This window comes from Sturnira hondurensis, unplaced genomic scaffold (genome assembly GCF_014824575.4).
Source record: "Sturnira hondurensis isolate 20B ecotype Veracruz unplaced genomic scaffold, ASM1482457v3 Scaffold0018877, whole genome shotgun sequence".
In the NCBI taxonomy this organism is placed as follows: Eukaryota; Metazoa; Chordata; class Mammalia; order Chiroptera; family Phyllostomidae; genus Sturnira; species Sturnira hondurensis.
This window is the reverse complement of record NW_028091508.1, coordinates 2747654-2891832: the sequence shown is the minus strand read 5'-3', so window position 1 is coordinate 2891832 and position 144179 is coordinate 2747654. Positions and strand designations below refer to the sequence as shown.

Below are 144179 nucleotides of genomic sequence, written 5' to 3'. Positions count from 1 at the left end.
CCATTCTGATATTTCAGCTCTTCCCTTAGACAGAATGGGTCCATGGGTCCCAGGAATCACCATGTGAAAGTCTCTGGTTGTCTGTGGACATTTCTGAGATAGGAGGTGAGTGTACTTCCTTTTCCGTCCAGTACTTTTCCATCACAGCAACAGTGCCACGTGACACTGGGCCAGAACTTTCAGCTCAAGCTCTATACTTAGAGCCTCATTTACTTGGTCTGGCTTGAACTGGCTGTGTCATTTGTTCTTAACCATGTCATAGTGCCTATGTTTACCCATCTTTAGAAGAAAGTGTTCAAATTCCAAAGAATTGCAGATTTTAGCACAATTTACAAATGCAATGAGCCTAATGAAGTAATAAACAAATGCTTGTATAGTGCTTACTGGTACTGGTCTAAGCATGTGTTAACACTTATCTCACAAGACCCCATGACACAAGTACAATTATGACTGTTCTACAGGTGGGGAAACTGAGGCAAAGAAGGCGTAAAGAATATCCCCATAGTTAAGACAGCTAATAACAAGTAGAGCTGGGATTTGAACCCAAACAATCTGGCCAAAGGAGCTCTGCTGATAATTTCTATGTGACTTGTTACTAGAGTAGAAACAGGTTCCTTTAGGTTTGAAATAAGATTGGAAATTGTCTTTCTTATTAGGCTAAGAGCCAATGAAGAGAACTGACTCTTTCCCTGTGTACAATTTCTCTCCTTATTCCTGTCCTGTTCAAACAATTACAGGGTTCTAACAAATCTGCCACACAATTTTTCATGTTGGGAAGATTTTTAAATGCTGGCCTCCAACGCACCAATCATACATCTATTATTAAAGTCCATGCCACTTGGTTGGATAAAAAAAATACCAGAACAACAGGCTGCATCCACAGGTGTGCAAAGGAACAGCTGCTCAAAGATTTATACAGTTCCATACAAAAGCACTTATGTCTCTAATCTTTACAGAGCTAGCATACGCCACACACTTCTTAACCACAAAAATGGCAAACTTCAAGGCAACCATTCTCATTTTTCCCATTACGAATTCTCCCCACTGTTTTAGGATTCCTTTCTAAATAAACTCGTAGATATTTTGAGGGCTTTATGTCAGCCAAGCAGGCTACAGTTAAGTAATACTCGGTTTTCTCTTTACTGAAGTCCAGTATAATTGCTAATTAGAAATTCTGAGTAATATAAGATAGCCAGAGGTACTATATCAACATGATACAGTTCAGCCAAATACCTAGAAACCCAAGACTTTCAAAGCCATGAAAACTCATTTGGGTAAATGCATGGTCTCTGTCAGGCTTTCNTGTACTCTAGTAGAACCGTAATTGCTCCCTTTATCACCAACAGTATGTAAATCTTGCCTTAGTTTATGTGTGCCCTAGACGTGCAGCTCCTCTTTGTGTTAATGAAATGAACTGAGCGTCTCAGGCAAAGCAAGACCTTTGATGGTGCCACTAGGTGCACCATTCTGATATTTCCGCTCCTCCCTTAGACAGAATGGGTCCACGGGTCCCAGGAATCACCATGTGGAAGTCTCTGGTTGTCTGTGGGCATTTCCAAGGTAGGAGGTGAGTGTACTTCCTTTTCCGTCCAGTACTTTTCCATCACAGCAACAGTCCCACATGGTGTGGTGGGAGGAACACTGGGCCAGAACTTTCAGCTCAAGCTCTGTACTTAGAGCCTCATTTACTTGGTCTGGCCTGAACTGGCTGTGTCATTTGTTCTTAACCATGTCATAGTGCCTATGTTTACCCATCTTTAGAAGAAAGTGCTCAAATTCCAAAGAATTGCAGATTTTTAGCACAATTTACAAATGCAATGAGCCTAATGAAGTAATAAACAAATGCTTGTATAGTGCTTACTGGTACTGGTCTAAGAATGTGTTAACCTGTATTTCATAAGAACCCCATGAAACAGGTACAATTATACTGTTCTACTGGTGGGGAAACTGAGGCAAAGAAGGCGTAAAGAATATCCCCATAGTTAAGACAGCTAATAACAAGTAGAGCTGGGATTTGAACCCAAACAATCTGGCCACAGGAGCTCTGCTGATAATTTCTATGTGACTTGTTACTAGAGTAGAAACAGGTTCCTTTAGGTTTGAAATAAGATTGGAAATTGTCTTTCTTATTAGACTAAGAGCCAATGAAGAGAATTGACTCTTTCCCTGTGTACAATTTCTCTCCTTATTCCTGTCCTGTTCAAACAATTACAGGGTTCTAACAAATCTGCCACACAATTTTTCATGGTGGGAAGATTTTTAAATGCTGGCCTCCAACCCACCAATCATACATCTATTATTAAAGTCCATGCCACTTGGTTGGATAAAAAAAATACCAGAACAGGCTGCATCCACAGGTGTGCAAAGGAACAGCTGGTCAAAGATTTATACAGTTCCATACAAAAGCACTTATGTCTCTAATCTTTACCGAGCTAGCATACTCCACACACTTCTCAACCACAAAAAAAGGCAAACTTCAAGGCAACCATTCTCATTTTTCCCATTACGAATTCTTCCCACTGTTTTAGGATTCCTTTCTTCATAAACTCGTAGATATTTTGAGGGCTTTATGTCAGCCAAGCAGGCTACAGTTAAGTAATACTCGGTTTTCTCTTTACTGAAGTCCAGTATAATTGCTAATTAGAAATTCTGAGTAATATAAGATAGCCAGAGGTACTATATCAACATGATACAGTTCAGCCAAATACCTAGAAACCCAAGACTTTCAAAGCCATGAAAACTCATTTGGGTAAATGCATGGTCTCTGTCAGGCTTTCTCAGGCTGTTTTTGTTTGCTTTTTTGTTTTGTTTTGTTTGAATAACAGCCAGTACCTGACACATAGCAAGCACCAGGAATTCTGCCAGGCAGAGTGCATGCCCTGTGTTGAATGCTCTCGCTGTACCACAGTGCAGGTATCACGCTCCTTTCACTGATGGGAACACCAGAGAGGCTAAGAAATATGCCCGAAGCCAATCACAGGATAGTGCTGGGGTCCACATGATCCCAGGGCCATCTGGCTTAAACTCTGCTGTTTTACCCATTGTACCAATCTCTCTCTTCCTGGAGCCTTTAAAAATCACTCAGGTCCAGACTTTCTCACAGGCCAGGCATCAGACTTTAAACAGCCTCCTTCAGTAATTCTAATGTGTAGTGGGGCTTGAGGCCATTAAATGACTAAAATACCTCCTGAGCTCTGGAGTCACTGTCTCCACTCTCCGACAGCCAAGAGCCACTGCAGGGCCCATCCCACAGGGGAAGGTGCTGACACCTGGAAAGTGTTCTAAGAATTGACCCATCAATCTCCTAAGGAAATAGATGACGTGGACTAAGACTTATGTGTGAGGATGTTCATTCACTATAGCGCTACTTACAGTAACCCCAAATTAACCCAAAGGCCCAATAAGAAACTAAAAGAAGAAACAAAAGAATGTCATATGACAGAGTAGTATGCATCTTCAAAACATGTAGATTGCTTAAAGAAATGAAATATCAGTCAGGAAGTGTTGTTGACAATTACTGTGCATAAGAAGAATCCTACTAAAATTGTCAGAGAATACCTTCATAAGGCTCCAAAAACAAAACGTTCTAAGAAATGCAGTGAGAATTCTTGCTTCAACCTCTGTTTCAACCTCCCCAACCTCTTACAGGACACACTTTTGTTTCTTGGGCATCCTTTTAGTTTTTATTCTGCAGGTATGAATGCACAAGGGCCGTCCAGGAAGTATCCAGCCATGTACTATGAAAAAGAGACATTGAAGAAGATACAAGAAACATGGTAGCTAGGACAATGATTCAAAGTAGGCAACTTGGGGCCTCACACAGTTCTCCCAATTACCATCAACTGCCCTGTCACATTTTCTTAAGTGTCACTGACAGTTGGAGATCTCTTCCCTTTCAAAGATGATTTTAGTTTTGGAAAAAGCTGTAAGACTCAGGGTGCCAAATCTGGGCTGTAAGTGGGCTGAGTTACCTGGGTGATTTGCGTTTCACCAAAAACTCTGCACAAGATGTGATGCATGAGCGGGCACATTGTCATGATGAAGCTGCCAATCACAAGTTGCACAGTGCTGAGGCCTTCCGAATCATCTGAATAGTTTCCATAGAGGAATGTTCAAGCTTAACACAAAAATCTGATGCAAATTCGTTGCTCTACTCACTCAGTCATTTTGAATGTGATGACCACATTGTATGAATGTTCACTAAACAGCATCTACTGCCCCCACTGATAAATATTGTGAAGTTGTCATTGTTCATGCACATGAATTCTAGTCCACTCTCCTTGACTGCCAGGTTACAGCAATTTTGTATAAATTGTTCTCCTTATATTAACAGCGGTTGGACTTTTTCTGGACACACCTTGTACACATATAAATGCATATGCATATATCTAATTTTTCCCCTTAGTACACAAATGCAGTGCACAGTGTACATTATTCTGTACTACTCTTTACTCACTCATCCCAGAGCTCTATGTCAGTATATAAGAACACTTTGCATATTCCACCGGTGAATGTACAATACTTCATAAAACCAATTCTTAATGATCAATTCTTGGCTTAGTTCCAACCCTGTGCTATTATAAAAAAAATGTTGAAATAAGTAATAGTGCTCACGTCATTTTGAACATGTGCACTACTAATTTCTACCACAATGTAGGTGAATGCCCAGAATGTGCTGTCAAATGTCAGGACTTGATAAATATGACAAGAGAAAAATAGCCTCATCATGGCTTTACTTTGCTTTTCTGAGTGAGAATAAGCTGTTTTTGTATATCAAAGTCTGCCTATATTTCTTCTTCTGACAACTATTTGTTCATGTCCTTTGACCACTTCCTATTAACAATACTAGTATCTGTGCATGCCTATGGGCAAAGGCATAAAACAAAAGATTCAATGTATACGGTACGTGGGTAAAAAAAGAGATTGTATATATTTTTATTTACTCTAATGAACCCTTTAAAAGTAAAAACTTATACAATAGAATTAAAACAATGTCTGATTTAAAATTGGAAAGAATTTGTTTCATTACAGTCAGCTTCAGGTTCGGTGAAACAGGTTCTTTTGGAAATCCAGTAGAGGTTCTCATTCAAAACCAAAATAAGACCTGACACAAAGATTAAATTTACTTAGATCTACTCCTTGACTCTCATTAATTTGATCAAGACCCCTCTAGGACAAATACTAGGACAATACTTTGCTATGTAAAAAAAAGATTTAAGTGGTGTGCAACAGGAATTTTTAAAACGTGCAATACCTGACTGTTTAGTCAGGGGCACTGAGCTCTTTCCCTTAGATTGTCAAAAAGAAAAAAAGACAACAGCAAACAAAATGATAGCCCTCTAGAGTGACTGTTCTCTCTTGAACCATAACTGTATATAGGACATATAACAGACTTGCATCTCGTTGTTCACATCACACAATAAAGTTGTGCCTGACTCGTTAAGTTGTGGTACCAGAAATCTTCATCAAAGTCACTTTAAGCAAAAAGAAATAGTAATTTAGGCAATTACTACTATCATTCTTCTGTAAATCAAAATTTACCTATTTTTTGTCAGATCAGTAAAGTTGTATTTTCTCGAGTACCACTGAATTTTAAGTTTACGTGTGCCATGAGATGAAAAAGGTTGAAAACCTCTTACTTAATTGAAAATAGTGCGTTGGGAGAGGTAGAGGACACTTGAAAATCACTGAACACTTTCTACAGCCAATTTCACAGTCGGGCACTACAAGGCAGCATTTCCTGTCCCACCAAACTTCTTAGTAACTTCCTTCCTCAGCTCAACCTGAGCAGCCCTGAAACAGGCAGTAAGGGAGGGAGAGCAAAGGTGGTGGAGGCCACAGTGTGGCTGGTGGGAGGGTGCTGCTGTGGCTGATGGTGATTTAGTTTCTCAGGCTCCTTTTGTTGACGTGCTCTGGCAAATGTGGTTAATTTGTGGAAAATGCTCAATGTCAAACCGGCCCCTACTGTTGGGTCTGTGCAAGCAGTGGTATAAGTGTTGTAAGATAAAAAAGGGCAGTTAAACCACAACTAACTTTACTCACTTTCAAGAGGCCACAGGTAAGGTAAATATCCATCTGCATACACATGCAGGTGGTTATCAGACACAGCTTTAGGAGTGGGTAGGGGCTCCCCACTTTTTATGTACAAAGCTGACTCCAGTTAGCTACTATGTGAGGTGGAAATCTCATGCCCAGGACTGATCAGATGCTGCACCATCAGTCCAACATGAACCTGGTTGGGAGGAAGAGCAGAGAGCACTAAGCTAATCCTGAACATTACACCAAATATCTCTGCTTTTCCATGGAATTTGATTTACTGNAGGCCACAGGTAAGGTAAATATCCATCTGCATACACATGCAGGTGGTTATCAGACACAGCTTTAGGAGTGGGTAGGGGCTCCCCACTTTTTATGTACAAAGCTGACTCCAGTTAGCTACTATGTGAGGTGGAAATCTCACGCCCAGGACTGATCAGATGCTGCACCATCAGTCCAACATGAACCTGGTTGAGAGGAAAGAGCAGGGAGCACTAAGCTAATCCTGAACATTACACTAAGTATCTCTGCTTTTCTATGGAATTTGATTTACTGAGGTTTGTGCCTTGAGTTGCATTTTCTCAGTGTAGACAGGGTGATCCAAGACCCGTGCCTGTGAACTTCACAGCACAGACAGATTGTAGATGTGGGCAACAGGGATGAGCTTTTCCTTCACAGGAACACAGTGTCAGCAAGGCCCTAATTTCAACCGTGTCACTGAATGTCATATACCACATCATGTAAGTCCTTCTGAAGGGACAAAAAGACTTCTACATCAACCTGAGCAAAGCTTAATAGAGGATATAACATCAGATAAAAGTGTGATTGGGGTCAAATAGAAGAGGGCCGTTCAGCAATGTGAACATAGAGGCCAAATACTCCCACCCATACCCCACCCCAGCATAACAGAGTGGGTGCCTAGGCCCTGGACTCAATCTGTGCAGTCCTAGGGGAAGAATAGCTCTATTGTGCAGATTAATGCTTCAGGCTTTCATAGTCTGACTTAATGACATATTCATGTCAGATACTTCATTCTTCTTTGTCTGTGCAGCTACTGGGAACCTTGGCTTTCTATGACATTTGGCTGTATCCTCCTGGTTCAGCCCAGCGTGTTCGACTGAGAGATCTTCCTCAGGTTAAATTAATACAATGGCATCCAGCTTGGGCATCATCTGAGTGCTTGGTGTGTATGTGAGTCCACTCCTGAGATAAAGCATGCTCCCTATGAAAATACCATTGAGTTCCTGGGGTTTTAGTCAGAAGGCCAGACCCTGGAGCTTTCCATCACCCTTTCTCCACCATAGGAAGCTACTCCTGGTTAAGCTGTAGCCGCCCAGTGAACCTCAGAGTGGCATTTCTGTCATTTGCCCCTTTCTTAGAACAAGCACAGATGGACTTGATTTCATCTGCACAAATGGCCAGTTCCTACCCTAATGGGCACTACTACCGGGATGCACAGTTGCATTTTTCTTAAATGACACACAAATAAAAGAAAGCAAATAGACATGCTGCCTTCCTATCAGGCATTAAAGTAATACTTCACATTTTAAAATTAGCTCACAATACAATTTAATTTACTTCAAATTAACTAAACACAAAGGGAAAATGATCTCAGTGATTTCATTGTGTGCTTTCACACAAGATGCCTCAGACTACTTCAGAACCAGTCTGCTAAGAGAAAGATACAAAATGTCTGGTGACTTTTTATATGTATGTATAAGCCCACCTTGTTCCCCTGTGGCAATTACAACACTTTTGGCAAAATTCATAATTTTGGCAAAACAAGAAAAATAAAACTAGTAATTTTGATACGGAGGATTTTATTACATTTTAATTTGTACAAAGAACACATGTGCATAAGTTAAAAAACACAAAGGAAATGCAGGATGTTAAAAAAGAAATACAAAAGAAATCTGAGACATGAAACAAAACAATTCCATTCTTTGAATCCAAATAAAAGATATTTAGCTTACTAAAAATGTGTTACTATAATATATTAAGAAGTCTGTTGATTAGGAATAGAGCATAAGACCTTTCTGCAACTTTTCATTACAGATCAGACTCAGTGCCACTGCCCAGAGGATGGATCATTACGTTATCTCACCTGCCACAAGCAGATTACGAAGCGCATGTGAATATGGTGCAGTGTCTGTGAGGTATTACAACAAATGGGTCCGTTATTCACCAATCAGTCAAGTGAGCAGTGGAGGTCACCACGTCAGCTTTCCAAAGGGAGGCCCCAATCTCCAGTCCTTTGTGCCCTCCAGTCATTTTCACTCAGAGTTTTTCACACTTTGAGAAAGAGAGAACACAAAAGTATTTGAGAGGTAGTCTTACAGGAAGAAATGCTATTCTTTGCCTTATGTTTTTTTTCATAGTTCAAAACTTTATGGGATGTATCTTAATGTCAAGGAGAAGTTCAAACAGATGAAAAGAGTTAAACGAAAGAAACAGAAATAAATATGTGTTGCCTTATGTTTTTATAATGAAGTCTGTGTACCTGGATGGGCTGTGTTACAGACAGTTAAAGACATTTAGTGTGGGCACACAAGAATTTGTTTCAGAGAATTTTAGAAAAGATCAACTCTTCACATGCCCACATTTTTCCTTTGTCTCAACACTGTTGGGGAAAGAAGGGGCTGAAGAGTGCTGTGTACTGGTACAGGCCCCCACTCGCCAGGACCCAGCTGTCTCCGCCAGCCCACCTGCCTCTACACTGGTTTCCCAATTGCACTGAATCTAAAATTTTTCCTATTTTGATATTTTACTACTCTTTTGTTCAGATATAACTGACATTTAACATTATATTAGTTTCAAGTATACAACATAATAATTCAATGTTTGCATATATTACAAAATGGTCACTACAAATCTAGTTAACATCTATCACCATATATAGTTACAAATTTTATTTCTTGTGATGAGAACATTTAAGTTCTACTCTCCTTTCCCTTCTATGTTTAAATAATTAAGCAGAGTCACTACCACCACAATTTATGTTTATCTTCTTGTATTTTGGAGGTTGAAATGTCTTCCTCTGACGACTTGATGGGATTTGACCACGTGCCCCCACCTGGAGGGACTGCTGAGTGCTACTGCTCTGAGTGACTCAATCAGGGCTTTCACCTCAGAAGCTGCAACAACCCGAAAGACATTCTGGTGCAGGGTCAGAGCAAACACTGGGACCAGACGGGGGGCCTGCATCCTGGCTCTGCCACTCGCCAGCTACAGGACCTCGAACAAGTTCCTGTCCCTTCCCAAGTCTCACCTGCCTCAAATACAAACGCAGGCAACACCAGTGCCCTGCCTCACAGGACACAGAAAGGGTCTGTATTTAAACAATGTCTGACATGGAGACCTGGCTAAGTAAACAAAAATGAATATATCATATTGAGAAATTTTGGACTAGGAGCTATTTTTCATACTTCACCAATTTATTCCCATGGAAAAATTAAGAAATTTTACAGAAATCAAAGTATGACTGACAAATTCATGTAAATAGGACTAACCTGGCCACACATAAAGACTCATATTCTTTGAATTTTACCCTGAATCCACAGGAAGAAACACTTCCTATTTCAGCACTTGGTTGGTACAGTTTCATTTTCGAAGACTTACTTTAACAAAAGTAGTACTCATAGCTCTAATAGTGGTTTTTCACTGTCCTGCTTTTCTTCAGCTTCTTCAGATCCTACATGGAAAGAAAGGGACAAGAGAAAAAATATTGCTTTCCAATAAAGTAACACATGATTTTTTAAAAAATACAATGTATATGCATAATATTTTAGAGGACAGATACATGTTTAAACCTCAAAAGATTTAGCTGAACAAAACTAACTGTAAAATAAAGTTTTATATTACATTTCTTATAGAAGGAAAACCTGTAAAATAGAATATCACTTGCACTAATCTGTCAAAGAGAATTTTACTTATGTTCTATGAAAATATTTATAAAAAGCAAGAATTATTATCTAGGCTACTTATCTTCCACCTCTTGGCTGACAAACCTGCATGTTTTTCAAGTGCAAATAATTTGGGAACTTGGGTACAAGTAATTTATTCTACATATTTAAAAAAAAACTCTGTCCCAGTGAGAAAGCAGTGAGGTGCCAAGGGTGATGCCACAGGGTCACTGTCATGTGCTGTTGCCAGTGACCACTGTTACAACCATTCTGGGTCAATGTCTAGTGAGCCTCACATTAGTTGTGCACTTGACCCAATCATTCCAAACTTGAATTTTTTCCTTAGGCTATAACTCCAAGGAAACAGTACTTATTTTCTATGATGTCGATTTCTCTCTAAAAGTAGAAAGAAATTCTAAGTCTGAGAGCAGAGGTTAAAAATTATTACATTTCCATGAATTACACATCCATTTAAAGTTATATTTATATAGGCTATAACATGGAATATTTATAATATATAATAGAAATAAATATGTAATGAAAAAACTGTGCCATATTTGATAAAAACAAAACTAAATATATGTGTGCAAATCAGAAAGACCAGAAGCAACCAACTATACTTGTGACTTACATACAAGTCATACAAGTGACTTCCATACATTTCTGGATTTCCAAATTTCTACAATAACCATAAGCTAACATTATAATTTTTCCACCTGGTTTTAAATATATTCACCAAGTTGTAGAACCATCATCTCTGTAATTCCAGAGTGTTTTCATTACCCCCCAAAATAAACCTTGCACCCATTAGCAGTTACTCCCCAGTCACCTCCCCAAGTCCTTGGCTACCCCTAATCTACTTCTGTCTCTATGGATTTGTCTACTCTAGAAGTTTTATAACAATATTTTTTGAAACAGGATATAAAATATAGGCAGTGTGACCACTATTATACAAACAAGCACAAAACTAAAAGGAAACAGTCAACAGTAATGTTACTGAAGAGTTTGAAGAACCATAATCTTTTACTTTGTTCTCCACACATGTTTATAAAATGCATGCATTACACTCATAATCAGGCACAAGAAAAACAAAAGGAGCAGTGAGAAGACAATGGAAGTAGTTAAGGATATAACCTATTCCCTCGTGAATGCAGCCTGCCTCACCCCACTGCTGGACTCTTCTCACATAATGCACTTTCCTTCTGAGAATGTCTGCCTGGATTATAGCCAAACATAAACCTGCTACAGGAGAATGCCAGGCTGAGAGTCTTAAGAAAAGATTGTGTCCCACATCTTAACTTCATAAATGTCACAGAGTTAAGGTTAAATGTGTTGTAAAATAAACAAATAAAAACCTCACTTTCCAGCCTACTAAGCTGCTGTAAAGCATATGGACAGTGGGCTGGTTGAATGGCCTTCTTCTCACGCTGACAGGAGTCTGAGGAAGATGGTCATGGCAACTTCCTGGTTCTGTGCTCACTTTCTACCTGTCAGGTTAACAGCATTTGAGCCACAAACTGACACATACTGGAACTATTTGGGAATCCTATAAAGACAAACTTTCAGTTAAAATGGTAATGACTGTGCTTGCTAGAAAGGACTTTGGGTTACAGTGAGGTGAGGAGTCAATAAATCTCCTTGAAAAACAACTTTAAAACCATACTAGATGATTAAGACTCACTACTTCAACACTCAGAAAAGGACCAAAGGTGTACAACAACCTGAGAAGTGTTGATGCTGGGAAAGCAGCAGAATTCTGGGATCAGCAGTGATATTCTTGCCTGGAGATGCTCCAGTTACTTCACCTCCTACCACCTTGCTTGAGGGGCATGAAAGGTCTTCCAGGGTAGGGTGGACCGTGAGGACTGGTAGCAAAATTACACAGTTGAAGGTACCTCACATAATTTGAGGTGAGGAATGATGCAATGGTGAACTGACAAAATAAGTTGTATGTGAGCAGAAAGGGCCAGCGGGTCTGCTGGTTTGAGGTTCAGGTCATGGCTACAGTGAGCATAAGCTTGATTGAAGTTGTGTGTGTGTGCTGAGTGGACTCAAAAGAGCCCCAAGTAGCCAAACACTCCTGGTCAACCCTGAGGCTATGGGCATGTACCGAAGAGCCATAAGAACACACAGAAGAGAGTACCAGCTGGGGAAGATCTTAAAAAGCCTGAAAATTGAATGTGCTACCTAGTACATACCCATGTCCATTTGGCAGAAGATGGGAGACTTTATTAAGGTGCCTGATCACAATCTCTGTCCAATCACTGTCTATGACTAAGCTATGTAAACAAACAAAGGCATGAACCCATAAAGCTATGCTTAAAAATAAAATCATTAAAAAGAAAATAAAAAGCTAAAAGACACATCAGAGGTCATACACAAGGAACTTAATTTCACAAATTTAGCCCAGGCAATTTTCTAAGCAAACAGACATTAGCAATTATAGCCTTTTGGGTAGAAATCAGAATCTACAATTGACACAATATATTTTCAATAATATACTTTTCAAAAACTTAGAGGACAAGCAAATAATAAATGTGACTTTTCTCAGAAAAAAAAAATTAAAAAAACCCACAACTCAATACAAACTGTCTCTAAGTATGTGTGGACATTTTATTTAGCATGACATCAAAGCAGCTATTGCAAATATGATATATTTCTACATAGAAATGGGAATTTATACATGTACATATACAAATAACTATAGAAAACCATGGTTAAAGAATTAGAAGAAAGTACAAATCAACATAACTATAAATCAATAAATAATGATTATAAATCAAGGAGACAGAATTACAAAGTGATCAGATGAAAAATAAAATCTGGACTAGAAGTATAGAGTAACTAAAGTGAAATATTCACTAGAGAGGGGCTGAGAGAATACTCAAGTTGACAATAGACAGAATCTGTGAACTTGATGATAGAGCAATATAAGTTACCCAATCTAAATTACAAGAGAAAAAGATTGAAGAAAAGTTGAGCAGAGATCAGAGAGCTATGAGATAACATCAAGCATACCAACATACTTACTTGCACTGGGACTCTCTGATAGGAAGAAAATAAAAGAACTGGGAAAATGTTTGAAGAAATTATGCCCCAAACTCCTCAAATTTGCTGAGAAGTGTTCTCCCTACATTTAATAAGCTAAACAAATACTGATTAGGATATATACAAAGAGATCCATGTGCAATTGCTATAATATATTTTATAGGCAACCAGCTGAAAACCACGGAAGGCATGAACCACAACGCATCAAAGATGCATTGTAAGATGCATGTAAGATGTTGCTAAAGCAATCCCTTAGGGGAAATCTATGGTTTTAAATGCCTCTATGAGAAAAGAAAGATTTAAAAATCAATGATGAAAAAGAAGAGCAAGCTAAACTCAACCCAAGAAGGATAACTGAAATAAAAAATGGGAATGGAAATAATTAAAATGAAAAAGTAAAATACAAGACAGAAAAGTCCAGAAAAACAATTCAGTTCTTTGAAAATATAAATGAATTTGACAAACCTCAAGCTAGAATTACCAAGAACAAATGGAGGCACAAACTACCAAAATCAAGAAAAAACATTACTACCAATCCTATGGAAATGAAAAAGAATTAAGGAGAATACTACAAATAATTTATGTCAACAAACCAGGTAATTTACACAAAATTGATGAATTCTTAGAATGACACAATTACCAACATGAACTTGCAAATAAACAAACTGAATATACCTATATATAAAACAAGACACTTAATTAGGAATTAAAAATCTTCCCACAAAGGAAATTTCTGACCTCAATGGTTTCACTGGAGAACTTATCACACATTTAAGGAAGGAATAATGTCAATCCTTCACATGAAGGATTCATTAAGGAGGAGTCGGGAACATTCCCAAAGAGTTCTATGAGGACAGCATTACTCTGCTATCAAAGCCAAAAATATAATAAGAAAACTATAGACAATTAGGTAGGCAAATATCCTCCAAAAGGATTAGCAAATCAAAGGCACAAAAATGCATAATAGATTATGTAACATGACCAAGTGGGATTCATCCCAGATGTAAAGTTTATTTAACATCAAAAAATTTAGCTCTGGCTGGTGTAGCTCAGTGGATTGAGCGCGGGCCTGCAAACCACAGGATCGCGGTTCGATTCCCAGTTAGGGCACATGCCTGGGTTGGGGGCCAGTTCCCAGCAGGGGACTCACAAGGACAACCATATATTGATGTTTCTCTCCTTCTCTCCTTCCTTTCCTCTCTCAAGATAAATAAGTAAAATCTTTAAAATACCATATTAATTTAATACAGAATAAAAATTACCTGATTACCTCAACAGATGCATAAAAAGCATTTGTAAAATCTAATGTTCATTCACTATAAAAACTTTCAACACACTAGTAATAAAATGGATCAGCCTCATAAAGGGTATCTATGAAAACCCACAGGTGTCCCATACTTAATGCTGAAAGATTGAATGTTTTTCCCTAAAGACCGGGAACAAGACAAGGACGTCTGCTCTTGCCATTTCAATTCAACATTGTATTGAAGGTTCTAGAGAGTGCAACAGGAGAAAAGCAAAATTAATGCTTTCCAGTAGATTGGAAAACAAAAGGTAGAACAGTCTTTATGTACAGATGGCCTGATCCAATACTTAGAAAATTCCATGGAACACACACTAAACCAAAACTAAAACAGGTTACCAAATGCACAAGATACAAGTTCAATACACAAAATACCAATTGTATTTCTATACATTAGCAATGAGAGAAAACATTCAAAATAAAACCAAGAAGAATAAAGTTCTTAGGAATTAACAAAAGAACAAAATGTGTATGTGGAAAACTACAAAACAATTGAAAAAAACACCTAAATACACATAGAGCGATCACGTTCATGGATTAGAAGATTCAGTATTTTCATGATGGCAATCTTTCCCATACTGATCTAAAATATAGTGCAGCACACTATACGGGCAAGAATTGACAAACATTTTAAAATGTATGTGATAACTCAAAAGACATAGAATAGTACAAATAATTTGAAAAAGAATAAACTTGGGCCCTGGATGATGTTGGTTAGTGGACTGAGTGCCTCCTGCAAAGCAAAGGGTCACCAGTTCAATTCCCAGTCAGGGCACATGCCCGGGTTGCAGGCCAGGTCCCTAGTAAGAGGTGTGTGAGAGGCAACCACACATTGATGTTTCTCTCCCTCCCTTCTCTTCTCTCTAAAAATTAATTAATATTTTAAAAAATGTAACATTAAAAAAAGAATAAAGTTGGAAGACTTTTGATCACCCCATATAAACAGTGTGTCGGGGAGACTACCCTAAAATCTGACTTGGATGTGCAAGCTAATGTTGCCATATACTGGAACAGGACACTGAAGAGGATATGAATGGGTTTATTACTTATACCAGTGAAATATCTGGAGATAGTAGTGCAGGCTTTTCAAATAAGGCCCCATAGGACCTGATTTCAAAGCTTACATGAAAATAAAATTACAGCAATGATGCCAGTGTGGTACTACTGCAAGGAGAGGATACAGGTCAGTGGAAGAGAAATGAGTCCAGAAATAAAGCCTTATATATCAGGTAAACTGGCTTTTGACAGACGTGCTGAATTGACTCAATGGGGAAGAGTTACTCTTTTCAACAAAAGGAGCTGAGACATCTGGATATCCAAAGGCAACAGATGAACTTAGTTCCTTACCTCCACACACAAAAATTAGTTCAAAATGGTCCATGAACTTAATTGAAAGAGCTCAAACTACAAAATCTAGAAGCAAATGTCAGAGAAAATCTTCATGACATAGTGATTAGGCAGAGTTCTTAGACACGATCTGAAACACATTACCCATAAAAGGATAAATCTTGATAAGCTGAACATCAATATTAAAAAGTTATGCTTCAAAAGACTCCGAAAATGAAAAGCCTATAGATGGAAGAAAATATCTGCAAATCATGTATCTGATAAAGGACCTTCATCTAAAATGCACAAAGAATTCTTTCAACTCAATAAGACAAACAACACAACTAAACAAAAATGGTAAAAGACTTAAAATAGACATTTGTCCAAAGAAGATATGTGAATAACCAGTAAGCCCATGAAAGGCCCTCAATGTCGTTAGTCATTATGGGCACACAAATTAAAATCACAAGGAGATGCCACTTGACACCTGCTAGAATGGCTCTACTCAAAACGACAGCCAATACCAAGTATCGGTGAGTGTATGGAAAACAAACTCTTACACAGTGCTGGAGGGAATGTAAAATGGTTTAACAAATTTGTAGAACAGTTTGCAATTACTTAAAAAGTTAAACAGAAGCCCTGGCTGGTGTATCTCAGTGGATTGGACGCAGGCTTGCGAACAACACGCTCACGGTTCGATTCCCAGTTAGGGCACATGCGTGGGTTGCAGGCCAGTTCCCGGCAGGGGACTCATGAGAGGCAACCATACATTGATAGTTCTCTCCTTCTCTCCTTCCCTTCCCCTCTAAAGATAAATAAATAAATAAAATTTTTAAAAAGTTAAACAGAAACCTACCACATGACTCAGCAAATCCTCTCCTAGGAATCTATCTAAAGAAAATAAAATCTTATGTCCCCACAAAGACATGTACATGAAATGTTCCCAGCAGGATTACTCATAATAGCCAAAAATTGGAAACAGTCCAAATATCCAACTTGTGAAAATGAAAACTGTATATCCACATAATGGAATCGTATTCAGCTATAAAAAGGAACAAGCTACTGACAAATGCTACAACATGATGACCCTCAAAAACATGATAAAAGAAGTCTGATACAAAAATTACATATTGTGTGATTACATTTGTATTACTTGATCAAAAAGGGAGTATTCTCAAGATAGAAAGATCATTGTGTATGAGTGGGGATTAACTGCAATTAAAGGAACTTTTTTTTAAAGATTTTATTTATTTATTTATCTTTAGAGGGGAAGGAGAGAGGGAGAGAAACATCAATGTATGGTTGCCTTTCGTGTGTCCCCTGCTGGGAGTTGGCCTGCAGGGAACCCGCCTACAACCCAGGCATGTGCCCTGACTGGGAATTGAACTGCGATCCTCTGGTTCACAGACCAGCGCTCAATCCACTGAGCTACACCAGCCAGGGCCAGAACTTTTTTAATTATATCATACAATACCATAATTAAAAGCTTATTTTACACTTCTCAAGATCTTCCAGAGGTAGTTTCTTTTTTTTTATTGTTGTTCAATTACAGTTGTCTCCATTTTCCTCCTGTTACTCTCCCCTGCCCACCCACCACCAACTCCCATATCAATTTTTCCTTCCCCCTGGGCTGGCTTTGTCTATGTGTCCTACATACATGTTTCTTGATGATCCTTCCCCTTCTTTCCTCTGTTATCTTCCTCTCCCCTGCTCTCTGATTATTGTCAGTGTGTTCTTTATTTCCACATCTTTGGTTCTACTTTACTTGCTTATTTGTTCTGTTGATTAGGTCCACTTACAGATGAGATAATATACTATTTGTCTTTCACCACTTGGCATAATGCTCTCCAGTTAGCATAATGCTCTCCAGTTGTCATGAAGGGTAGGAGCTCCTTTCTTTCTGCTGCATAGTATTCCATTGTGTAAATGTACCACAAGTTTTTTATCTACTCATTTACTTAGGGCACTTAGGCTGTTTTCAGCACTTGGCTATTATAAATCACACTGCTATGAACATTGGGGTATATGGGGTTCTTTCCAATAATTGGTGTTTCAGGATTCTTAGGGAGTAATCCCAGCAGTGGAACTGCTGGGTCAAAAGGCAGTTCCATTTTCAGTTTTTTGAGGAAATTCCATCCTATTTTCCACAGTGGCTGCACAAGTCTGCATTCCCATCAACGGTATACTAGGGTTCCCTTTTCTCCACAACCTCGTCAGCACTTGTTTTTTGTTTATTTGTTTAAGATGGTCATTCTGATTGGTGTTAAGTGGTATCTCACTGTGATTTTAAGCATCTCTCTGATGGCTAGTGATGCTGAGAATCCTTTCATACATCTCTGAACTATCTGTATGTCCTCCTTGGAGAAGTGTCTGTTCAGGCGTAGAGGAACTTTTTTGGATGATAAAAGTGTTCTAAAATTGTACTGTCACACTGGTCGAAAAACAGTAATTTGCTAAACATCATGCAATTGCACATGTAAAATGTATGAATTTTATGGTACGTAAATTTTAAAGAAATGAATGTTGGAGATCAAAGATGGCTGCAGAGTCAGTAGAGGTGACACATACCTCCTCCTGGCAATAAACCAGATTTAAAGCTAAATTATAGTACAATCAACCTGAATGACCAACTGAAGGACAGCTGAATAGTGGCATTACATCCAAGGATTTACAGAGGAAGCTACACGGAGACTATAAAGAAGGGGCGAGATGTGGGGAGGGCTGGTGCCTGCATGCAGGTGTTGGGTCTGAGAAGCCAGAGGGATATCTCAGAAGCAAAAGTCACCCCTGAAGAGCATGAAATCTCAAACCCATGCCAGGACCTTCAAACCAGATCACCAGGGCCAGGAAGAGGAGTCTGCATAGCAGCTGGCAGTAAAAATCAGCAAAAACTGTCCACTGGTAGAGGAGGGAGTCTACTAGAATCTCAGGTGCTCTTCTAAAGAGCCAATGCACAGGAGCTCAGTCTTGGGCACTCACCCAGGCTGTAGTAGACAGAAGGCAACTCAGGACATATGTAGACCATAAGGAGAAAATCTCGGTGATTTAGCTCTGGAGAGAAATCTGGAGGGTTGGCAACTGAGGTCCTGGTCTTGAGGCAACATCCCACACTGCCCTAAGCACAATCCTCCAGGGATGGGCACTCCCTATTACTACACCACCAGCTAGGGGAGTACATTAACACTGCCCTCCAAATACTGAGGACACCACCTTGCTAAGTTCAGATCAAGCAGAAATATCCAACAGGGGACCTGAGGTGAGCTCTTTTTCCAGAGAAACTACAGGCAGACCCAGGTGGTCACTGGACTGTGCAGCATTGAACAGGGGCCAATATTTCCCACCTCCCATGGGTTAAGCAGGTGTCACCCCCAACAGAAGATTCCTTTGTTGGGATCTCTGGAAACATGGCTACAGACCTAAGTGGAAGTGTACAGCTGACCCACTCCCACAGGCCTGCATCAACCCCAGTGGAGGGCTGCCTTAATATCCATTCCCAAATTCTCCTGGCCCTTTCCTGCTGGACTCAGAGCCTCCTGTCAGGGTCTCAGGCAGCATGGCTGCAGAGCTAGTGGGAGGCATGCAGCTCACCTGCCTCTTGAGATCTGGTGCCACCACCAGCGAAAGGCTGCCTTGATCTGCTCCTCCAAGTCCCCCTCACTCCACACTGTGGGTGGAAGGTACCTCACTCCAGAGCCTGGACATTCAGAGTGCATCCCTCTCAGAGGCTGCAGTCTGGGGCTCAAGCAAGCACAGCAACAGCTAAGGGGATCGGTTTCAGCCAGTGCCATCCCCAACAGAAGGCTTTCTTGATTTGTTTTCCTAAGTCCCAGTGGCCCTATGCAGCTTGCTCCTGCAGTGTGGACAGCTGGCTGCATACAACCTGAGCCTGTGGCACACTCCTCAGAGCTATATCTAGCTCCTCCTGGGGGAGCTACAGTTGAAGACTCCAGCAGAGACTGAGTAGTTTGGCTCTAGGGTAGAGGCCATATTCTCTTGATTGAGCACCTGATAACAATTCCCCCAAGTTGGGGGCCCACTGTGTACCAAGATTGGCTTCTGGAAGCCAATCCTGATACACAGCCTGGCCCCTCCCACAGATACCCAGGCCCAGCAGATGCAGCCACAAACACTAAACAGCATGGTACCTCCAGATGGGTGGCTAAAGGCCAGTTACACACAACATCTAACACTGACCTGCACTGGAGCTCTGGCCCAAGGAGGGGCCAAAACCAATACAACCAGTTGTGGGCTTCAACAACACCAGTGCTCGATCTAACTAGCCACATTAATGGCACAGCCAAAGAGATTTCTAGCAGACACCAGGCATTGTCGAGAATGACTATAGCTCAGGGACAGCCCCTGAAGAGTGACTCCTACATGGTGAATAAGGTATATTCTTACAGAAAGCCATCCTCAGGGTTAAATCTCTCCATGAATAGGCCAACAGCATTCGAGACTCAGCTACTACAGGAGAGAGCACCTAACCCACACAAAAAATCATTTCTGGAGCACTTAGCCCAGGTGATCTGGAAGACTGCTCTACCGAAATCCATAAAGCACCTACATGAGAAGGCCCTCATAACAAGCTTAAAGTCACAGAAGATCTACCTGATATAAAAAGACAAACACAAAAGGCAAAAAAACTGGGGATAAAAGAAATAAACTCCATGTAAAAGAACAAGAGAAAAGACCCCCAAGAACAGTTAAATGAAATGGAAGCAATCAAAATACCAGATGTAGTTTTTTTAAAATATTTTATTTATTTATTTTTAGAGAGAGGGGAAAGGAAGCAGAAAGAGAGGGAGAGAGACATCAATGTGTGGTTGCCTCTTACACACCCCATACTGGGGACCTTGCCCATAACCCAGGCATGTGCCCTTCCCCTGGGAATCAAACCAAAGATCCTTTGGTTCACAGACCGGCACTCAGTCCATTGAGCCACACCAGCCAGGGTGGGGTTTTTTTTGTTTGTTTAAAAAATGGTTATAAAGATGTTTAAGAACCTTAGGGAAAGAACAGACGATCTCAGTGAGAACTAAAAAAAAACAAACAGAATGAAGAATACAGTAGAAGGAATCAACAACAGGTTGGATGAAGCAGAGGATCAAATCAGCAATTTAGAGAACAAGATAACAGTAAGCACCCCAAGTATAAAAAAGAAAGAATTCAAAAAAATGAGGAAATATTAAGGGACACCTGGGACAACGTCATGTGTAACAACTTCCACATCATAGATTTACCAGAAGAAAAGAGTGAGTATGGGACAGAGAACTTGTTTGGAGAAATAATGGCTGAAAACTTCCCTAACCTGGTGAAGAAAAAAGTCAAAGAAGTTCAGGAAGTAGAGCAAGTTCCAAGCAAGATGAACCCAAAAAGGCCCACACCAGGATGCATCATAATTAAAAGGGCAAAGGTTAAAGACAAAGAGGCAGTTCTAAAAGCAGCAAGAGAAAGACTGTCAGTTACTGATGAGAGTTCCCATAAGGCTATCAGCTGATGTCTTACCAGAAACACTTCAAACTAGAGGATACTGGCATGAAATCCTAAAAGTGATAAAAAGTAAGAATCTACAACCAAGACTACTGTATCCAGCAAGGCTACCATTAAAAAATTGAAGTTGAGATAAAGACGGTCCCAGACCAAAAATAAACCTGATGGAATTCATTACCACTAAACCAGTATTGCAAGAAATGTTTAAAGGGTCTGCTGTAAGAAGAATTAGAGATAGAGGAACAAAGGTACAAAGAATAAGATGGCAATAAGTAATTATTTATCGATAATAACTTTAAATGTAAATGGATTAAATGCTCCAATCAAAAGATATAGCACAGCTGAATGGAAAACAAAATATGATATATATGCGTGTATATACATGTGTGTGTGTATGTGTGCTATCTACAAGAGAACCACCTCAGAACAAAAGATACATACAGACTGAAACTGAAGGGATAGAAACAAAAAAAAACAAAAAACAAAAATCTGGGTCAAAATACTAATATCATACAAAACAGACTTAAAACAAAGGCCAAAGAAGGTCACTACATAATACTAAAGAGACCAATCCACCAAGAGAATATTACTATTATATAATCCTTGTAAACATATTATGAGTATGCACCCAACATAGTAGCACCTAAATATGTAAAGAAAATCTTGGTGGACATAAGAGAGAGATCAACAACAATACAGTCATACTGGGGGATTTTAACACCCCACTGACACCAATGAATAGATCTTTCAGACCAAAGACAGAGAAAATCAACAATGCAACAGTGACCTTAAATGGCACACCACATCAGATGGATCTAATTAAAATGTACACAACATTTCATCCCAAAGAAGCAAAATACACGTTCTTCTCAAGTATACATGGGATATTCTCAAAGATAGACTACATGTTATCATGTAAAATAAGTCTTAATAAATTTAAAAAGACTGAAATCATATCAAGCATGTTATCTGACCACAATGATATAAAACTAAAATAAAAAAAATATTGAAACACAGGGAGGATAAATAACATGTTAATAAATAATGAATGTGTTAACAATGAGATTAAGGAAGAAATCAAAAGTTACCAGGAAACAAATGAAAGTGAACATAAAACAGCACAAAATTTATGAGACACAGAGAAAGCACTCTTGAGAGGAAAGTTCATAGCAGTAGAGGCCTACTTCAAGAAGCAAGAAAAATATCCAATAAACAATCTAACTCCTCAGCTAAGAAAACTAAAAAAGAACAAGTAAGCAAAGCCCAGAGTAAGTAGAAGGAAATAATAAATATCAGAAAAGAGATATAAAAAATATAAACACTAAAAAAAAAAACAGAAAAGATTAATGAAACCCAGAGCTGGTTCTTTGAAAAGATAAATAAGATTGATAAAACTTTATCCAGACTCATCAAAAAAAAAAGAGAGAGAAAGGACCCAAATAAATAAAATCAAGAAGAAAAAGGAGAAGTAACAACTGATAGCACAGAAATACAAAGGATTGTAAGAAAACACTATGAACAACTATATGCCAACAAACTGGACAATCTGGGAGAAATGGATAAATTTCTGGAAACATACAATCAATCATCCAGAACTCAGTCAGGCAAAAGAAAACCTGAACAGACCAAATACAAGAAATTGAAGCAGTAATCAAAAAGCTTGCAGCAAACAAAAGTCCTGAGCCAGAGCGCTTCACAGGAATCTGAGTACCAGTCACAACTCAACTCCTGTTTGTGCCACATTCATACAAGCGAAGACTTTGGGCCTTGTTCAGAGCGTACCTTTAGGCAGTTATTTATTTTTCTCCTTTTTAATTCATGTGTATTTGTTACAACCTTTTAAAGCAGAATATGAGTTGAGCAATACATTTCCGTTCACAAAACTCTGAGCAACTTCCAGACAGCTTTACAACATGCCCGGTCAGCTTACAGTTCTGCTAAACAGTACTTGTCTTTGGGAACAAGCCCTGTGGAAAGTCACTCCCACCAAGAGGGTACAGCTGACATGGCACACTAACGTCTAGAGGCTGTACATGCAATTGGCAACTACAGGGGACAGAACCTTTGCAAAGCTGATCCTAGGGGAAGCTGTTTACCTCAACATGTCAACAGCCAAAGATCAAGGATCAGAAAGCTGAGAAACAGACCACATACACCATATAGCAAACAGAATCTCATCCTGTTAAAATAAGCCAAGTGTGGAACTGAAAAACTAGCTCTGCTCAGGGTCTCAAGTGTAACAGCATCATACACTAGGAAGTGGAAAGAAACCTTATCTTTCCTTAATTAATTACTGTCATGCCATACAGATTTTTTTTTAAATGTTAACAAAAATAGAACAGTCCTTAAAAATATATCATCCAAGTGAATGAAGGTAAAGAATGGAACACATGGGCAGGGCAGGCCCTCCTCCCGATGGGCCTAGTCCACCTGCTCCATGGGTGATGTGTGGTCATCTTTTTCCAGGGGTGGCATCTCCTCCATCACAGCAGCGCTGCTCTCATACACTGTGGGGTCATCCTTGTCGATATCAAAGCCAAGCTTGATCATCCTGTAGATCCTGTTGGTGTGCATCTGGGGGTCCTCCAGGCCAAAGCCGAAGGATAGCAGCGCAGTCTTGTACAGCAGGATGACCAGGTCCTTCCAGACTTGTTCTTGTCATCCTCCACCTTTGCCTCAAGGTTTCAATGATGGAATGGTCCAGGTTTATCTCCAGGTGCTTCTCTGCCACCACATAGCCCATCGTCGAGTTGTCTCTCAGGACCTGAGCCTCCATGATCCTTTCCATGTTTGCCATCAAGCCATATGTACTTGTGATGATGCGGCATGGGGATGTCACCAGTTTGACACCACCACCTTTTCTACTTTTTTCTCCAAGATGCCCTTCATGATTTTGCAGAGGTTTTTGAACTTAGTTTTCTTCTCTTCCTGTTTTTCTCCTCTTCATCCTCTGGAAGCTCCAAGCCCTCTTTGGTGACAGACACCAGAGTCTTCCCCTCAAACTCCTTCAGCTGCTGCACACAGTTCTCGTTGATGGACTCAATCATGTGGATCACTTCCCGGCCGTACTTTTGCAGATGGTCCACGAAGGCCAAGTTAACCATCTGGTCCTTGGTTTCACCTGTGATATAGTAGATGTGTTTCTGGTTCTCCTTCATTCTCATGCAGTAGTCTTTAAGGGAGACCATCTCATTGCCAGAAGTGGATGTGTAGTATCTTAACAGCTATAAGAGCTTCTTCCAGTTTTGAGAGTCTTCACGTATTCCAAACTTGATATTCTTGGAGAACTGCTTGTAGACCTTCTTGTAGTTCTTGTCTTCTGCCAGTTTGGTGAAGAGTTCTAGGCATTTTTTGACCAAAGTCTTTCTGGTAACTTTCAAAATTTTGCTTTGTTGCAACATCTCCCAGGAAATATTTAAAGGGAGATCCTCAGAGTCCACCACAGCACTAATGAAGTTCAAGTATTCAGGGATCAGCTCCTCACAGTTATCCATGATGAAAACTCTGCAGATGTACAACTTGATATTGTTCTTTTTCTTCCTGTTTTCAGCAGGTCAAAGGGAGCATGTCTCGCCACAAAGAGAAGGGCTCTGAATTCCAACTGTACCTCAACTGAAAAATGCTCTACGGCCAAGTGGCCCTCCCAGTCATTAGTCAGGCTCTTATAGAATTCCCTCTATTCTTCATTGGTGATGTTGTCAGGGTTTATGGTCCAAATTGGCTTTGTTTTTTTCAGCTCTTCTCAACTGATGTACTTCTTCTTGATCTTCTTATCGCCATCCTTCTTCTCTTCCTCCTCCTCACTGGAGCTGATGTCTTCGATTTTGGGCATGTTGTCAGACTCCTTTTCTCCTTTTTGTTTCTTCTCCTCCTTCTCTTCATTTTCTTCTGCTTCATCATCACTGACTTATTTATTAGTCATTCTTTCTCCACAAAAAGAGTAATGGGGTAGCCAATAAATTGAGAGTATTTCTTCACAATCTCCTTTATCCTTCACTCCTCCAGGTACTCATTCTGGTCCTCTCTCAGGTGCAGGATGACCGCTGTTCTGCATCCCATGGCTCCCCTGTGTTGGTCCAAACTGTGAACGAGCCTTAAGCAGAGGACTCCCATGCATACTGGTCATCATTGTTATGTTTGGTGATCACGGTCACCTTCTCAGCAACCAGATAGGCTGAGTAAAATCTGACATCAACATTCAAAGAAGAACCAATACTTAGCCTCCCCAAACTTCCAAAAAATTCAAGTGGAGGGACAGCTTTCAAGTTCTTTTTTTATAATACCAGCATTATCCCAATTCCAAAACAGATAAAGGCACACAAAGAAAAGAAAATTATAAGGGGACAGTCACCTACAAAGGAGTACCCATCAGACTGTCAGCGGATTTCTCAAAAGAGACCTTATAGGCAAGAAGGGGCTGGAAAGAAGTATTCCAAGTCATGAAATCCAAAGACCTACAGCCAACATTCCTTTATCCAGCAAAACTTTCATTTAGAATGGAAGGACAGATAAAGTGCTTCTCAGATAAGGTCAAGTTCAAGGAGTTCATCATCACCAAGCCCTTATTATATGAAATGCTAAAGGGACTTATGTAAGAAAAAGAAGATGAAAAATATGAACAGTGAAAGGACAGCAAACACACAGCTATTAACAACCACACCTAAAACAAAAGCAAACCAAGAGGACAGCTAGATCAGGAGTGGAACCATAGAAATGAAGAACACATGGAGGGTTAGCAACAGGGGGGTGGGAGGAGGAGAAGGGGGGAGAAGGCACAGAAAATAGCATAGAGGGTAGGTAGAAAATAGATAGGGGGCAGGGTGAGAATAGTGGGGGAAATATAGAATCCAAAGAACTTGAGACACGTGGTTATAAACTAAGGGGGGGAAGAATGGTGGGGGAAGGAGGGTGCGAGTGAAGGGGAATGAAGGGGGGGAATAGAACAACTGTAATGGTATAATCAATAAAATATATTTAAAAAAATAAATAAAAAAAATAAAAGAAAATTATACGGCAATATCCCTGATAAGCTAAGATGCTAAAATCTTCAACAAAATATTAGCAAACTGGACCCAGCAATACATTTAAAAAACCAGAGGATGTCCAAAATGGCTGTAGAATAACTGGAAACTCTGTCCACTTGCTTTCAGCCCCACACTAAACCAAAGAGCAATCAACTCAAAAATCCACCTGAGTCACAGCGAGTATAAGTGAGCATGTATATGGGTGAGCGTGTGGGCACATGTGAAAGTGGCCAGGGCTCTCCTGTTGAAGCAGCTGCCACTGCCATTGCCCAGCCCAGTGCCTCTGGAGGTGAAGATTTGGGGCAGGAGCCAATATGAGGAATTTAAAATATCCTACCCAGGAAGTAGCCTCCGGAGAGCCTGTACCTGGTCACCCAGACTTGTCTCAGTACCCTCCACCCCGAGCAGGGCTGCACATCCCAATGTAGCCAGAAGCCAGGGTCCGGAGGCTGTGGAACTTACTGGAAAGGAAGCTGTCACCTCCACCACCCAGGGCACCATGGAAACAGTGAATGGGGTAGAGTATGACTTCGGAAGCTGGCAGGAGAGACCACCAGGGAGTACAGTGGTACAGCAGATATAGCTCAGAGGCAGGAGCCCAGCTCAGCAGTGGGACCCTGAAGTTGACTCACTGGAAGGAAGCAGTACAAGCACCATCAACCGTGCAGCCATGTTACAATATAGCTGTTGGCCCTTCCTCCTCTGCTTGGCCCTTCCTTCCCGACCCTATCAGAATGATATGAAACCTGAAAGAAGACGATGCATACAAAATATAATCTATTAATTTGGGAGAGAGGGAAAGAGGAATGGGTATGCGAGAAAAGCCTGGATAAGTAACCTCCGGTATGTGCCCCATCTAGGGATTTAATCCACACCTAGAAGCCTTCCCAAAGCAGAGGAGCTTATGGTAGGAACTGAGCCCCTTGGCCAGATGGGGGTCTCCCACCAATAAACAGGTTCTTTGCCTTGGGGAGAGACAAAAACTGCTGGAGACAAACGCACCTTTTTTTTCTCCCTTAAAGGGTCAAAGCACAGATTTTTGTGTGCGATTACCCACCTTGAACCCCAGTGAAGGGAGAATGATGCAGTCTGGAGTCACATAGGGAAAGTCTGGAGTAGGAGGCACTGGGGAGAGTCTTGGGAGAGCCACTGTGAGATTTCAGGGGCCCTGATATACCTGGGCTCCACAATAATCATCTTCCTTGAGAAGAGCTAGACCCTCCCACGAGAAAATCAGTCACTTAACCTGTGAAATACTGCTCCCCCTGCCCTCTGGAATTCCCCTCGCCACAACCTCTATAAACCTGTTCACTCAGCCTATCCTTTTTTTCTTTCTTTTTTTTTTTTCTCTGTTGTCAGTTTTGCTTAGTGTTCTTTTTTTTCCTGTTTCCACCTGGCCTTCTCTCCCATCCTGAATCTTAGCCCTTGCTGAGGAGACAGAAACATAAACAGACTCAGGGATCATCAAAGACTAGTGGTCGAGCAAAGCCATATGTATACTATCCTGGGAAACAGACTGGTGCTCCCCACTCATGAGAGACCCACAGAAACACCTTTCTGGCATCTGGCAGACCTAAAATCTGAGCACAGTAATCCTAATAGGGGGCCCACCCTGCCAAGTTCAGGGAAATAATCGTGGATAGACTCAGTCTAGTGGCTCAGAGGAAGGGGAACAAACCCTCCATCTTCCCTAAAGTCTGAAAAGCACCTGCCATGGGTGCTTTTTTTCAGGTATCACAGCCAGAAGCCCTTGTTTTTGCCAGAAGCCCTCCCAGAAATAGTCTGGTCTGCAATTAGGCTAACTTTGACAACAGACCAGCAGACAGAGAAAGGCAGAGGTGGATTCTGTGGAGACTTGGGACAATTTTTGACACACTCCTGGACCCAGTGCTGATAAAAGCCAACTTTGCAGAGCAGCTTGGCCCAACCTCCAAGCAGCCAAGCGCAGAAGTATCAGCCATAGGTGGCTAAGGGCCAGAAGTGGAAAGCCCAGCCATTGGCTTATACCAGACCCAGACATCAGAGCAGTGTCCAAAGGGAGAAACCAGAAGGGAAGATTTAATCTGTGCTGAGACAAATCCACTTGGCTCTTTTTTCATTATCTTAACTGCTTTTTCTTTCCATAGCCATTTTGCTTATACTTTTTATCTATTTTATTTTTTATTTTTGGTGCTCTAAATTTTCTTTCATATCTCCTATTCTACTCTTCTCTTAGAGTACTCCACTATTCCCTTCTTTTGTTACCTTTACTGTGTTCCTTTTACCCCATTTTTTTTCTCTTTCATTATGAGTAGTAGCACTCTTCTCCTTTCTCCTCTCATAATCACTTTTCTTTCTTTGGTCTTCTCATATTCTTTTTCATTTTCTCCTTTCCCTACTATTCCATTCCTCTCTTTGCTTTTATTATTCTTTGCACTCTTGTTTATATTGCTGTGGTAGGTAGGAGGTTTTGCTTGTTTTGTGTTGTTTTGCTTTGTTCTGTCGGCACCTACACAACAGCATAAAACACATGGTGGAAGTTGAGACCTCTTAGCCAGCCAGATGGAGAGGAGCTCCTAACAATGAATGGCCCGGTAACCATCAAGACCCAAATACAACAGGAGAGTCTACATAACCCATTCCTAGAGCTCATTCCTAGAGCATCCAAATCAGGAGATCAAGCAGTCTGCACCATTGGGTCCTGCAGGACTCCTAACATACAAGGCCACTTCACAAGACACAGAGTCAAAGCAAATCAATCTAATACATCAAAATAAACACAAAGAGACAACTAAAATGAGGAGACATAGAAACAACCTCAAAATGGAAGTAAAGAAATAATATCCAGAAAAAGAGCTAAGTGAAACTGAGGTAAACAACTTATCAGATATAGAGTTCAAAGTAATGGTTATAAGAATGCTCAAGGAACTTAGTGAAACCTACATCAGACCATGAAAAAGGACAAAGAAACCTTGAACAAGAGCCAGATGAAAATGAAAAATGCAATATCTGAAGTGAAGAACACACTAGAAGGAATTAAGAGCAAGCTACATGAAGCAGAGGATCAAATCAGCTAATTGGATGACAAGGTGGTAAAAAACACATATTCAGAGCAACAAAATGAAGAAAGACTACAAAAATGAGGATAGTCTAAGGGAGCTTTGAGAACATATGAAACATAATATCTGCATCATGGGCATACCAAAAGGAGAAGAAAAGGACCAAGGGATGGAAAACCTGTTTGGAAAAAAAAATGATGGGAAACTTCCCTAACTTGATGAGGGAAAAAGACATACAAGTCCAAGAAGCACAGAGGGCCCCAATCAAGATTAACCCAAAGAGGCTCAACCCAGACATATTACAATCAAAATTAAAAAATTTAAGGACAAACAGAATTTTGAAGGTAGCAAGGGAAGAACAGCTAGTAACATATAAGGAAGCTCCAATAAGGCTAGCAGCTGATATTTCAGTAGAAATAGTACAAGCCAGAAGGCAATAGCAAGAAATATTCCAAGTAATGAAAAGCAAGGATCTGCAACCAATACTACTCTATCCAGTAAGGCTCTCAGTTAAAATAGAAGGTGAAATAAAGAGCTTCCCAGACAAAAAGAAGGCTAAAAGAATACACCTTCACCAAGCCAGCACTGCAAGAGATACTAAAGGGACTGCTTTAAGAAAAAAAAAGCAATAGCGAGGGAGAGGAACACAGGTACAAAGGGAAAAATGGCAATGGATGAGTACCCATTAAAAATAGCCTTAAGTATAATTGAACTAAACAATCCCATCAAAAGACATTGGGTAGCTGAATGGATAAGAAAACATGACATAAATATATGCTGTCTGCAAGAGACCCACTACAGAACAAAAGATATACACAGGCTGAAAGTGAAGGAATGAAAAAAATATTCCATGCAAATGGACATGAAAAAAAGCTGGGGAGCAATACTTACATCAGACAAAATAGACTTCAAAATAGAAGCAATGAGAGACACAGAAAGTCACTTCACAATACTTAAAGGAGTAGTGCAACAAGAATATATAATTCTTGTAAACCACTGCTTACAAACCAATGTAACCATTGTAGGTGCACCTAAATATATAAAGAAAATATTGGAGGGCTGTAAGAAAGAGATAGACAGTGATACAGTCATTGTAGGGGATTTTAACATCAACAATGGATAGATCTTTCAAACAAAAAAAGTCAACAAAAATATTGCAGAATTGAACAACACTCTAGATCAAATGGACTCAATTGATATTTTTAGAACATTTCACCCCAAAGAAGCAAAATACACATTCTTCTCAAATGCACATGGATCATTCTTGAAGACAGACCACACGGTAGAACACAAAACAAGCCTTAACAAATTCAAGAAAATTGAAACTATATTAGGCATCTTCTTGGATCACAACAGCTTGAAACTAGAGAACAATCTCAAGAAACTCAAATTTATGGAGACTAAATAACATGCTATAAAATATTGAATAGGTTAACAATGAAATCAAGGAAGAATTAAAGAAGTTCCTCGAAACAAATGAAAATGAACACACAACAGCCCAAAACTTATGGGACACAGTGTGAAGGCAGTCCTGAGAGGGAAGTACATAGCAATACAGGGCTACCTAAAAAAGATAGAAACATTTCAAAGAAACAACCTAAACTTAAATCTATAAGAACTAGAGGAACAACAACAAACAAGGCGCAGAGCAAGTAGAAAAAGGAAATAACCAAGAACAAAATTAAATGACATACAGACTAAAAATACAATCCAAAGAATCAATAAATCCAGGGCTGGTTCTTTGAAAAGATAAACAAAATTGATACACCATTAACCAGACTCATAAAAAAAAGAGAGACAGAGGGCCAAATTAAATAAAATCAGAAATGAAAGAAGAAAGATAACAACTGAAATACAAAGGATTGTAAGAAAGTACTATAACAACTATATGCCAAGAAATTGGACAACCTGAATGAAATAGATGAATTTCTAGAAACACACATTTTTCGACAACTGAACCTGGAAAAGCAGAAAACCTGAATAGACTTATAACAACTAGCAAAATAGAAGCAGTAATAAAAAAATATTCCTGGCACACAAAAGCCCTAGACCAGATGGCTTTAGAGGCTAATTTTACCACATATTCAAAGAATTAACACAAATCCTTCACAAACTATTCCAAAAAATTCAAGAGCGAAGACTCCCCAAAATTTTTTAATGAGGCCAGTATTATCCTACTCCTAAAAACAGTGAAGACATAAGAAAGAAAGAAGATTATAGGCTAATATCTCTGATTAACATAAATGTGAAAATCCTCAACAAAATACTAGCAAACCAGATCCAACAGTACATTAAAAAGATCACACACCATGTTCAAGTGACTTTTATTCCAGGGATACAAGGATGGTACAATATCTGCAAATTAATAAATGTGATACACGACATTAAAAATAAAGTGTAAAAATTAAATGATTATATCAACAGATGCAGAAAAAGTATTTGTTAACATCAAACACCCATTTATGAAAAAAAAAAACCTCAGCAAAGTGGGAATTGAAGAATCATACCTCAACACAATAAAGACCATCTATGGAGAACCAACCGCCAATATTATACTTACTGGGCAAAAACTAAGTGTTTTCCCTAAGATCAGGAACAAGACAAAGATGTCCACTTTCACCACTCTTATTTGATACAGTACTGGAAGTTCTAGTACTAGCCACAGCAAGCAGACAAGAAGAAGAAATAGCAGGCATCCACATTGAAAAGGAAAAAGTATAACTGTCATTATTCACAGACCACATGATATTGTAAATAGAAAACCCTTAAAGACTCCACCAAAAAGCTGCTACTTCTAATAAATGAATTCAGCAAAGTAGCAGGATACAAAATTAATATTCAGAAATTAGTGGCATTCCTATACACCAATAATGAACTATCAGAAAAAAAACAAAGAAAACAATACTATTTACTATTATAACAACAAAAAAATGGTATACAGGAATAAATTTAACCAAAGTGGTAAAAGACCTGTACTTGGAATACTATAGGAAAATGAAGAAAGAAATTGAGAACAAATATTCCAAAAATTTATATGGCACTGCAAAAGACATCCCATAAATCTAGCAATCTGAGAAAGAAGAACAAAGTCAGAGGTATCATAATGCCTGCAATCAAACTATACTCCAAGTAATTAAATATTGTAATCAAAACAGCCCACTAGTGGCATAAGAAGAGGTGCAGACACACACACACACACACACACACACACATCAATAGGACAGAACCCAGAAATCAGCCCAAGTCTATATGGCTAATTACTATTTGAGAAAGGAGGCAAGAACAGACAACAGAGTAAAGATAGTCTCTGTAATAAACGCTATTGGGAATACTGGACAGTTACATAAAATATAATGAAACTAGACCACCAACTTAAACTATATACAAGAATAAACTCAAAGTGGGTAAAAGACTTAAATGTAATTTGTGAAACCATAAAAATCCTATAAAAAAACACAGGCAGTGAAATCTCAGACAACTGTCAGAGCTATAGCTTTGTCAATGTATCTCCCAGGGCAAGGGAAACAAAGGAAAAAATAAATAGAACTACATGAGACTAAAAAGATTTTACACAGCAAAAGAAACCAAAAAAATGAAAAGGGAACCTACTGAATGGGAAAACATACTTTCCAATGATAAATCTGGTAAGGGGTTAATTTCCATAATATATAAAGAACTGTACAGCTCAACACCAGGAAGACAACTCAATTAAAAATTAGGCAAAAGACCTGAACACTTCTCCAAAGAGGACATACAGATGGCCAACAGACATACGAAAAAGTGTTCAACGTCACTAGTAATCAGAGAGAGGCCATTAAAAACACAATGAGATACCACCTTAGCCTCAGAATGGCTATCACAATAATTCAAGAAACACCAAGTGTTGGTGAGGATGTGGAGAAAGGAGAACCTTTTCGCACTGTCAGTGCGGATGCAGACTGGTACAGCCACTGTGGAAAAAGTATGGAGATACCTCAAAAAATTAAAAATGGACCTGCCTTTCAACCCAAGGATCCTCCTTAGAAACCCGAAACACTAATTCAAAAGAATATATGCACTCCTATGTTCATTTCAGCATAATTTAACAATACGCAAGTTCTGAAAATAGCTCAAGTCCCCATCAGTAGATGAGTGGATAAAAAAGCTGTGGTATATTTACCCAAGGAAATTCTACTCTGCCATAAAAAAAAAATCTTACCTTTTACAACAACATAGATGGACCTAGAGATCACTATGCTAAGTAAAATAAGCCAGTCAGAGAAAGACAAATACCGTATTATCTCACTTATGTGTGGAATCTAATAAACCGACAAAAAATAGAAACAGAGGCATGGGCACATGGAACAGACTGACAGCTGTGGAAGGGGCGGGGCAAGGGTGCTTGGATGAAAGAATGTGTAGGGATAAAACAAAAAACAAATAGGTAGAGCTATAGATATAGATCTAAATATAAATGTAGATATATACATAACACATAGACAAGGACATTACACTTCTTTTCAGAGGGTAGAAGAGTTGGCTGGGTGGAGGTGGACAAAGTGGGGAAAATGGGGATGGAAACAGACTTTCCTTGAGGTGATGGGTGTACAATACAGTGTAGATGCTTTATAGTGTTGTACACTTGAAACCAGTAACCTCATACGTTCAATAAAAAATATAAATATTTAACAATGAATGTTACCTAGTATCTTCAACTACGATTTTTCAATAATTTCCAAAATTTTAATGAAAAAGTGAAAAAATGGTGTTTCAAATCTATTGCTATACATAGGATGACTATATAACTGATGATCTAAACAAGAGCCTTCTTCAAGAATAAGAGGAATTCTAACAGTGATCACCTGGGGCCACAGGAGCAGCCAAGATTGTTGCAGGCAGACCTAACGTATGGTTACATAAGTGTTAAATTCAAATTTTAATGCCTTCATCTAAATTTTTTCAGCACACATTATCCAGAGTGGGACACAAGTAGGTTTACAGTTTTAAGCTCAGGAAACAGTTTATTATTGTATTACTACTTATTAATTTTTGTATTACTTCTCATACAAAGAACTATGAACCTACCTTAGCCCCACCCTGTATTATGAAATTGAGGCACTCTTCATTTTAAGTCAGTGTTTCAGTGATTTAGGAGGTAATGAATGACCTTGTGCCCAGCTTCACAACTACCTCAGTTCAGCTGTCTAACCACATGTAACAATTTCAACCCTATCACCTGAGACAGGACTGTGCTTCATCAGCCTTTTCATTTAATATACAGGCAAACGGGGAATGGCTAGACCAGGAGCAAACCTGCAAAGAAACCACCTTTAAACATATATCTAGTAAAATGTGCTAATTTTCCAAAGCTTTGTGATATTAAAATTCAAGTCATTCCTTTACAAGGAAAAATGCTAACATTACAATTCTTAGTGCCTACAATACCTTTCTCTCTTATTTTCTTTTGTTCCTTCAAAATTTATAAGTTTACTGTGTGCCAGGCACTGTACTAGGTGCTAGAAAAAGCAAGATAAGAAAAGGCAAGCAGGCCCAGGTGCCCTCTCACCTCTAGGGCCCAATCAGAGCTGTATCGGGACAATAGAAGCTTGTAACTTCTGCTGCTGAAAAACTGTTTAATACGTAGCTACTGGCCTCATGAGAAAACTTGAGAGTAGAATCTTCTCTTCTAGGCACATTGATGACAATAATTTTTCATTTTAATTCTTTCTAAATTGAGTATTCAGACAATAAAATAATAGAACATAATATAAAATATAATACATTGCATTGTATATTTTACTATACAATATAATACAATAAAAAACATTCTGAACACTTCTTCTCTGGTCACTGCTAACCTGCATTTTGTCTTAGCAGCTCCCCAGGGGAACACTATGAAACTGTTGTTCTTGTTCAGTACCATGAGACAAAGAAACAGTAATATTTCCAAACACCACTAGGTGGTACTAAAAGGCACCAGCAGGAAACCAATGGACTGTTTGTTGAACAATGTTTGAGAAGTATTCCTCGCATTATTATCTTAATTAGTAATTCAGAACTAATTAGGAAAATACATTATTAGTGAAAAATTTCATTAGTCTTAGAAAAATAAAAGCTATACAAAAGCATGAACTATAGCGCAAAAGACCTACTTTTTTTTAAAGGAATGAGTTCTAAGACTGGCTAAAGTCAAAATGAAACAATCCTTATAATGAGGTAATGAAACGTTTAATACTCTAATAGTTTCTGATAACTGAGAAATAGCTTTTCTGTTAATCCATATATTTATATCACCTGACTCTACACTTTTGTGTTCTATACTGCTTTTAGATCCAACATAAACAGTCCAGAGTATCAAGAAACGCCAAGTTCCCCTAACATGCTGTCTCATTGCTGTGCCTTTGATCTGCACTTGTCTCTTTTGTCTGGAGTGTGTTTTACTGTACTGTGCATATGTGTGCATGTGTCTAAAATACTGACTAAGCCTAATGCTGGGAATCTAAGTCTCCAACTTAGGTTTGCATATCAGTGACAGAAACAGGCCAAGCCACTGCTGAAGACAGTGCGTACAACCCATGATGACTGACAAGGGTGGGACAGGTTCCAAAGACCAGGCAAAGGAAGAGGTTGCACTGCCCACCACTGCCAGGGGCCAGGGGGTAGGTGGGGGATGAGGAGAATCCTTCTGAACCTGTGAGAGGAGACTAGGATTTCAGAGATGCAGTGTTAAGGACAGAGAAAAGCAAGATGCACAATGACTTGAGAGGGATTTGGCCCACAGCATTTTCAGAAAAACTAAGAGAACACAAGGGAAGTGACAAATGGAGAGGCTGGACAATGGGTAAGTGTGGCCATACAAGTGTGTTCTGCCAGGCTAAGGATTCATGACTTTTTTAATCCTTTTTTTAAAGATTTTATTTATTTATCTTTAGAGGGGAAGGAGAGAGGAAGAGAAACATCAATGTATGGTTGCCTTTCGTGCATCCCCTGCTGGGAATTGGCCTTCAGGGAACCGGCCTGCAACCCAGGCATGTGCCCTGACTGGGAATCGAACTGCGATCCTCTGGTTCGCAGGCCCACACTCAATCCACTGAGCTACACCAGCCAGGGCATGACTTTTTTAACCCTTGATGCCACTGAAGGCTTTTGGTCAAAGTAATTATGTGATCAATTTTTAATTTTTATTAATATTAAAAAGCTGTATATTTATCAGCTCTGAGTGAGGACTCTAGCACTAGAGTCAGGGTTCAAATCCTAGCACCACCTCTAATTCTTTGTGTGATATGAGACAAATTGCTTCACCTCTCTTGGCTCAATACACTCATCTCTGAAATAGGAATAATGGGACCTTTATATCAGGGTAATGATGAGGAACACTTATAGGAGTGTCAAACTCATTTTCACCGGGGGCCACATCAGCCTCAAGGTTGCCTTCAAAGGGCCGAATGTAATTTTAGGACTGTATAAATGTAACCACCCCTTAACAGTAAAGTGAGAGCTCTTGGCACTGCTGCCGGGTAGAAACAAGGTGCCAGCCGGATTCTGCCCGCAGGCCTCCTGTTTCCCACCTGTGACTTAGAACAATGCAATTGTTATTTTTAACACTGCACTCTGGAGGCTGGTTGTGAGAAAGCAACTAAGGCAGAGAGAGGCTGTTGCAGGAACTGAGGCAAGAAAGGATGAACTGAACTTTAGGACAAAATTAACTGGTACAATTTGAATGCGATGAAGGAAGCAGAAATAAAGGGTCAAAATGGTTTGGTTAATAATGGGATGTGAGTCAAGAAATGGGTGGAGTCCCCAGGGAGGCTGTGGTTTCTGACTTGGGAAATTCTAAGACATGGGAGAACCTGAAGGAGGGTCAGTTTATGAGGTGACAGGTAAGAGAACATCAAGATCTTTGTCTCTGTTCACCTGTCCTCTGAGATGCAGATCACAAGACTCAGTGTCTCTGGCACTCTATTCCATTTACTTTTATATCTCTGTCACCACTGACCACATATCAAGACCATTTCTCATTTATTCTCAAATCCCAAATACCTGGCATGTTAAATGTTTGCTAAGTGTTTTTGAGAAGTAGAAGGAGAGAGGGGGGGGTATGCATTTTTTTTGAGTAATGCACAAAAACACAAATGATAATTAATTTTTTTACCTGCTTCAGACTCAGGAGGAGAATAAAACTGACCATCAGAGAGACCACCAGGTAGAAGTGCTGCCCTCTCCGAAGCACCCTGAACTATCAGGAGTCCTGGAAGAGAAGAGAACCAGATGCTGGGAATGAGATATTTGTCCCAGTAGCTTCTCTGCAATAGTAACCGCAATAAAATGATGCTAATATTATATATATTTTTAAAAACTCTTACCAAAAAGAGGTACTTTAAAAATCTTTTAACCAAAAAAGTAAGTTTTATTAATAAACTATGAGCCTGTGCTGTAGGAACAGATTGCAACTAGTTTTTAAAAACTGCCTCATTACTCACACGATTCTTTCAGTATCTACAGCATCTTTGCATGAGAATATATCCTCCCTACAGAAATAATATCAAAATCAAAACACAAAGCAAAATTCAAAACTTGGTCATCTCATACAAGTGGCCAATAGGCTGTATTTGGTTANACACACACACACACACACACACACACACATCAATAGGACAGAACCCAGAAATCAGCCCAAGTCTACATGGCTAATTACTATTTGAGAAAGGAGGCAAGAACAGACAACAGAGTAAAGATAGTCTCTGTAATAAACGCTATTGGGAATACTGGACAGTTACATAAAATATAATGAAACTAGACCACCAACTTAAACTATATACAAGAATAAACTCAAAGTGGGTAAAAGATTTAAATGTAATTTGTGAAACCATAAAAATCCTATAAAAAAACACAGGCAGTGAAATCTCAGACAACTGTCAGAGCTATAGCTTTGTCAATGTATCTCCCAGGGCAAGGGAAACAAAGGAAAAAATAAATAGAACTACATGAGACTAAAAAGATTTTACACAGCAAAAGAAACCAAAAAAATGAAAAGGGAACCTACTGAATGGGAAAACATACTTTCCAATGATAAATCTGGTAAGGGGTTAATTTCCATAATATATAAAGAACTGTACAACTCAACACCAGGAAGACAACTCAATTAAAAATTAGGCAAAAGACCTGAACACTTCTCCAAAGAGGACATACAGATGGCCAACAGACATACGAAAAAGTGCTCAACGTCACTAGTAATCAGAGAGAGGCAATTAAAAACACAATGAGATACCACCTTAGCCTCAGAATGGCTATCGCAATAATTCAAGAAACACCAAGTGTTGGTGAGGATGTGGAGAAAGGGGAACCTTTTCGCACTGTCAGTGCGAATGCAGACTGGTACAGCCACTGTGGAAAAAGTATGGAGATACCTCAAAAAATTAAAAATGGACCTGCCTTTCAACCCAAGGATCCTCCTTAGAAACCCGAAACACTAATTCAAAAGAATATATGCACTCCTATGTTCATTTCAGCATAATTTAACAATACACAAGTTCTGAAAATAGCTCAAGTCCCCATCAGTAGATGAGTGGATAAAAAAGCTGTGGTACATTTACCCAAGGAACTTCTACTCTGCCATAAAAAAAAATCTTACCTTTTACAACAACATAGATGGACCTAGAGATCACTATGCTAAGTAAAATAAGCCAGTCAGAGAAAGACAAATACTGTATTATCTCACTTATATGTGGAATCTAACAAATGGACAAAAAATAGAAACAGAGGCATGGGCACCTGGAACAGACTGACAGCTGTGGAAGGGGCAGGGGCAAGGGTGCTTGGATGAAAGAATGTGTAGGGATAAAACAGAAAACATATAGGTAGAGCTATAGATATAGATCTAAATATAAATGTAGATATATACATAACACATAGACAAGGACATTACACTTCTTTTCAGAGGGTAGAAGAGTTGGCTGGGTGGAGGTGGACAAAGTGGGGAAAATGGGGATGGAAACAGACTTTCCTTGAGGTGATGGGTGTACAATACAGTGTAGATGCTTTATAGTGTTGTACACTTGAAACCAGTAACCTCATACGTTCAATAAAAAATATAAATATTTAACAATGAATGTTACCTAGTATCTTCAACTATGATTTTTCAATAATTTCCAAAATTTTAATGAAAAAGTGAAAAAATGGTGTTTCAAATCTATTGCTATACATAGGATGACTATATAACTGATGATCTAAACAAGAGCCTTCTTCAAGAATAAGAGGAATTCTAACAGTGATCACCTGGGGCCACAGGAGCAGCCAAGATTGTTGCAGGCAGACCTAACGTATGGTTACATAAGTGTTAAATTCAAATTTTAATGCCTTCATCTAAATTTTTTCAGCACACATTATCCAGAGTGGGACACAAGTAGGTTTACAGTTTTAAGCTCAGGAAACAGTTTATTATTGTATTACTACTTATTAATTTTTGTATTACTTCTCATACAAAGAACTATGAACCTACCTTAGCCCCACCCTGTATTTTGCAATTGAGGCACTCTTCATTTTAAGTCAGTGTTTCAGTGATTTAGGAGGTAATGAATGACCTTGTGCCCAGCTTCACAACTACCTCAGTTCAGCTGTCTAACCACATGTAACAATTTCAACCCTATCACCTGAGACAGGACTGTGCTTCATCAGCCTTTTCATTTAATATACAGGCAAACAGGGAATGGCTAGACCAGGAGCAAACCTGCAAAGAAACCACCTTTAAACGTATATCTAGTAAAATGTGCTAATTTTCCAAATCTTTGTGATATTAAAATTCAAGTCATTCCTTTACAAGGAAAAATGCTAACATTACAATTCTTAGTGCCTGCAATACCTTTCTCTCTTATTTTCTTTTGTTCCTTCAAAATTTATAAGTTTACTGTGTGCCAGACACTGTACTAGGTGCTAGAAAAAGCAAGATAAGAAAAGGCAAGCAGGCCCAGGTGCCCTCTCACCTCTAGGGCCCAATCGGGACAATAGAAGTTTGTAACTTCTGCTGCTGAAAAACTGTTTAATACGTAGCTACTGGCCTCATGAGAAAACTTGAGAGTAGAATCTTCTTTTCTAGGCACACTGATGACAATAATTTTTCATTTTAATTCTTTCTAAATTGAGTATTCAGACAATAAAATAATAGAACATAATATAAAATATAATACATTGCACTGTATATTTTACTATACAATATAATACAATAAAAAACATTCTGAACACTTCTTCTCTGGTCACTGCTAACCTGCATTTTGTCTTAGCAGCTCCCCAGGGGAATACTATGAAACTATTTGTTGTTCTTGTTCAGTACCATGAGACAAAGAAACAGTAATATTTCCAAACACCACTAGGTGGTACTAAAAGGCACCAGCAGGAAACCAATGGGCTGTTTGTTGAACAATGTTTGAGAAGTATTCCTCACATTATTATCTTAATTAGTAATTCAGAACTAATTAGGAAAATACATTATTAGTGAAAAATTTCATTAGTCTTAGAAAAATAAAAGCTATACAAAAGCATGAACTATAGCGCAAAAGACCTACTTTTTTTTAAAGGAATGAGTTCTAAGACTGGCTAAAGTCTCAATGACACAATCCTTATAATGAGGTAACGAAAAGTTTAATACTCTAATAGTTTCTGGTAACTGAGAAATAGCTTTTCTGTTAATCCATATATTTATATCATCTGACTCTACGCTTTTGTGTTCTATACTGCTTTTAGATCCAACACAAACAGTCCAGAGTATCAAGAAACACCAAGTTCCCCTAACAAGCTGTCTCATTGCTGTGCCTTTGATCTGCACTTGTCTCTTTTGTCTGGAGTATGATGTTTTACTGTACTGTGCATATGTGTGCATGTGTCTAAAATACTGACTAAGCCTAATGCTGGGAATAAAATAACACAGCCTCCAACTTAGGTTTGCATATCAGTGACAGAAACAGGCCAAGCCACTGCTGAAGACAGTGCATACAACCCATGATGACTGACAAGGGTGGACAGGTTCCAAAGACCAGGCAAAGGAAGAGGTTGCACTGCCCACCACTGGCAGGAGCCAGGGGGTAGGTGGGGGATGAGGAGAATCCTTCTGAACCTGTGAGAGGAGACTAGGATTTCAGAGATGCAGTGTTAAGGACAGAGAAAAGCAAGATGCACAATGGCTTGAGAGGGATTTGGCCCACAGCATTTTCAGAAAAACTAAGAGAACACAAGGGAAGTGACACATGGAGAGGCTGGACAATGGGTAAGTGTGGCCATACAAGTGTGTTCTGCCAGGCTAAGGTTTCATGACTTTTTGAATCCTTGATGCCACTGAGGCTTTTGGTCAAAGTAATTATGTGATCAATTTTAATTTTTATTAATATTAAAAAGCTGTATATTTATCAACTCTGAGCGAGGACTCTAGCACTAGAGTCAGGGTTCAAATCCTAGCACCACCTCTAATTCTTTGTGTGATATGAGACAAATTACTTCACCTCTCTTGGCTCAATACGCTCATCTCTGAAATAGGAATAATGGGACCTTTATATCAGAGTAATGATGAGGAGCACTTATAGGAGTGTCAAACTCATTTTCACCGGGGGCCACATCAGCCTCAAGGTTGCCTTCAAAGGGCCGAATGTAATTTTAGGACTGTATAAATGCAACCACCCCTTAACAGTAAAGTGAGAGCTCTTGGCACTGCTGCCGGGTAGAAACAAGGTGCCAGCCGGATTCTGCCCGAAGGCCTCCTGTTTCCCACCTGTGACTTAGAACAATGCAATTGTTATTTTTAACACTGCACTCTGGAGGCTGGTTGTGAGAAAGCAACTAAGGCAGAGAGAGGCTGAAAATGGGGATGGAAACAGACTTTCCTTGAGGTGATGGGTGTACGATACAGTGTGTAGATGTTTTATAGTATTGTACACTTGAAACCAGTAACCTCATACGTTCAATAAAAAATATAAATATTTAACAATGAATGTTATCTAGTATCTTCAACTATGATTTTTCAATAATTTCCAAAATTTTAATGAAAAAGTGAAAAAATGGTGTTTCAAATCTATTGCTATACATAGGATGACTATATAACTGATGATCTAAACAAGAACCTTCTTCGAGAATAAGAGGAATTCTAACAGTGATCACCTGGGGCCACAGGAACAAGCCAAGACTGTTGCAGGCAGACCTAACGTATGGTTACATAAGTGTTAAATTCAAATTTTAATGCCTTCATCTAAATTTTTTCAGCACACATTATCCAGAGTGGGACACAAGTAGGTTTACAGTTTTAAGTTCAGGAAACAGAGTTTATTGAGGAACTGAGGCAAGAAAGGATGAACTGAACTTCAGGACAAAATTAACTGGTACAATTTGAATGCGATGAAGGAAGCAGAAATAAAAGGGTTAAAATGGTTTGGTTAATAATGGGATGTGAGCCAAGAAATGGGTGGAGTCCCCAGGGAGGCTGTGGTTTCTGACTTCGGAAATTCTAAGACATGGGAGAACCTGAAGGAGGGTCAGCTTATGGGGTGACAGGTAAGAGAACATCAAGATCTTTGTCTTTGTTCACCTGTCCTCTGAGATGCAGATCACAAGACTCAGTGTCTCTGGCACTCTATTCCATTTACTTTTATATCTCTGTCACCACTGACCACATATCAAGACCATTTCTCAGTTACTCTCAAATCCCAAATACCTGGCATGTTAAATGTTTGCTAAGTGTTTTTGAGAAGTAGAAGGAGGGGGGGGTATGCATTTTTTTGAGTAATGCACAAGAACACAAATGATAATTAATTTTTTTACCTGCTTCAGACTCAGGAGGAGAATAAAACTGACCATCAGAGAGACCACCAGGTAGAAGTGCTGCCCTCTCCGAAGCACCCTGAACTATCAGGAGTCCTGGAAGAGAAGAGAACCAGATGCTGGGAATGAGATATTTGTCCCAGTAGCTTCTCTGCAATAGTAACCGGAATAAAATGATGCTAATATAATATATTTTTAAAAATTTTACCAATAAGAGGTACTTTAAAAATCTTTTAACCAAAAAGTAAGTTTTATTAATAAACTATGAACCTGTGCAGTAGGGACAGATTGCAACTGGTTTTTAAAAACTGCCTCATTACTCACACGATTCTTTCAGTATCTACAGCATCCTTGCATGAGAATATATCCTCCCTACAGAAATAATATCAAAATCAAAAGACAAAGCAAAATTCAAAACTTGGTCATCTCGTACAAGTGGCCAATAGGCTGTATTTGGTTAGAGAAAAACTCAGATGTGAAACATAAAAAATGAACAGACTTTTATAAATATAAAAAGAGTAATTAAGATGGTGAAGTATTTATCCATTAAAAACGTCCTTAGAAAAGAAAGCTAATTTAAAAAGACAGAAAAAAGGGAAGCATGATGTGGATAGCTCAAGAACACTAACACCTGATGAGAGAGGCCATCAGTAATGAGTTCTTTTGACAGAACCTGAGTTAAGAATAAGAAAAAGTCAGACAATGCACCAGGCCAAATAGCAGGAATCAGGTCTGTGCATAAAATGTGCTACAGATAATGAAAATAAACGCTACTGTAAATTTTTTCATTAATTGTGTGTTCTGCTTTATTAGTTATTTTGAATATGGTTTAATTATATAAGCATTCAGGCTTCAGTCACATTAACAGTTGTTCTGTTTACAATAAAGTTCAATCTGATCTCTATATATAATTTAAAAATTACTCCCATTAACTTTATATGTCCCTCCCCCACAATGTTTTCATTAAGGAAAAGACTGAACAGGACAGAAACAGCTTGGTCTGATTAATGTGGTTTAAAACCTACTCTTGAATAATTCTTTTCTTAGCAATTTCTTTTTTGTAAATGACATTTTCCAAAAGAAAATCATTTGCAAGGTTACTTGTCCTTCTGCTGTGCCTTGAGGTTATAATCATGTTTAACTTTACATAAGACACAAGACTTTTTTCCTATTAGGCAGAGCAAATAGAGCCAGATGACTGACAGCGCATAAAAAACAGCATGCCTTAACTCTGTCCAGGTCTTTGTGCTGAGCTTCACATCACCTCCCAGAGGCTGGGTGGGGTGTGGGGGCTTCCCCTAAGGCCAACACTGAGAAGAGAATTCCAGCCCAATAATCAATCATAAAGCTCAGGGACTCACTCCGCCTTCCTACTCCGTTCAGGGATACTCAAAGCCACACAGGGAGATTAAAAGGGCTTTTGCAGGACTGGGGATTCCGCAATGCTGACTGTCACTCAACTACTCAGAGGAGGGCAGTGAACACCTGAGGTGGCTGAGCATTTCATGGCTTGCTATTTCCTGCTCCCAAACTCCATCTTCATCATTAACCCAACAGTTATATCCAGCCATTCAACTATTCTGACTGTGGCCCATTAAAAGCCACTAGCTGTATGAATAGCCATGTGAATAGCCAGTGACTCTAGGGAATCACTGACTTTTAGTTGCTGACTCAGCTCCCCTGGGAATGGTCTTATATTTCTCTGTCCCTAGACAATAGTTCTGTTTAGATACATCAAGTGCCTAGTGACCTGAGGGTTATAGTAATAAGGAGAAAAAAAACGACCTGTCTGAGGAGAAAGAGGTGTTGGCTATTTTTGTTGTTTGAATGCGTTTTTCACCAGTGTTCACACTTCTTCGAAGGCAGCCAGGTCTGACAGCTGAAGAAAGGAGTCACATTCTGTCACTGTCCTTTCATCCAACCCTTCTTGTGATTTCTGCTATACCCACTAACAAAGAAGACATCATAATCCACCTAACTCCACCCACCTGCAGCTCCACGCAAATCCAGCTAAGTATCTAGCCAGTCTCAGGAGGATAACTTTGAGACAAACTTACTGTTTTCTTCTTCTGCTTCTTGAGGTAACACTTTGAAATCCAGGAACCATGTCTCAATCCAGGCAAGGATGAATGAAATAATGGGCAGCACATAACCAAAAGCTCCTTGAGAGAAAAGCTGGAAGAACAGATGTAACCAGCAGAGAGAAACACAGTTACTGTGAGCTTACAATGAAAAAAGAGGTCTTGTCATTATAGGTGGTATTATTCAGAAAAAGTAGTAGGCCATACCTTTGAGAGGATCACTTTTGCTAGTAAAAAGGCACTGGTCACTGCTGTCGTCAACTGAAAGACACATAATTCAGCACCACTCAAATTAGACATTGTACACTGCAGAAGCACCTTCTTCACACAAGACCCGCCTGAGCCAGAAGCACATAATGCCTGAGAAAGCTAAGCCCAGCCTGGCTCTTTCCCACATCACTTTAGCTCTATTCCCTAAACCCAGGCTGGGGCAAAGTGGGCTTCTAGGTGGCACACCATCCCAGGTTGGCTCTCATGGCTTCCTTTCTCCCACATTTTAGCAAACTGGTACGTTGAGAAACTAAGTTTTATCCAAAGACACTATCACAGAGGAGGAACAGTGAAACACAGAGGCAAGGCTCCCCCGGGGGGTTGGGATCATCTCACAGGACCTGCCCTGTCATTCTATCCTCTAAGATCTGGAGCAACGTGACACCCAGCCAAAATGAATGCTGAACAGTGGCCTTGACTGACAGAATGGAGGGCAGGGGATATCAGGTGTCATGCTCAGTCAGTATTAACAAAGTTACAGAGTCAGTATTTGTTAGCAAAAACACAAACAGCTAGCACAACGGCACATACACGAGGCACAGCGAGCCACTTTGGGGAGGAAGCATTTTACATTCTGATACTAATTAACTTTACAGATAAACTAAGTGCTCTTTAGATCCCGGCTGACTTCTTCCAGCTGCCTCGACCCTTTCTACAAATGTTTTTAAAAATAAAAATCAGAAACAATAAAATGAATGTGCTAAATCTGACCTGTCCTTTGATCATTTACAATGAGACATTGAAGATAACTTTCTTAAAACTCTCACAGAGTGTCAACCACTTTTCTGAGGGGGGGAAAACACTGAAGCAGATGGACTGACAAACACTAGTGCATTTTGCACATCAAAGAGACTCAAATAGGTACTATTATAGCACATTGGAAACGGACAACCATCACAGCTATTTGATATTGGTAAAAGCATATTTAAGACAGGGAGTCAAGACTGGCTAAAACTGTCAGCCCACATCCATGAAACGGGAGTTTGGGGCTCAACTGATAGTCTAACAATTCTGGGGAAGCTCAGAAGAGATGGCCCGGGCGGAGGTGGCCGCTGGTGCACTGTACCTTAGGACTGCTGGACAATCCTACACCAGCCCACACACAGACCTCATGCTCCAAAGGCAGGACCGTGGGTTACTCCTAAACAGCATTCCCGTCATATACTGGCCTTATTAGACCTCTCAGAAAGGTGAGTGTTCAGATGTCTAAGGAAATGGCAAAAACAATTCATGCAGAATTGCTTATAACTCTTTAAATCAATAAACATTTATTAAGGGTGAATGGCACATGTCAAAGATCTATGCCAGATGCAATGAAACAAATGAGTAAAAAGAGGCCACTGCATTAAAGGAGCCTAAAGGCAACAATAAAAAGGAGCATGAGAGCTTTTCCTTTTACAACTGAGGGGAAAGGAATAAAACAGGGAGGAAGGCAATTATCAGAATAAGCAGAGAGCAAGTAATAAAAAATCACCAAGCAGTTTTAACCCACAGGAAATTTTCTAAGTATCTTTGTGAACGAAGTACTGATCTTACCTCTCACTGTAAAATGAGGTAGAGGGTAGGTTGGTGCTTGGCCAAAATCCTGTTGGGACTCTAGATCTCTCTTTTGGCTCAGTACCCATACGAACTACCCCAGTCAGTCACTACCACTGGAAAGAAGCCCTGGAGGGTTAAACCTGTTGAAGTGTGGCGGAAAGGGACTCAGGCAGAGCTAGTGGCGTTCAGCCTGGATGGAAACAGCCTCTCCTCCTAGCTGAGCCCTGTTGTGAGCAGGGCCCAGCCCAGCAGCACTGGAGATGAACCATTCACCCGGTGTACTCACCGCTATTGCCCACCAATGGCGCAGTCTGCATACAGCATAGGCAAGTATTAACACTTTGAATCGAAAAACTGCCAAAAGCTATATTAAAAAGAGATAAGTTTTTTTTAAAATACATACAAAAAAACAAAAGGTGAGTAATTTAGATTTATGAGGAACCCACCAAAGTGTCTTCATTATTCTGACTGCCTGAGGATCGCCACAGACTAACGCTGGTCTGCAGATTAGCACTTGAAACCCTTGCTCTAGAATTCATTACCACCACCCAAGTAAGTGTTCAAGTCAACTTCCCATCCTCAACAACAAGACATAAATTAAATGTTTGTCTTTCCTTTCTGTTAGAGTGCCTACATATTTTTGATACACTTTTAAGGTTGGAAAACATGTTTTAAAAGTTGACTTACATACTTCAGGTACAAATGCTGATTTTGAAGGGTATTGGGTTTTTAGTCAAGCCCAAAGGGAAGCTCTCGGGTGCTGGAAGAGTTCAGCCTATGCCAGTAGCTACTATCTGCTTATTTAGGGTAATTCTGGGACTTCTGTGAAACTCGTTAGTGTATTATTATTCCATGCAGTCCCCACAACAAAAACCACATGAGTCAAGTGCTATCACACAGATAAGACGGACACAAAAACTGTCCAAACCACACACTCCTCAGAGGGAAGCCAGGATCTGAATCCAGGGAGCCTGACTGCAAAGACCACTAGACTCGTAGCCACTATACCGCAGCTGCCTTAGTGATTAGGAAATAAACAGAATAGTTTACCAATTTTACTTGGGAAATATGCTTATTCTGAGTTGGGAGAAGTCAGGCCGGCTCTTGAGACTCAGTGTCAGAGTTTGCCAATAGTTCCTCACTAATCAAAACTGCTGAAAGGCCAGAGGCTAAACTTTTTGCTGCCGTGGATTAGGTAACTTCATATAAGATCCTTTTACATGAATGACATTGCCAAGCTGTATTTGTTTTTACTCTGCTGCTTTCATCAAAAATGTGTTTTCCAACAATCTCCTAATCCTTTAGTTTCTCTACTCATTCTAAAGTCCATCTCTGTATTCTGGACTTGGCAAAAGGATAAGTCTCCATCTTGAAGTCTCCCAGATCCCAAGGTTTCTTGGAGGCTGTGCCCCTTTCCCAGCCCATGCATGGCAGTTTTTCCCATCTAAGCTAACAGGCCCTACCTACCTATTTGTCCAGTAACCCTTAAGCTTAGGGTACAGACAACCAATGGCGATCTGACTGGTCAATTAATCTGGCTTCCTAACAATTCATGACTCTGGCTATTTTAACGTAAATTCAGCAAGGGCAATACAGGGAACAAAAGAAAAATCAATTTTGTTGTTTATATATCAACTGTTTCAAAAATAAATATCAAGAGATTTGGAATATAACATGTTCTGCCACCAACTTCAGTGACCTAGGGTAGGTTAAGACACTGAACTATGAAACCTAATTTCTTACATTAGTAATTTTCCAAACACTTTTGGAAGCCAAAACACTTTTCTGCAGCAAAAAACACCTTTTCTTCTTTACGTACTGTAAAAAACCCTAATACATAATACCGATAAGAATGAACCCTAACATACCACACAGATAAAAATGAACCCTAAGATACTATACAGATAAAAGATAAACCCTAACACACTGTGCAGATAAAAATGGAACTAGTTAGGCAGCAAGGGGATGATGAGGAGGAATCCCGATCTCTGCTCATTGGGAATTCCTCTTCTTTCCCCATACACGATTCTGCAGGCCCCTCCAAAAACAAAACAAGACTTTTCAGAACTGTTTGAAAACCATTAGAAAATATAATTATTAAAATTCTTGACCTGGCTGATATAGCTCAGTGGATTGCACACAGGCCTGTGAACCAAAGGGTTGTTGGTTCGATTCCCAGTCAGGGCACAGGCATGGGCTGCAGGCCAGGTCCCCAGTAGGGGGCGCACAGAGGCAACCACAAATTGGTGTTTTCCTCTCTTTCTCCCTCCCTTCCTGTCTCTATGAAAATAAATAAATAAAATCTTAAAAATATAAAAATAAAATAAAATTCTCAACCATACATGATGATGACAGTGACTGCAGGTGGTTCTTTGAGCTTCTGTTTTCCATGTATTATTTCACTAACTCTTCAAAATGCTGATGATCCCATTTTAAATACCGAGGAAACTGAAACTTAGACCTAGTGTATTCAAAGATATAAAACTAGTAATAATGTTGTGAATCAAACCCAGGTTTTTCTGACTTTAAGGGTCCTACTTGTAACCACTGTGCATGCAGTTTCTAAAGACAGTGAATAAAGTAGTTAAAATGAATTTGGGAGAACTCACTGTGAATTTTAATTGCCTATGCTGTGTCTAACACAATTGTCTCTGATTTCCTTACACTACAAAGAGATCCCATGGAGATGCAGCAAACCCAGAGTCACAGTGTTTCCTCGAAAGACACTACCAGCATTCATTTGACTAAAACGCCTGCCTTATCTGCAGATAAATGCAGCCACGTAACTCTACAACTGGCTTATGTAGTCCAAGTCCACAAACACGTAACTTTCCTCAAATTCTATCAGAGAAAAATGAAACACTGACTGTTATTAAAAAACACTGAAATCTATGCTGAGACAGAACAGAAGCTGCATTTCATGATGTTGTTACCTAAAAAGATAAATTTTCCTTTTAGTGATTCATAGTTAATGGCTTCTATTTCAGCCATTTAAAAGAAAAAAGGCTTTTCTCCAAGAAAACCAGAATGGCTTCTGCTGCCTCCCTCACCTCTCATTATTCCTTTTTATCCTTGAGATGAAGAGACAATTCTAAGAAAGAGGGAAAGAAACAACACAGGAATAATGTGTTGTTCACATTATTCTGTTCACAATAATGTGTTGTTCAATAATGAATAATTGGCCAGGAACTACACAAAAAAGGAAAAGGAGAGTTCAAGCGAGAAAGCAAATAGAACTGCGCAAATTTTGAGGTCTATTACAAAGAAATTTGCCTTTTGGTTAACTCATCATATCGGAAATAAAATATATAAGAAATATACAGGAGAAAACACTTACAAATATATCAAAATAAGAAGAGTAGAAGTCATAGTGCACCACCTCCTTCTCTAACGTGTTCTCAATGCCTCCATTCACCTAGGAAGAAAGAGAAAGAAGTAAAAACAAAAAGAGGTTTACATGTGAAAGTTACACAAGAAACATGCAAGTAAGGTTTCATATATACTCTTCTGCCTATCTTCTCACAATCCAGAAATGCTAAGATACAGAACTCTCGTACTTCTAAGTAGAAAAATGCTGAATCGCATTCCCCACTTAATTCTGAATTCATTCAACAAATGTAAATGTATAATGAAAAACAATGTATTTTTGTAGTTCATATTTTAGCAAACTAAAATTTTAAATTAAAAAAAGCCCTGAAACTTTATCATAGAAGAAAAAAAAAACTTAGCCCAGACTTAAAATCCTAGAAATATATACTTTGAAAGAAGAGAATTCACATTTCTCTAGGACTTCTCTCACTTTCTATATTACTCTCCACTGTTTAAGGTCTTGGAAGTAGATTTGACAGAACTTACTTTCAGAGTGGATATAGGTTATGAAAAATACAAAACAAGCTACTCCGTTAAGAAGGAGACTGCACTTGTGGCCTGAGTCTCTGGGTACAGTTTACTAACGAAGAAGAAAGGGAAAGGCAGGAGTGGACGCATGTTGGGAGAGCCCACGTTAGGTGAAACATCAAGCTGAACAAGGCAGGTAGGTCATGATACAGCAAGTCACTAACTTCTGGAACATCTCAAAACCATGTGTCTAGGCTTCTCTAGAACCTGTAAGAGCTCTCTATTACACCAAGTGCAACATTTCTGCCCGGGAAAGAACTTTTAATAGTTTAGAACCAGCTTACCTATGCAAGTTCATTTTTCTACAGGCATTTTCTGCAGACACTTTGTACCTGGGCTAAAAGTTTCTCTTCCTCTGTCCCTGTTTCCTCCAACACACACACACACACACACACACACACACACACCAGAAGCACACACTCCTGCCTCAGTGCTTCTGCTCACCTTGATCTCCAAACCCTTCCCCTATTGTTTCCACACTAATTCCAATTCCTTCTTCTATCCCAAATTCCACCTGTCCTTCCACATCCAGTCCAGTCTGTCTCCTCCACCTACTCCTCAGATATTTCCAACTCACTGACTTTCCCCTAATCGGAATTTCTGTAATTGGCCATCGTGGTGTAACTACAGAACACAGTGACAGTGGGAAATAAAATCAGAATCAGAAACAGGAGGGTAATAAGTACCTGAAACACAAATGTAACAATATGAGAGAATAATAACCAACATTTCCCTCTCATTCAAGGAAAAATTCATTTCAGTTAATAATAAATTACATAACCTATAATTATGAAGAATTTTAAAACTTCCATGGGGCTGCTCTACAGGACATATTTTCATTTGATCCTCGCAGGAATTCACAAGGAAGGTGAGATAGGTATTAAACCTAGAGAACTTAAATGGCTTACCTTTTAAGGCCACAGAACTAGTCGTGACTGTTCTGCGTCAAATTAGAAGCATTCTGACAGTTTCTAGTATACCAGTTAGAAAATAATAAAAGAAGCAAAGGCCTTTTTTGAACCATAATCTTAATCAAAGTGTCAAAAGCTAAAAAAAAAAAAATCAACAACTTCCTTTCTATTGCTTTTTAGATTCCTGTCCTTATCAGTCTAAAGAGCCCGAGAGAGACGAGTGTGAAGAGAAAATAGAGTCCTCAGGGAACTCAAGCCATGGTGAATTAATTACAGATCTATTCAGGCAACCAGTTCACTCAGAGGTGCACTAGGCGGCCCTACACAGAATCAGAACCATCCCTTCAATGGGCCCCAAACACCAGCTGCCCTAAGGCCTTTCATAGGAAAATGAACCACAGTGGAATCGGCCTTCTCTCCGCTCGCCAGTCCCTGCACTCCAGGCGGGGTCAGTGCCCGCTGACCCCCTGGAGCAAGGAAAAGTGGCTAGGCGGAAGTCCTACAAAGCAAAGTATTAAGTTACNTCAAAAGCTAAAAAAAAAAAAAAAAAACAACTTCCTTTCTATTGCTTTTTAGATTCCTGTCCTTATCAGTCTAAAGAGCCCTAGAGAGACGAGTGTGAAGAGAAAATAGAGTCCTCAGGGAACTCAAGCCATGGTGAATTAATTCCAGATCTATTCGGGCAACCAGTTCACTCAGAGGTGCACTAGGCGGCCCTACACAGAATCAGAACCATCCCTTCAACGGGCCCCAAACACCAGCTGCCCTAAGGCCTTTCATAGGAAAAGGAACCACAGTGGAATCGGCCTTCTCTCCGCTCGCCAGTCCCTGCACTCCAGGCGGGGTCAGTGCCCGCTGACCCCCTGGAGCAAGGAAAAGTGGCTAGGCGGAAATCCTACAAAGCAAAGTATTAAGTTACTGTTAAGATTGCATAGAACAGTTTGGTCCCCATATGCTTCTGAAGGCCTAAGTACCTTTTATACTTTTTCTTTGTTTTGTTAAAGACCAACACTAGAGGCAGTATACGATATGTGTATCTCCTCAGCTAAACTTTATATCGCACGTAGCTTTTTGTGGAGCTTGCAACACCTGAATCAGCAGCCTGTAACCTGGTACTCAGTTACGGTACAGAACACACTGACAGTAACCAGAGGGAAGGGAGGAGGGAAATAACGGGAAAAGAAGAAGGTAGTCAAGGAACATGTCATGAATAAAGGACCCGTGGACAAAGCCAAGGGGGGTGAGACTGAGGGTGGGGGTGGGTGAGGTAGAGGAGAGTGGTGGGGGGAGAATGGAGACAACTGTACTTGAACAATAATAAAAAAACAATAATTAAAAAATGAATTTTAATGATTAGAGATTTAAAGAGATAAAAGAAACTGGATGGTACGGTGTGTCGTGAAAAATCCAAGTTAGAATTGATAATGCAAAACAAACTGAACTAGAAATTTAATTCTTTTAAAAATAGTATTTAAAAAAGTCATGATGTACTATCTTAGAGATCGTATACTTTAGTGATCTTTTAATTTTATAACCAGGGAAACTAAAAGTCAACGGGAAAGTGACGATAAAAATACATTCCTTAATTCTTGGGCTGGTGATTTTCCATTTATAACACATTACACAGATGTAAACACAGCTTCTCATGAGCGAGACCGAGTGCAGCCCACTGCACTGCCAGTTCAGTTTTTCTGAAGCAAGAAAAAGAAGTGAGAAGCGAGATCCTGTGATCACAGCTCCGTCTGATGGCCTCTGTCACTTAAAGGCACGCAGGGAGCTCAGCGGTAAACCAAGGAGGCCCTTGATTTTGTGGTGCCACCAGAATTTTCCAGTGTGCCCCCTAAAACTGCTGCTATGCTGTCCTGTCAAAAGATGCCTCTCTCTTTCATCTCTCATTATATAGCTCTCAGTTTTGGAAACATATTACTCCTTAAATACACATTAATTTAAATATTCCCTTTAACATGTACATATGGAACACATAGTAAAGGAGATACAAAATTACTGTGTCATATCAGTGGTTCGTTGCTTTTAAACAAAAATAAGGCGTATCTATAGTGCTACATTAATACAAGAAAACTCTGTAAACAGATTCATGCTGCATATTACTGTGATTCTGAAATAAATCTTATTTTCTAATAGTTTTGTTTCTCTAGTAAGGTAAAATTCAATGAGTCCAATTAACCTAATTTCTAAGAGTCTAGAGTGTAGAACTAAAATTGCTGTTATGAATCAGAATATTGAAGTTTAGATTAAGATGTTGACTCTATATAAAAAGGCAAAATCAAAAAACCCTTTCAAATGAGAATCTCAGCATCTTTTCATATTTTTTCTATTTTAATAAATTTCTCATAAAGCACCTAGTACTATACCTAGCAAAGAGTAACCTCTTAATAAAAAACAATAGCCATGCCCTGGCTCGTGTAGCTCAGAGGACTGAGCACAGGCCTGTGAACCAAAGAATCATGGTTCAATTCCCAGTCAGGGCACATGCCTAGATTGCAGGCCAGTTTCCAGCAGGGGATACACAAGAGGCAACTGTACATTGATATTTCTCTCCCTATCTCCTTCCCTTCCCCTCTAAAGATAAATTAATAAAATCTTAAAAAAATAAAAACAATAACAACAACCAATAACTAATACTACCTAGGACATAGCAAATATGTCTTAGAAATAAATAAACTATTGAAAATGAAGACAGCAGACCACTTTTGCCTGGGTGAAAAGCATTTTGGAAGAGTTTACCTATTATTGTTGGTAAGAAAGGTAAACAGAAAACCAAGGCTTTTGGAGAAAACATATTATTTTGGATTAAGTAAAATACACCAGGGTAAACTTCACCTGTTACTTTTACTTTTATTTAATAAATGTAACAACTAGAGAACTTAAAATAACACTTGAAGTTTGCATTCTATTTCTATTGGACAGCACTGGCCTAGACCTGTGATTTTCAACTGGTGTAGAAAAGAGTTTTTAAACTGGCCACAAGAGTTTTTAAAGCATGCAGTACCTGACTATTTAATCAAGGGCACTGACTGACCTCTTTTCCCTTAGATTGTCACATTAAAAAAATGACAAAAGCCAACGCAACAAGAGTCATTTGGTGTGAATGAGCGAAAATTATACCTATTTTTTGTCAGATCGGCAAAAAATATATTTTTTGGTGTGCTGTAAAAATTTTGAAATCAGTTTATGTGTGCCATGAGATCAAAAATATTGAAAATCACTGGTTTAGACAATTACTTAACAATATAACTGCATAAACCAGACAAAATGTAGATAAACCTCCAAATGTTTCTAGAACATTTTTGATAAAATATAAATTAATAATCTGTTTGCAAAAAGATAGAGTAAATACATGCAAACTCTAAAGTATGGGAATTAGAAAAGTAGATGCAACATGTAGAACATATTCCAGAAGCATGCTACATTTCTTTCAAGGAAGGATCATAATTTTTTCTGAAAAGGGACAGAGAATAAGCATTTTTGCCTTTGTAAGACAAAGGGACTCTGTCACAACTACTCAAGTCAATCACTCAGCATAAAACCCAGCCATAGACAATATGGCAGGGCTGTGTTTCAATAAAACTTTATTTATAAAAGCAGCCCAGCTGAATTTCACCTCCAGGCTGTAGAGTGCCAACTCTTGTTATATAGCAAAACACCACAAATTCAAATTTCAAAATCCCAGACAGAATGAGTTTTAAATTAACTAGGTTTGGTTTAAAGAATAACAGTAAAGAAAAAAATGTCCAACTCTGCTGGAGAAGACCAATGTTGCCTCAATTGGAAAAAAAATGGAATTCACTAACTGAGACAGAAATGATGAAAAAAAATAAGAACCCTGGCATGTGTGGCTCAGTTGCTTGGAGCATCATCCCACAGACCAAAGGGTCACAGGTTCAATTCCCAGTCAGGGCACATAACCAGGCTGTGGGTTCAATCCCTGGTTGTCTCGTGTATAAGAAAGTGGCAAACCGACTTCCCTCCCTCCCTCTCTCTCCTTTTAAAAGCAATGAAAAAAATGTCCTCAGGTGAGATTAAATAAATAATTAAATAAGAAAATTATGTTTGTCTCTGGAAACAATTCTTATATAGTCATGGGGAAAAAAAACACTTACATTTAACTCTATTATCCACAGTAATGTTACAAATAAGAGGTCAAAGGTGACAAACAAACAGAAAGTCCTCCTAACATCAGATATGCTTTTTTTCTCCCTTCCTTCATAGGACTCGATCCTGGCCATGAGCTGTGTAGGGTTGATGGAGTGGACATCGTGCAGAGAAGCATGAGAAGTCTGGCTGCCTGTGAGAGTGTTCTCCATGTCTTCTGGCAGGGAGTTCATTCTGGAGGGGAGTTACAGGAGCCTTTTCCCAACTTCACCATCCCTGGAGAGAAGAAATCTTTAGGGAATAAAAGAGAGACACCATGTTAAATAAGAGCTCACCTAATACCTTAGCATTACCACCAACCACCACGTAACTGTTTCTCTGAGCATCAGAGAGTCTTCACTGAAGACACAGAGAGAAAGTGAAATGAGAAGCAATTCTTTTAAGATTTTCTTTATTGTCGTTCAATTACGGTTGTCCCCATTTTTCCATTACTCTCCACTGCCTTACCCACCACCTATTCTTAAGAGAGGAATAAAGGGGGGAAAATGGGACAACTGCAATAGCATAATCAAAATATATTTAAAAATCAAAAATTAATACTACAAAGTAGCTATATTTAAAAGAATGACAGTAGAGAAGAATGCAAATTTACAGCAGTAAAGGATAAAGACAGAATATTAACCACAACAAAGAGGTGTGCCTGATAACCTGGTGGCCTCTTGCTGAACAAGCAAAGCCAATTCTCTTGCTGTGCCACGGACAAAACCTCTACAATTCTGTGTAACTCCACAGGGACTAGGGAAACATTAACTGAATCACTTCCCAGAGAGCATGTAGCCAGTAGGTATAAACCAGCTCTAAAAATCTGTGTTCTAAAGAGGAAGGAATTGCTTTCCACCAAAGGTATCTAAAACACCAAATTAAGCATTTCCCCATCACCTCTTAGTAAATACACATTTCTGGGCCTCTCCTTAGGAAACAAGTATGCACCCTGCAAAACAAAAAGTGCACCTAGTGCTTTGCTGATCGGTTGGCTCTGAGGAGGCAGATTGAGGGACTGAGGTGCTGTTGTCTGCTGTTGCCCAGATGAGTTAAAAAGGGAGGCAGGAGCGTCAGAGTGTCCTGGGACGTGTGTCAAGGACACTAAAAGAATTACACTTGAATTTTAGTTCCTCCTGTTGTAAGTATAATACGTGCAAAATAAGAAATTAGAAAAAATGCAAAAAGTAAAAGGAGGGGAGATACAATCTCATCAGTCAGAGATAGTGTTAGCATCTGATATATTCTTTATAGGCACATTATTTTAAAAGTATGGTTTTGATATTTTACAGAGTTGTGAACATACAATGTGGATGTGTGTATTCCATTCAGTGTCCAGATTTTAATCTAGTTACCATTATAACACATTTTTCATGTTAGTATAAATGCTTTATAAGTATATTTTAATGACTGTACCATAAGTATACCATAACTTATCTAATTATTCCCCTATTGTTAGATATTTAGGTTGTCGTCTAAATGGGTTATTATAGATATGATAAAGTCTTTTTTGATAGAGATTTTTATTGAAAGAGAACACATATACAATTCATGTATGTGTACCTGTACATAAGTGTACAGCATTTGAATTCTTCACAGGTCAACACACCACTGAAACTACTGCCAATGCCAATAAATTTGTACTCAGTGAGCACAGCCACTTTAGTGGACTTAGGCCGGGAATTAGAACTTGACCAAGCTTGTGCCTCTAGTCACTCTACCCTCCTTCTGTCTCCAGTAGGTAATCATTAACCCCACCTCTAATGACATAGATCAAATTTTGCCTAGAAGGTCTACATTTAATTTCCTTCAGATGTTCGAAAGAGGGTTACTAAATCAAGAAGAATGAATATTTTAAAGTATCTGAGTTCATATAACAAATTGCTTTCAAAATGTCATATTATTTTATTGCCACATTGTATGAAAATATGGAAAGGACTTTTGTTTCTGAATATGGGAAGGGAGAGAAATAAGGGTCAAGTGTAAAGAGACAGAGTTCTGGATTGTGAATTAAGAACCAAATGGGATCGTATTACTTTAGGGAAATGGCAGCAAAGTTTTGAAGTTTTATTTTACCCATCTTGAAAATGTTCTTAAGCTCTTCTTTCTGGACATTGCTAATTATTGTGGCAGAAAAAAAAGAGCCTGATGAACTGTGCACTTGTTCATAAGATCTGGATTCAAGTGACACACAGACTCCTGCCCATGTTACGTTGGCCAAAAAAAGGCCCATGCATTCAGTAGAGCCACAGGTATATAATATGATCTTCCCACAGGGAGAGGTGCTACAGGGAGGGAAGCTGGAATGTATGGCAAATAAAAATACCAATCAGTACACCTTCCATTTGCTGACTTTGCCTCCCCCATGAGGGGATCAGATCATTTAGATTACAAAGTCTTACTGTAAAAGCACAGCTTGGCCTTGTGGGGAGGAGGTTCTGCATCTTCACACAGAAGCTCCTATACTTATCAGCAGGGCATTTGTGTGTTGCTGAACTTGGTCAACAAAGCAGTACAACCAATACACGCATGTGGGAGTTACCTTTGCCTTTTCTATAACTTGTATGAATGATCCACTTTCATTCATACCATTCCTTCAAAAAAATAATTTGGTACCCCCCCAAACCCTGGCTGGGTGGCTTAGTTGGTTGGAGTGTCATTCTGTACGCCAAAAGGTTAGGGGTTCAATTCCCAGTCAGGGCAAATGCTTAGATCGTGGGTTCCATCTCTAATCAGGGCACATAGAGGAAGCAACAAATCAATGTTTCTCTCTCACATCAATGTTCTTCTCTCTCTGTCTCCCTTCCTCTCTCTATAAAATCAATAAATATATCCTCGGGTAAATATTAAAAAATTAATTTAAATTCTTAAAGCCATTAAACTATACAGAAAAGTCAACAAAGCCATAATTAAAACTCAGAACTGTTTTAGGAAGAAAATCATTCCCAAGGTAATTAGATCATTCTTAGTCTCACTCATTCCTCCTTCCCTGAACCCATTTCTCACGAATAAAAAAGAACAAAGCAAATCACTAACCTTAGGAATCTGAGGCCATTCTGAACAAAAAATTGACATTTACAATGACACATACTTGACTGGGAAAATGAGAATCATTATATGAAAATATAACTGATAATTAGCTAGAATTTGTATTTACATAGCTTCAATAACAAAGTTATCCAGAGCACAGACTGCTCTGAGCAGCCTGACTCTATGAAATCTTAAGAGTGAGAGACCCTTTCTGTTCTACAGCTACACGACTTCAGAAAGATTCGGTTCAAGTGTCAGTTCCTTCAGAAATACTTCCTTGGCACACTCCCCACATTCCCTAGGACTGTGGACATGTCACTTGTATTGCTCTCCACACTGTACCTTAATTATCCATTTACTTGCCTGTCTCTGCTACTATGGGGTGTGGTCCTAGAAGGTCCTGAATTTTTATTTATACGCCCCTGTGCCCACAGGAACTACCACAGTACACAGCACACAACAGGAACGAAACAGAAGTTGACTGAACACATTCTACCTGACAGATGTAATACAGAGGCTAGCACAGAGCAGAATCTCAAAATCCTCTGCTGAGTCTCCTCTGTTGAGGAGACTACAACTGTTTGTTTCTGAGAAAGGGTTTGGATATTTTCCCATATAATTTAAGTATTAAATATTTAGTTCTTGGTAATGTTGATACAGGTAGATCTGGCCAGATCGGTGGGCAGAGGAGAAGGGTCCCAAAGTAGCAGGAGAGGATGTGTTCCCTGGGTAAACAAGCTGCCTAGGCAGTGTCGCAACATCCCTGTAATCAACCCAGCGCTGTGCCTGACGGGGCAAATGACAGATTTCCTTGCCCCAGGCAGAGATGTGGCAGGAGGAAGCCTTGCCCAGAGTATGCACAGGGCTAGAATGTGAGAGATGAAGGGAAGAGCCCTCCTACCCACTTTCAGTTCCCAATTAAAGGGGAAACCACAGGCCACAGCAGCACGTGTACCAGAGGCTAACACGGTGGCAGCAGGAGGTGCTGACCTGCCAGTCTAGCCTGAGAAAAGAATAGGATTGGCTGGGCAGCTGAACCCTTCCAGAGCGCACAGCATTTTGGGCCGGGAGACTAAAGTAGAGGGAGGCCAGAGACTCGCCCCGTCTCTTCCTCTGGGATCTGTGCACGGCTGTGCGGGCAGAACACGGGCAGGACCAAGCGGGACCTGGGAACCGCATGGCTAGGTGACAGGGTGCCAGGCCCTGTGATCAGAGCCCCTGCAGGAGAGGCTGCAGCGGTTGCCTGTCGCACTGGGCCTCCCGTGTGGGAAGCAGGGGCAGTGCAGGCTGTGTGCACAGACTCCAGGGAGACTGAAGCCAGAGAACTGTCCACTTAGCAGCTTGGGCTTCACAGGGCAGTTAAGAACGGAGGGGGATTTCTGGGCATGGTTTTGGGTTTCAGTCTTTTGGGGAACAAACATCTTTTTCTGTGTTTTGCCTAACAGTGGATCCTGGAGTTGGGGAGTTTCCAGTTCCTCCAAATGGTACATTTTAACAAAAATGTTTTCCTCCCCCACCAACCTTTGTCTTATGCTTGTGTTCAATAGCTGGCAACTGAACCTCACTTTTGTTTGGTAGCACTGAGATGTTCTCTGGGGCTGTTTTAAGGAAAGCTATGGCCTGTAAGTATTGAATAGCTGTACATGCAGAAACAAAAATCTACAGTGCAAGAGTTATTCCAACCCTGGGGAAAGCACGGGGGATGAGGAGTGGGGTCAAGAATTATAAAATAAAGAAAAACATCCCCTTATCTTTTTCTCAGCATTGTGAGAGGAGACTAAGGATGCTCTTTTGTTGTTTAGGTTTTTTAAAACGAGATTCATGTAGTTATTGTTTTATCTAAATGGATAATTATCCTCCACTGTGCTATATTAGCCAGCTACTTCTACATTCATGCTGTATTAAACTATTGCAAAACTCAATGGCTTAAAACAATCCATATTTATTCTCAAGATCACAGGTCAACAGGCTGCCGTAAATTCAGCTTACCTAGTCTGACATCAGCCAGATAACTCTGCTACAGGCTGTGCTTAGCAGAACTTGGCTTCAAACTCTGTTGGGTGGGTGGGGGTCTAGGTCTTCTTTCTACAACTGTCTTCCTCCTTGGATCAGGACTGTCTGGGGCATACTCTTTTTATGGCAATTAGCAAGAGCTCATTAGAATAGCTAGACCATGTAAACACATGTAAAATCTCTATATAACATCATGTCTGCTCACATTTTATTGGCCAAATACATCTCAAGGCCAAACCCAAAGGCAGTAGAGCTCGGTTGTAAACTCTATCCAAAGAAACAGCATAGGTAAGTGAATATGTGTTGATTAACATTCCAATCTAGCACAACTATCAACGTTCAAAATTAGGGATTGAGAAACTATAGCCTGCAGATTAAATATGGCCCTTTGCCTGTTTTTAAACACTAAGTTTTTATTAACACCACCACGCCTACTCTTTTTAAAGATTTTATTTATTTATTTTTATATTTTATATAGACATGAGAAAGAAAAGGAGAGAAACATCAATTTGTGGTTTCCTCTCGCATGCCCCCTACTGGGAACCCAGCCCACAACCCAGGCATGGGCCCTAAGAATCGAACTGGCAACCCTTTGCTTCACAATCTGGTGCTTAATCCACTGAGCCACACAAGCCAGGGCCCTACACAGACTGTCTATGGATGCTTTCACACTAAGATGGCAGAGGTGATCTGTTGTAATGGAGACTGTACAGTTAGCAAAGCTGGGCCAAAACTCTAGCTGCAGCTGCTTCAGTTCAAAACTGATACTACCCAGGTGGTAAACAAAGCTTTGGAGCAGTAGCTACCACTGCTAGTGTTTTAGATTCCCACAATTTCTCGTCCCTTCCTAGGAGAAGTAAAGAGTCAAACCAAGTCTCTCAACCCAACCAACCTCTGTACTCTTCTGTACTATTCTGGCAAGAGCCATGACACTATATGTTCTCCCCTAAAGAATGTCAGAATAATGACATTAAAAATATTTAATTCAGGCCCTGGCTGGTAGGGCTCAGTGCACTGAGCGCTGACCTGTGAACCAAAGGGTCGCCAAGGCAATTCCCAATCAGAGCACATGCCTGGGTTGCAGACCAGGTCAAGTCTCAAGTAGGGGACATGTGAGAGGCAACCACACATTGATGTTTCTCTTCCTCTCTTTCTTCCTCCCCTCCCCTCTCTCTAAAATAAATAAATAAAATCTTTTAAAATTTTAATTCAGAAAGGCCTCAGTCATCTTATCCAAAGGCACGGGGAGCAGATTTGACTTAAGACATGTTTTGCTTGGTTTTACACAGTGCTTCTAAAAATTTCGAACTAACTGCTAACATTTTAAATAGTGAATTTTCATATAAAAGCCCAGATTTCCAGCTTCTCTTGAAAAGTAAGAAGATACAGAATCACCAGGCCTGCATTTCCTTACCACGATAAAAAAAGCCAAGAAGTCGATGACTTCCTCAAAGGGGGCATGCGGTGCTCTCAGTCTTGACCTAGCCAGGGGGCATTTGAGTTTTCCACTCTCATTTATTCCCACTCCTTTGTTTTACAGGCAAAGAAATGCATTAACACCTGAAGACAGTCTCTGATCCTGTTGTTTCAAAGCTGTCTTCATATTTGTTATCAGTTATTTTTGCCTATAAAGTAAATGTTTGCTTACAGATTAAAATAAAAAGCAGCCAAGGCCTTATGTGGATTATAAGGAGGCACCCAGCTAAGAGATATTTAGGTTTAAAACTTTGGTCTTCCACTTCTTTCCTCTCTATCACCCTGCCTCACCCCAGATTCCTAGAAGGAAATTAGTTATTTCAAAAGAGAAGGTGAAAAATTCTATAAAATACTTAAATAAAAATCACCTAACCAATTGTTTGGTATTACTTAAAAATCTTTCCTGAGACAAGGAGTAAAATTTTGCCAGCAGATCCCTATTAATTTGCCAACAGAAAATAAATAAAATAAAACAAAAAGATTTGTGTGCATGTATGAAATTCTGTAAGGCTTTTTACAGATCTGCGCATATCATCAAAGCTACAATGGGAAATGGGGCAGGGAACAATTTTGAAACAACTAAAATGGTAATACTGCCCTATGAGAGTTAAACTATAAATTCAATCCAGAAGGAATTAAGAGTAGATGTGCTGTGTCCCTAAAGAAGCAAACTGGCTCGCAGGCCATGATATGAGAATAAGGTGACAACAGATACTTCAGTCTAAAGGGGAGGAGAGGGGATTTGCCAGTAAGAAAATCTGGAAACACAGGAAAAGAAATGTCATAAGCAAATGGAAGCTATGCCCAGCCTGGCACTTAGTCCACTAGCCAGCTTATTCCTCTGACTACTGTAACGGCACAAAGGTTTTGTCAATGCCTTCTGACACTAAACAATTTCATAATTCCCTGTAGGCCTCCCACAACCTTTTAAAAGTGTGTGTCTTATTAATATTACATTCTATGTAGGGAAACAACAGATGGGTCAGCGTGAAATAAATATTGAGTTCACATGGTAGCTATAACGTTCACTGTAGATTCTGAGACGTGAGTTTATCGACGTGCAGCAGAGCCACTGGCCACAAGGCTCTATAGCCGGAGCTGATCAATCACGTATCTCCCTCAACAATAAAGGGGGCTGCACTCTAACCCTAAGAAGGTCAAAATTTGTGAGAAGTTTTTTGAAAGTAGACTCTAGACATCTCCTGATGACCCACAACAGCATCACTGGATACAAAAGTACTCTTTGGGAACTTCCAAAGATATTATTCAGATAACAACTTAGTATTGGTTAGCTACCACGAAATATTAGCATACTCTGTATACAGTATGCAAGTGATAATGTTTCAAAACAGAATTATAAGAAGTTGTAGCATCACTACAGTATTCTGCCAAAATCTCTTTATAAACTAATATGCCAATCACCACTAACTTTCCTTAAGTATAATTATTAAACTAGTTGCCAGGCTCAAATCAAAGTTACAACACCTGAACTTGATCATGCAGTGGTAATTCAACACTTGCTTATTTTAAATCTGACTTGCTAGTATTTCTATCTGATTACTAATTCATAACCAATAAAAAGGGTAGCTGTACATTTCAGCTAAAGGTTTTTAGTAAATACACAGTCTTCAAAAACTCAGGATTCATAAGTAAGCTCTAAAGATTCTGACATATATCCTCTCAACTCAGCAAATGTATCTAATATTTAGATTTCTAAAAAATCAGGTTTAAGATTTACCACTCAGTATCAATGTATGTCTTACCAGAAAGAACAGAAATACAAAATGCATCTTCAAAAACTAAGAAAATGAGAAAGCTAAGTAAATGATAAATTATCATCAAAATGGAAGGTTTTGACAGTTTACTTTTTTAGTGGTTTAGTATTTTAAAGATATAAGTATGAAAATAGTAGTGTGAACCCTGAGGAAGAATATGCCTACTAAGAAGGGCTCATGGTGGCTTAACTGAACTCAAACTTAAAAAACAAAAAACAAAAATAAAAAACCAGAGCCTAGCAGCCATTTCTACATACTGGCCTCTCACACAAATTGCACTTCAGGGAGAAGCTTAAATGAATTACCTTCTTCTGCACTGAACTGCCTTCCTGCACTGTGTTTATGCCTGATATCAGAGCCAGCCCTCACAAAGGAGTTCCTGGAATCCTGTTTCAAACAATAGGGCTGAGGCTTCCCTCATTCCATCAGAGCTACACAGCTATATCCTCTTCAGAGAAACTCCACACTGGCCAATCAGGACAGTGCCTTTTGGGCCATCAGACTGTGAGGATTTGGAGTCCTCCTTCCCTTGCAGATAAACCAGTTAGGGAGGAGGAGTGGGGACTTCGGTCTATACAAGCCAGCTCCTCTCTAGTTTGGGGAGCACGCTTTACCTTTCCCCTTAAGACTGAGTTTCTCTTGCTGAGGAAGCAGACTGGCACGGAGTGAAGCAGGGCAGTGTACAGCACAGCATAGCAGACCAGCACGGTGCAAAGTAAACGGGCCTGGAGAGAGCGGAGCTGTCTAGCGGGAGAGGAATTTGGCCCTAGGGCCAAATCACAGTAGCGCTGTTTTCACAGGTGCGGTGTGTCACAGTTGAGCTGTTTTGTGCTTCACTGAAAAAAGTTTCCTTCTTCACCTCACACTAACTGGAGATTCCTGTTGGTGTTCAATCGATGCCAATAACTATTGCTTGGCAGTAGATTATCTGAATACTAAAATTTTTGAAGATTCCTGATTATTTTCATAACCCTACAATCATAGACTATATACTATTTGAGGGTCAAATAAGTCAATTCTACAAAATTGTTCATAAAACAAGACTAAAAATATGTAAAAGTCTTGCAATTAGGAACTATATACAGAACAATGCTCAAAATAGAAATTAAAACACAGCAATATTTAAAATAACATTTAAATACAATTAAAAAGTTAAATAACCTATACAAAACAGTGACAGTAAAAATAGTGGAGAGCTGTCAAACTTGAGCTTAGCATCAAATTCACTTCCTTAAAGTGCCTGAATTACTCTTTGAAATTATTTTTTAAACAAAGAGTAAAATTAAAGGATTGGGCATTTAATAAAGTTATAAAAACTACAACTACCCTGTGAGGGAAAAATATACAAAATAAAAAATATGACTATAGTTAATAAATAAATCCAAAGACAGATGATAATTTTTTCCAAGTTGGGGGATGAGTAAGATATGATTCATTATACCAAACTCTACTTTTATACATGGATAAACATTTCCACAAACAAATTTAAAATATATAATTTAACTCAAGAATCAGTCTTTTAAAACTGTAAATAGGCAAACCTAAAAATTAAGGAGGAAGAGATTAAGAAAGGAATGCAGTTACCACTATAGGAAATGTTATTTTTCAAAATGTATGTGATACTTTACATTAACTACTTTTGGAAATCATAAAGTCAATACTCTGGAAGACACAGATGACCTGAACAGAAGATCCATACCAAAAAGAAATAGGAAAAAGTTAACAAAGAATTACCTAGCAAAGGAACTAGAGTCAGGCAATTTGGTAGCTATTTCAAAACGTGAAATAAAAGATAAATATAGATAAAATCCTATAAACTGTTCCAGAGCATTAAAATGAGAGTTATCCTATCATAAAATAAAGGTAGCATAATACTGACAAACCTGATCAAGAACACACAAGAACTTGCTACAACAAAAGTATAAACTAATCCCACCTATCAACTTATTACTATGTATTATATAACACTGTGTACCATATATTAACATAATGAAAAATAACAACAGTTTTTTCACACCAAGACTAAGTCATGCACAATGCTGAGCACTTAACACACATTACTTACATATTAAGCCTCACAACAGGACCCAGGTACTAGAATATGTTCCTGAAACATTACTTAAGTCAAAATTGTGTAAATAAAAACTAAACCTAATTGGAAGGCAGATATTTCTGTTAACCCATTGAAATGCTTCATTGACAGGTCAAAAGCATGCATGAACAAAACTTACAGTTCACTTTAGACAAAAGGCTTTGAAACTATTACATTTTGCCTGGTTTTTAATTTGGGGGTACTGGCTGAACATCTATAGTCTTGCACTTTTCTCATAAGGTGTGTCTCTCAAGCTTTTTATCCTCCATGATTTGAAAGAGATGAGGGAAATACATTAATGATATAAGAAAAACAGTGTAAGCTGAAATAAAATTGGCAACCGACACGGAGCCCTGGGAGGAACTCAGGCAAACAGGAGAGGAGGGTGTGTGGAATCTTCATGAACCACACACATGGACACAGAGACACACTGTTGATTTGTCAGTATAAGCCAGAAATCTGAACTGTGATAGCAAATTTACCAAGCATCAAGCATTAATTGAATTTAAAAAAGGAAAACTCATAACTTAAAAATCACCATCTAACCTTTACTTTCCTAAGGTTTTCTTGCAGAAAACCTTGCATAAACCAAAAAATATCTACAGATAATAAAGATGTCATCAAAACTAAGTTGCAAAGGAATAAAACTATTAAAGAGTCATTCTGGTACATGGAGAAAGATCTAAAACATCATATCTAAACATAAAAATATACTGAAGTTTTTCTTCAAAAGTTAATAAAGTAACCATTTGCATAGGCAATGTAATAGAAGAAATTGTAGATAAAGAAATAGATGATTTTAGGATGAGAAGAAAATCTTACTTCTATTTGCAAGAAAATATGAAAAGAGAAACAGATCTGATACATAAAAAAATCAAAACTTCTCAATCTTAAACAAACTTAAAAGTAAATACTTAAAAATGATTAAAAAACAAACAAAAAATGATAAAAAACATAATGAAATCCTTAAAACTCAATTAGAAAAATAAGCAAAAAAAGACAAGGCACACAAGAAAAATAAACGTATTGATAAAACAAAGAAAAATCTCACCTAACAGTTGTTGGAGAATCAAATTAAATTTATTGAATTATTAATTAGTTTCCTAAGACTTTCCGAAGACCTCAAACTTTTTAATCTTGCTTAACCAAGCACATGGCCTACTTCTGTGTACTTTCCAGTACCACTTCACTACACTAAAAATCAAAAGCAGTTTCCTAAAAAAAGAAATTACATTCTCTGGAACCTTTTTGCACTTTTCTCTCCACATGGAGTGCTACTCTCCTTATCTCTATAGCTCTTACTATTCCGATAAGCCTAACTCAAAGGTCACTTTCTTATAGGTTTTGCTTCCTCCTACTATTTCTTCCACACCTATCAGCGAATAGTGCACAAAGACCTCTATAATAACTTAGTATACAACATTAAGATTATTTTTGCTTTACATGTTTTCTTAAAAAAGCAACAGCTCACTTAGGATGTTGTGATTCACCTACTGACCAGTTCCTTCATTCTGAGTTTCATTGTAGAAGTGGGAAGACACCAGAGACAAGAAAATTGGGGAGGTGGGCAACTGTCCAGAGCTCTGGGGAGTCTCCCCCATTGGTCAAGATGGCAGCAGGGGGGGAGGTTCTTATACTGAGCACACAGAAAACTAAAAATATCAATGGATAGGGCCCTAGCAAGATAACGGGATAGAGAAAAAGCCTTCCCCACCAGCCTTCCCAGATCAGAAGGCAGGTACAAGCCACACAGAATTCAAAATGGTACAGGGCAGGTTCTGGACCAAAGCAGCCTATCAATATAGCTTAGGGAAAGAAGGTATTAGTTGGGAGGTGGTCCCACCCTAAGCACACGAAGGTTTGGGAAGCTGACTGGTCACATGGAGAAACCACCTGGTCTGTCCCACACTCAAGGAATCAAAAGGAACAAAGGGAAATTCCCTAGGGAACAAAGAGGCTGCTCTTGCTAGTGCCCTGCACCGTGCCTTCCTCTCTTTTCTCCCTGGGCCAGGTGCCAGTGGCCTCTAGGAGGGAGCTCCTCTCTCTCTCTTGCCCACCAGGTTATGCACTGGCTTGTGCACTTGGGTGCTCTTTTGCCTGGGGGCATGTAACTGTGCAGCCCAGCGGCCACGTGGCCATGGCTACGTGGCCTCCACACACAGGTGTCAGTCGGAAGCTTGAAATGGGCAGCAGCCAGGAATAAGCTAAACTACCAAGACGGGAACTAAGGCCACCTAACAGTCGCCGGCGGGGTCCAAAGAACTGTACTTTAAATCGGAGCAGCACCTCCGAACATTGGCTTTTGTCTCGCTCTTGCTGAGGAGATGGGCTTTGAGACAGGAGTCCACCACCCTCCCAGACTGCGCAGCACCCGAATAAAACCTCCTTCTTCTTCCACCAGCACCTGCCCCACTAGTTTGGTTTTCATGGCGGTAGGCAGCTGAACTCCCATTTTTGTTCAGTTATAATATAACACACTAAGAAATAAATTTAACAAAAATGTGCAAGGTCCTAACACTGAAAACTACTTAGAGAAATAAAAGGAGATAAAAGTAAATGGAGAGATATACTGTGTTTATGGGTATGAAGAATTCATATTGTTAATATTTAAATTCTCCCCAAATTGATCTACAGATCCAACTCAATACCAATCATAATCCCATCAAATCTTCTGTAGAATTGTCAAGGCAAACGAAAATATATATAGAAATACAAGGAAATGAGAACAGCCAAAGCAATTATGACAAAGAACAAAATTGGAATTTACACGAACTTAAAGACTTTCTCTAAAGCTTCAGTAATGAAAAGTGTGAAACTAACATAAGAATCAATGGAACACAGGGAGAGCCTAGAGTTAGAAGAGCACTGATACGATGACTTCATTTTAACAACGATGTCAAAGCAATCCAAGATGAATACAAAATGTGTTTTCAACAAATGATGCTGGGTTAACCAGATATAAAAACTGAAAAAATAAATTTAAAAAAGAACACTAACTCACAACATGCAATAAATAAGAAGGTGCAGGAGAATACGTACTTTTACAGCATTTTGGAAGGCAAAGATTTTTATAAAAGTTGCAAAAAACTATATTCATCTAAAAAATTGTAAAAACGTGAGATGGAGAAGTTATCCTTAGCAGAAAAAATGTCCAATAAAAAGGTAGAAAAATAATAAAATTACAAAAATAAACATTTGTAACCCTCAGGGGAAGTTGCTGATTTGGGCAAAGATTTTTAATATATGCTAAAAATTATTAAAAGCTTGTTAAAAAATAGAATCTTTATCTCTCAAAGTATTACCCCTCAGATTACTAAAATTCATTAAGGGATAATATACCTTTTCATTGGTGGGACTTCCAGTCACCACTTAAACCAAGTAATGCAAAAGTATCAACAATACCAAAACAGGCTGACATTGCCTGCTTTCTGATGTAATGCAGTGAGAAGTATATAATATCAATTATCAAGGGCATATTATGATATACTTTTACCAAATAATGTTTAATTTGAATTTAGTCATAAAGAAATAATCAGACAAACACTACATGTGGTGCATTCTACCAGACAGTTATCATGGGCTGTTAAGAGATATCAAGAGTGAAAACCAAACAAAAACCAAAAAAGGAAAAGTGTGATGGATACTCTTCCAACTTAAAAGAGCATAAAGAGGCACAAGCATCAACTACAATGCAAAAACCAAAACTGACTCTTGAATTTAAAAAAAGTAAAGAGAGAGAGAAACAGCTACAAAAGACAAGTGAAGAGCTGATTATGAGTTAGAATCCTAGTTATGTAGGTGAATGCCTTTATTCTTAGGAGGTGAATGCTGGAGAACTCAGTGGTCAGTGCCGTGAAGCACAGAAGCTCACTGGAATGGAGTCGTTCACTCGGTCCAACCATCCATTCATCCACCCATCCAGTACACATAAACACTTGTACACAATGAATATACTCAAACACAATGCGTATATAGTACTGATGATGGAGAAAACAAAATGGAATAAAGATTGTTAAAGCAAGTCCCACAAAGCGGAGTCAGGAGGCTATGGAAGGAAGTGGGGCCTGTGCACACCTTGTGCCTCAGTTCCTAGAGCTGCTATGAAGTTGTTAAGCCTGTTGCTGAACGCAGCGCCCTGCTAAACCATAAACATCCTTGAACAACTGCTACATGGACATATATGGAATTCATTTTCTTTCTTGTAGTTTTCACCTCCCTTGTTTGCATATTAGAACTAACCAATCCCTGTTAACCTAGCAAGCAGCCCCTCCTTTGCCAAAGAATTACATTGTGTGGATTTTGCCTTTATAAACCCTTTCTGTGCTCTGTCAAGAGAACATATTGGGTTGCTGAATCTGCATCTCCAGGACTGCAATCCTTTTGCTCAAATAAATGCCTTTGTTCTTTATTACAGCTCAAACCTCTTATTTGATAAACAGTATGCATATGCATTGTAGTATAGGTTTTCATTGTAAAAAATCATTAACTGTGCTCTGAGTATAAGCTTATAAAAGCACAGACTAAAGAACCAGAATTACCTAGAAAATCTCTTAAATAATACTATAAAATAGAATTGACATGGATTTGGTACACATCTTTGTATAATAATGCTTCTGCTCACAACAGCTTGGGATGCCACAATAGATTAAAAGGAAAAACCATGTAACATTTCTGGGTATCCAAATCACTCTGCCTTTTATATAGCTATTAAATCACCTAGACACAAATGAAGATTTGAGTGTGTAAGTTAAAAGCTTCTAAAGTGCTGTGACTGCAGACAGGGGTCATTAGGTTTGAATCTTCAGCCAATGTCAGGTTCCGAAGAAGGTCTTTTCGTTAGTGTTTTAGGCTTAAATGAAACAGTGGAGTGTACACGGTGCACCAGTCTAGGGTCTAGTTTCCTCAGTTCTTTACTGAAAATGTGTAGCTACCACTTTAAGTATTTAAAAGCCAAAAGTGTCCTTCATTTGTTCCATACATTAGGACCCTTAGGGAAACTGGTTTTTTACAAAGCACCACCCACTGCCCAGGCCAGTAAGGCTCAGCTGGCTGGAGTGTCATCGCGTAAACCAGCAGGTTCAATTCCCGTTCAGGGCACAGGCCTCGGGTTGCTGTTACGTCCCCTATCAGCACTTGTACTGGAGGCAACCGATGGCTGTTTCTCTCACTGATGTTTCTCTCTCCCTGCCTCTCTCTCCTTTCCCCTTTCTCTAAAATAGTAAGCAAGGCATCACCCATCAAGGCTCAGGAACACCTTGTGCTGTTTTAGTCAACTCATCTACTACACTGGTACCACCTCCATTGCACTAGCATTTCCCTCTGTTCTTTCTCTTGCTTTTCTTTAAGAATTTAAAAGTACAACTACATAATAATATCTGTATATATTATTTCTAACAGCTTTACTCCAAATATCTATTTTCTATATCAAACATTTTCTAGTGCTGTTTGCATTTGTTTGGGATGTAATGAAAGCTTTTATTCCATCCCCACAAATTTGCTCAGTCTCATGTTGCTATGCATTCTGCCCTCCTCCTCCCACATATTAAAGGCTCCCCATTAAAGATCTATGTCATTTCTTAAGTCCTGTCTCATCCACTAATTTCTATTAACATCAGCAGATAAAAGTAATTGTGTGCCCATAATTTAACCTTTTGACAACCTGCTTCAAGATTCTTATTTACTTAGACATTATTATGACCTGGAAAAACTAAAGCAGAAAACAAGTATGTTGTGCTATCTAAGTCACTCCTCTAACAGACACTAATTTATCTCCCAAGCTCAAGCCTGTTCCTATAGCAACTTAATTTCTAAGTGACCAGTTTCTATAGCAGTATTTAAAATGTTAATGAACTTTTATTTGACATACAACATAGAAATATTAAGCTTTAAAGACAGTTGAATAAATGCACGCCAATGTTTTTGTAGTTTATGAAACAAACTAAAACATATTGACAAACTGAGTCCAGATGTATACCACAAGATGTAAGAACTGCACTGGATAATTTTTGAAATTTCAAAGTTTGCAAAGGATATACTACATCTACTTTATTTACTCTGCAAATATGTTCTGAGCACCAAAAAATATGTCAGGTCTTCCTCTGAGCAGTGGAGAACGTAGCAATAAATAAACTAAAAAACATTCCCTACCCTCACAGAACTTACCTTCTAGAGTAAGGGGACAGGATAAATAAAGGAGCATTGTAATCTTAAACTGAGTGGTCAGGATGACCCCAGTGAGAAGATGGAGCAAAGACTATCAGGAGATAAGGGAGAAATGCCAGGTAGGCACAAGGAGAAACACCACCAAAAGTAGAGGAAAGGGTAAGAGCAAAGCCCTGAAGAGAAGCAGAGTTGGCCATACAAAACTTCATCCAGGGCGTCAGCTCTGCTGGAACTAAGTGACAAGTAGTAGCTGACAATAACAGGGAAGGCAGCAAGAGGCAGGGACTTTATACTCCATGATAAAGTCTCTAATGAGATGGGAAGTCATTGGAACATTTTCACTAGAGATAAACATGACCTAGCTAAGGCTTTTAGAGACTCTCCAGCTAAGAACCAAAGCAGCAGCAAGCCAAGTTAGGACACTATGCAATAATTCAAGAAGAGAAATGACATATTGACTTAGTAGACTTGGGTGGTGGCAGTGCAGGTAGTGAGAACTGATTGGTTCTAAATAAAGTGCCCATAGCACTTGGGGGTAGAATGGGCATGGGGTGTGGGATAACGGAGGGGCTGAAGGGAACTGCCAGATTTACAGCCTGAAGAAATGGAAGGATGGGATTATTTACTGAAATGGGAAAGACAGAGGAAGGGCAACTTGGAAAAAGAGTATCAGTTTAGTTTGGAAATATGAAGCATGTGATGTTTATCAATATTCAAATGCAGATAAAGTAAGTGGTTGAATATAAACCAGGAGTTTAGAGGTCTGAGCTAGAGATAGAAATTTGAGAGTCAACAGCATATAGAAGTCAAAATCTGAGCTATGACAGAAATTTGAAGGTTCTCCCTTCTCTATAAAAGGGGGGGAAGAAAATGCATTTACTTGTAGAACAAAAATAATCATGAGGTGGGCCCTCCTTAAGTCCACTATTTTATTAAATAATAAGCAATGAACACCTACAAAATGGAAAACTCAAACAGCATATTCAAGAGGATTCAAGAGGTAATGCAAGAGTTCCCCTGCTCTCAGCAGGACGTCCACCTAGTGGAGGAGAGAAATAGTCCCCGGGAATAGCTGAAGAGACGGGAAAGAAATCAAGAGTATACTCTTGACAATAACTATACCACTTGGATGCTGTTGGTCCAGGGGAAGATGAGACAGCTGGATAGAAGAAGGACATATGACAATGTGTATTTGTTCTTCCACGAATCACGGGCTGGCAAAATGGCAGCGTGCCATGGACTGACAAGTCTTTTTGGGTGGTTTATGTTTTTAACTCACCGCCCCTGCAGGGGTCAATAATTTGGTAGTCAGTCATGTCACCAGCCAGCACTATCAGATGGCTGGCATGTTATAGCTATATTCAAAAAAATCTCTCTCAAGATGGGTAGGGGAAAACAAGAATATTCTTTTGTTTGTTTCTCATCTTGTTCCGAAGCTGCTGTCAGGTGGCCCAGAATAAATGGGAACACAGGGTTACTATGCTATCTTCCTCCAGCTTCTAGTCTCTCTCTCCAATCTCTGATTCTCTTCCTAGATCTCTTCTGGTGCTCAATTGATTTTACAGCTTTTTTCTCTTTCTTAGCTTCAGCTCCAACTTGTACACTCCTATATTTTCTCCACAGCTAACAAAGTTATTCCCACAAGTGTAAAACACAGCTGATTTTTTTGGTTGCTGACTATCCATCATTTTCCAAAACTTCTTCCTGTTCCTGAAGAGCAAAATCTACTCTTAGGTTTTCTTTAAAAAAATTTTGCAATAGATCACTTACAAAATACGTGATGGTTATTATTCCCAATTTTGACCTCATTAACACTGTCACCCACCAGATGATAATTGCTGAGGAATCATGTTGCTTCTCGGTGCACATATTCTCATGAATATTTAAAGTTTCCTCTTAGAGATGTGTTGCCAGCTTTAGCTGTGATCGAGTCAACAATCACATTACTATCTAAACAGATGAAGGTCCCTCAACTAAGGAACTCGAAACACTTTCTAATGCACACTTGGACATCTCTTTACCATGTAACACCACTTCTTCAGTACTTACTACCGAAGCAATTTTCTACAAGCAATTTTCAAACAAATACTCCCAATTCTAAGGACAGAACTAGTGATTAATATCTCAAGGCAGTGAGCTCACCGCTCTCCAGGAAGAGGAAGGAATACAAGTATACCTTCCTAAGAGGAAGGCTAAAAGTAGACACTTCTTTTAGTAACTACTTCCTTCATCTGAAAGACTAGAATTAAGACTGTGTTCATCCCACATTCTTCACAGCCTCCCCAGACCTGTTTTCTCTATACAGAGTAAACAGAAGCTAAATACCAAGTAGCCAACTGATAAGTAGACAGCAAAGCCAAGGCAACTGACTATTCAGAGCCAAACTGGGTTTCCTTTCATTGGACAACAAGAGTTCTTCTCTGGAGAGAGAAGGGATCCTGCAAGTGTCACTCTAGTTGGCAGAGCATCTTCTCCTCACTGCTCCTGCAGGGGCTCTATAGTTGGTAGAAGTGGTACACCAACAGCGATGTGAGGTTAAACATAACGTCCCCTGCCCCTGGAGTTTTCTGAGGCCAACTTCCTATTTCACAAACTAGAGGGAGTCAATAAAAGGGAAAGCTATTCACACCTTTTCCCAGGAATATCTACAGGCAGAAGTTACCTATATTTTCTCCTATACTTTGATATGCCAGGATGATAGAGTTCATAAAAAAAATACTAATCTCTACCATGAATGAAGGTTTGAGATCTAAAGTTTGGTGAATGTGACAAATAAGGAAATCTTAAAATCTTGACACCTAGATTTAAAAAATATTGTACCCTTGTCTTTTTTCATCAGACTTCTTAGGCAGACACACAAGAAACCAAATCCTCAATAGATCAGCATCGGATGACTTTATCAACCATGCTTCAAAAAATAAAATCACATAAACATAAGATTCACTGCAACTACAGGCTAATATAACCAGGAAACAAATTATGGATTATAGCCTAATGAGAAAGGGCTCGGAGCACATGTTACAGAGGCAGAAAATATCACAAAAGTAGTAGGATCTCTTTAAGATCACAAAGTTCTCAATGAAGGTTTGAAACTAGCTCTTCTCACAAGAAAATTTGCTTTCAAATTATTTAACAAGAGATAAGCAATGACAAAATTAAAAAGGAAATGATAAATGACTTAAAATACAGATACTGATATATAACATATACACTACCTATAAATAGTTCAAAACTGTTAAGAAAAATGAACTAATAATAACTAATTAAGATCTTATTTACAGCTTTTATCATTAAAACAATGTTAAAGTTGATTCTGCTGCTGACTCCATCTTCCAAACATGTCAAACCTGTGACTACATCACTTCCCCTAATATCTCTCATTGGTCTTTTCCATGGTTTTTCCAATCATCACCCATGCACATTAATCCAATGATGCTGTCTCACTCATCTCCAAACCACTCTCCACACTGGTATCATGCTACTTGTTCTATGATGGAAACCTGAACGAATCACTCATCCCTCTACTGAAAACTCCCCTCCCTGCACACCCAGTGCTCTAGCTGTACTAACCTGTTTCTAGTTCCCTTGTATCTCCATCCCCGGAGGTTTCGCCATCCGTGCTTCTGCCCTAATACTGCCTCTGCCTGGAGTGCCTTCTCCTCCAACCACTAACCAATGAACAGGAAAAATAAGCTTGCCTACTCACTGTTCAAGGAAGTTTACGTATCACTTCCTCAACGAAACCTCTGATCCCAATGGTACAATACAGCGATTTTCAGTTAGTGCACCACAATTTTTAAAACATGCAACATCTGACTAGTTAGTCAGGGGCACTGGCCTCTTTTCCCTTAGATTATCAAATTCAAACAAAAACATGATAGCAACCAATACAACAACAGCTGCAGTGTGAACAAATACATATTAGACCTATTTTTGTCACATCAGTAAAAAAACATACTTTTTGGTGTGCTGCGGAATTTTAGTAATTAGTTTATGTGTGACATTAAATGAAAAAAGGTTGAAAATCACTGATATACATTCCATATATCTAACAACACCTATAATCTTTCATCTATACCTCACATACTTTTATACATCTTTTTCTCACCAGTACATCAAATGTTTCTAGAAGACAGTTCTGTATCCTTGGCACCTAGGGAAACACCTGGCCATGTGTTTGTTAGGTATTCAATTTGTTTGTAAAATTCACGAATTACCATTGTATAAATGTACACAAATAGCACTGTATAAATGTATGGATTTTGGGTACTTAGTGACTCAAGTTAGGCAGGTTTACACATGTCTGGAGTTTCATCATATTATATAAACCAAGAATATTTAATCTCTCATTACTACAAATGACAATAGAAGTAATAAAAATTCCCAACCTCCCTAAGTTAATTAATTTGGTCATACTTTTTTCTAACATATAACGAATGCTATTTAGTGTTATTTACTCTGATGTCACACTGTATAAACTCATACAAATATATGGAAAAAGAGACAGAAACCTCTGAGTGGGGAACCCACCCAAATGAATGCAGATATGCATTAAGCATCTAGCACAAGTAAAACACTGTGCTAGCAGCCGTACACAGGACAGGAGACCCTGTCTGTCCTCAAATAGAATCCAGTTTTAAAGGAGGTAAAATGATCATGCAATTACAAATCAAAGCCCAAGATAATTACAACACACAGAAGATTGAACTTTAGGTCATGTGACCAGAAGAGGCTTGCCGAAGAGAAAATGTATGACTTTGAACGCTATGAGAGGGTAATGTATTGAAAGGAAGAGGTAGGCTGGAGTAAACAGAAAACAGGAGCAGGAGCATGTCCTGGAGCAGCGAGCCACCGACAGGCGGGCAGAGACTGCACAGGAGGGAGGCTCAGGAAGTGCAGCTGGACAGAAGTGTGTGGACAGATTTCAAGGGCCATGGAAAGTCAGCATGTGAACACGAGCTCATTTTTCACAGCAAAACTAGGGGGATGATGACACACAGGCTCAACTAAAGAGGCCACGGTTCTGAGGACGAGGGAAAACACTTCAAAGGCCATCGGGAGTCCTTCTGCTCCTGAAATGGAGGCAAAGAGCCTGGTCATTCAAAGAGAGTTAAACCCAGACTCAGCTATCTACTGGGTGTCAACAAAGTGAAGTATGGTTGTAGTTCATTTCTCCAGGATACAGCCACTGGATTCCAGAATTCATGTTTTCTCAATGTTCTATGAAGTATTTATATTAACATCTGGACAAGTAGAGGTCATGAAATAGCAATGATGTTGAGAAAGGATCTAAGGGTCCGGAACTTTCAGGCTGAGTCTGCACCGGGCAGCAGAGCACTGAAAGTTTGCTGGGGTGTCTAACCTGTGACCCACGGGCCGCATGCAGCCCAGGATGGCTATGAATGCGGCCCAAAACAGTATCGTAAATTTACTTAAAACATTGTGAAATTTTTTTGTGATTACATGCCGCAGTGTATTTACTATGTGGCCCAAGACAATCCTTCTTCTTCCAGGGCGGCCCAGGGACACCAAAAGGTCGGGCACCCCTGCTAAAGAGTGGTGGGTGGCCAACTTTAATTCTCACATTCTTCTGGCTTAAAAGAAAGCACATCTAGTCTAGAAGCCCCATCTATCCTCATTTCCAGAGCTTTCAAAGAAGGGAAACTTTTGCCTTCCACACAGAATAAAATGAATGTGCACTTCTCTATAATGTTACATTGCTGTGAAGTTTACACAGAGATAACTGAAAACTGATGGCCCAGAGTCAAATGTTCTCCGTATACAGGCTTAAATTATGTTTTTAAAACATCAAATTATTTGCCTACATTAAAAGATGAGAATTTTTCACACAAATAAAATCCAGATTTCTAGAAACATGTAATTCTGGCAATACTTCCCAATTTGCCACCCAGCCACCTCACCTATAGTCTTGTGTGGTACCTGTTGACATTTGTTTTGTTCCCTGTTTACATACATGGGTCTTTGGATCCCTAACAGTTGGTGTCCAGTCTGAGCTAGTTGCGCTTAGGATAGGATTCAGAAAGAACACTGCCTAGTTTCACATTACTGCTTAGTAGTTGTGTAACCTTAGACAAGTCACTTAACTTCTCTATGCCTCAGCTTCTCCTTTTATAAAATGAAGACAATAATAATACAACTAACCTCAGAGGGTTGTTGGGAAGAATAAATTAGTTTAGGTAAAACAGGGGTTCTCAAGGCATCGGGGGATGGGGAGACATTTTTGGCTGTCACAATTTGGGGAAGTGCCACTGACACCTAGTGGGTAGAAGAAGCCAAGGATGCTGTCAAACATCCTATAATGCACAGGACAGCCCCCACAACAAACAAGTATCCAGCCCAAAATGTCAATAGCACTGACGATGAGGAATCTGGACAGGAAAGCATTTAGAACCTGGCACAGAGCAAGCTCTCGGTGTTAGTTACTATCAATAATGACAAGTCCTGGCCGGTGTTTCTACCTCAGCTGAAGAAACATGGAATAGCTCAAGAGCTCTTTGTGTTACCTTTGATGAATTTAACTACCATACAAATAGGGAATTTAACTACCTTTGTGTTACCTTTGATGAATTTAACTACCATACAAACGTACTTAAAATTCTCTGGTTCTGCATCATTAATTCAAAAAGCAAGTGATTAATTAGAGAAATATGAGAATATATTTTCCTGCAACAAAAAGCAGACAAGAATATACTTTGGCAAGCAACAATGCACAATATTTGAAAAGTATAATGTTCTGGAAAATACAGGACACAAAAACCTGGATTACCACAACTTATAAGACACTAGGCCAAATTCATCCAAACTCCAAGTTTAATACACTGAGGATACCCACCAGTCCCAAGACAGGTTTCTGGAAAACTTTCACAAAAGGGGAAGGAGAAGCAAGTGTATTATATTAAAGAGCCCACCAAACCTGATACTACACCAACGCCTGCCCCACTGAACAGCTCAGTCGGGGTCCAAGGTTAGAGGTCCTGTTTTGCTCTTGAGTCAGCACAAGAGGTATCTGCCAGACCCAGGTCAACTCACGAGAAAAGCAAGCAAAACAGTCCAGAAACAACTGAGTTGTGCTGATACACTTGGGAGAGGCTTTCAGGACATCGGAACCAACAATGGCCTGCACACGCTCCTGCTGCTGTGAACCTGGGGTACTGCCCAGGGTTCTTAGCCCAACATTAGTCAGGGGCCCCTGACTAATCTCTTGGGGCTTTGGTTTTCATATTTTTTAATATTAAAATGTGGAACGGCTGTTATCCATAAACACATAGAACACTGATTTCTATTTGCGATAATCTCTCTTCAGCACTTATAGCCCTAAGATTTGAGTTCCCCTCAAAGGACACCTTGGGAACTGTAAAGTTTACACACTTACCTGAAACAAGAAAAAAGTTCTGTTTTCTTGAAGCCAAGAAAAGCATGCCACTGATTCTCTCAAACATGAGACAGTAAAAATACAAATAAAACTAAAGGGCTCTACAAAAATCTACAATCCACAAAAAACGATGCATGCATAACATGAATTAAGTCTCTTTCAAATAGAATTAAGTCTCATCAAGTAGATGCTCAAGCTAACATGTATTTGAACAGCCATGTGTACAACACAAATTGTTACATCTCTTTTAAGCTCAAGCCAAAACTTACTTAAACACCCATGAATAAAATAGTGCATTACTAAAGATTTCAAGATTGGTAACATGCATCACAGAGAAAGACTCCCCAAAGCGCTGTGGAAGGGTAGGCTTCCATTAGAGTCACAGGAAATATCTCATCAAGAGTGTAGCACAGATGGATTCAGAGGGAGACGTAAAGCTTTGATTGGCTGGATTTGTCCATCTAGAAATCATTCCAGGCTGCAAGCAGAGTACAAGCAATGGCACTGAAGCTGGAAAGGCCATGAGTCCAGTTTGGAGTGCTGGGTTCATGGTGGAAGGGGGGCATTATGATTTGAGGCCAAATCAAAACAGCCTGGATCATCAGAATGTGGATTCAGCTGCATGACTGATCTTAAAGGTCAGAGACACTAGGTCAAAATGTATAGCAGAGGCTAAAGATCAAAGGCTCTCTTTTGCCTAAATTTAAGTATCTTCCAACATTTAAGCAAGAAGGTGCTAATTCCATTAGCATAAGGCTGTAAGCATAAGGCTGAAGCTTAGAAAGCAGTAACAGCTTTAAAATACCTTTCAAAGATATGAGAAATAAAACTTAAATTTTAAAGTTATTTTAAAACCCATCTTCTCCTAACAGAAACCAAAGCTTCATCCAGAAAGTGTATACTTGTTTAGTGCTTAGAAAAGAGAAGAGAAATAAAACAAAGGATTTTTTAGCCCCCAAAGCAGCACTGTTTAATCTTTTAAAAATTACCTTGCATAAGTTTTCATAGTTGAATGCTACAGTTTTATATTTATAGAAATCCCCTGGGATGAAACTTTCAAAAAACACTATAGGCTGAGAATCAGCAGAGAGTTTGATGTCAGTTAGTTACATTTTGAAAATCAGTGAACATCTATGAGTCTCCACAGCCCCAGCTTTCAGCTAAGAGTACTGAATCATCATCTTCAAATGCCATTTCATAGAATATTATTTGAAATAATAGAGATTTGTAACTGCTGTTATACATCCAGGGAAGCAATGGAGCAGCACTGATTTAGCTTTGGGGGCGGGCTAATTGGAGTGTTCAACTCTAGGCTCCCTCAGTACTATAGCTGGTGGCTTTAAGTGTAGGTTTCCTTTTCCATAAGAAGGGCTAATATTGACCTCTGCAATACGTTGGAAGGATTAAAGTGTATATAATGCACCTGGCACACCGCAGGCACTAAATAAAGGCAGACATTAAGTCTCTGGTCAGAAATAAAATAGAAAATGGTTGTCTATGTCACAATGCAGTTTCCTAGAATTCAGCCTGGAGAAGAGAAGGAACTGGAATTAACTCCCAGTCCTTTACAAAAGGCAAGCACATAAAAACGATCCTAGAGAGGACGCATGGTTGGAAGTACGAAGGGTAAAACCAGGAAGTTGAAGATAAACAGAGGCTTAGAGTCCTGCACATAATAACAATGAACAAGGAAGAAACATGGGACACTGTACTTGAAGAAAGAAGACCTTTTTTCATTAAGAAAGAAGACCTCTGATGAAAAAAACTGTAATAAATTATTGCAATAATTTCATAACCAAAATAAAGCAGGGAGCTGGTTAGAGTCCATGAGTGTCACTAAAGAATAAAAAAAGGGCTTTGGCAGTACCCAAATCCTACTTCCTTTGCCTGTTTACAATTCTTACATGGGGTTCAAATGATCCCACTCCAGCTCACCTGGAGTGTCATCTCCTACCACTGTTCCCCAACTCTACTCTCCCCTAGGTTTCCTCCACTCCAGTCACATGGCTTTTCTCCTATCCCTGGAACGTGCCAAGCGCATTTTTCCTTGAGCTTTTTTGCACATCTGCCCCAAAACTTCCAACGCATCTTCCCATAGCCAACTCATTCTAAATATTCAGGTCTCACTCAAACTGTCACATCTTCAAGGCAGTCTTCATTGACCACCATTCCTAAATTTCTCCCCACCTTCCAGTCACTCTCTCGTCTCTTACCTGTAATATTTTCCCTAGCACTGATCATTATCTAAAGTTGTCAGAGGCAGAAACCTTATCTGAATTTTTCAGCATTCAGTGCCCAACAGCTGTAACAAAGTGTAGCATAAATGATGCAATCGCCAGATAAATTTTCCAAAGGATGAATTCAAATGATAATAATTACCATACTTGTGCAAAGTCCAGCAACAGACTTAGTTTCATTTTAATGCAGTTTTATGCAATAAGTCTTTAAAGGTCAAAGTTTGAGAAAGCAAGATTTAGAATGAATTCTTCAAAATAATAGAAAATATATTGGTATGTATATATTATACAACACATTTTTACTTTATGAAAAAAGCAGTACTATAAGTTGTTTTGTGAGATCCTGTCTCTAGAAAAAGAGAGTGTATTAGTAGATGGTATGAGCATGGCAATTTATCTTTCAGAAGCTTCTGAACAAAGAGTTCTGAGCTAAACAAACTGAACTAATTCTGTGCATTTGAGAGGTTAAACCTGTTACTTTGTTACCTTGCTAAATTTATACAAACTATTACTGAGTGAAGTGATGAATTCAGTGATTCCATCTGTGAAATAAAGACAAATGACATGGTGAACAATTGACACAGCGAAGAAATGGTAAGTAAAGTTCTCAATGTTAACCCATGTATTAGCGAAAGAGAGAAAAAAATTCCCTTTCTAATTCTAAACCAAAGTAAGCATGCTACTGAGATTTCAAAATATGGCCAGGTGGCCCCTGAATGGGCAAAGCAGTTAACTAAAACCATAGCCAGCATATTCATGACTTGTACTTTAATTTATAAATTTTGGTTTGTTTTGAACACAGCTTTATTGATGAATAAAAGATGCTGGTTACAATTGTCTGTATTACCCAGGCATCATCTGAGTCACCATTCTGGGTCTCTCTGGAAGGCCCTGGGTGCCAGCATGAAGCTGGACCCCACTCAGCACTCCTCAGGGTGTCCAGCTTGCAAGAACAGAGACTTTGCTCCTGCAAACATCCCCTGAATACCAGCCCAAGATCTGAGTGAAAATGGGCTACGTAAGCATTTGCTACTTCACTGTTGTATATCTTTTATAAACAAAGCCTTGCCTAACCCATCCTCCTCCTCTACGGAGGACGCCGCAGGGCGCAGAAAACAGAACCCGAAGCTCGGGCTCTGGCCTCGGTTGACCGATCTCCAGTGAGGCCCGGGAAGTAAGTCATCTGACCCCGGGTGACTGACTCAGTTTTCCAATCTGTCAAATAGGACGGCGAGACACCCAGCCTACCTCATCGGGTGGATGTGAGCCGGCCGCCCCAGGATGGCCGGGGAGCAGCAACTCCGTGGTTGCGCCCGGGAGGAGCCTTGCGAGTGGAGGGGCCGGAGCGGGCTCGGCGGGGCGGGACCTGAGACCCAGCCCAGCAGGTGACACTTAGCCCTTTGCCCCCAGCCAGATGCCAGCCAACCCGGACCTCCTCGACTACCCGGTCCTTCACGTCATCACGCTGACGTAGACGCATTGAGGCCGCATTTTGCTCTGGGCCACCTAAGACCCGGCTGGGGCCTACCTAGGAGACTCACTGATTGGTGAGGGTATATGTCAATCATCCACTGCCCAGTAAGCAAAGTGGTAAAGCAAGAGGGGGAGGGCTGACCTGCCCTTTGGAGAGGGTGGGAATTTGGAATTTGAGTTTTGACTCCGTGGAGCTGGTTTCGCTAATCTAAATCAGATACTGCTCAATTTTATGAAGCGGCTGCTTTTCCCTCGTCGACACTTTTCCTTCTTCCACCTTTCTCCAGGCTGTTGGTGGGGATTTGGTCTCCAGCTCGTGGAAAATAATCATGGGACTGGATTTCAGGGTCCCTGGGCATCTCGCACTAAGCTATTCAGCAATTAGAAAGTGGGGCATTTCCTTTCGCTGCTCAAGGTTCACCTCCGCTTTGAATTCCATTGAAGTCCTCCAGATCTACTTAGGAGACCTTTTTTCTAAGCTCCTATCACATAACTGACACTGCGATCTTCATAGTAGTCACATTTAATTGTATTTGTGTATGTTTTCCCATACACAGAGATAGACACTGAGATAGTGTCTTTTCATTATTGTCTTAATTCAATTTATGTATATATTTTAATTAAACTTCCCCCAATAGATGCTACAAATATTCTTCAAATATTTAGGGAAATCGAGGGTTTATACAGTGAAAATTCACCTTCTGTTTTTAGTTTCCGAGGCACTAAGTTCACCTACTAGAGTGAACTAGCGTTGACATCTTGGATATTCTTCCAAAGACATTCTAAGAGCTGTTATTAATTTTAAATTACACATAACCATTACAAATTAGGCTATTAGCCTGCTCAGTGTGCACATTTTAAATCTTAGTAGATTTCCTCCACTTTCTCCTTTAAGTAGTTATTACAATTTACATTCCTACCGCTAATATATGGGAAGGCCTTTCTCTCAACCTTCGCAAAAATTGATAAAATACAATATTTAAAATTTTCTGAATCAATGGGTGTGAAAAAATTTTAAGAGATAACATGTAGGGAAGATCTGCAACAATCATAACTGTATATCTTAGTAGCAAAGTGAATGAACTTGTGTAACCACCTCCTAGATCAAGATTTTAAATATTTTCCAACTATTTAGAAGCTCTCATGCTCCTTAGTTATTGCATGCCTACACAGAAATAGCCACTGTTTTGAATTTTACCAAAATTAGTTCTGCCAGTTTTTAAAACTTATAAATGGCCACACTTAGTGTGTACTCTAGTGTGGCCTTTTTTCTCAATAATATGTTTGTGAGATTGAGCCATATTAAAGAATGTAGTAGTAGTTTATTCACTTTCATGTTTGTGTATAATTTCCAAATTTCTTTATCTGTTCTAATATTGCTTGACATTAGGTTGTTTAAACTTTTGGATGGCTATAAATGATGCTGCTATGAATATTTTTGTACCAGTCTTTCAATGCACATTATTACAGTCTGTTGATGCACATTGTTACCTAGTAGGTAACAATTACTGTGTAGTATTTATAGTATTAGTATTACTGTGCCACAAGATATGCATATATTCAGTATTAGAAAACAGTGCCACATTGTTTTTTAGTTTACCAATTTATAAATCACCAGAAGTGAATGAAAATTCCAGTTGTTCCACATCTTTGCCAATACTGATATTCTATTATTTGTGTTTGTCTTTTGTTTGTTTGTTTGTTTGTTTTCAACTTTATCAAACTGAATATACAAAATACTGCTTGTATTTCATATATACATTTTAATGAGTTTGTACAGATGCATACACCTGTGACACTATTACCACAAATAAGGAAATGAACATATCCATCATGACCAAAAGATTTCTTGTGTTACCTTGCTTTTTCAGTAAAAGAAAAAATTGGTGGTAAGAGCACATAGCATGAGATCTCCCTTCTTAACAAGCTTTTAAGTGCACAATACCCTATTAACTATGGGCTACATGATGCACAGCAGATCTCTAGAATCCCCTTGTATATAACTGTAACTTTATCCCCCATCCTCTGGCAATTACCATTGTATTCTTTGTATATACGAGTTTGATTATTTTAGATACTTCATATAAGTGGAATCATGCTGTATTTGTTCTATGACTGACTTATTTCTGAGCATAATGTTTTCCATGGCGAAACAGAGACTCTAGCTCCATCCTCCAAATCCCTCAGAAGCCTAAGGCTAGGTTGGCTTACCATGTCTGCCTTTCATATGATCAGTGCCGTGAATGGGCCACAAGTAGGTAAGAGGCACCACTGGGACCGCTAGTCATCCTCTCCCCACCCCGTGGTGCAGCCTCATCCGGGCTTCACATGAATTCCCCTACGTCCAGCACCTGAACCTGTAAACTTCCCTGGCCCTTCCAGGTTCAGGCTCTGGATCTCCACTGATTCCCAGGAGGTCATGGAGAAGTTTTAACCCTGAATTTTGTATTCACAAATCTCTAGGAATTATCCAGACAAGACAGATGCTGTAAAGAAAAAGTAATGATTGAAACAAGTGAAGCAATGTCAAAGTAAGAAAATGTCTCTGGTTGTGCAACTGATCTCTCACGTGCCTTTTAAGTGATTAGAACTAGATAATACAGTCATTTGTCACCCAATTAACTTTGAAAGGTCAGAAATGCATGGTTTAGCATTTGCTTCAGTGAAGGCAATTGTTATTTAGATAAAAGGACATTTAAAATGAGAAATAAATTTTGATTAAGATGTGCAGGTATTGATAATATTCACTTCTACTGTTTAAATACTTAAAAAATGCACAGTGTTTTCCTGGTCCATGATGTCACAAATAGAAAGGTTTCTTTCTTCTTTAAGTCTGAATTGCATTCTATTGTATAAATATATTTTGTTTTTATCCATTTGTCTGTTAACAAATCTTGGATTGGTTCCAAATTTTGACAATTATGAATCATTCAATAAACATGGCAATATAGATACCTCTTTGAGATATTCATTTCAATTCTTTTGAATATACTGATGAGTGGAATTATCAATGACACATAAGGATGCCCTGGCTAGTGTGGCTCAGTCGATTGAGTGTTAGCCTGCAAAGCAAAGGGTTGCTGGTTTGATTCCCAGTCAGGGCACATGCCTGGGTTGTGGGCCAGGTCCCCAGTAGGGGGCACATGAGAGGCAACCACATATTAATGTTTCTCTCCATCTCTTTCTCCCTCCCTTTCTCTAAAAATAAATTAATAAAATGTTTTAAAAAGAAATATAAAAATAATAACACATAAGAAAATGAGTCAGTCATGAAAACCTGCCCCCAGCAAACAAAAGCGCAGGGCCCAGTGGTTTTTCTAATAAATTCCACCAAACATTTAAAAAATAATTAGTCTATGGCCATACTACACTGAAAGCGCCCAATCTCATCTAAAGAAGAAGTAACACCAGTACATACCAGAACCAGAAAAAGGTTCTACAAGATAAGAAAATTGCAGGTCTATATCTTTGATAAATGTAGATGCAAACTCTGTGACAAAAATTATAGCAAGCAGAATTCAACATCACATTAAAGGGATCATAAACTGTGATCAAGTGGAATTTATCCCTGGGATGCCAGGATGGTTCAACATATGCAAATCAATAAACGTAATACACCACATTAACAGAATGAAGGACAAAAATTATATCATCATTTTGATAGATGCAGAAAAAGCCCTTGTAAATATTTAATTTCCCTTCATGGCAAAAGTTCTGAACAAATTCAACATAGAGAGAATGCACCTGAACATAACAGACTATATATGACAAGCTGACTGCTAACATCATACTCAATTGTGAAAAATGCAGTTTTTCTCTAAGGTCTGTAACAAAGAAAGAGTGCCAACTCTCACCACTTCTATTCACCATAGTACTGGAAGTCCTAGCCTGAGCAATTAGGCAAGAAAAAAAAGGCATTCACATTGGAAAAGAAGAAGTAAAATTGTCTCTATTTGCAGATGACATGGTCTTCCATATAGGAAAATCCTAAAAATTGTATATACACACACATACGTCACCAGTGTTTCCGTAGTGTAGTGGTTATCACATTCACCCCACACAAACATACGTCTTAGCATAAACAAACAAATTCAGAAAAGTTACAGAATACAAAGTCAACATAAAAAAAATGTTGTATTTCCATCACTAAAAATGAGCTGCTTCTAAAAAATTAGGAAAACAGTCCCATTTACAGTGGCACCAAAAGCAATAAAACATTTAGGAATAAATTTAACAAGGAGGTGAAAAATGTGTACACTGAGAGCTAGACTACACTGATGAAAAACATTAAAGGAAAGACAAATAAATTAAAATTCTGTCATTTATTGGGAGACTTAATATTATTAAACTATCCATACTATCCAAAGCAATCTACATGTTTACTGCTACCCCCATCAAAATTCCAATGGCATTTTTTTTACAGAAATAGCAAAACTATCCTAAAATTCACACAGAATAGCTAATGATACAGAATAGTCCAAGCAACCTTGAGAAATAAGACATAAATAGAAGCACCACACCTCCTTATTTCAACATATATTATAAATCTACCATTGTAAAAGCAGTATGATACTGGCATCAAGACAGAAAGACAGGCTAGTAGAACAGAACAGAGAGCTCAGAAATAAAGCCACACATACAAAGGCAACTGGTCTTCAACAACAGTGCCAAAGATACATAATGAGGAAGGATAGTTTCTTCAACAGATGGTGCTGAGAAAACTGGATATTTCCATGTAAAGGGATGAAAATAGACTCCTATCTTACAACGCATGCAAAATACAACTCAGAATGGATTAAAGATTTCATTGGAAGATCTGAAACTACAAAACTTCTAGAACAAAATAAGAAAAGCTTCATGACATTAATCTTGGCAATGATTTCTGAATATGACACCAAAAAAAGAAATAGAAAAAATAAACAAGTAGGATTACATCAATCTAAAATCTTAGATAAAAAAATCGACAGTGAAAAAGCAACCTAAAAATGTGATAAAACATTTTCAAAACGAACTTCCAAATAATATAAGGAACTCCTACAATGTTTTAGCAATAAGAATAATAACAGTGCAATTTAAAAAATTGGCAAAAGACTTAAATAGACATTTCTCCCAAGGAGACATACAAATGACCAACAGATATATGAAAAGATGCTTAACATCACTAACCATCAGAGAAAGGCTAATTGAAACCACCATGAGATAGCTAGCACCTCATACAAGTTAGGAAGGATAGTAACAAAAAATAACAAGTGTTGGCAAGGATATGGAGAAACTGTAACTCTTGTACTGTAAGTGGGAATGTAAAATGGTTCAGCAACTATGAAAGACAGCAATGAGGGGGGATTTTTTGTTATACATTTTGATACACATATAGGGGTATCACATGAGGATTTAATTTGCATTTCATGAAAAACAAAAAGAGTTTCACACTTTTTCATATGTTCACATGTCATGTGGATACCCTCTTCTGTAAAATGCTTGTTCAAGCCTTTTGCCCATTTTTGTGAAGGCAACAAATCTTTGTTAAATGCCTCCAAAGTTACTGGGAGGAAGCCATGTTGCTGGACACACTGTGAAAATCAATCTTCTCCAAGATGTTCTTGAGCTTAATGCTCTCTTCTTGGCTACAGATGAATATCTGGCCTGACTCATCAGTATTCTGGCCATCCTTGCTCATCCACACCTTTAGCTGGCTGTTTGTCAGGTCCCCAAGCATCTCAGCCAGCAGCCAGCAATCAATGTGCTGATAAGTGATACCCACAACATAAATTTTCATACAGAATCTTTAAAACCAGTTATATCTTCGAAAAGGTCCATGTTTTCATTTAGGGCTTGCCAGAGGCCTGGAAGTGACAGGTCTCCAGCAAGCCTGTGAGGTACAAAATATGTCAGATGGGCTGTTCTTCTTGATGGGCCTGATTGATCATGCACTTGCACAGAGTGAAGTCAGTGTGGGGCAGGTTAGTGAGGATCTAGGCAGTGACTGTGGTCTGAAATAAGGCTGGGTTAAACTGGTACAGCTTCAGGACAGCCAAGTTGGCTTCCAGGTCATACGCATTCTCCTTGGCCTGCATCCCTACATAGTGCCCCACAGTGGCCAGATTCTCAGGGTTGTACCTGTCGATACCTTTGAGCAACTTGCCCACATTAGCTCTCATCTGCTCAAATATTGCCATGACTGCTGCTGCTTCCCACACAGGGGATCAGTGGGGCATTCTCCAGGACAGGAAGAGGGAAAAAATCCTTTAGCCCATTTTTAAATTAGGTTATATGCCTCATTGATTTCTAAGAGATTTTTTTGGTATTATTTTTCAGTAAGAAAAAAAGTGGGAGTACATTAAGCTAATTTTTTTGTACAACAAAAGAACCTATTAACAAAAGGAAAAGGTAACCTACTGAATGAAAAAAGATATTTCCCAATGACACATGTGATACAGGGTTAATATCCAAAATTTATAAAGAACACATACAACTCAACACCAAAAAACCCCAAACCCCAAATAATCAAATTTAAAAATGGGCAGAGGACCTGAATGGATCCTTCTCTGAGGATATATACAGATAGACAATAGACATATGAACAGACACTCAAGATCACTAATCATTAGAGAAATGCAAATTATAACCACAAATTAAAACCTCACACCTGTCCAAATGGCTATCATGAATAAATCAACAAACAAGTGTTGGTGAGGATGGGAAGAAAAGGGAACCCTGCTGCACTGTTGCTGGGAATGCAGACTGGTGCAGTCACTGTGGAAAACAGTGTGGAATTTCCTCCAATTAAAAATGGAACCTCCTTATGATCTAGTGATTCTACTTCTAGGTACATATCCAAAGAAACACAAAACACTAATTTGAAAACACATATGTACATTTCTGTATGCTGCAGTGTCATTTATAATAGCCAAGATATGGAAGCAATTCAAGTATCCATCAATAGATGAATGGAAAACAAGTGGTTATGTTTATACAAGGAATATTATTACTTACCGATAAAAAGAATGAAATCTTTTTTAAAATAACTTTTTATTTAATTCTTGTTCAAGTACAGGTTTCTGTCTTATATTCCCAACCCTGCCCACCCCCGTCCCCATGCTCCCCGCCTCCCTCCCATTTCCGCCCCCCACCCTTAGTTATTGTCCATGTGTCCTTTATACTTGTTCATGTGAGTCCTTCCCCTTTTCCCCTGTGATTCTCTCCCCTCTCCCCTCTGGACCCTGTCAACCTGTTCTGTAATTGAGTATCATTGGTCATATTTTGTTTGCTTGTTTGTTTTGTTTAGATCCCTGTTAACGGTGAGATCATATGGTATTTGTCTTTCACCACCTGGCTTATTTTGCTCAGCATAATACTTTCCAGTTCCATCCATGATGTTGCAAAGGGTAGTAGTTCCTTCTTCCTTTCTGCGGCATAGAATTCCATTGTGTAAATGTACCATAGTTTTTTGATCCAGTCATTGACTGATGGGCATCTAGGTTGCTTCCAACTCTTGGCTATCGTGAATTACGCTGCTATGAACATTGGGGTGCATAGGTTCTTTTGGATTGGTGTTTCTGGGTTCTTAGGATATACTCCTAAGAGTGGAATTGCTGGGTCAAAAGGCATGTTCATTTTTAGTTTTCTTAGAAAATTCCATACTGTTTTCCATAGTGGTTGTACCAGTCTGCAATCCCACCAACAGTGAACTAGGGTCCCCTTTTTCCCACAACCTCTCCAGCACTTGTTGTTTGTTTCTTTGTTTATGATGGCCATTCTGACTGGTGTAAAGTGGTATCTCATTGTGGTTTTAATTTGCATCTCTCTGATAGCTAGTGATATGGAGCATAAAAGAATGAAATCTTACCATTTGTGGAAGAACCTAGAGGGTATTATGCTAAGTGTAATAAGTCAGTCAGAGAATGATAAATACCATGTGATTTCACTTATATTCAGAATATAAAGAACAAAATAAAGAAACAAACAAAATTGAAACAGACTCATAAATACAGAAAACAGACTGATGATTGCCAGAGGTCAGGGGTGTTGGGGTCTCAGTGAAAATGCTGAAGGAATTAAAAAGTACAAATTGATAGTTACAGAATAGTCATGGGGATGTAAAGTACAGCATTGGGATTATAGTCAATGTGATTGTAATAACTATGTGTGGAACTAGCCAGGTACTGGAAATATCCAGGGACTACTTTGTAAAGTATATGATTATCTAACCTCTATGGTGTATACCTGAAACTAATACAGAATTACATTGAATGTAAATTGTAATTTAAAAATAAAATTTAAAAGTATCAGTATAACAGCTAAAGCATATTAATGAAATTTTCTGAATATCAACCATAAAATATTTTAATTGAAAAAATTAAATATTTGTTGAATGTTGATGCACTGTATATATCTTTATAAAGTCATTCAAATACAATGTTCCCATCTAATCCATCCTCCACACTGCCACTAGTTATGAGATGTGATGAAAGCTTGAAGTCCTGAAATAGATTTGTTTATAATGCAAATCAGTAATATATATTAATTTGGATTGGAAAGAAAATGATGAATATGTAAGCTCTTAAGAGGTAGAATTGAGAGGACGTGACAGTTTACTTTATTTGAAAATGGAGGAATAGGAGAAGGGTGACTGTTTGGAGAATTTGCCATTAACTTAAATCAGGGTATCTGGAGGAAAGCTGCATTGGACAGGGACTGCGTTATAAACTTATTTCTGAACATGTTGTGTTTAAAATAGGTATGGTTCATTTGGCAATGTGTCTAGTGGGCATCTAGATTATAAACCTGGAGATTTCAGAAGAGACACTTTAAGACAGTATCATCCAGGGAGAGTATACAGATTGAAGAGGGAGAACCCAGGGCAGAATCACAGGGAATATCATCATTTTAGGGGTGGGTGGAAGCAGAAAGGACCAAAATGAAATTCAGACACAGTGAACTCAAGACTAGAGGAAAAATACAAGGAGTATTTTGAAAATGATACAGTGATGAAGCTGTGTCAGAGTGAGCAAAAATTAACAGAAAACAGAAAAAGTCCTAAGAAAACAAGAAAAATATGCACACATTTACTTAAAGAGATTAATTGTAACTCGAATCTTTAAGTACTATAAAGCAGGAAGAAAGATGGTGAAGTTGGAGAAGAACAGCATTATAGGAAAACCAGGGGAGGCAGCAATGTATTGAGCAGGCCAAAAGATTCCTCTGTTTTTTTCCATAAAACATCTCTAGTAGCACTTAGTTCTCTTTAACTTCACTCAAAACAATTTTATTAGATTGTACTGTGACAGCTGTCATACAAATGTGCATTTAAAAAACATCAAAATTGGTGGAGTTTTGTATAGCCATTTTAATATTGAAGATAAAGGAAAATATGCAACACTTTCAACATATTATTCTTAATTATTTCAAAAAAGGTAAAAATGCAACTGAAATGCAAAAAAAAGAATTGTGCAGTGTATGGAGAAAATGCTATGACTGATCAAATATGTCAAAAGTGCTTTGCGAAGACTCAGGTTGGAAATTTCTCACTGGACAATGCTCTGTGGTTGGGTAGACCAGTGGAAGTTGATAGTGATCGAATGGAGACATTAACTGAAAACAATCAATGATATACCATGCAGGAGACAGCTGACGTACTCAAAATATCCAAATCAATAAAGTTATTGGTGAAAATGAGAAACGTGTCTTTTATTTTACAGAAAAACCACACAGACTTTCGGGTCCACCCAATATAACTGAGTAGCCTTGATTGACAGTACATGAAACTATAGGTTACTGAATCATCTAACTTGATAAATCACTGTAGATTCTGTGAGGACCTATGGCTGGGCATTGATTCAATTTGTCCTCACATTTTTGTTGTATGCTGTTTATTATTAGTTTGCAGCTAAAATCATCCTAGAATTTTGTCTAAAAGGGAGAGATGATTAGTAATTTGATAATTAGACAAAACACTAGTGCATATAGTGCTCACTATAGTTACTGTTAAATAATTAAATTATCTGGTATAAATAAAAAGGTGAAAGGTGAAAAACCTTGGATTGGTGGTTTCAATTTTAAAAATGAAAAGTACATTAATCTAGGGAAGAATGCAGTAGTAGATAGCTGTTGGCAGTATTCAGAGAGTCCAAAGAGACATGGGTTCCCAGGCAAATTGGGACATTTAGGTCTGATCTAAGGGATACTTTGCATATAAATTCACTCATAAACAAAATGTAAATTTGTATAGAATCTATTGAAAAGGCAACTTTAATTTCAGCAATTTATCTATTAGAAGTCGAAAAGACAAAGTAAAATATGGTTTATGAGCCCAGAGCTAATGTTAGAACTTCATTGAACTTTGCCAGCCCAAACCAGCAGTGAATTTGGTTGCTCTCATCCTGTTCTCTCCTAATTTGAGGGATTTGGTTGCATGTTGGGAAGCTGTTTGGCTCACTGAGGTCTCTCACATTACACAGGACCACAACCCCAATGAGCATCCTCTTCTGCTCCCAAGTGAGTCAAGACAACCAGGAAGGAGGCTCTCTTCCGCCACTGTGACTCATGGCACATGAGACTGAGCTGGTGCCATGGGGTAGGGAGCCACTGCACCCCCCTTACATGTGGACCTGATGTTAGCCCAGGCCAGTTAAACCACCAAATCCACATATAAAATTCGGCCTCCCTTTTGCAAAGTTGCTAAGAAGTCATAGAAAGGTCATTGGTCTGTTCTTCCCAGTTATGTTTGTAAAGTCTTCACTCAATGCTTATGTTGGCAGGAAGCAGCTCCTATAAGATTCCAGTGGTAACATGTGAGGAAAGGCCAAAATAATGGCAGAATATCCAGGAAAACAATGTTTATCATTATCATTAATTATTTTCAAAGGAAGTTTTCCAGTTTGCTTCTGTGACTCATTGGGGGGTTCCTTAGTTTTTTTTGAAGCATCTGTAACCTGATGTTGTTTCTATTTTAAAGAAAGAATGGAATTCAAGTAGGAGCACTGTTAGCAATTCTTAACATTTGGAAGTACCATGTGATGTACAATTTCTCCATAAAATTATGTTACCCATAAAAGTGCTTTTATAAAAGGATAACAATGCAAGCAAACAGCACTATGATGCTCAGTATTTGTTCTTATTAAACTCATTTACTCTTAGCAGGAACTAATAGAGTTAGTGGGGTATTTTTTTAATTAAGATTGTTTGAAAATTTATGAGGGAAGAAGATTGGACCAACCTTCTTCCTCACCCGTCCTTTTCCCCTCTTTTCTCTGTCCTCCTCTCCCCTCCCCTTTTCTCTTCTCCCCTCCTTCTCTTACCCCCTCCCTCCCTCCCTCCCTATCTTTTTCCTCTTTTTGCTACAAAAAAAAAGAGATCTAGAAAACAGTCTTTACACTTAGCCCTATTATCAATGCTGGGTTCTAAAAATTTCAAAAAAACTTTGTGAAGAGTTTTACTAATAATATCTGCTTATAACAAACTGAGCAATGTTTAGGCAGAACCATTACCTTTAAGAAATAAACCTCCATAACATGTTAAAAATTCCACATCACTTACATAAGTGATATATGAATATACACTTTTTGCAAATAATTCAAATACTAGATATGCATGAAGAGTAAAAATCTCCTTTTAAATGCACCTGCTCTTTCTAATTCATTCCCAAATGTGACTACTATTAACTGTTTAGTATATAACTTTCCCAAATTTTTCTCTCTATTAACATTATATACATTAGCATTTGAAACCAGTACACTGGACTGGTAAAATACATTGCATATAGTTAGAAAACATCTTTATTTTTGTTTTCCATTGTCTCTTCAAACAAGCTCACTTGGAAATCTCTTTCTCTGACAATGGGCTAAAACTGGACACGTCTAGTCACTCTTCTGCTAACTCCTAGTTAATGGTAACTTGTAAACTATAGTTCTCTATTAGAAAGGAGAATGCTAAATGCTGTATATTGAAGAGCACTTCAAATGTCCTCTCACAAGCAAGCCGTGCTCCTTACCCTGGCTGAGTTCACTTGAAGTGGACCACCTAGTGCCAGAAGAAAGGTTGCCATTTTTAACTCTCTCTTTGTGACATTGCTCCCTGCCCTCCCTGGTGACAGTGATTTTTGACCGTGCCACAGTTGGAGATAATGCAGTGCTTGAGTATTTTAGCATCTATGTTCATTAAGGATAAAAATACCACTTTAAGTTTTGGTGATATTTTATTGCATTTATACTCTATTTCCTTTATGTCTATTTTCATATTTATTGTTTCCTTTTTTCTGCTAACTTTATATTTAGTTTGTTACCTTTTTATATTTTCTTGAGTTGTAAGGTTAGGTTATTAACTTGAGGTATTTCTCATTTTTTAATATAAGTTTACTGTCATAAACTTCTCTCTTAGTACTGCTTTCACTACACCCCTTAAGTTTTAGTATGTTTTTTCCATTTTTACTTGTTCAAGATATTTTGTTTCTTTTTAAAACTTTGTTGTTTAAGGGTGTGTTTTTTAACTTATGCATATTTGTGAATTTTTGAGTTTTCCTTTTGCTATTGATTTCTAGTTTTATCCCACTGTGGCTGAAAGTATACTTGGTATTATTTCACTCATCTTAAATTTTTTCAAAACTTATTTTTGGCCTAACCTGTGGTCCATCCTAAAGAATGTTCCTTATGTAGTTGAGATAGTGTGTATTTTTGTTATCTTGGGGTGGAATCCTCTGTATGTCTGTTAGGTCCATGGTATCTACCAGTATTGTTTAAGTCCTCTGTTTCTGTATTGACCTGTCTGGGTGTTCTATTCATTGTTAGAGTGGGCTATTGACATTTTCTACTGTTATGTGTTGCTATCTATTTCTCCCTTCAGCTCTATCAATGTTGGCTTTATATCTTTGGGAGCTCCAGTGTTAGCTGTGACTAAGTATATATATATATATAATCATCTGTCCAGGAAGTACCCAGCATATACTATGAAAAATAGATATTTAGTGAAGAAGATACAAAATACAAGGAACATTGTACATAGGACAATGATGTCCCAGTCCCTTTCTGATGCAGATATCGGCCTGCACTGTCCGCAGTGTCCATCATTATGGATGAAATGAGACATTCACATGGACTATCGAGTCCTGTGGAGGAAAAGGGCAGGCATGGCTTTTCTCTCAAGGGGAGCAAAACCCACCGCCCTTGCCGGGACCTGCCTGTATTGAGCTTCTGGGCACATTACATGATGGTCTTCATTTACTATGCACAGGTTCACTTTAGGTGGTTACCTTTTACAGAAAACAAAGGAGCCAATGTATCACAGCTCGCTAAATCACATCACAGAAGAGGGATACTTGCAAATGAAAAGGCAAGAGTAGTTGAACTGGTTACACTGATCCTAGGAAGGTTTAGCATGGTTTTTAGGAAGTTACTTTGCAGTAGATGTTTGCCACAAATCCGGGTGAGGGAGTTTTTAGTAAAAAGCAAGACTCAAAGTGACCTAGGCACATGGCAGGCCTGATCCCTCATGGAAGAACCTATTCATGGGGGTGGGTCCTTAGCATCTCCCAGTGAGAGCTGGGCCTACGCCACGCAGACAGTCTCCTACACCCTTCAAAGCAGGCACCTTGGGACCTCACACAGTTCTCCCCATTGCCATCAACTGCCCCATCAAAATTTTCTTAATCTTATCATGGATCTGAAATCTCTTTCCTTTCAAAGGTGATTTTAGTTTTGGAAAAAGCCAGAAGTCACAGAGCACCAAATCTGGGCTGTAGGGCATTTGAATCACCTGAGCATTTTGATGTTTTGCTAAAAAGCTCTGCACAAAATATGATGAATGAATGGATGCATTATCATGATGAAGCTGCCAATCATCAATCGCCCACAGCTGCAGCCTTCTGAATCATCTGAATAGTTTTCATAGAGGAATGTTCAAGCTTAATGCAAAATTTGATGCAGATTTGTTGCTGTACTCACTCAATCATTTTGAATGTGATGACCACACAGTACACATGCTCACTCAACAGTGTCTACTGCTCCTACTGACTAGTACAGTGAAGTCAGCATTGTTCTTGCATGTGCTTTCCAGTCCACTCCCCTTGGCTGCTAGGTTACATCAATGTCATACAAACCAGTCTTGTTATATTAAAAATGGTTGGATTTTTTCTGGACAGACCTTGTATTTATAATCGTTACATCTTTGTGATGTAATGACCCTATCAAAATGATAGTTTTTGACTTAATATCTGTACTATCTGTTATAATTATGACTACTCATGCTCTATTTTGGTTACTTTTTTCATCCTTTGGTATCTTTTTCTATCCTTTCACCTTCAATGTAAGAGTACCCTTAATTTAAGTTTTGTTTCTCTTATAGATAATATATCTATAGATCTTATTATATATTTTTCTAATGTGTTTAATCTATGTTTTTTGATTGGAAAGTTTAATCTACTTACATAAAGTAATTACTGATAGGGAAGAATTTACTCTTGTCATTTGTTAATAGTTTTCCATATATCTCATGGTTACACTCATTCCCTTTTCCTCTCTTGCTACACTCCGTTGAGTTTCATTGATTTCTTGCAATAATATGCTTTCATTTTTCTCTCATTTCCTTTTATGTATCTTCTCTAGGTATTCTACTTGTGATTACCATGGAGAATGCACTAAACATCTTAACATCAGAACAATATATTTTAAACTAATAACAATGTAACTTTAATTGCATGCAAAACTATTTCTTTTATTTCTTTACATTTTACCTTCCTCACTTTTTTATTGATGGCAAAAATTATATCTTTTTATATTGTTTATCTTAACATAGATTGACAGTTATTTTAATGCCATTGTCATTAAATTGTATTCCAAAAATAAAAGTGGCTTACATGACAACATTACAATACTTGAAGATTCTATATTTGTCTTTACCAGAGAGTTTTATATTTTTGTATGTTTTTTATATTGCAGTCTATTGTCTTTTCACTTTAAATTGAATGGCTTTCTTTAGTATTTCCTGTAGGGCATGTCTTCAGGTGATAAACTCTCTCAGCTTTTGTTTATCTGAAAAAGTTTTAATTTTAGTTTTGATGGGCAGTTTTGCCAGATATGATATTCATGTTTTTTATTTTCATTCTTTATTCCAAATATCAGAAACAGTAATATATTTGTCAAGACTTACAATTAAATGATTCTTTTTAAAATTTATTTTAATTGTGTTCAAGTGCAGTTTTCTGTCTTTCACTCACATCCCAGTCCACCCACCCAGTCCTCCCCGCTCCTTTCCACTTCCACGCCCTCTAGTTTTTGTCCATGCATCTTTTATATTTGTTCTTGTAAACTCTTCCCATTTTTCCTTGAAATTCCCTCCTCTCTCCCATATTCATGTTTTTTTTATAATTTCACTCCTTTCTGGCCTACACTGTTTCTACTGAGAAATCTGCTGATAATCTTCTGATAATCTTATAGGAGGTTCTTTGCATGTGCCACGTTTATCTTGCCGCTTTCCAGATTCTCTCTTTGTCTGGGATTTTTGACATTTTTTTCATATTGTGTCTCAGTGTGGGTCATTTGGAATTTATCCTAGTTGAAATTCTCTTCTAAAATTTGTATATTCATTTCTTTTCTCAAATTTGAGAAATTGTTGGTTACTATTTCTTCAGGTATACTCTGTCCCTTTCTCTGCCTTTTGTCTTCTTTGACTCCCTTAATGCATATTTTACTTATGGTGACCTATAAGTCCCTTAGGCTCACTTAAGTTTTATTCAATCTTTTTTCCTTTACTACTCTGACATATAACTTAACATGACAAGTCTTCAAGTTCACCGATTTTTTTTTTTGCTTAATCAAGTCTGCTATTGAATCCATTGGTGAAATTTTCAATTCAGTTAGTGTATACCTATAGAATTTGTTTGTTTTTTTTAAATAGGGTTTGTCTCTTTCTTAATATTTTATTTTTCATATACATTTTTCTGATTTTATTTATTTGTGTTCTTTTTTAGCTAACTGAGCATCTTTAAGATGGTTATTCTGAAGTCTTTGTTGGGTAATTCACAGATCCCCATTTCCTTAGCATTGGTTTCTGGAGATTTGTTTTTGTTGTTGTTGTTGTTCTTTTGATTTGGCCATTTTTCCTTGTTTGTTTGCATACTTTGTAAATTTTGTTGAAGTTTGAGTATTTGCAAAAAAAAAAAAAAAAAAAAAGCAGCCACTTTTCCCGGTCTTTACAGAATGACTTTGTGCAGGAGCAGAACTTCAATAAGCAGCCTGACCATAGATTCTGGTGCATCTCAAATCTTTTTTTGGTATGTGTTTTCTCTGAGTTTGTTCATTGTCACTTCTTTGTCAAAGAGATTTACCTTTGCTTTTTTATAAAAAGCTTATAAAGTTTTGCTTTCTCTGCTGTGTGTCCTTGGTAATGCAGTCACTCTGGTGCTGCAACAAGCTACCATACTCATTTTTGGTCTTAGTAGCCCCCAGACATCCAAAACACATTGGTTCCTGTCAGAGCTGAGTCGAGTGAGACAAAAACTAGTTCCTAGAAAAGTCATCTGATAGAGCAAAGTGTTGGATGGATGTTTCATTCTTCCCTTTCCCTCCCTATAGAGAAGCCATGAGTTGGGAGTTTTTCTCCTAATTATATTATGCTGTTCCATAGGCAGAGGGGTTATGGCTGGTAAATGCAACAAAATTCTTACCAACTTCTGAGTCTCTTCTTAGCTTTGTGCTCAGCTGGGGTGCTGAAACTTCTTAACTGGTTTCTACAGTTCTCACAAAGACAATTTAGTCTTTATATTGTTGTTGATGTGGTAACTTCGCAGGTGAACAAGAGCTGAGGGCTTCTTATTTCGCCATTACACTGATGTCACTCCAGAGCCTGAGTGATTTTTGCATGTGCTTCATTCACTGCTCTTCTCCACCTCTCTAACTGCAATTTCCAGTATCTTTTCATATACCCCAAATCCTTCCTGTGTGTACATGTGAAATATGTATAGTTTGTTCTAAAGAAATATTTCTCAGAAAATTCTCTTAGCTTCAACCAGTACTACTTATCTTATTTTGAATTCTGTATACATTTTAGTAATACAACTATTATATCTTCAAATTTAACATCAATTTATACATACCTAATTCTATTTCTAGGTACAAATATTCAGATATAAATATATATACTACAAAAATGAGATTACACTATATAATCTTTGAGATTATACTATATAATTAATCATTTGTGGTAGGCACAAATGAGATTATACTATATAATCTTTTGTGGTAGGCACAATAATGGCCCCACAAATATGTCAACATCCTAATGTTCATAGTCAATAAATGTATGACCTTACTTGTCATCACATGGTATTCTCCTAATGTGTCTGGCTTCACTAGTCTTTTATTTCTTATAAGGGTACTAGTCATATTGGATGAAAAGCTTATCCTACTCCAGTATGACATCATCTTGACTAATTACATCTGCAACAACCCTATTACTAAATTAGGCCACACTTGGAGGTGACACATTTGTGGTATTGTGGTCATAACTTCAACATATCTGTATGTAGGACAAAATTTAACCCATAACAAAAGAACTAAACCCAGTTTTAGAAGTACTGGAGTAGTAGTAGTCAAGCTTATAAAAGTGTTCTAGAGAATGTAGAATAAGGCATTTACAACAACATGGATGGACCTTGAGAATATTATGCTAAGTGAAATAAATCAATCAGAAAAAGCTAAGAACCACATGATTTCACTCATATGTGGGATATAAAACTGAAACTCGAAGACATAGACAAACAACAGCATGGTAGTTACCAGAGGGAAGGGGGTTGTTAGGTGGTGGGCAGTGGAATGAGCCTAATGTATGATGATAGAAGATGATTTGGCTATAGGTGGAGGGAACACAGTGCAATGTACAAATCTTGTATCATAGAAATGTACACTTGAAAACTTTATGCTCCTATTAATTAATGTTACCCCCGTAATTTAATGAAAAACTGGAAAAAGGAAAGGATAAGGAAAAATTCTACCCAGTTTTAGGAATTAGGACAAAATCTCAAAACCAAAATGAGATAAAAAATAATTAATGGCCAAAGAAGACTAATTAGCAAAAGAGATAGATAACTAATTAGCGAAAGAGAAAAGGAATTGTAGCCACATTTAGGATTCTAGAGGTATAATATTGTGGTTAAGTGGAGAGCAGGCATTGTGGAAATTGGAAGCCAGATAGTTACACATAATCATTAGCATCTTTATCTCACATTTAATGATGTGAATCACTTTGTACAGCCCTTTAAAGTTTGCAGAAATTAAAATCTTCTTTCATGTTCCAGGTCTTCAGCCAAGTAGTAGCTGGGCAGACATAGTGATGATAAACACAGTGTCATTTTTGGCTTCCTACCATTTTTGCAAGACATACATATGAAGTTTGTGTACACATGTTACTGATATAGGCAATAAGTAATATTACCTCATAATTAAAGCATAAAACACTATTGAATGAAAGGGAGACGTAAATTAGTTTTGACAGGGAAGATAAGTATTCTGTATCCCTCACTCATCACTTTCTCCCATGCCCTTTTGGTATCTGTCTTCCTCTGTCCACTGGGTTTATCTGATTTTAGCAAGAATGTATCCCAATCTGGCAGTGAAGCCAAAGGCTTCTGCTATAGACTGAATATTTCTGTTCCCTCCCCGCAAAAATATTTATGCTGAAACCTAAAGCACAAGTGAAGGTTTTAGAAGGTGGGGCCTTTGGGAGTTGCTTATGTCATGAGGGTGAAGCCCACATGAATAAGATCAATGACCTTACAAAAGAGAACTCAGGATCTCCCCATGTGAGGAGAGAGCCCCTGCTACCATGTGAGGTTACACAGAGAACATGGCTGCCTATGAGAACATGGGCCCTCACCAGACATTGAATTTGCTGGTGCCTTGATCTTGTACTTCACAGCCTTCCAGTGAAAAAGAGGAAGTTTGGTCGTTTTTAACCCACCCAGTCTATTATACTTTGTTATAGCAGCCCATATGGACTAAGATAACGTCTTCCTGTCTTTATTTGTGCTTTTGTGTTTGCTGGAGGGAGAGAAGGAAAGAAGAAAGGAAGGAAGGAAGGAATAGAGGGAGGGAGGGAGGAAGGAGAGTTGAAGGGGGGAAGAGAGATCCTCAGTGTACCAGTTAGAAAGCAGCAGGGGAGGAGATTACTTAGAAAACACACAGGTTAACACACCACACAATCCTGCTGTAGAAAGGCTGTGTGGCAAAACCACCTTCTCGGCCTTCACTCTAACTAACTTTTCAGTCCTACAGGATGCTAACCCACTGCTGGCTCTGAGGAAACCATGACTGAATTTGAGCATACTGTAACTTAGGAAGAAATGTAATCTTAGTGGTTGATTTTCATGTACACACATTCCCCCACTCAGCAGAGTGGTCTGATCATCTAGGGCACTTTTTCATATACGGTACTTGCTGATCATAAGAAAATGTAAAGATTTCTGCCCCAGTTTCAATGTATTGACCTCACCAAGGGAGGGGCTCTGAACATATATTATAAACTTAGGAAAGCCTTGGGAACAGGCAAGTTCAAAAACATTGAGCTAATGTGGGGAAATATTGCTGAGAAGAAAAATAATAGAGCACTCAACACACAAATGTCATACCATGTATTTTGAAATAGCTGTCCCATTGACTAAACACATTTTTAAAAGTAAGAAATGTCCAGCTGATATTATAAATCTTTTCTGAGTTTGAGGGTGATGATTTTTCAGACTTACCACCCTGAAATTTCTCCCTTTTGTTCTGTAATATCATCACAATGAATTGCCCAATCAGCACCTTTTAATTAAATGACAATTCTAAGTCATTAGTTATTATTTGATAAAAAAGTAAGTAGCTTCTATAGAAATAAAGGAAAATAACCTGCCTCTTACATGAAGGGAGGATATCACCCTTTTGGGAGGGACATAGCTCTTGTGTTGCTGTGCCACACAAATCCTAAAAGAGCAGAGATTTCCATTTTACTCCTGGAGAAGCAGACTTGGAAGAACAGAGTTGTTGCCACGGTCACAGAGCATATGGTGGGCCAGGATCCAACCCCAGGAGTCTATCAGGACAGCTGAATCAGTAACTAATTGGAGAGGAAAAGTTGGAGAATTCATGTTATATTTTAGAGATAAGTCTGCCATAACCTATGTAGGGAAGCAAAAGCTTACAAATGTTTAGTTCCTACAGAATCTACACTGCTTTTATATTGGCAGTTGTGTTGATTATAATGTAACAGCATCAGTGAAGTCACAGGCAGTGGGTTGAATTCTGCATGGGCAATGATAAAGTTTAACTACATCAAAGAAATAATTAATCAATGCAAAGTCCCACAAAAACAAAATAAACATCATTGTCTCCAGGGCTTTTGTTATACAAAAGCAAATCATACGAAATTTCTCAGAAAAACATTCTGAATTTTTTAATGTCATAATTTAGAATAATGGGACTCAAACAGTATTCTCAAAGTTCTCTTGAAGCAGGAGACAGCATAGAAAGAACTCTGAGACTGCAATACTGTTACTGGCCAGCATTTAGCCAGGAAACGTTTTTACCAATTAGGTAGAATAAACAGTAAACTGAGGCAGGGAGGAGAAAGGAGACAAGTCTCACATGCTAACTCAGCCGTCCTGAGCATGGTCTGATAATATTGTCAGGTGTTCTAACATCACAAGAAACACTGTGTTAGCAAGAAAGAACAGAAGTCCTTGAAATTCTATGTAGCATTTCCACTATCTGGGAAAGAAAGCCTTGAAACCGCGCTTTCATCCCAAGGCCTGAATGTGAGAGAGGGTCCTTGGTGCCCAAAGAAAGAGCCCATAAAACAACTTTGGCGGGGGGAGCACGGGGGTAGGATGGGATGGGACTAATAGACAGAAAACTGTACTTGAAAAATAATTAAATTAAAAAATTGGAAAACAGTATGGAATTTTCTAAGAAAACTAAAAATGGATGTGCCTTTTGACCCAGCAATTCCACTCTTAGGACTATATCCTAAGAATCCTGAAACACCAATCCAAAAGAACCTATGCACCCCAATGTTCATAGCAGCACAATTTACGATAGCCAAGAGTTGGAAGCAGCCTAGATGCCCATCGGTAAATGACTGGATCAAAAAACTATGGTACATTTACACAATGGAATTCTATGCTGCAGAAAGGAAGAAGGAACTACTACCCTTTGCAACATCATGGATGGAACTGGAAAGCATTATGCTGAGCGAAATAAGCCAGGCGGTGAAAGACAAATATCATATGATCTCACCATTAACAGGAATCTAAACAAACCAAACAAGCAAGCAAAATACAACCAATGACACTCAAATATGGAACAGGCTGTCAGGGCCCAGAGGGGAGAGGGGAGAGAATCATAGGGGAAAAGGGGATGGACTCACATGAACAAGTATAAAAGACACATGGACAATAACTAAGGGTGGGGGGTGGAAAGGGGAGGGAGGCGGGGAGCATGGGGCGGGGGGCGGGCAGGGTTGGGAATATAAGACAGAAACCTGTACATGAACAAGAATTAAATAAAAATTATATTAAAAATAAATAAATAAAATAAAATAAAAAATAAAAAAATTGGAAAAAACCCCAACTTTGGTTAATTGCCTACCTCTGGTCACTATCTGTTTTATAAGGGAGTCCCTGATGCTTACGGAAAGAGCCCATAAGTAACTTTGGAAAGTGCCCCAATTTTGCCTCCTGTCACATATTTGTTTTACAAGATGAACAAATGGAGTCTGGAGCAAGATAAGGATTCAGGCTAACAGACCGCCACACATACCTAAGTTTGGGTAGTCACATTCCCCCAGGAAAACTGGCTTTGCATTTACCTGTTAATCAATATGTAACCTTTTTCCCTCTTATCCCACCAACTATATAAGTCCTGAGAACAAAGGACTCTCTCTGTCTCGACTGGGGGGCTCAGAGTGCTCTTGGCTCTCGGGCCACAGAGCCTCTGGCCACCTGGCCTCAGGCTGCCCAGGGCCTTGCCACCCTGGTCTTCAGCCACTTTTGCTTTAGTTGCCCTGCTTTGCCCTGAACTTTTGCCTTTCACCCCCTACTCTATCCAGTCCTGTTCTCTTCCATGGGAACAGGCCACTAATAAACTGATTACATGCTAATGTGTAATTCTTTACATGCATCAGCAAGAAGAACCAGGTCTCTCCTGTCAACACTTTCAGTGGCTAATTCACTGCTTTGAATTATATAGATCTTCATATCAACTGTCTTTTTATTCTTTCAGATTTTTCTTTTTAACTCTTTCAAAATTTAATAGCCCCTTCTTGCATTGACTATAATTCTAACCAATGTTAACTCATATTACTCACTTTTATAATTTTCTAAGACCATGATAAGCAAGATATTCTCATTGAAAATAGTTACTGACCCATTTCTATTATTTGCTTTTCAAAGGTAAAATACAAACTTATACCAGAATCTGTGTCTGGAAGTGATTTGTTGTAGACAATTTATTAAGTATTTAAAGAGAAGATACCAAACTTGGTAGGACACCAAAGAATATAGGAGACTGTTCTGCATGGTGTGGGCCCAGCTCCCACTTGGAGATGCACAGGACCCATGCCCATGGATAGGTTCTCCTGTGGGGAATCAGGCCTGCATTGTATCTAGACTGCTATGAGACTTGCTTTTGCTAAAACTCCCTCACCCTGAATTGAGACAGAGAGTGACTACTGTAACTTCTTAAAATTCATGCTAACCCTCCCAAGTATGGAATGTAACCAGTTCAACCTCTTTTCCCTTTGCATTTGCAAATATCCTTCTTCTGTGATGTGATTAGTGGCATTGTAGCCTTTGTTTTCTGCAAAAGGTAACCACCTAAAGCAAACCTGTGCATAGTAAATGAGGACCATCATGTAATATGACCAGAAAAGAAATAAAGGCCAGTCACAGCGAGGGCTGAGCCTTTTTTCTCCTCTTGAGAGAAAAGCCATGCCATCCCTATCCTTCACACTTGGTAGTCTGTGTGAATTTCTTGTGTCTCACCCATGATCTGGGATCCACATCAAAAGAACTTTCCAGAGAAGCATTACAGTAGGAGAAAATAACGCCTGGTATTATATATCATATGGTGCCTTAGAATGTCCACTTAACTTTCACACCTAACTTCAGCTTTAACTGGATTTCATTGACTCAAACCCAGCTTTGCAGATAAGTTTTTTCAGATATGCAATAGTAGTAACTTATTTGTATAAATTACACAGGTAAGTTCTTAGTAACCTGTTACTTTAAGGATAGAATTATCCTTAAAGTGAGGATTAGAGCAAGATAATTTGCATAGAACATATAACATAATGTTACCGTTGAAAATAATAAATGTTAAACAAGTTTGTGTGGCTAGTTTGTGCAGCAAGAAACTTGGAAGAAGCCTTACCTTTATACAAAAAAATAATATAATATTGAAATAGGATCCTGGGAAAGTTTAAATACTTACATGGAAGTCTGTCACACATATAGAAAATTACAAAAATTTACAAAAGTAGGGAAGAGTAGTATTGTACGTGATTCTATCACCAGCTTCAGCCAACCATCAACTCATGGCCAGTCTTGCCCAATTTGTTCTCCTCTCTCTACCATATGCAATATTTTGAAGCAAACTGCAGGTTCATATGAAGTTTTTAATTACCTTTGATTTTATTAAATGAAGTAAGATATTCATGATATAAATGTATTTTAAAGGATATGAACCTAATATAAATATGACCTAAAGAGCAAAAACAGGAAAAGTCTGATATTGTGGATTTTAATATTATAAAACAAAAAATAATAACAATGTTGTCTCTACCTTGAAGTTTAAAATTATTTGAATCACTTGATACTATTATTTATTTATTTAAAAAAATAACAAATATTCTAAAATAAATGTTTCTAGATCTGTTATGTGGTAAGGAGTGTAGGACAAGGCATTAATTCATGTTTCACAGAAAGCCAAGGGAATCTCCACTGAAATTAAAGACAATTGTTAGTGTTTTTAAAAAAACCTTAGATATTTGGGTTATAATAAAAAATGGGTAAATCAAACAGAAAAAAAGTGTATTAATGCTGCATGGCATTGAATTGAACTAGGACTTAGTACAATACACATAAATATTATAAAATATTTACCATTTTCACATGATGGCAGAATCACAAACTTGCCCTAGAACAAGATAGAAAACATTATCTTCCTATGATAATATGTATTAATTCCGTATTACTGTGTAACAAATACCATTGAAACTTAGTGGCTTAAAACAGCACAGACCAATTATCTCAGACTCTTTTGATCAGGAATCTGGGCCCATCTTAGTTGGGTTCTCTGTTTTAGGATTTTTCACAAGGCTGAAGTCAAGGTGTTGGCTTCAGCTGTCTCCAAGTTCATCTGGGACAGAGCTATCTTATTCAGTGGTTGCTGGTTGGAGAATCAGTTTTTCACTGTCTGTTACAGTAAAGGTGTCACCCCAGTTCTTTTTTATGTGTGCCTCTCCAACATTTTAAAACCAGCAAAACTGTCTGATAGCAAGACAGAGGACAAAAATTTTATAACCTAGTCAGCGGAAGTAGTCTGCTTATTAGACACAAGTTGCTGGGTCCAGCTGACACTCAAGGGAAGGGTATTGCACATGGAGTAAATAACAGGCGGTGGGGACTATTGAAACTTCTTGGAGGTTGGTCTATCGCATAGAGTGTTAATAGGCTTCAAACTACAAGCACCTTTCCTTTTGCCTTAATGTTAGGTAGGATAGATAGTAAACCAAAGCAGGGAGAAGGAGGAAGACATGTTTCACCCACTAACTCAGCAGTCCTGAGCCTGGTCCATTAAGATTGCCAGGTGTTCCAACATCACAAGAAACACCGTGCTAATGCCACGGAAGGAGGGCAGTCCTTGAAATTCTATGTATTGTTTCCACTATCTGGGAAAGAAAGCCTTTGAGACTTTGCTTCCACCTGAAGGCCTAAAAGGAGGAAGAGGAGAAGGGTCCACAGTACCCAATGGAAGAAGCCTAGATAAAAACTTTGCTTAATTGCATACCTCTGGTCACTATCTGTTTTACGAGGGAGTCCCTAATGCTTACTTAAGAAATGCTCTTTCTTAAGAAAGAGCCCATAAGTAACTTTGGGTAACTGCCCCAACTTTAATTAACTGCTTCCTGTCATGTATCTGTTTTACACCAAGATGAACAAATGGGGTCTGGAGCAAGATGGATTTAAGCTAACAGACCCTCCACACGTATCTAAGTTTGGGCAGTCACGTCCCCCTGGAAAAGCTGGGCACCACCTTTACCCATCAATCAATGTGTAACTTCTTCACCCCCATCCCGCCAACCACGTAAGTCCTCAGAACAAAGGGCCTGCGGTGCCTGCCACCCCAACCTTTGGCCGTCCTTACTTTGGCCACCCTTAACCTGCTTTGCCTTTGCTTTTCACCCCTTGCCTTAGGTAGGGCCATTTTCTTCCATGAGAATGGATCACCAATAAACTTTACATGCATGCTAATAGGCTTGCTGATCTGTGGTTCTTTATTATTTTGGCAAGAAGAACTGAGTTTCTGGGAGTTTCTCCTGTAACGTTAAGATTTCTTTGTTTTTTTACTACATCCTATGGAAATCTTTGGTCTGAAATATGTTACACCAAATAGCTCACAAACATGAAGAGAAAGAAGATATATCCTCAATATAAACAAAGTTCAGTTCTTAGGTGTCTAAGAAAATGATAAAATAAAGTTATGGAAATAGCAGAAATTTTAGAACATGACATTCATCTATTCAGCAATGATTTTACAAGTCACACAAATCTGTACAAAAGCATACAGCATAGTATATTTTTTTTCTGTGTGTACTGAATGTGAGTGTCTTTAGTTCATTCATGCACTCTCTTGTCCCTGACTGGTCTCTTCCACTGCTACTGAACATCCTACAACCCTGGGTGGTTTTTATCATTAATGTGAATAACCAGCCTGGCATTCCCTATGATATATGGTTACATTTGGCAAAAGTTGTTCAGAAATTCCAAAAACTTGGGATATCTCCATTTCCCAGTTTCCTAATGACAGAGTCTATTAAAATCTCTTCAATGTGCTGGGAAAGATGAGCATACTAGAAGGACAGCATGTTTAGTGTGGAACTCTCATTGTCAAGTTTAGTGTCAGTGCTCAGCAATCCTGGAGTGTTAAGTATGTAGACCTGGCAGGCCCCATGTTCTTCTTTGTTCTCTTCTGTGTTTTATAACTCTTCAAAAATGTTAAAAACCCTTCCAGGCTTCTTAGCTCCAGGATATTTGAAAACAGACTGCAAGTTGGTTGCCCCACGCATTGTAGTTTGTCCACTCTATTAAAGATTGGTTTTCTGCAAATTTTTGTCATAATCATCAAATCTGAGACACAGGTACATTTGTTACAAAGAGTAATTCAAGTTTACTTATTGGGGTAATTTAATATTTTTACATAAACTAAAATATCAATTGAATATAAAATATTAGGCGAATAGTAGTCCACTTGTCATGCTAGACACTCCGTGGGCCACTGCAATTTGGAAAATTTCTCTGGGAAATGTGACTGCATTTACATTGTTATAAGTCAATCACTTCCATTTTTTTCTATAATGTTTATGAACTTGCTGTAAGATATTGGACCCTTTGAGTTGATTGTCTTAGCTATCATCATTTCCCTACTCATTTGGGGGTTTTGGTCATGCTTTGGGGGAGATTTCCTTAATTTTTATCTTTCAATCTTTGTATTTACCATTTAAAAGTTCTATTTCCAAGGAGCCCTTTCGTTGTTCTCTAATTGTTTATTTTCCATAGCACTGTGTTCTTGTTTTACAGATACAATATTTTCTCTGACTATACTGAAGATATTAATGATGACAGTTCTGAAGATAACATCATAAGACTCCAGGGTATTTTTTTCTGATCATTATTTTTTATACGGGAAATTTTTCTCAAACGTTTCATAAAATGTCATTTCCATTAATATTTCATAGTGAGACTCTGAAAAGCAGATTGGAAGCTATGTGGTTCAGCTTGATAACTGCTCATTCATTGATTGTTTTTCTTATTTCAGCAAAATACCTTTGGTGGAGGTATATTTGTAGGACCACCAAATTCTTCAGAGAAGAGACCATTCATCTCTCACCTGGGGTGGGCCTGGGGAGGAGCTTAGCTCCCAGACTTCCATGCATAAGGTAAGGAAGGAAGAGGGAGGAGTTATTGGGGTAACACTGCAGCCTGCTTATAGGGCATAGGTCATCTCTGTGAATTATTGGACAAGGTTCATAGGAGGCTAGGGAGCAATAAAAAAATATTATCCATTAATTCCTAACCTGTGTTGGCTGAGAGTCCCTCTGTGGGTTGCTAATGCTCCTGAGCTTGTGGCCTGCAGATGCATGTATGCAGAGTGATCTGTGTTCTACACTGCACCAAAGAAGGCCTGGGTAGATAGCTCCGGCACTTGAGGTGTTAGTTACATTAATATGATATGAGACAAAGTCCCCACACAGGTTTTCCACAGCTAGGGCTATGACCAGGGGTAAAATTGAGGAGGTCTAAGGCAGGCACCAGTCACATATGTTACAGGAAATGAAATAGAAAAATTCAGGCAAGAATGATAGATTACTTCCAGAGTCATGGTCCCTATGAGACACCAGAGGAGCTTAATAAAATTTTAGACAAGTCTTGCTTATTATCTGTTATTCTTTACCTGGCTTTACAAGGACAATGACATATCCAAATGACCCCAGGGGACACCAGCTTTTCACAATACTTCAAACATTATTTAAAGGAGTATATTTTAGACTAAAATGTATACTACTTTAAACCCTCTTCATTGCCACTTTTGGGTATTGCCTCCTAATTTTAGAATCCACCTAACACTGTAATAATTCACCACACGGCAGTGAGAAAGTTGGGCATCATTAGGAGATCTGGAAGTAACTAGTGGCACATGCTGTCCTCGCCTACATTGGGGGCACTGGACCTTGGAAGTTTTCTTTAGTGTCTTTTAGCTCTTGACTGTGTGGTTTTAGCATTTTCCTCCCATAAGTACCAAAGGGTCGGGACTTTACCAGACATCTCAGAACAGGATCGTAACTTTTGATCATTATTAAATCTAATGTGTGCCAAAATATGTGTACTATATATGAAAATACACTAGGAAAAATTATTCTCTGATTAAAATGGATGAATTTTCATTGACTAACTCATTTTAAAGAAGAACAGAGGGCTGGTATGCAGTTCGAACCTGGAGAATAAAAGGGGGAATGGATTGTAGAGAATGAATGTGAAGGGACAGAACCAGCAGCAGAAGGAATATTTGGGCATCTTTTGCATCTCCACAAGGCTTATGATGACAGCCTACTGCTTGGCAGTTATGAGGTAGATGAAGAAGAAGATTCCCAGCATCAGAATATTTGAGATGTAATCAGCAGCTAAGCTATGGATGTGATATAAATAGTGAGGGAGTACTGCTGAACAGCAAGGGGGCGTCCTGCTGCCTGACACCCCACTCTATGCAAAATCAGGGAGGGGAAATTTGGTGATAATGAAAAGGAGTCTCTATTCAAAGCTACACAATGTTTGGAATAACAGCTTTCCACATGCATTAGTCACTTTCAGCTTTAATCACTTAAGCAAGCCTTTCATTGAAGGCTAAAATCTTTAACTCTTTATTTACAGCTTTAATCACTTAAACCTATCAGTTAAGTCCAAACTCTTTAATACCTGAGTTATCTTACTATTCCCCTGTTAGTTTTTAATTATCTTATTTCTATAGGGTTAGCTTTAAACTAAAACAACATAGGATACAAAAGGTACACAATTTTGGAAGAATGACAGGCTTCTGCCTCAGGGCTTGTCCCCTCTAGAACCCTCAAAAAGGGATATAACCCTGCCACCCTCTGCCAGGCCAGCCTGATCCTGGGCTGCACCCAGAGTTCCTTCCCATCCAAAATACCATCTGTTGGGAAACACAGGCAGCTACAGCCTGACCATCCAGGCATCCTTGAGGAAGAACCCAGTCAGTCTCTGCACTCCCTTTATTTTAAAGCTTCTGGCCCATAACTACACGTACTCTGGAGGCACTCAGCTTCTCAGCCAATCCCATCCTAGACTGTTTACCGTTGCCTTTGGCAACTTCCTTCTAGTGTCCCTCTCTCCTCCCCAGTGATCTGATTGGATCTCTCTGTATCCGGAGTAGGGACCTGAAAGGTACTCCAGATTTCAAGCTTGACTTAAAGTGGCTGTTTGTATAGTCAGTGGATGTAGGCTATAGAGACTACTTTGCAGAAGGGGTGTAGAATAGTAGAAAGAGATTAGTTTTAGAAATGTTGGATTTAGGTCTCTCTCAAAAATCAATAATCAGGTCCAGCCAGCTGGTGCAAATATTTGTTCAAATCTCAAGAAGCGATTGGAGTTGAGTTGAAAATATAGTTTTGAAGGTCAAAAGCATACTGATGGTAGTTTAAAAATGGCATGTTACTTTTACATAAATTTGTCAGTGACTAAGGCAGAGAAGTCAAGAAAAATAAAAAATTAAAGAATATATGAGAGAGATATTTTACTTATAGAAATAGGAATAGAAGTAAGAAACTTGTCTTGGAAAATAAGAGCATAACAAATTTGATTAACAGTGAGATGAACAGGTGAAACTGTAAAAGTCAGGGTTCCTGCTGCCTGTAACTACCAGAACCAATAAGTAGAGACAAGGATTGAATCTTCATGGATGCTTTATTCAGATGGCCAGCGATCTGAGAAGATGACAGGTTATGTACCCTCAGAAACTATCTTAACATCCTTTTCAAGCCAACCTTTTATAAGAAGAAAGGGTGGGTAAGAGGTTTGGAAATAAGGTTAATTGTATAAAAGTTGCAGTCTGGCTGTGCGGGAATTCCCTCCATGGAAAATAATGGTTCAGATACCATCTCCTTAGCTTGCAGACCCCCTGGGGTACAAAGGTAGAATTGCTTTTCAACCTCTGGGAGTCATGTGGTCACATTCCAGTTCCTGGACAACAGTTTTCCACAGGAATTCATCACTTAAGCTTATCATCTAAGGCTAAAATCTTTAACACTTGAGTTCCTTATCACAATGCCATATAAAGTAGAGAGCCAGTAAAGATAGAAACAGGAAATGACTATTAAATTTGGTGAAAATATTATTATGGGCCCCAACAAGAGTAACTTCAGTGGAGTGCTGAGAGGGGGAGCCAGAATTCAGCAGGTCAATGTGGCAAATACATGGCACACCTCACCTTTAACCCAGTGTCCACTGATCATTATTAGTTAATCATGGCACTTTAGGAGGGGGCTGTAAAGGAGCTGGTAGGACATAAGAGTTTGAATATATGAGACAGTGAATGACTGAAGAGGCTTGGGGTCAAGGGCTATCACCTGATTTGGGAGAATTTAGACCAGAGGAAGGAAAATAAAAGTGCATTGATGATAAATAAATTTGTAGATAGGATGGAAAGTTTAGAAAACAAACAAATAAACAAATGGACAAACAAATGACTGAAAGTGTTAAGCATAATCTAAGTAGAAAATAATATTGAAGAAATGTATGAGGACAAGGGGTAAGAAACTGGAAGTTGAACTATGAACTTAATGAAAGAAATTATGGGTTAGAGTTAGAAGAGACAGTGCATGAAATGGAAGAGAAAACTTATGTTAGCTAATAAAAGTGCAGGTAGAAGTCACTGATGATGCCATGAAGCCAGAGACTCAAAGTTAGTTTTCATCAGTTTTCAGGGTCACTCAACTTTCTCCAGCAGGGCTCAGTCCCCTGGATAGAGTAGGAGAAAATGTGGGTTGTCCCTTATCATTTATCCAAAGATGAGGAAATCTGCAGAGTAAGTGTGACAGGAGAATAGGGCACAGGCAAACTAAAGTGCTGGTGAGAGGGTGAAGAAATCAGTCACGAGGTTCAGAGTGGGTAGTAAAACTATTGATGAGAACACACACATTGGGTGAGGGTAGATGAGGGACTAAGGAGAGGGAAGTGCGTGGGGTAAAGACAAGGAGATACTCTGAGAAATAGAAGGTCAGGAGGTTGTGGTGAGAGTGTGGAATATGAAGCCTATGATTTTGGATGCCAAAACACATTCTTGAGGCCAAAATTGAGCCAGACTGGTCTTTGGGCTTAAGATGAAGATGAAGATCCAAATAATTATTTTTATCACATTTAACTACCTCTTCATCAATGCTGTGGTTGATAAAGCAGAGTGGTTATTAATTCACAAATTCTGATTCCCCCCCTTTTATCATTTAAGGGAAATCTGGTTAAACGCAACTATTAATGGGAGCCTGGGAAGAGCTGACTATGCAGAAGAATGAAAAAGATAATCTATTAGACATTCCCTCAATCACCACTCAGACACAATGTGATTATGAGCAATCACTGGTGGGAATATTTGCAAGGTGGGAATACTGTACCACAGAGAATATATTTTATACTTGTTTAATGCATTTTAACAAAATGCTATGTGATGGAATAATCTGATACTAGGTGTAATGTTTAAAGATGCGTCAAAGAGAGGATGACTTAGCCTAGAGGTTTTGAAACATTATGGAAAAATGGAAGTCTTTGGCTATTCTCATTAACTATTGTGGATAACCACTATATTTCCCAACCTGCAAAGTATGCAAATTGTGGAATATTCACACACAAAAAAACTTTTTGGCAAATGGCAATAAGAAAGTAGATAAATAATTTTTCCCAAAGCAGACTATTAGAATTCACTTTGGTATTCCATTTTACCCTTAAATATTATCACCTACAACTCACACAGAAATTAAACTATTCTGTACTCCATTTCTGTTTTGTTTACATGTCTGTTATCTTTGAAAGCTTCATGAACTTTTTTCAACACAAGAAGTATATGACATTAAGATCCTGAAAGAGTAGAAATTAGCATTCCTTTATTCTTGGATAACTTTATAACATTATTTGGATTCTCTCCCCTCTTCCTTCAGGATTGGCACTCTGACTTTTGGGGAAAGGTAAGGTAACGAACGGCATAGTGAATGAAACAAGATCGACTGCCAATCTAAGCAACGTTTTAACATATCTTAGACAGGGTGAGTGAAGTTCAGTAATTAGCCACATAAACACACCATTTTCTTTGCTTTGCTAGTTTAGAGTGTTTATGTACTTTATGGGTATAAGTTGTTTTTTTCTTAAGTCCTCACTTGTACTTAAATTTTCTGCCCCATCAGCAAAGTTTAGCTAAATTGGGCCTAAGACATGCCTTCTGATAAAATGAGATATCCTCCAAAGTACTGACACCAAATTCTGTCACTCAGTCAAGGGTGTATACATTTAAGAAAAAAAGTTTGACTCATAAATGTTTAGTAATTCAAGAACACAAATGCACAGCTTGCTTCAATTTAGTCCTCAACTTTCCAGCTCCAACATGACCTCAGGCAAATATGTAATAGAAGTTCCAGCCAACTTAAGAAAATTCTTTTTTTAAGAACTAGGGAAAATAAAGATTAAAAAAATTTTAAAAGCAAATTAAAATTCTTCTTATCACTTTAATAATCTTTGGAACACAGAAGAAGGATGCAAAGTAGGATTTGTTGAACCCAAACCAATAGAGTGGTAAGAGGAACTGATTTGGAAAACTGGTTACAGACTTTTAGAATCCTTGTTCACAAGTATTAACTAATTCTACATAAAATAAATTATTTTATTTCAGTTTTTCTGACCTGAAATTTTAGCCTGGCTGAATTTATTTTTCCTGTTGCCAAAGGACATCCTCATTTACATATCTTGTCCAGCACTTTGAAATCATTGGGATGAAATCTGAATACCCTTGAACTCATTGGGACAAAAAATCTGAATTTGCACACTCAATTTCACAAAGATAATTTGATAACATAATTTCCATTACAAAGAAGGGAGGACATTCAATGAAAGAGGCTGTAAAATGGGCACTCTTCCATTTCCCAACTCAGGTATTCTCTTTGTAGAACCCCAGGGGAAATTCATTCAGTGAGATAGATCTGTTGAGCACCGTGAGCACTGAAGCAGACATGTTATTTCTGAAGGAAAAATCCTCTCAGACTAATTCAGAAAGGGAGGGAGAGCGCTAATGTTTCATTTGTGGTCTGTTTCATTTTACTGCACTTTGTAATAAGCGCTCTGGTCAAAAGACCAAGTTCTGATGAAGTGGCACAAAACTGCATGTCATCCCACAGCCTCAGAAAGGAGGTCTCTGTTTTTATTTTAAGCATACCGCAACATGGGATCCCATCACAGTCTTTGAGAATTGAAATATAACAACACACATTGGATGTTTGGATTGCCTGTAAACCACAGACAATAGCCACACTTTCAGCAACTTTCTTTCTTAGCTCCAGCCAAGTGTTCTAAAAGCTGTACTCTGGAATCATATTGTAAAACAATGATTTCTGGGGATAAAATTGTGGTTTCAGAGGCAATAACTAATTACTTTTAATGCAGCATGGAATAATAGAAAGTGCCTTAGAAAGAAATTTTAGCTTTTTTCCTAACCCTGTAACTCTGCAATTGAGGTCAAATCATTTGAAGCCCTCATGTAATAGATAAGAAGATTAATATTGAGTGAAATGAGCCCTGGCAGCTATGGTTCAGTGATTGGAGTATCATCCAGTAACTGAAAGGTTGCAGATTCGATTCCCGGTCAGGGCATATACCTAGGTTGCAGGTTCATGCCTGGTCTAGGCACAGGCACAGGTGACCCCTGGTCTGGAAGTGGATCCCCGGTCTGGGTGCGTAGAGAGGCAACCCACCTATGCTTTTCTTGTATCAATGTTTCTCTCTCTCCTTTCCATTCTCCCTTCCTCTCTCTCTCTAAAAAAAACAAATGAAAATGTCCTTGAGTGAGGAAAAAATTGAATACAATGAATTTTCTTATCTGTAAGTGAAAAAGTCAGAAGCTTGAGTTTCATGATCTATATACCTTTCTATAATTCTAAACTTTTCCTTTTTTTCTTTGGGAGGGATTCTATCACTGATGTAAAAAATATTACTTAGTAACCTCCATTTTAAAGATAAATAACATCTCAGGAAATCATTTTTCTTAAATTCACAGAGAAATTAAATAATATTGTACTAAGTAAAAAATATGATTTCCTTGGCTAACTAGTTAACTCTAGAACTGATTGACAAGAAAAGAGGTGAAAATTTACTTCCCAGAAAATTATAGAGGTGGGGATAGAGTAGATCGAAATCCTAATTATCTATGGCAGTAATGCAGCAGGACTCAGAAATCAGGCAATGATTATTTATCACTTGTTGCTACAGATATTCACTAAAACACCCTACCCCCCTCTCCCATGGGACCAGAGCAAGTTGGTAGTTTTAGGAAAATTAGAGCCAAGCCTTGGAGACATAGGCTGTGTATAGGTTAGTGGAAGGGAGTTGGAATGCAATGAAAGATGTTGTGTCGTTTATTTCAGCTATGATTTTGGGTTATTTGTAAACCTCTCCCTGTTCTGGTTAGTTGCCAGTTGACTATATTGTAAGTCCAGAACAAAAGGGACAATTTATTAAGGTTGTTTCTGGTCTGATCATTTCAATGATCCTCAAATCTATATCTAATATTTGCTTCATGTGACTCCTTACTTCAAATCTCTACTTATGGATACAAAACAATATTTCCATGAGAAAGAAAATAGGGATATGGTAGAATTAAAAGAGAAACACCTTTGCCCTGGTTGGTGTAGCTCAGTGGATTGAGTGCGGGCCTGTGAACCAAACAACCGTGGATCGATTCCCAGTCAGGGCACATGCCTGGGTTGCAGGACAGTTCCCAGCAGGAGATGCATGAGAGGCAACCATACATTGATATCTCCCTTTCTCCTTCCCTTCCCCTGTAAAGATAAATAAATAAAATATTTTTTAAAACGAGAGAGAAATAATTTTTACTGAAGTGAAGTTTATTAAATATAATTTGTTGTTTAATTGCATGCATCTCCAGCCTAGTGATAACACAAATTGCTTTTTAACAAAAAGGAATTTGGGGATTATCCTCTTGACACTGAGCTTCCTATGGTGGATCTATATCCAATTCTCTGTAACCAAAATATAATCTACCAGGGAATTTAATCCATGCAGAGTAACTCTCTGAGGAGTAGAAAGATTTACAGGCATTAAGGTTATAACTGTTTTTCCAACAACAAACTCCAGTGTTTCCTTGAAGGACTATAACTCTTCCTTGAATTAAAAAAAGAAAAAGGATGGCCATTGGAACAGAGAGATGGAGAGCGAGTTCTTTCTCTATGGCGATTGGTTAAAGAAGGTCCTTCAAATGTAGCCACCCTCACCATTAAGTGTGGATCTTGTAATAATGGCTTTATATGAAAACTCAAATATTCTCTTTAATTATAAGATTGAAGCTGTGGGTGCGGGCTTTTGGGGTTGGGGGTTCTCAGGCCTACATGGCATAGAATTTCATAGTTGAAAGTGGCACTAAGGACAGATTTCTTCTCTCTGTGGAGGAACTACTAACAGACAAATGATAGGTGGCAATTGTATTTGTAAGTCATTAAGATTCTCCTTTGCAGCCCCGGCATCAACTTTGCGCAGCAGGGACCCTACCTACGTGGCTCTATTGCCTGCGTTTCAACAGCGTCACCCTGTGACAGAAATTGTAAAAAAAGAATGGCCCGCCGCTGACACAGCAGATTATCTGGTTCTCTTTCAGGCGGGGGAATGTCCCCACGGGAGTTTTGGGATTTTCTGAAGAAGAAGAATCCCAGTGTCAGAAGGGAAAGCACCATGGCCATCCAAATAAACTACTATCTGGAAAGGCACCTTCACTTCTCTCCTCTTCAAAATGGAGAAGACGAAGAGCACTCATCTACTGTCTTTTCGTTAGAAATTGTTTTCTCACTTAACAGGAGAAAAAACCATTGTGAGGGCTCAAAAAGATTCGGTAGCAATGACAAAGCTAATCAAAGTGAATCTCAAACCAATTGCTAAATAATCTCTTTGTGTTAAGGACCTTAGACTAAGAGCAAAGAGCTGGAGCTTTGCCTCAAACCCACCTGGGCTTAAAACCAGTTCTACCACTCATTGTCTATGATTTTGGAAGTTATTCTACTCTGGGCCTCACTTTTGTTCTTGTATAATGGGATGGAAACAACATACCTCATAGGATAATTTTGAGAATTCAGTACATAGAGCATTCAGCCCACCACTGGACCCACTCAGCTAACAATTGCCACACACCCTTGTTTTTTACCTTTTTTTACTGTTCTGCTGCTTGCCTTGCTCCAAGGCTCCTTCACTCACATTAAATTGAGATAATATAGTAACCAGATATTGATTCCTGTCTTTTTTCTTCTCTTTTACTTTTATATCTATATTTCTGAAATATATTTTAGTATTAAATTATACTTTTCTTAGTTTTTTTTTTTTAAATAAACAGTCACTGCTTGAGAACTTTGGTGTAACTGTAATGCAAAGATCACAAAATTAAATACTTAAAGGGCCAGATGGGACTATAAGTGATTAAAGCAGATAAGATGGGGAAAAATAAGCAATGCCTGATGTCAGAGTGCATGCTTTCTCCATCGAATTGGCCTGGGAGAGTCAGCTGGCTGCTGGCAGGTAAACTAAAGGCCCAGTATTTTCAGTTCTATTTTTCAAAAGAAGCAATAAATGCAGTTTTATACTGTAGAATTCTCTAAAGTTTTAAAAAGATTTTATTTATTTATTTTTAGACACAGGGAAGAGAAAGAGAAATGGAGGGAGAGAAACATCAGTGTGTGGTTGCCTCTTGCACACCCCCTACTAGGGACCTGGCCCACAACCCAGGCATGTGCCCTGATTGGGAATCAAACCTGCAACCCTTTGGTTCACAGCCGGTGCTCAATCCACTGAGCTACACCAGCCAAAGCAGAATTCTCTAATCTTAAACCTTTACCAATAATAAAAAAATTGAAAACATGGTAGGCCAACCAAAACACATTTGTGGGCCAGAGACATGCCTTTGTCAGTTTGACACCTTCCTGGGTAAAGACAGCTTTGGATGAGTGCCATTTAGTGATAAGAATTATAATTAAATGATAACTTCTACATGATGCTGTTTTATAGTTTGATTATAATGTGACATATAAGTGGTCATTGGCATCCTTCAATATTTTTCTAATAATTATCCATAAATACTAGTGGGTGCAATTAGTTTCAGGAACTTCTCTTATCACAAGCAGTGGTTTGCAGTCTAGTTCATTCTCATAACAAAAGTGGCTACAGAAGAGCCGTCCAGTATTATAGCCATAGGGCCACTTACATTCCATCTTTCAGTTTCTGGGGATTCTATTTCCAAAAACTGTGGATCATCTGCTATCTGCGATCACTCTCCCAAGCTTATGTCTTAATGTTTAGCTTGTCCAGAGCTGGTATAAGGTGGGAGTAAGGGAAAGGAAAAAAAGATGGGTTAATGATGGGTGAGAGAGTAAAAAACAGGTTGCTCACCATGTTTGTTCAATCCCTTCTCTGTTTTTACTGATATCTGTATCAGCTTCTGGGACTGATTTTTTCTTAGAAAATTATTTATTAGTTTATTTGTTAGTATTTTAACATATTCTTTTGCATATCTGTTACACCCAATATTGTGATCTTTCAACAGAACAAAGGTCTGCAAACCATGGCTTGTGGGCCAAATATGGCCTGCTCTCTGTTTTTGTTAATAAGGTTTTATGAGAACACATAAATTTCCTTTAGTTTACATATCACCTGTGGCTGCTCTTTTATATAATGGTAGAATTCAGTAGCTGTGATATATGGCCCCAATTATTTATTATCTGGCCCTTTACAGAAAAGTGTTGTTAACCCCTGTAGTAGAACTTATTTTTGATTACTGAATGAATAGTATATATTTTATGATTTGTTTGCTTATAATATTGTTCATGTTTTAGGTATGTCTGTTTTAAACAGAATATTTCTGCTTTTTATTAAATACATCCTTAATTTTTATAGTTTTAACTGTAAAATTCAGTTAAACTTATATATTTATCACTAATTTTTGCCATTTTATATTATGACTTTTGTTTCTCCTGTTTTTCCCCCATGTGCTATTTTTCCCCTATCAAACTTTAGTAGATTGAATTTTATTCAAAAAAATCCTATTGCTTCAATGATATTTGGAAGTTTTATTTTCTAGTTCTCTTCTTTAAATAGTCTTAGACTTTAAATACACATATGTGAGTTTGAAAAGTTTAATATTAAACCATATGTTTCTCCCTCACCTGAAAAGTACAGATTCTTAGAATATATAAGTACCACATTCCGTCAGATCTGACATTTCCTTATTTTCATTCTGATTTATTTTATGCTCTTCAAATACTTGTAAATAATAATTATAGTAATATTTTATGTAATAAATTCTTTTTTAATTTAAACTGATGTTTATCAGTTCTCTTATTTACCAGTTTCTTGCTTTGCAGTTCTTCTCTTAGGTTAAACTTCCTTCTTCAGTAACATATATTTAAAAGATGTTTCAGTGAAAGTCTACCATATAAGAAACTGAAGTTCCAAAAAGAAGGAGATAGAAGCTGGGGATGAAATAATATTTGAAAAGATAATCTTTTAAGAATTTTCTAAATCTGACTAAAAATAATAAGCAATAAATTTAAGAAGTACATAAAGTCCAAGCAGGGAAAACACAATGACAACTATACTTTGGCACATCAAAGTCAAACAACTAAAAAAGAAATACAAAAATAAAATATTAAAGACACATAAAGAAAAAAGATACATTATTTTCAAACCAATAACAATAAAATTGAAGTTGATTTCACAACAGAAATGATAGAAGGCAGAAGACAATATAATGACATATTTAATCATGAGAGAAAGTAACTGTGAGCTAAAATTCACCATCAAGTGAAAATATATTGCATAATTGAAAATGAAATAGTTTCCAGATGAACAATAACAGAGAGGGTTCACCATCAGCAATATTCCAGTAAATGCTGCAAGGTGTTCTTTAGGCAGAAGAAAAGTGATCCCTGCAAGAAGGGAAAAATTGCTAGTATTAGGAAATACAGGTATAAATATAGAATAATATTTACAACAAAAATAATATTTTGTGGTGTTCATGTGTATGTATAATTAAAATGCATGATAATAATAACACAAAACATCAAAGGGGATTAAAAGTTAAAAAATCATAACTTTTTCTCATTGGTTGTTAAGTAGAAACTACTATTATATGAGATGATAGTAAGTCAAGGGTGCAAATGGTGCACATTGTAATCCTGAAGGTATTATATAAACCCTAGGGATTACTGTATGTGATCATATACATATACTTATGGTATAACATTATATACATACACATATGGAAAGACAAATGAAGAGAGATATGTAGATAAAGTTATATAGTAAAACTATCTTATTATACATGTATAAACATAAATATATGTGTATATATATATATAAACTTAGATATCTATAGTATATACTATAAATGTATATGTATTAAATTAATAGAGGGAAAGTTAGAATAATAAAATACTTGGTCAATGAAACATAAAACAAGTTTTATAAACAGAAAACAAATATTAGGGTGGTAGATATAAACGATAGCATCAGTAATTACATTATGAATGTGCTAAATATTCAGAATAAAAGGCAAAGTTTTTTCAGACTGAATGAGAAAACAACACAAAACTATATGCTTCTTACAAGATACAAATTTTAAATGTGAAAGCATAAAAACATTGCAACAGTTTATGAAAAGATATTGAATCTGCAGTTCTATTAATTTTGGATTAAGTGGATTTTAGGGCAAAAGATAATAGAGTCAAAGAGACATTTGATTTTATCAAACAGGCAAATCTACCAGAAAGAAAACATTTCAAAATTTATCTGTATCTACTAAAAAATAGCTTTAGAAAGACTGACTTAATTTAAAGAAGAAGGACAAATTTATACTTATAGTAGTGACTTTCAGTATGCCTCTCTCAATAGCTGATAGACCAATCTTTTAAAAAATCAGTAAGCATGTAAATATCTGAAAACAAGGTTAACCCTATTGACTAATTTATAGATTGAGAAAACTTTACCCAATGATGACAGCATGCACATTCTTAGAATGGTCACCTATTTTTTTATTTTTTACTTTTTATCTATTTTATTATTTCCAATTTTTTATTTAATTATTTTTCAAGTACAGTTTTCTGTTTATTACTCCCATCTAATCCCACCCCCCATGCTCCCCCCACCCTCCTATTTCCACCCTTCTCAGTTGTTGTCCATGTATCCTTTATATATGTTCCTCTAAATCCCTACCCTATTTCCCCTGAAATTCCCTCCCCTCTCCCCTCTGGTCACTGTCAGCCTGTTCTCTATTTCAGTGTCTTTGGTTATATTTTGCTTGCTTATTTGTTTGTTGCTGAGCTTCCTGTTAAAGGTGAGATCATATGGTATTTGTCCTTCACCACCTGGCTTATTTCACTCAGCATAATGCTTTCCAGTTCCATCCATGATGTTGCAAAAGGTAGGAGCTCCTTCTTTCTTTCTGCAACATAAAATTCTATTGTGCATATGTACCATAGTTTTTTGACCCATTCATTTACTGACGGGCAGCTAGGTTGCTTCCAACTCTTGGCTATTGTGAATTGTGCTGCTATGAACATTGGGGTGCATAGGTTCTTTGGGATTGGTGTTTTAGGGTTCTTAGGATACAATCCTAGCAGTGGAATTGCTGGGTCAAAAGGCAAGTCCAATTTTAGACTTCTGAGAAAATTCCATACTGTTTTCCATAATGGTTGTACCAGTCTGCAATCCCACCAACAGTGGACCAGAGTTCCCCTTTTCCCACACCCTCTCCCACATTTGTTGTTTATTGCTTTGTTTATGATAGCCAATCTCACTGGTGTAAAGTGGTATCTCATTGTGGTTTTAATTTGCATCTCTCTGATAGCAAGTGATATTGAGCATCTCTTCATGTGTCTCTGGATCCTCTGCATGTCCTCCTTGTAGAAGTATCTGTTCAAGTCCTTTGCCCATTTTTAATTGGATTAGTTGTCTTCTTAAAGTGAAGTCGTGTGAGTTCTTTGTATATTTTGGAGATTAAACCTTTGTCTGAGGTATCACTGGCAAATATGTTTTCCCATACAGTTGGTTGTCTTTTTATTTTAATGCTGTTTTCTTTAGCTGCGCAGAAGCTTTTTATTTTGATGAGATCCCATTTGTTTATTCTTTCCTTTATATTCCTTGCTCTAGGGGACATATCAGTAAAAATGTTGCTGCGTGAAATATCTGAGATTTTCCTGCCAATGTTCTCCTCTAGGACTTTAATGGTGTCATGGCTTATATTTAAGTCTTTTATCCACCTTGAATTTATTTTGGTGTATGATGTAAGTTGGTGCTCGAGTTTCATTTTTTTGCATGTAGCTGTCCAGTTCTCCCAACACCATTTGTTGAAGAGGCTATCTTTACTCCATTTTATGTTACTGCCCCCTTTGTCGAATATTAATTGACTGTAGAGAGTTGGGTTTATTTCTGGGCTCTCTGTTCTGTTCCATTGGTCTATGTGCCTGTTTTTATGCCAGTACCAGGCTGTTTTGATTACAGTGGCATTGTAATACATTTTGATATCAGGTATTGTGATCCCTCCTGCTTTGTTCTTCTTTCTCAAAATTGCAGCTGCTATTTGGGGTCTTTTATGGTTCCATATAAATTTTTGAAGTGTTTGTTCTATGTCTGTGAAATATGCCATTGGCACTTTAATAGGTATTGCATTAAATCTGTAAATTGCTTTGGGTAGTATGGACATTTTGATGATGTTAATTCTTCCAATCCATGAACACAGTATATGTTTCCATTTGTTTGTGTCTTCCTTGATTTCTTTCTTCAGTGTTGTGTAGTTTTCTGCATACAGGTCTTTAACCTCCTTGGTTAGGTTTATTCCCAGATATTTTATTTTTGTATTTTCTATATCGAATGGGATTTTTTTCTTGATTTCTGCCTCTGCTGAATCATTGTTAGTATATAAAAATGCCTTTGATTTCTGGATATTGACTTTGTATCCCGCTGTTTTACCAGATTAATTTATTAGTTCGAGCCATCTTTTGGTAGAGTATATAGGATTTTTCATGTACACTATCATGTCATCTGCAAACAATGAAAGTTTTGTTTCCTCCTTTCCAATTTGAATGCCTTTTATTTCCTTTTCTTGCCTAATTGCTAAGGCTAAAACTTTCAATACTATATTAAATAGAAGTGGTGAAAGTGGACAAACCTGTCTTGTTCCTGATCTTAGTGGAAAAGCTTTTAGTTTTTTCCCTTAGTGTATGATGTTGGCTGTAGGTCTTTCATATATGGCCTTTATTATATTGAGGAATTCTCCCTCTATTCCCATGTTTATGAGTGCCTTTATCATAAATGGGTGTTGTATCTTATCAAAAGCTTTTTCTGCATCTATTGATATGATCATGTGGTTTTTGTCTTTGCTTTTGTTTATGTGATGTATTACATTTACTGATTTGCAAATGTTGGACCATCTTTGCATCCCTGGGATGAATCCCACTTGGTCGTGGTGTATGATCTTTTTGATGTATTGTTGGATGTGATGTGCCAATATTTTATTGAGGATTTTAGCATCTATGTTCATCAGCGATATTGGTCTGAAGTTTTCTTTCTTTGTTGTGTCTCTATCTGGCTTTGGAATTAGGATGATGCTGGCTTCATAAAAAGAGTTTGGGAGTGTCCCATCATTTTAGATTTTTTGGAATAGTCTGTGAAGAATAGGGGTTAGTTCTTCCTTAAATGCTTTGTAGAATTCTCCTGTGAAACCATCTGGTCCAGGGCTTTTGTGCAATGGGAGTTTTTTGATTACTGCTTCAATTTCATTTGCTGTTATTGGTCTGTTCAGGCTTTCTACTTCTTCTTCATTGAGTTTCGGAGGATTATATTTTTCTACAAATTTGTCCATTTCACCTAGGATTTCAAATTTATTGGCATACAGTTCCTCATAGTAATTTCTTACAATCCTTCTATTTCTGTGGTATCAGTTGTAATCTCTCCTCTTTCATTTCTGATTGTGTTTATTTGGGTCCTCTCTCTTCTTTTCTTAATGAGCCTACTTAAAGGCTTGTCTATTTTGTCTCTCTCTTCAAAAAACCAACTCTTGGATTCATTGATCCTTAGAATTGTGCTTTTAGTCTCTATGTCATTTAATTCTGCTCTGATCCTGGTTATTTACTTCCTTCTATTTGCTCTGGGCTGTCTTTGTTGTTGTTCTTTGAGTTCTTGCAGGCGTCAGGTTAGGTTGTTCATTTGAAATGTTTCTATTTTCTTTAGGTAAGCCTGTATTGCTATGAACTTCCCTCTCAGGACTGCCTTCACTGTGTCCCATAAGTTTTGGGTTGTTGTGAGCTCATTTTCATTTGTTTCCAGAAGCTTTTTGATTTCTTCCCTAATTTCAATCTTGACCCATTCATTGTTTAATAGCATACCATTCAGTCTCCATGATTTTGGGTGTTTTGGGCTTTTCCTTTAGGGCTGGTTTCTAATTTCAGTCCCTTGTGGTCAGAGAAAATGCTTGGTATGATTTCAATTTTCTTGAATTTGTTGAGGCTCATTTTGTGTCCTATCATGTGGTCTATCTTTGAAAACGTTCCATGTGCATTTGAAAAGAATGTGTATTTACCTTCTTTGGGATGAAGGGTTGTATATATATCAGTTAAGTCGATTTCATCTAGGGTATTGTTTAGTGCAGCTATATCTTTGTTGATATTTTGTTTGGAAGATCTGTCCATTTTTAACAATAGGGTGTTAAAATCCCCTACTATAATTGTGTTGCTGTCAATATCTTTCTTGAATTCTTCTAGGATTTTTCTTATATATTTGGGTGCTCCTAAGTTGGGTGCATATATATTTATGATGTTAATGTCTTCTTGGTGGATTCTTCCCTTGAGTATTATGAAGTGACCTTCTGGGTCTCTCTTTATGGACCTTTTTCTGAATTCTATGTTGTCTGATATTAGAATTGCTACCCTGGCTTCTTTTTCTTGACCGTTTGCTTGGAAAATTTGTTTCCAGCCTTTCACTTTTATTCTGTGATGGTCTTCTGTCCTGAGGTGGGTCTCCTATAGGCAGCATTTGTGTGGGTCAGGCTTTCTTATCCATTCAGCTATTCTATGTCTTTTGATTGGACCATTTAATCCATTTACATTTAAGGTTATTATTGATAGGTACTTATTCATTGCCATTTTTGTACCACAATTCCTCTCCGTCACTCTCTTTTCCTTCCTTTTCTTAAAGCAGTCCTTTTAGTATTTCTTGTAGAGCTGGTTTGGTGGAGGTGTATTCTTTTACACTTCTTTTGTCTTGGAAGCTCTTTATTTGGCCTTCTATCTTGATTGAGAGCCTTGCTGGGTAAAGTAGCCCTGGTTGCATGCCTCTGGTTCTCATTACTGGAAATATTGTTTTGCCATTCTTTTCTGACTTGGAGCATTTCCATTGAGAAGTCATTAGCTAACCTTATTGGGGCTCCCTTGTATGTTATGTCCTTTTTCTCCATTGCTGCCTTTAAGATTCTCTCTTTGTCTTGGAATTTTGATATTTTAATGATGATGTGTCTTGAAGTGGGCCTCTTTGGGTTCCTCTTGAATGGAACGCTCTGTGATTCCTGGATTCGTGTAACTTTTTCTCTCATTAAATTAAGAAAATTTTCCATGATTACTCTTTCAAATAGGTTTTCTATCCCTTGTTCTTCTTCTTCTCCTTCTAATATTCCTATTATTCGGATATTGTTATGTGTCATATTATCTTGCATTTCTCTTAGTCCCTCTTCATTCTTTTTGAGCCTCTTTTCCCTTTCTTGGTCTTTCTGGGAGATTCTTTCTACTGTGTCCTCCAACTCGCTGATCCAATCTTCTGCCTCATCAATCCTGCTTTTCATTCCTTCTACTGTGTTCTTCAGTAGAAATTGTATTGTTCATTTCCGAAATTGTATTCTTCATTTCCTCTTGGCCTTTGCTGATAGTTTCTATTTCCTTTTTCATGTTGATATAGTTTGCGGAGAGCTCATTGTAGTTCCCTTCTAGTTTTTCATAGCGGCCTCTAGTTTCTGGTAGCTCATTTGAGTTCTTTGAATTTCCCGATAACTAGTGCTTTGAATTCAGTATCTGATAGCTGACTTGCCTCTCTTTCATCTGACATTGTTTCTGAGACTTCCACCTTTTCTTTCATTTGGGCATTGTTCTTTGTCTTCCCATTGTTTATGAGAACCTTCTTGTTAGCTTCAGCTTCTTAAATTGACTCCCTAGGTTTATGGTGTGAACTTCTATGGTAGAATACCTGTGAAATTCAGTGGTGTAGTCTCCTGCAGGTATATCGATGTTCTCCACTTCCACTTACTCCTTTCTTTGTGTGTGTGTGTGATCTGTTGGAGGGGGAGGCAAAATGGCTTATGACAGCAGGAGAGTACTTTATGATATTTACAGTCAGAGCCAGTAGAGAAGAGATAGAAGATCTTTAGGCTCTATGTAGTTTTAACTGTAATCTTCAACCCAATTTGCCACTTTTAAGAAAGGATAGACCAAAGATAAGAGTCTTTTGGAGGGAAGGCTTGTGAGTTGTATCTAGAAAGCAGTGAGGTTGCGGGTGGTCAGATTTTGAGGTAAGGTGAGAGTAAAGAATAGTAAATAGACGTAGCGTATAAGCAAGTAGAGTTAATCACTACAATAATAGAATTCAGGAACCTGTAAAGTGGGCTAAAATCTGAGAGATGTGTTGTGAAGTATTTACTGTGGTATAGAAAGCAACAAACAAACAAACAAACAAACACAAAAAAAGGGCAAGAGAAGTGAGGAAAAAGCAATAAGTTTGGGGTAAAAGGAAGAAGGACTAAAACAGGAAAAAAGAAAGGAGAGGAACAGAGTACTGAAAGATGCAGCAACAATAAAATTAAAAAAATATATACGATAACTGAAAAAAGTTTTTAAAAAAGTTAAAAAAAGAAAAAACAAAAAAACCTCCTTTCTTGTTGGTTTTAAACTGTCCAATCCGGTTTCTCTGGTTTCGGCAGGACCCCTCTGTGAGCTGCGTTGTAGGCCCAGGTGAACACCCACCTGCCAGCCAGGCTACCAGACTGGAGTGCAGGCGCCCACCCACCCGACAGTCTGCCTGGGTCGCACGGAATCCTGTACTGGTCCTTCCCAGTCCTGTAGCTGGGTGAGAAGCAAGTCAAGCTGCCCTCACAGGAGAACATCTCAGTCCACTTTCCAGTAAAAACTTCTCCAGAAAGCGTGCCTCTCAGCCCAGCCCAATACCCAACCTGACTGGTTAGGACAATGCTCCTCTCAAATTTCCTGGGCTGGCAGGCTGGTGGGCTGACAACCACAGAGATCACAACTGAACATGGCCCCCTGTCCTTGCCACCCTCCCTGCACACCTAGGCAGACAGGTCTGTGCCACCCAGCCCCGCCTAGATGGTGAGGGAGGGAGCCAGCTCTTCCAAGGACCCCGCAGCTGGCCCAATTCTCCACTGGGTGCTGGGCTCCCTATGAGTCCTCTGTGGCACTGGCTGCAGACGGAAGCCTCTACACCCCTAATGCAGCGGCAGTAGCGGCTCCAAGGCATTCCGGGATGGCCGAGGGCAGCCTGCCCTGCTGCTGCTGCTTTTGTCTTTACTCACAGGTGCTAAGCTCCTGATGAGTCCTCTGTGGCAGACGCCTGGACGCTGGCCGTAGACAGAAACCTCTGGGCCCTGGAAGCTGTGGCAGCAGCAGGTCTGAGGTCTTGATGCGACAGCCAATGACTGCTGGTCCTGCCGCTGCTGCTTTTGACTTTACTCTGGGGTGCCTGGCTCCCAAGGGCAGCTGGCCCTGCCGCTGCCGTTTTTGTCTTTACTCACAGGTGCCAGGGTCCGGATGAGTCCTCTGTGACAGACGCCCCTGTCGCTGGGCACAGGCAGAAGCCTCTGGGCCCTGACCACTGTGGTAGCCACAGCTCCGAGGTCTTAAGCGCCGGCCAATGGCTGCTGTGGGGCCGCCGCCACCACAACCACGCCGCCCTTGACTTTACTCAGGGTTGCCAGGTTCCCAATGAGTTCTCCATGGCAGATGCCCCTGTCGCTGGGTAGAGACAGAAGGAAGCCTCTGGGCTCCGAGGTCTTTATGCCCTGGCCAATGGCTGCTGTCTCCATCCTTACTCACGTCCCTGAGACTCCAATGACCTGTAGCTGTCTGGTTCGTCACTATCTCTGGTCTCTTAGTTTCATAAATGCTGGGGAATTGTTGGTTGGGGAATTGATTGCACTGTTCTTCAGTAAATCTGCCAGGATTTTCTCCCAGGGGTACGAGAACTGGAGTCGCTCCGTCCTACTCTGCCGCAATTTTCCTCGGTGACCTATTTTTTTTAAGATTTAATTTATTTATCTTTAGAGGGGAAGGGGAGAGGGAGAGAAATATCAATGTATGGTTGCCTCTCCAGCATCCCTGCTGGGAACTGGCCTGCAACCCAGGCTGTGCCCTGGCTGGAAATCGAACTGCGATCCTTTGGTTCGCAGGCTTGCACTCAATCCACTGAGCTACACCAGCCAGGGCAACATGTACATTCTTTTCAGGATCATATGGAACAATTGCCAAAATTGGTCGTGTCCTGGGCAGTAAAATGATTCCCAACAACTGGCAGAACAACGTTCCCCAACCACATTGTAGGTAATCTAGAAATCAATAACAAAAGGTAACTGTACTATCCCAAAATATTTTAAATTGTATTACAAAAAATTTTATCTCTTTTGTTATCATACATGAAAACAGGTGTTTTTTGAATAGGAATATAGTATAATTACATTTATTTTTTATTTTTATTTTTATTTAATTCTTGTTCAAGTACAGTTTTCTGTCTTATATTCCCAGCCCTGCCCCACCCCCAGAGTTTAGGCTACATCATATTTGTTTCACAGAAGCTTACTAAATTTTCTTGTTTTGTAAACTCGCTCCTCTTTCCATCTTGTCAACAAAGTTTTTTTAAATGTTAAGTATAATTACATTTAACATTATGTAGTTATGCCAAGTATGAAGAAAATGCAGATAATGCATATTAGCAAAACATTGCCCTAAATATCATTTAGGGTACATTAAAAGTATAATTACATTTAACATTTAAAAAAACTTTGTTGACAAGATGGAAAGAGGAGCGAGTTTACAAAACAAGAAAATTTAGTAGGCTTCTGTGTAACAAATATGATGTAGCCTAAACTCAGATTGTGGTGATGAAAAAACAGAAGTAGATTAAAGAGATATTTATAGTTTGGCATGGCTCTTGGATTTGTGCTGAAGGAAAGAGCTAGTGATTACTTTAATATCAGGAGGGATTATAGTATTACAGTGGAAGAAGATAAACTGGGTCTTGATAGGGAGAACCAGGCCTAAAATTAAGCTCACTGAGTTTCAAATGCTTGAGGAACACCTAGATAAGCTGTTCGGTATATAGATGGATTTTATGGAAGTATCAAGTTTAGGAGAGAAACGTGGCCTGCATTTTTATAGAACTGGTCTGTATAGACATGAAGGTTCAAGAGATTACTCAGAAAGTGTGTAGGAAGAGGAGGAAGCTTTCAGGTATAGAACCATGGATACATATGGTTTAATTGAGGATATTTATGATGAGTAGATAAATCTGAGCAGAAAACTAAGGAATAGAATAAAAAAGTAGAAAGAAATTAAGAAAGAAAAATAAAACCCAAGGGAAAGGAGAGGTCAGTGCCAAACATTAGAAAAGTCTAGCTCCCAAAGAATTGAATAGTTTAAAAATATTTTGAATTTATTGCAAAGAAGCCATGAGGACCTGGCAGAAACCTTGTGCCCTGGGAGAGCAAGCCAGACAATGAGTCTTAGGCTCCCCTGCAATCCCCACTGAACAACGATTTTAGAGAGCTTCATTATGAAGAGGCAAACAAAGGTGGAATAAAAATCAAAGGAGGGAAGAATCAAGTTATTTTTTTAACAAATAAAAAGTAGTAAGCATGACAACAAAAAAGAGGAATATCGCCAGTCTCAAAACTTGGAGTGCATTATTTCTCCCCACACTCAGATTGTTTTCCCTGAGTATAAAGATGATTGGTTCACTAACAATGAAAGTAAAAAGAATTACTAAATGCTTATATAAGAGATTTGGAGAGCCATTATTACGGCAAATTGTTTTGTAAAAGTGCATTCTCATACATAGATTTTCATCCTGTGTTAATAGTGAGGAAGCATCCTCAGAAATTACCCCTTTCCATCTACCTTAAAGTTCACAAGATATAGGAAATGTTTTGACATATTATATTTAACTAGATTGTTTTTATGTACATGAGTGGGCAAAAGTAGATTGACAGTCATGAGTATTTGAAACACAGAGTTTTTTCTTGTATTAATTTTTAAGTATTACAAACATTTTTATTTGTATTTTTCCATTACCTTTTAGTTCCCTTGTATCCCCCCACCCCTCAACCTTACTATTGACCAAAAATGAAAAAGGATTCATGGACATGGACAATACTATTCTTCTATTATTATGTTTTTCCATGCAAACAACTTTAAACCTACATTTTCCCTTCCCCTGAAAAAATAAATATTCTGCTATGCCCCAGCCTTAACTTTGGGAGTAGTATTTGTGGAATATATAAATCTCTATTTGTAATTTTGACTGCTATGGGGATGAAATATTCTCCTTGAAAGAAAAGTGTTATTTAAATACTTGTTATTTTCTATGATTAGGAAAGCAAAATTTAGGGCAATGTTTTGCTAATATGCATTATCTGCATTTTGCTGGCCAGGGGTGTCCCTTTGTTCATTTTATAAGCATTTACTGATCTCTGAAATAATACCCAGGTCACCTTAGGTGTCAGGGATCCAAAGGTATATCCCTGTCCTTGAGGAAACTGCAGATTCACACTTTCCCCCACAATTTAACCTTTCATATCTCAAATTGGCAGTCCTCGGCCATACCAGCTACATAGTTGATGGCATCTCATCACTGATATTTACTGAAGGCCAGGCTGCTATTGGGAGGTGATTTTCATAGCCTGCACACAGGTGAACTTGGAAAAAGCAATTCACATTGTTATTTTAATAATATACCTCGGATCCACCCAGGATCAGAGTTAGCCCTGGGTGGACACAAATTTACAGAATAGAGTTTCTCAAAGGAAGAGGAAAGAAGAAAGGTGTTTCTCTGACCAGAAGGAGACCCCTCTAGTGTTCATGGCAGAGGAGAAACTAAAGTGGGCCACCTGCCAAGTATGAAGTTGATGGGTCACCACATTACCGACCAAGTATGCTGCTTGTCTCCTTGTGTGGATAAGCATCACAAGAGTCAAAGTAACAGCTCAGCAACAAGTATAGTAACTGTTATTTCTGATGGCATGACTAGACAACTGTGCCTGCAAACATTTTAGTCAATAAACATTTTAAGACTCATTTAAAAAGTAATCAAAGGCATTTTTGTATACCAACAATGAAACAGCAGAAGCAGAAATCAAGAAAAAAAATCCCATTCGTTATAGAAAATACAAAAATAAAATATCTGGGAATAAACCTAACCAAGGAGGTAAAAGACCTGTATGCAGAAAACTACACAACACTGAAGAAAGAAATCAAGGAAGACACAAACAAATGGAAACATATACTGTGTTCATGGATTGGAAGAATTAACATCATCAAAATGTCCATACTACCCAAAGCAATTTACAGATTTAATGCAATACCTATTAAAGTGCCAATGGCATATTTCACAGACATAGAACAAACACTTCAAAAACTTATATGGAACCATAAAAGACCCTGAATAGCAGCTGCAATGTTGAAAAAGAAGGACAAAGTAGGAGGGATCATAGTACCTGATGTCAAACTGTACTACAAGGCCACTGTAATCAAAACAGCCTGGTACTGGCATAAAAACAGGCACGTAGACCAATGGAATAGAACAGAGAGCCCAGAAATAAATCCAAATCTCTACAGTAAATTAATATTTGACAAGGGGGGCAGTAACATAAAATGGGGTAAAGATAGCCTCTTCAACAAATGGTGTTGGGAGAACTGGACAGCTACATACAAAAAAAGTGTAACTCGAACACCAACTTACAACATACACCAAAATAAATTCAAGGTGGATAAAAGACTTAAATATAAGCCACAAAACCATTAAAGCCCTAGGGGAGAGCATTGGCAGGAAAATCTCAGATATTCCACGCAGCAATATTTTTACTGATACATCCCCTAGAACAAGGGACATAACGGAAAGAATAAACAAATGGGATCTCATCAAAATTAAAAGCTTCTGCATGACCAAGGAAAACAGTATCAGGATAAAAAGAGAAGCAACAGTTTGGGAAAACATATTTGCCAATGACACCTCAGACAAAGGTTTAATCTCCAATATATACAAAGAACTCACACGACTCTACTCAAAGAAGATGAGCAACCCAATTAAAAAATGGGGAAAGGACTTGATCAGACACTTCTCCAAGGAGGACATACAGAGGATCCAGAGACACATGAAAAGATGCTACATGTCACTAGCTATCAGAAAGATGCAAATTAAAACCACAATGAGATACCACTTAACACCAGTCAGAATGGCTACCATAAACAAAGAAACAAACAAGTGTTGGAGAGGTTGTGGGGAAAAGGGGACTCTAGTTCACTGTTGGTGGGATTGCAGACTGGTACAACCACTATGAAAAATAGTATGGAATTTTCTAAGAAAACTAAAAATGAACATGCCTTTTGACTCAGCCATTCCACCATTAGGAGTATATCCTAAGAACCCTGAAGCACCAATCCAAAAGAACCTATGCATCCCAATGTTCATAGCAGTACAATTTATGATAGCCAAGAGTTGGAAGCAACCTACATACCCATCGGTCAATGACTGGATCGAAAAACTATGGTACATTTACACAATGGAATTCTATGCTGCAGAAAGGAAGAAGGAGCTCCTACCCTTTGCAACATCATGGATGAACTGGAAAGCATTATGCTGAGTGAAATAAGCCAGGCGGTGAAAGACAAATACCATATGATATCACCTTTAACAGGAATCTTAACAACAAAACAAACAAGCAAGCAAAATGTAACCAAAGACACTGAAATATAGAACTGACAGGGTCCAGAGGGGAGAGGGGAGAGAATACAGGGGAAAAGGGGAAGGACTCAGATGAACAAGTATAAAGGACACATGGACAATAACTAAGGTAGAGGGCGGAGATGGGAGGGAGGTGGGGAGCACTGGAGGGGGACAGGGCTGGGAATACAAGAAGGAAAACTGTACTTGAACAAGAGTTAAATAAAAATTTTAAAAAAAGAATAAACTTAAAATGAATGAAAGACTTAAATGTTAGACTCAAAAACATAAAATTCCTACAAGAAAACACAGGCAGTAAAATATCAGACATTTCTTGTAGCAATAGTTTTTTCTGCTCTATCTCCTCAGTCAAGGGGAAGAAAAAAATACATATGGGACTACACCAGAACAAAAGGTTTTGCCCAGCAAAGGAAACTACCAACAAAATGAAAACACAAATTACTTAATCAGAGAACATTTAAAAAGTAATGTGAGACCAATTGTTTTAAAACCTTCCATTGAGCCCTGGTTGGCTTTTCAATGTCAGCAACAAGGCTTGAAGAGCAAACATCCATAGTCTGGCTGAAAAGCCCAGAGACAAGAGTGGACATTCTTTCAATACATGATGTGGTACCCCATCTCCTGATAACCTCAGGGTATTATTATGGGGGAAACATGGACATCAACACTTTGATTCAGAACAGTTGAATTCAATGGGTAGTTTTAGAAATGGTAAGCAACTTATTTCACTAACTTTTGTCTTTTAATGTAAGTGTGAGTGCTATATATGAAAAAAATATAGGTCTAGATATGTTTAAAAAGCTTTTTCAATAAATGTAAGATAGAGACTAAGATATTCTTTAACTAGCAAGTTTTTGTTCTAATGATATATGAAACAATATATTTTATAACTGATAATATCATAGATTCAATAAAATGTAATTCATAAAATTTTCCACAAAAATGGTGACGTAAAAATATGAAATGCTTCTTTGCTATGAACTTGGAGTCTGTTATTACATATTACTAAACACCAATTAACCTTCAACCTTTGTAAAAAAATAGGTAAGTATTTAATCAAGTACTTAGTGATAAATATCTATTTCCAACCTCCCCTCTTATCCATGTATATGCAACACTTTTAAGTCCAGCTTCTACATCTATGTTCATTTCTTAGAAGCAGAGCAACTAGACTGAGAATCTAGTATGGAAAGATTAACCACATTCTGCAATTCACATCACTGATGGAATATTCTGGAACTTTTTTTGGTAATTTTGTCACTCTTCTGTGCAACACTTTTACGTCCAGCTGCTGTCAATTCTGCTCTATGCCTTATTTATTGAGCAGTGAGGATGAGGTGGAGGGAGAGGGAGAGAGAGTCTATTTTGTAGGCTATACCTTATAAATGGAATTAAATCTTTTTGTAAATACATAGTTTCCCCCATGAAAAGTGGAAAAAGTAAAGATTTAAATGATGTTTCCAGGATATCTATGACATAACGAATACCTATATTTGCAGTGCAAGATAAGTTGTGTAGCAGACCAGTTCCTTTGGAGAACCAACAGTGTGGCCATCATAGAAGAAAGGCTCAGGGCACAGACCTAACAGTTTGGGTTTTCTACGGTTCCAACCTAGTGTTTCGTTCTTCTGTCCTTGCTTATTTAATCCTCATTAGGTTCATACAGAGTTTAAGTTTATTCCCCACCCAAAACCCACAGGAATCAAGCAAATGTGTTTTGATGGATTTCTGTAGTTTCCTTTTGGAACCAGATGTTGGACAGCAGCCATTAGTGAAAAACCCTTGGTAGACGAGGCAGGTCAGAAAAGGGAGGATATCTGAAGAATAAATCAATGGGAAGAAAATGTTCAGCATATCCACATAAAAGAAATATAATTTTACTAAATGTTAATAACTCAAAGATTTGATGTCTATAGCCCCTGGAAATGGCACAGACTTCCCTTCACCAAGGCTGACCTGGCTACAGCCACTGCTTAATGTTTGATCAGCCAGCAACAGAGATCGACACCCAGTCCCTGATATGAAACTGTTCCCAGGGTTGACAGTGCATTGGGAAAAGAAATAATCAGATCTTTTGGAGATTAGTAGACATTGCCTCTGATCTAACACTAATTTAGGGAAACCCAAAGTGCCTCTGTGGCCCACCAGTCAGAGAAGGGCCTTATGGAGGTCAGGTGGCCAATGGAGTTTTAGCTCAGGTCCATGTCACTGTGGGTCAGGTGGGTTCCTGAACTCTTCCTGTTGTTATTTCCCAGCTTTGGAAAGCATAATTGAACTAATAGATGTATTTAGCAACTAGGATAATCCTCAGCAGTTCTCAAATATTACTGGCATCACAATTGCCTGGAGGGCTTATGTAAACATAGATGGCTGTGTTTTTGATGCATTAAGTCAGGAGTGGGATATAAGAATTTGCCTTTCTAACAGGCTCCTAAGTGATGCTGATGTGGTTGGTAAAGGTGCCATCTTTGGAAGCCATTGTTTTAAACCGAGGTAATGATTAAATATTCTAATTTTGTGTTGGTTTCTTGCCATAAATATCTGAGACCACAACAATGCTATATGGGGTAAAAAAATATTGAGAGGGTACAGATGGATCAGTGTAAGTATCTAGCCAGTATAATTGATGAGATGATTTGGATTCTGTATCTGTAGATACAAAACAAATGTCTAAATTGAGAAATATGTTAAAATATGCTAAATTCAGAAATTTTCTTAAGAGAACTCTTAGCAACTTTGAAATAAATACATCTGTTAGTCCTTTCATTCTCTTCTGAAACATAAAAATCCTTTGAAATTAATTGAATCAATTGAAGTTATTGTAAAATATTTTCATTAGTAGTTGGTTAAAAACTATGTATTAGTTTCCTAGGACTGTCATAACAAATTACCACAAACAGTGTGAGTTGAAAGAACAGAAATGTATTCTCTCACAGTTATCAAGGCTAGAAGTCTGAAATCAAGATGTAAGCATGCCAAACTCCCTCTTAAGTCTGTTGGGGAGAATGCGTGCACCCTTTGCTTCCAGAGGCTCCAGACATTCCTTGGTTTGTGGCAGCAGTACAATTTTGGCTTCTGTCTTTATGAAAGTGTTATTGTCACTGTGTTTCTGAGTTTTCTCCTTACTTGTAAAGACATTTTTTCATTAGATTTAGGCCTACCAACTTAATCCAGGATGATCTCATTCTTCACTTAATTTCACTTGCAAAGACCCTTATATTCAAATAAAGTCACATTCATGGTTTCTGGGGTTGGGATTCAGACACATTGTAGGGGGCTTTAGTAAACCCACTACAGGCCAAAACTCATGAAAGAATCCTTTCCACCTGACTCAGTGTTCACTGAAATTTCACTCATTTGAAATTTGGGAATCCAAGTACAATGTACTTTTGCAGTCCAGCTGCTATGTAGCTATGGAAAAAAGAATAATGACAATGGTGTTCATGTACTTTTGCAGTCCAGCTGCTATGTAGCTATGGAAAAAAGAATAATGACAATGGTGTTCATATCATACTTCTGTTGGAACCATCTTTATTATAACTGAGGCATATTATTATTACTATATATTATTACATCTATAATAATAATATCACATCTATATTATTACTGAGGTAGAACAAAAGCAAAAACTCCCATGGTGGATTGTTTGAAAAGTTGACTATCTGTGATTATACCTATCCCCGTGTAAAAAGAAGCTCTTTCTCCTCCTCTTGAATTTAGGCTGGCTCTCTCACTTGCTATGATCAGCGGAATGTGGAAGAAATGATTTTATATAACTTATGGGCATAGGCCTTAAGAAACTTTTCAGCATCCATTTATATCCTCTAGGCTACCACTATGATATAAAAAAGTCAAATACACAATAGGAGACAGAAGCCACAGGGACAGAGAGAGGCACTGAAGGAAGAGGTCACAAACAGAGAAATATAAGGATGTCCACCTCCAAGCCTTTGCCACCCCAGTTGGAATCCTGTGAGTTAAGTCCTAGCTGAGCTGCCCTTGTCCTTGTCCTTGTCCAAGCTTGCCCTTGTCAAGCTTACACATAGCCAAGAATTATGAGCAAGTAAATTGGTTTTTTTTTGTTTGCTTGTTTGGTTTTTTTTTGCAAGTAAATTGTTTTTAACTCACAAATATTTTCAGGGTTCTTTGTTATGAAAGGATAATTAAAGTAATTTGTTTTAACAATCTATATACATATTGTACTTAATGAAACTGACATTTGTTAGCAAGGATATAAAGAAAAGGTCAAGTCCCCTTATTGTAAGAAAATTCATTTTTCATATTACTATTAATAACATTTTTACAAATATCAACTGGCTGTCTTCTGATTTTCTGTTTATTTGTATTCAAGTTGTTTTTCTATGAGCTGAGGTGGTAAAACCTGAAAAGGTCAGGAAATAATTTGATAGGATGGGACAGGTGTCAAACACGGGAGAATGTTATTATTCCTTTCTACCTTTTTGCTTTTGGTAGGGATGGCTAGGTAAATGTACATATATTAGAGATAGAGAAGTACATGAAAACAGAGTTGTAAGTACACTGAGGCTAGTTTAGAACACCGAATTTCAATCCAAGGAATTTTGACTGAGCAGTAAACAGCCATTTTATGTAAGATATTTTCAAAACATGTCAGGAAAACTGAGTTTTTCTACTTTCAGACTGGCATCAATGTTTTCTCAGTGCTTACCAACTCATCGGTGTATATCAGATGGCTTTAAACTTCAGTATCAGGTAAGAGAGTTGAGGGTGCCCACTGGGAAAATGTTGCAGTGATCAAATGCTGGGATTGACCCTAGAGATATGACCGTAAATAGGAGAGCCAATCAAGAATCTATGGATCACAACTTCCTGCACATTTGTTGCATTAAAATGAAGTTTCTGTTGCTTGCAGGCATGATGATAATGGAGAATAACAATGGAGGCTACAGATGAAGGAAGCCAATTAGTGAAGCAACCATAAAGGCTAGTTTTAATTGTATTGAATTTGAAGTGGCATCTAAGTCTTAACAGATGATTGTGAAAGGAAAGGGGTGAAAGCCTTCTCCATGACTTTAAGATCTGTTTGTTGTTTAATGCAAAGCAACATCACAGAGCAGCTTAGGAAATGAGGTCTGTAGGATAGGCACATTCTCATTCTGACTCTAATATTTAATAAGTCTGAGGCATTAAGAAAATTACTATCCTATCCTTTAATTAGTTTTTTTAGTCTGTTCAATGGTAACAACATCTACCCTCTGGATTGCTGCAATTATTAAATGGGCTAATATATATATATATATAAATGTATATATATTTATATATATATAAATGTATATACATGTATATATATCACAAGGCATTTATATATATATATATATATATATAAATGCCTTGTGTGTGCATATATATATATTATATATATATATATATATATATATATATATATACACACAAGGCATTTAGAATAATGTCTGGTACATAATACCTGATATATAAATGTAACAACTAATTAAGGCTAATTAAATGCCTATTGCCTTGCTAATATCAATTCTCCCTTCTTCCCTTTTAGCAATGGAAATGTTGTTAGGCATGGCAATATTCTCAGCTAAAAGAATTCTACATTTGGAAACTTATTTACAAATCTTTCATAAATATGGCTGGCAAATTATCTGTAAATGACAATTGTTGAATATAACTTAAAGGAAAGTTCTTTTAAATAACAAATTTGGCCAGTTAGAATGCATTTTCTTTTGTCTTTTTCTTCTCCTTTCTGAAACATAATGTAATCCTCCTTTTACGTAATCAGGACATGATGATGGGAGCTACAGCAACCCTTTTGGACCATGAGGGAAAGATCAAAAGAAGAACAGAACCCTTGATTCAGTGACTTTGAGTCACTGAATCATGCCAGAAAATAATTGTAAACTATATTAGACTTCTCATTACAGAAGAAAAATATAGGTCTAAACCCTTGTGTAGACAGATTTGTAGACAGATTTGCCATTGTAGACATATTTGTTGTTTCCTAATAATTCCTAATTGATACTCTTCTACTATTATTATGAATAAAATTTTCAATTTAGAAATAATTCCCTTAAGAGGAAGAAAATAAATTAACCCAAGTCAGTATATTATGAAATTCAAAAAAGAACCGTATTTCCAAAAGGAGCAACTTATCTTCAATATACCTTTTGGTGCTTTGCTTCTAGGATGTCAGTTGTAATCCCTAGATTAACCATGAATAAAATAACTAAATAATATACAAAAATGAGGAAAGAATCAAAAGGATACACTAAGAAAAAAGTTAATTCAAAGTAAGAGGGTATGGGAAGATTTGTGTCACACATAAAAATATGACATATATTTACCAACACAAATAGCAAAATGATAGAAGTCTTTATCTGTGATCACTTTAAATGTAACTAGATTAAACTGACCAATTAGAAGACAGAGATTGACAGAATGGAGTTAAAATTATGCATTGTTGTTGAAGATCTAGCTATGTGCTATCTACAAGAGACTTGCTTTAGATCCAAAGACACAAATAAGTCAAAAACAAAATGATGCAAAAATATATTCCATATAAATAGTGCCACAAAGAAAGCTGGAGTGGTTATGCTAATATCAGACAAAATAGATTTGATGTAAAAAATAGTTACAAAAGACAAAGATATTATTTATTTATAAAAAGATTAATTCTTTAGGAATATAAAATGATTACAAACATATATTCACCAAAAATAGAGCCTCGAAATAAAGCAAACTGATAGAAGAAATATTGAAGGAAGAACTAGATGGTCTACAGTATTAGTTGGAGACTCCATATCCTATTTTCAATAATATTCAGTAATAATGATAGAAATGTGCAAGTACCAAAACTGACTCAAGAAGAAAAACATAGAAAATATGAACAGAACAATAATAAGAGATTGGATGAGTATTCAAAGACTTTCCAACAAAGAAAAGCCAAGGACTAGGTGGCTTCCCTGATGAATTCTACCAAACATTTAAAGAACTAACACCAATCCTTCTCAAATTCTTCCAGAAAATAAAAGAGAAAGGAACACTTCCTAACTTGTTTTATGAGGCCAACATTATCCTAATAATACCAGACAAAGAAATCACAAAAAACTACAGACCAATAATCCTTATGAATGTAGGTACCAGGATTAAATATATTTTCTAAACTATACTAACAAACTGAACAACAGCATATTAAAAGGATCATGCAGCATGACCAAGTGGGATTTACCCCAGGAATGCAAAGTTATTTCAATATAAGAAAATCAAGCAATGTAATATAGCTATTACATTAGTAAAACAAAAGGAAAAACACTACAAGATCATGTCAATTGATACAGAGAAAATATTGGACACAACCCAAAACCTTCTCATAATTAAAAATATATTCAGAAAACTATGAATAGAAGGAAAATTCTCATCATAACAAAAGGAATTTATGAAAAACGTATAGTTGACATTATATTCAGTAGTAAAGGACTAAAAAAATTTCCCTAATATCAAGAACAAGTGAAGGATACTCACTTTTACCACTGCTATTCAATGTTGTCCTGGAAGTTCTAACCAGAAAAATGGGGTGAGGAAAATAAACAAAAGTAATCCAAATTGGAAAAGAAGTAAAATTATATTTGTAGATAACATGATCCTACAAAGAAAATTCCAAAGAATTCACCAAAAAAAACACCCCAAACAAACAAATAAGAAAAAGAAAAGCACTAGATCTTATTAAAGAATTCAGGGAAACTGTAGGGTAAAACAATACCAGCAATCTATAAACCAGCAATATAGACCAGCAATAAACAATCTAAAAAAAAATTAGCAAAACATTTCTATTTATAATGACATCCAAGGAATAGATACTTAGAAATAAATTTAACCAAGGAGGTGAGGCACATGTACGTTGAAAACTAAAACGACAGGATTTCTGACCAAGATGGAGGAATAGGTAGATATACTATGCCTCTTTGTACAAAGAAAAGGACAACAACAAATTTAAAAACAAAAAATAACCAACATTGCCAGAAAATTGAACTGTATGGAAGTCTGACAACCAAGGAGTTAAAGAAGAGACATTCATCCAGACTGGTAGGAGGGGCGAAGATGGACAGTGGGATGGAGAGGACTCACAGCAAAGTGGTGGCTGGAGGACTTGGGCAAGTGAGGTGGTGGCTGGCACACCAGGTAAGATGGTGGCTGACAGAGCAGGCAATCCCACATTTGCATGCAGGTAAACTGGGGGGAATAACTAGGGAGCAAGACAGACCACACAACCCATGGTTCCAGCACAGGTAAATAAAGCCTCAAAACCTCTGACTGAAAAAACCTGTAGGGGTTGAAATAGTAGGAGAAACTCCCTGACTCACATGAGAGTTCATTAGAGAGACCTACAGGATCCTAAAATGTACACAAAACCACCTACCCAGTAATCAGCACCAGAAGGACCCAATTTGTTTGTGGGTAAAGGAGGAAGTGACTGAAAGACAACCAAAAGCTGAGCAAATGGCATTGTTCCCTCTTGGACTCTCCCCCACATACAGCACCACAAGGTGGCAATATGGGTTGCCCTACCTGGGCAAATACCCAAGGCTCTGTCCCTTACTATGTAACAGGGGTGCTGAGACAAAAAACATGGCCCAAATGAAAGAACAGATCAAAGCTCCAGAAAAAAATAC

General features: G+C 38.3%; 1 protein-coding gene and 2 pseudogenes across 1 annotated transcript; all 3 read right to left on the bottom strand.

Moving 5' to 3' along the window:
- Positions 1–23440: 23440 nt before the first annotated feature.
- On the bottom strand, positions 23441–26801 carry LOC119003999 (heat shock protein HSP 90-alpha-like; annotated as a pseudogene).
- A 15985-nt stretch (positions 26802–42786) lies between these two features.
- Positions 42787–83422, bottom strand: STARD3NL (STARD3 N-terminal like). Its single transcript, XM_037070660.1, has 7 exons — positions 83220–83422; positions 55763–56045; positions 50171–50248; positions 47120–47197; positions 45232–45285; positions 45001–45118; positions 42787–43039 (listed from the first exon to the last, which is right to left on the bottom strand). Exons 2-7 carry the CDS (start codon positions 55985–55987, stop codon positions 42822–42824), a joined length of 771 nt encoding a protein of 256 aa, XP_036926555.1. The 5' UTR covers positions 55988–56045; positions 83220–83422; the 3' UTR covers positions 42787–42821.
- A 5561-nt stretch (positions 83423–88983) lies between these two features.
- LOC119003982 (eukaryotic translation initiation factor 3 subunit K-like) lies at positions 88984–89622 on the bottom strand (annotated as a pseudogene).
- Between the last annotated feature and the right edge of the window lie 54557 nt (positions 89623–144179).

What these genes read in the sequence shown, in the direction of transcription:
- STARD3NL (XM_037070660.1), bottom strand. Translation starts at nt 55,987, where the DNA reads ATGAACTCCCTGCCAGAAGACATGGAGAACACTCTCACAGGCAGCCAG. An exon ending in CTTCTTATTTTGATATATTT is followed by an intron (nt 47,198 to 50,170) that starts GTAAGTGTTTTC and finishes TTTTTAATATAG; the next exon opens with CTTTTGGCAGTTTTTCGATT. An exon ending in GCCATTGGTGGGCAATAGCG is followed by an intron (nt 45,286 to 47,119) that starts GTGAGTACACCG and finishes TGTGTCTTTCAG; the next exon opens with TTGACGACAGCAGTGACCAG.